The sequence below is a fragment of the Macrosteles quadrilineatus genome, unplaced genomic scaffold (assembly GCF_028750875.1).
Source record: "Macrosteles quadrilineatus isolate MER2022 unplaced genomic scaffold, UCM_ALF_1.0 Scaffold_7__1_contigs__length_78375512, whole genome shotgun sequence".
Taxonomy (NCBI): Eukaryota; Metazoa; Arthropoda; class Insecta; order Hemiptera; family Cicadellidae; genus Macrosteles; species Macrosteles quadrilineatus.
The window spans coordinates 67656378-67800556 of NW_026542600.1; the positions used below are offsets into that span (position 1 = coordinate 67656378).

Below are 144179 nucleotides of genomic sequence, written 5' to 3' on the forward strand. Positions count from 1 at the left end.
AATTGTGACAATATGGTTAACCGATTTTGAGATGTACAGCAAACATTAATATTTTGAGTACCAAAAAATTTTTACGGAAACAAAATTAGAAAACTTACGTCTCTTACATATACTGAATTAAAACTACTTTCATTCACGTTTCCTAAATGCTTATTTACTTCTAAACCACTCCAGGCATGTTTCAATCAGGCAAGTTCGTGAAACCAGTAAGAAGCTACAAAAAGTTTCTCCTAAATTACTAATTCTCCATAGTAGGATTTCGACTTATTCAGTGTAACGCCCTAAAGGGAATTTCATTTGACTAACTACAGTTAGAATAATTTTTTTTAAATAAGAAATAAATACAGAAATCATATTTAACGTGAATATGTTTTAGGAGTCGTTATTAAAGTGGTAGATTCATTTGTTCTATCTATATATTCTGCACAGAGTCTATACTATCTAAGATAGACAGTTACGGCCCCCTTAAATGTAAAACATTCGCATTTTACAAAATATGCATATACTTGCCTAGACAATTAATCGAAATCTTAAAACCACACGTTCGCTGTTCCGACTACATGCAACTTGTATTTTGACTTAGAAATATGCCAATGAAAAGAGCAAACTATATTATATTGCTATACTATTGCCCAGTATTGTTTCATAATATGTGAAAATGGCCATTATTGTCTTACAAGGGTTAAACTGTAAAAAACTTAATTTGGCACCATTTTGTACCAACTTTTTTAACTTTTTTTTTACATACGGCAAGTATTTAAAAAAAGTTGCCAAATTACAATACGAATTTTTATATTTTGATTATACCTCTTCAATTCACAAAAAGGTAAATTATGTACCTTTTAAGAACGATCCACTTGGATAATACAAATCCAAACAATGGGGAAATTTTTATTTTTATTTGTCTGAATTGTATCTTTCATTTAACATTAGTGATATTAATAGACAATCATGTTTCTTTGAAACCTTTTTTCTCAGCTCGTGTGAATCGCAGTGAAAATCTACGCATACTGTTGGAAAGAGATTTTTCTGTAGATGTGCAGAATCCCTTCATAAACTAAAATATGCATAAAATAAGCGCAAAAAAATGAATTTAAAATTTGGAAAAATAAAATGGATCTTACGGGTTTCCATGCTGGTGACGAAATAACAACGCAATATAAATGAAAAATATAAACAAATGGGAGAAATTCCAATCACATGTTTTATTTACAGCGTAGGGTGAAAATGGAGAAGTCTGTAGCCTACATTAAATACTTTTGGTCGAGTTTTCGACCACTGGACGACCTCTGGTTAGTGAGTGTTTTGCTACAGAGGGTGTCCATAATATTACCATTAGTTATGGCCAGGTACAAAGAGGATTCGTAAATAAAATTTAGTTCATAACTAATGATTATAATGAACTATTATTCACATTTTAACACAAAATAAGTTAGTTAAAAAAAGTTTAGTACAGCAACAAACCCCTAACGTATGTGCGTTAATAAAACGTCTTTAGTAATTATTGGGGAATTGATATTATTTATTATAGTTGTATTTGGTATTATTTTGGTTTATCAGTGGCACAATTTTATAAGAAATCGCAATTTGTATCCAATATTTTCTAAATTTTAGTTTTAAATGTTATGAGAGTTACAAAAACTTACAAAAACATTTACAATAAAATGACGAAACTAAAGATGTATGTTACAATCTGATATATTTTTGAAAAAATTCTACAGAGTTAAATTTTTATTTGTTTAAAAACTTATACGTCTGTTTATATTTTATACTAATACTAAATTTTCCAATGGGTTACACTATGTTTAAACCCTAAGTCTTGTCGTATACTATGTCAAAACAATAGAATTGAAATCCTCAATGAATTCAAAATCTGGCAGATTTAGGGATAATATGATACATTAACTCAGGTTTCTTATGAACTTTACTTACTAAGGTTCATAAGAACTGGTTTGTAATTGTTCTCTCAACTATAATAAAAATTGCAAAGGTATGAAAACAGTTGGTGGTCGGAGCTATGCACGTTTTGTTTTTGTGTAATGTACGAGAAACACGGTATAGGCCCTTGGGACCCGAGCTAGCGTCTTTGTGCTCAGGCTAATATACTTCTTAGTTTACGTCTTGACCTTTGTAGAAAACAAAACAAAAAGCATAACATGAGTAGGTATTTATCATATTAGTATTGTTTATGATCTTATCGTATATAACGTTTTAAAGTTTTTTTAGTCCTAACTCCACATTCAAGGACGCTAGACTGTAGAACCATATTGCATTACCGTAGAATAGGCGTAGAGGGTAATTATCATATAAAGCCATTGTTATTTGAAAGGGTTTGAACCCGGGAATCTTATGAACTGAACCATAATGATGGTGGTTAAAAGTTGTAGAAAGAACTACTGTATGATGATACTTTTATAGCCACAAAGCCCATCACAAAGTAACTTCATGTGAATCATGTATTTGTCGGCAAAAAAAGGATTGTTGTCGGTTCCTACAACAATAGGATTGTATACCCTACACTTTGACTAAAAATTGAAAAAAAAAATTCCTATACATTCTATGGAGATTCTATTTTTCTATGAAGATAAAAGAAAACTATTTTATTTACGCTATTAAAATGTTTTGTGTAGGGTTAAGCTAGGTTTTAATAAGTATAAATAAGGATAGATAATTCTGATTATATGTTGTTATGCCTAAAAGAGATTCAAAATGATAAAATAGTTCTTTAAAATAATTACAAATTATATGGTTGGGTTAGGTTAGTGTATATTAGTCTGGTTTATATTAGATTAGTAGGGCTTTTATTTCCTTGATTAGCATTACTAAACAAGGAAATAAAGGCCCTACTAAAGCGTATTTTTTACATTACCTGGTTGGGCAACGGTTATTCTATAGAATGGCTAGGCAATGTATATAATGAACTTTATATCATACTTTGCCTGGTTCATTTTAGGAATGCTTAGTCATTCTATAGAATACCTGGTTATATATATTACCGGTACCATATTCTGTATATTCACAGTAGCTGAGTGGTTAGTGGTCACCTAAGATTGTAAATTCGATCCTAAACAAAATCAGAAGCAATTTAATGATTCGAATCTGGACCCAGATGTTCTTGATCTTTTGGCTTTTAAATAATCAGCTGGTTTTAGTCAATCACAGCTATCAACTCATCCATGCAACATTCCTTCATCCGTCTTTGCCTCAAAATACTCACCCTAGTGTGCAGGTATTAATACTTGTGTAATTAAATCTAATAATCTAATTTAATAATCAATAATGATCAAAGTAATCAAATCCTTTTTAATAAAACTAAATGGTTATATTAAATATTGAATCAGCACATCTGTTGGTACCAAAACAAAGGTTATCTCTGGTTTAAATATAAACAATACAAACAAAGATTCAACTCAGCTGATTTTTGTCTGCTTCGATAGTATGTTCAAATATTTCATATATTGATCATATATTTGAATAATATTCCAAATGTTAGTTTATTAATTTCTTCTACATACAAGAATAAATAGCAAGGTCACTAGGCAATTCCTTCAAGAGTCAATAATTATTGTCATTTCATTATTCAAAACTTAAGAAATTACTCATTTATATTTTCCGTCTTATTTACATATCTTTGTTCCTATGATATGAAATAGTGGGCTAAAATACAACACCTTTGAAAGGAAAGATAATCAGCACTTTTGACAAGATAGTAATATCAAGTATTTATTTATTAACATAGTTCCTATGATATGAAATGGTGGGCTAAAATACAACACCTTTGAAAGGAAAGATAATCAGTACTTTTGGCAAGATAGTAATATCAAGTATTTATTTATTAACATATAACTCTGCAATGGAACACTTATAATATATCAATACATCTGGTACCTTTTAAAATACGCACTTCACAAAAATATACATACTGTTTGTGGTTACAGTCTTCCAAGTGTTTATAGTATTTACTACGACTTTTTTCGCTATATGTAAACAAAACTTAACTTTCTACTTGCTTTTTGAAGCTTTACGTCCCTATGTTTTTGGTCTTTTAAAAGTTAAGAATTTAATTTTGGCACACAAGGACAATAAATATTAAGGTAAATATTAGGAACTGTGTTGGAGTAGTATACAATAAAAATGAAATACCATTTCAAAGTACACGGACGATTAGCCTATGGAGCTTAACACCTTGTGCTATCTATGACTTTTGTTAGTGAGTGTATATTACAACACGTTAATCGTAATAGGTTGTTTTATAGTTGTGTTTGTTTCATCTGCAAGAGTATTTCAACAACCCAGCAACATCTGTTTAACTACACCTTAGCCTTCGTGGATACATTAGTTCAAATAACAGACAAATGTTCTGATTAAATACTCGGCCAGTCTCATAACATGGAACACTTAGAACCACCGAAGGCATCCATGGGGCAGGGATTGGAAGAGGCATTGGTCTCTTCTCTGTCCACAGCCTCCATGAGCTGTCTGAACACATGGGAAACCAGAGAGCTGTACCTCGCGCTGCATTCTGCGTACTCACATCCCCACAGGGTCTTGACTCTGTCCATGACATCACGGCGACGGGCGAGGGAGGCGTCATCACGGGTGTTCAGGAGATCCACCTTGTTGCCGACGACCAGCCCGGGCAGAGAGTCTCTACTCTCGAGGATTTGTTCCCTAACAGTCTCTAGGTATCGGAAAGTATCTAGATCTGACAGATCCAGCACCATCATGTAGGCAGTGGCGTCTCTTAAGGGACAATCTCGCAGCTCGTACACGGAACTCACGGGGAAGTACGGAACCGCTGGCAAGTCTGTGATCTTCAGCTCGTACACTCGTCCGTTGACGATCACCGTCGGGTAGTAGGTGTGACGACTGTCGGTGGGGGCGTAGTCCTGGACGAAGCTGTTCCACACGAATTGCTACAGAGACAACATAATCAAATTTTATTAAGTTTTGGAATAGGAATTTGATCAGATAAATTTGTGAAACCACCTAAACATGCATTTATTTTGTTTTTGCGTTGAATTTAGGATACTGTAGTATGCATCCCGTCCACATTGACCTGCCCTAGCCAATTTGTGATCTTAAAAAAATACGAATCTGCTACAAAGTCTAAAATTATATTTTCTTTCTTATTATTCCTCACTGTAATAGCTGATGTAAGATAAAGTATGATATAGCTTTCAATAAGCTTTCCTCTCAGTTTGGTTTGAAGTTTTTGGATTTGACATAAATCAGTAGTTTTCATCAGCAGACCTTGTCAGTGGCTGGATTTGACTAATTCTCTTTAATTCTTAAACAGGCAACAATTTCACATTGGCGGGAAAAGCTTACTTCTCTATGGGTAATATTATATAGGCCTATATATCATAGAAGTTAAACTTATTAGTCGGATGTAAACCTAAGGTAAATACTAAGTAATAATGTAATAATGAAAATACTAAGTGTCTGAGCAAACAATCAAATATCACTGAAAGGTACATTAATATTGTATTAAATATCACAGTTAGACTGTTACGATCAAATAAATGAAAACTAAATTTAAATAATATTGGAAACTAAACCATTGCAACATATTACTATACAGAAAACATTTGATTTGAAAACAAACGACACTCTGAATATTAATCGACCTTTTTCACTGGAAGTAAAATTAGCAGGTGCTTACACACAACTAATTACTACCATCACTATGTACTACTATCACGCTCGAGGGACAGCATTAGAGCTTGTAGTGACAAGGGACCGATTGTTACGCTTGCTCTGCGCCATTATGGAAATGCAACAAAACAGGTTTGTCGGCACAACGAAAGTCTTTTTGAAATTTAACTTATAAACATTCAGTTTACAATGCAATATTAAACCAAAAATTACGTTCATGGAAAATTAAGCTATTTTGATTGTTGAGGATTACAAGTTCATTTTACAATTAAATTATTTAATTTGTCAGTTTATTTTAACGTTAAAATTACCGATGCTTTTGAATGAAATACCTGTTCTGGAAAAATTATTATTGTCTTTCATAAAGAATAACTAGTCACAGTTAATTAGGCTATCATCGATATCATAATAACGTTTTGAGACGTTTCATAGGGGATCCTAAACCACCTGAATAAACTTTCAGTTGCATAAATTTAAATAATACTAATCTTTCCACATCTAAGGAAAAGAAGGAATCATTCAAAGACACCCTTTGGTTGAGCATGTACCGACAAAACTCAAAATTAATGGAAACTCCAAAATACCAAATCACTCGGTTTTGTGAATTATATAAGTTTAAGCTTACATTTTTTCTTTTTAAAAATCAATTCTTATTTTATGCAAAAATTTAAATTAATTAAAATTAAAAAAAACTGCATACTTTGGCAAAAAAGGAAATATATTTGCCTTACAACTTCATTAGCTAGTTAATCATCTACTTTAAAAAAATTCATAAAATGACGATTTAATTAAATTTAGCATTATTGTGGTCCCTAAAGGCTTACTTGAACGGTCGTAGCTTAAGCTCTGCCATCACATTAGTATTCTAAACAGAGATCTCATTTAAACCGATCATCACCAGAATCAGAAAGCATTGTACACCACATTTAAACAGACACCGAAACAGAGAATCAGAACAAACATTCAAACATTTGACTCGGTGAAATGCCACATTGACTGATGACCAATAAACTATTGAACATACAGTTCAATTGTGATTCACTGATTTCGGGTTGTGTTATGGCGTATTAGGGCATTGCCTTGCAAGAAAGTGGGGTTGTTCAAATTATTACACTTTGGTACTTCATTTTCTGATATTCATATTATTCTGGTGTTTGCATGGTCACACATCTGGATGGATTATGCAAATTTGAGATCAGGTGTATAGGAACGATCGCTCACACAAAACCTGGTGAATTATTGAACTGAAGTTATGGGAAGATCTTTTGGACAAAATCAAACAATTCGTTTAAACTGTCGTATATAACATAGGTTGTGGTTTAATATTGCAAAAGCAGCTTGCGATGGTACTCAAATTTACTTCAACTGTAATAAATTAATATTATTTGGTAATGACGTTGATATATTGGTATTTATTGATATCGATCAATACTGAAATAGGTGTAGTGATTGATGTATGGTGTATGAACTAAAGGTGGTACATTGATATGCTATATTGTTGGTACATTGATGTATTGAAAGTTAGACTTAAAGATTTTTTTTATATGATAATTACATAATAGTCCAGTAAAATAAGACATTTTGGTATGCAAAAGGTCGGGTAGTTCTGATTTTTGGATATGTTGTTAGTATTGGGCCCATAACATAAAATCCAAGTTATCCACCTCGAGATATTGCCGCTCGCCGCGGGGCGCGCCACTTGTTATCGAAATATAAAAAATATGGCAATTCCCATTGTTTTAATCTCGCGAACCGTTGATTTTACCGAATATTTTATATTATTACATTAAAAAAGAATAAATTTTTGACAGTTTAAGCCCAACAGCAAGTATGTAGCGTAAATAATGGTCAAAATACAGACCATCAAAATAAATAAATTTAAAAAAAACGTATAAAAATTGTGGTTTTTTCAATATTTCCACATTATAGTTGTTCGAAGCAAACACCGTATTAATTTAGAGAGTATGCCAGTTTATTTGCTATTAATAGAAAATAAATGAAAGTGTGAATAAAAATACCCCCACCTCAGCAAACCTGCAGACTAAGCGAATTTCCATTTGCTTGATTTGATTTTCACAAACCTATTTAAATAACATTAGGTTTAACTGGTACCTAGGTTTGCTGCTACAGGGAGGGTAATATAGTATATAAAATAATACTAGTATGATAATAAACAAAAAATTTACCTTACCTTATAAAATTTAATAAAATTTACCTTATTTATAAAAATGTGTCTATAAATAAGGAAAAAACAATAATTAAAAATCTTTGCTATTGGAATAACTTGAGGTTTTTTAATTTACATTTTTTTAAATTTTCTCCGTAACCAATAACAAAAAAAAAAAAACACATTTTAATGTACTAAATTATTTGTTTTAAACTCTACAAAATTATTTAATGATACAATTGTAAAATTGTATGTTTTGAGGGTTAAAAATAAAAAAAAATATTCTTACTGGCAAAATACCTATAAGGCAACCGTTCCTATGGCCTTATCATGCCGATCATGCTTCGCGATCTCGTTTTAATAAATTAATGTACGTTTACATGATTCAATGATTCAATGATTTATTTAGGCCATTAAGCAAAAGCAATAGTCTAAGTCACTTACAATACAAAGTAAATGATAAATAGTCCATCTCTTGATTCACAAATAAAAGTAATGTTTGTACCAAATTCCACTAAATCGGATGATTTTTGGGAATCATCGTGCTAACGGACGATAATAACTTTTTTGGATACAGTTTAGTATAATCTTTTTTTTTTTTTTTTTTTTTTTTTTTTATACAGGGTCTCTAAAAAAACTCACCTAGTTTGAAAATTTATTTATTTATTGTACAAGATACAAACTACTCTTCAACGACTGATACCATAGAGAAGGCTATGGTGATACATTAAATGAAAGGTAATAAAATAAACGTTATTTTAACACTATCACATCTCAATATGCGAACCATTTGTAGCCCTGCAGACATGCAAGCTATTTTTACTCATTTTTATCATTAATATTTTATTATTTGTAATATAATTTATTACCAAAACTATGTTCAAGGTCAAATAGGTGTACGCAATTTATAGCCAACGTACGAAACTAAAACTTTGAAGTATACTCTACACAGCACGAAATGATCATTACTCATCCATTTGAACAATAGTATCGTGAGGTATTTTTAAAACTATGGAGTCTTTTTCGGACACCCGGTATAGGCCTATATACATCTATATTTATATATGTTATAACAATTTGAACCAACAGTATTTTTGGCCTCTAGGAATACCAAAATGAAAAAGTAAATCGGTCCCGGGTCTAGGTCTTACCATGAGACCTATTGTAATGGTGTATTCCCTATAAGGGAAATTTGCTAATAATTAGAATATCATTTATATTGAATGGTGTGTGTTGAGGAAACCACTATTTAATCTTTTCATTAATTTCGCTGTCTCGAGCAATGCGAGAATAGCGCACGTCAACAGTTTGCTCACTGTTAATGTTCAACTGACGTCATTTTTTATAATATTTCTCAACTTCCTACAGATTTGATGAAGACGGATCATCCCAAGTGCTCATCAAGTTACAACATTTTGTCTGTTATCCCTCGTCCTCGAGTCAATCCACCAGAGCTTTTCATTGTCTTTATGAGGGCCTGTAGACCAAATTCCACACCAGAACTTGTCTGTACGTCTTGTAGTGAAATTTCCGATCTTTGTGAATTTGTCGCGTTCTTCAATATCAATCCTGTATTTAAATTCAAATTCAGCATGTCCTGTATAGATGGGTGCACTTGGCGTGGAAAAATTATCCGCTGCATGGAAGATCTGTGGAGTGATTGTAATTGGAAGATCTTATTTGCCTGATCTTTCAGCCTCAATAATCTGTTAACTATGATAAACTGTTTTATTTTGTTTTTATGTGAAAGTATTGTACCCAAAGCTTAGCTTAAATGTTTATGTATGAACATTTGACAGATTTGGGAAGAATAGTTTTGCCGTTGAAGGTATATTTTGAAGGTATTTTTTTTTTCATGTAAACCTACATTTATTAAAACGAGTTCGCGAAGCATGATCAGGCCATGGGAATGGTTGTTTTATAGGGTCTTTTGTTAAGGACGGGTTTTTCGTATTTTTGACCCTCAAAACATACAATTTTACAATGTATCTCTAAACCATTTTGTAGAGCTTAAAAACAAATAATTTAGTGCATTAAAATGTTTTTTACAGTTATTGGTTACGGATAAAATTAAAAAATATAAATTAAAAAGCCTCAAGTTATTGCAATAGCGAAGATTTTTAATTATTGTTTTTTCCTTATTTATAGACACATTTTTATAAAATTGGGTAAATTTATTTGTTTTTTATCATACTAGTATTATTTTATATACAATATTACCCTCCCTGTAGCAGCAAACCTAGGTACCAGTTAAACCTAATGTTATTTAAATAGGTTTGTGCAAATCAAATCAAGCAAATGGAAATTCGCTTAGTCTGCAGGTTTGCTGAGGTGGGGGTATTTTTATTCACACTTTCATTTATTTTCTATTAATAGAAAATAAACTGGCATACTCTCTAAATCAATACGGTGTTTGCTTCAAACAACTATAATGTGGAAACTTTGAAAACCCCACAATTTTTATACGTCTTTGGAAAATTTATTTATTTTGATGGTCTGTATTTTGACCATTATTTACGCTACATACTTGCTGTTGGGCTTAAACTGTCACAAATTTATTCTTCTTTAATGTAATAATATAAAATGTTCGGTAAAATCAACGGTTCGCGAGATTGAGTGAAAAACAATAGGAATTGCCATATTTTTTATATTTCGATAACAAGTGGCGCGCCCCGCGGCGAGCGGCAGTATCTCGAGGTGGATAACTTGGATTTTATGTTATGGGCCCAATACTAACAACATATCCAAAATTCAGAACTACCCGACCTTTTGCACAGCAACCCCATATTTTCTGACAGATTTACTGGACTATAATAGACGCTCCGAACACTTTTGAAAACAATGTAAACACATAGCCCCGAGGAAACAAATATCAAAGTGGATAGAGGAAAAATAGTTGTAGAATAATGAACAATAGGAGAAACGACTTCAGAATGCTTTAGGTAATCAGAATGATCCCCCTGGATCCGTTTGTAATAGATGAGTTATAAATTACATGTTAAGCTCATTAAAAATTTATCGATGTCAATGGTTTTGTTGAGAATGAAAGAAGAGTCTCAATTGAAGAAAATAACTTAGTATACAGTAATACTGAAGGAACTTGACTTCTTTCAAGACCATAAAAGAGATTATTGTACCAGGTCAAGTTAGACATTGAGAAGGTCGGATCCATAAAAACAGAAGACTGTCCAAAATGGAAAATGTTTGATGGCGTGGCTAAGGCCCTCTGAGGCAGTGAGCAAGTCCATGATCTTACCTGTACGATGGATGTCTTGCCAACTCCTGGAGCCCCCAGCAGTACTAGCTTTACCAACTCTGGAGTGTCAGGGCTCAGCTGTGGCAGAGATATAGGAGTGCAAGGAGAACATACCCTCCCTCCCTCCAGATAGTCTAGGTTCAGTTCTGGAACAAAATGCCAGGTAAATGACTTTCATCATTGGCTTTTAAGGGTTTTCCATCGCATTTACAACCATATGGACCAGCTGTATGTTTTCATCAAAGAAGGACCTAGTTGACACAGAGTGTCCTATAGCCTAAAACCAAGTTCCATCCCTTATTATTTTTTACCGTGATAGTTTGACATAAATCATGTTATCGTTAACAATAACTTGTCCTTTCAGTTTAACTTGGTCCTAAAGTTAAACAGGATACAATCATTTACATCAACGCACTCTTTCGGTAGCTCAATTTAGCTAAGTCCCTTTCATTCTAAAACTGGTAACAACTTAAACATAGAAAACCGAGAGTAGTTTTATCCGTAGTCAAGGATCTAACTTCCTCATTAGTAACAAATATGTATTTTTGGTGTCTACAGAAGTGTCTTTTTGTATAGGGATATAGTGAACTCAATAAAGGGAAAATGCGGTAAAAGACCCTCCAATATTTTGGATTTGTTGAGGATCGGACTTTTCACTCTTGGGATGAAATTAATGTGGTGTTAAATATTACAATTTTACAAAGTAAACTTATTTGTATATTTTCTACGGTTGTTTTGGGCTGTGACGTTGTTTTTGTCCTTTATACACCCATTCATATTCAGCTGAAATTTTGGAATATTCATTTAAATGTTGTATATAAATTAATATTATATATATTAAGGGATATATATCTCCTTCTCTTGTATAAACGTTTTAATTTGTGAAAGCTGTAAAATCTTTTGATGATCGAAAATCATTTCGATGGTTCTTTATTTCTTTATAAGTTTGGGCAAAAATTTAATTTTTGCTCTTAGAGGCAGCCGTGTGATTCTAGTGATTGTAAATTGCGTGAAGTTTTTAACGATGCACCATTAGAAAGATCCCTTGTTTGAGATTAATAATGGTCTGTGGGAATTTTCTATATTTGACTCTTCAAAGAAATATCGGTTATATTTAAACATACTAAATTTAAAAAAAATCCGTATTATTATTAAAATGAAATATTGTAAATATATATGATATTTTTTGCGTTTTAAATACCTTAAAATACTCGTTTTAAATTTGTTTGTTACACAACCATATTTATAAATCCAGTGAATAACTTTTGTCCTCCTTTGTTTAAACAAAAGTATATAGCCCTAAAACTCAATATAAAACCGTAACAAATATTAAAAAATTCCTCTACAGAGTCGAACCTATTACTGTAGTGTTCATAGTAAGATCTAGATCATGGTATTTCATTTAATTTTATAATTATTTAAGGGCAAAAACTCCGTTCAGTTAAATCATTATATCTGCATGTTCATGCCTGGAGACCCAATAAGGACTGGTAAACATCAAATGTTGACAAGGTAGGAGAGGAACGAATAGCTGGCTGGTATATCGGCTTGTTAGACTTATGTTTATTCTAATCGAGGATTTACATTACTCTAAGATATCCAAATATATTTTCAATATATAATATAGCTTATACCGATCTATTAACTTTTAATCCAACCCAGTGTTATATGTAATCTAAGCATTTTTATAACGTCTAACTGATATCGTGTGATAAACTTTAAGTAGCTAAGTATCTATTATCGTTGTTCAAATTGACAGCTTTGACTTTGACTTGGCTATTATCGTTCACGGATACTGAGACAGTAACGGTATGGGTCATAAACATAAACAAATGACTTCACTGGCCCGAATCCGTATACTAATAGCTTTAACCTTATTGTCGGAGGATTTTTGAGTCGTTAAACAATAATACAAACACGTTTTCCTTCGTGTTAGTGGCGTCATTTGTTTGTGTTTATGATCCATACTGTTGATAATAATTGATCGGTTATTAAAAAAAAAACATACAAACGTTAACATTTTGAACAAATGAAAACTTGATTTTTTCCCCCTAATTTTATCGGACGAGATTTAAAATAAAATAAATATTTTAGACCAATGAGTTAGTTCACTTTGATAAATAGAATTCATAGGGATTAAAATAAGTTGTTAGAATGGGACAAAGAGACGGCACTTAGGGCGTTTTTCTCATAAGAATAACATGTGGAGCTTTTTTAGCCACTTTATTAAAGACCCGGCTCCTGGCCTATACATTCTTATAAAATTGTCTTATACGGTATGGGTCATAAACATAAACAAATGACTTCACTGGCCCGAATCCGACCCACCGACCTGACATGGCCGAGATTTGCACGAGAACTCAAGCACGCTCCCGACCTATAGCTGCTTCTCGTCCCCAGCGGTGACACTTATGAAAAAATACTTACCAACTGAGAAAGAGTCCTGACTTCTGCACTAAAAAAATATTACTCTTGAACATATTTTGTACTCTTGTAAATATTCATAACTTAAAGGGTGAATGTCAAAATTGAGAGAGAAGATCAAGTATTGTTGACATGAAGTCTTAATTTTTTTTTACAGAGTGAGGTTTTGTGTTGGTGTCTTTAATGTATATAGTAATTGGGTTCAGGACTCGAGACAGTGGCAATATGTGAACTCCAGAAAGGTTTGGCGGACCAAATTCACCCAAATGACCCAATGACCCCAATCAACACAAATCAAATATTGGTAGAGAAGGTGATTAGGAGGAATGATGATTGTTGTATGCCAAATGGCTTGGGTTCCCAAGTAGCCAAAACTCGTGGATTTCCGCAAAGGATGTTGGTGTTTCACCACCCCCTATCACTAGTTTGTAGGATGAACGATAATTTGTGCCAATAAAAAAGTTACTCTATGTGAACATGAGGATATTTTTATTTAAACTTTCAGTGGGATTAGATGTTCCAAACATGTCACCGCTGGGGACGAGAAGCACGCTATGGGTCGGGAGCGCGCCCGAGTTCTCGTGCAAATCTCGCGTGATTTGGAAAATATATGTGGAAATGGATAGGGATTGGAAATGTTTATGGAGTTGGACAGTAGTATAAGACATTTGTATGGGATGTTAGGCAAGGGGCCGGGTACATAAAAAAGTGGATAAAAACTCCCTTTGTTATTGTTAGGGGAAAAACGCTTCAAGTGCCGTCTCTTAGTCCTATTCGAACTTCTAAAATATATAATCATACCCATTTAAGAAATTGTAAAAAAGAGAATATCAACTTGAGTTGTGATGAAACAATTAAAGCCTAACCCTTACAAATGCAATGTAAATCGCTTATCTAAAAATATTTGCTAAGAGACATCTCTCGAATTATCTAAGGGATATTCACTACATAAGAGTATATCCGCTTAAAGCAAGTTTGTTTCCAGCATACATATAAACTTAAGAAACTAAACGACACAGACATACATCAAATCATGGGAAGGTTTTAATAATATTTTTAAACAGATCAAAAGCATGCACACCCGCTCAAAAGTAATTGAGGCTTCACGGGAATCCAAGTCGTCAATTTTAAACCAAAGTCAAAGGCGAAAACCAAAAAAGATATGGATAGCAAGACATCCAGTCCTTTGATACACGAACGATTCAATGACTTACAAGAAATGTCACTTGAGTTCTCTTTTTACTTGTGCCTTGACATATTTTACGCAAACTCATCCGAATACACTATTTTATAATATCTTTAAAAAGTTAAATTAATTACATCTTAAAATAAATAGATTTAAGTTACAAAATAAATATATAAATAGATTTATACGAATATTTTAACAAATTTTACGATCTAAATGCTTAATAAGTAAATACAATATTAAATCATTTGTATGGTTCTTATAAATATATAAGTTTTAAACGACACATAACATTTATTTCTTTCAAATTGAGACACATTACTGTACCTAATTTACTGTTTTACGCCAATACAGTAGTGCAATTATATTGATGAGGTTTTTATAAATAGCAATAGCTTAGGAAAGTTTGGATATTATATTATAGATGTATAAAAAATAAAAATTTCTTTATCGATCCGTAACAATAAGTAATGAAATGTTCACATATGAACATACTTAAATAATAATCGTTCTAAAAATATTTTGCCCTTGTTTGTACAAATTTATTTTGAAAACTAGGAAATTAGTTCTACACTAGTTTCAAAACGAATTCGTTAAATCTTTTTCCTTGTAATTTAGAGAAGTGGAAAGACGTAGTAAGTAGGTTTGCTCAAGAGTAATGTCCTGGACGAAGGAAGAAGCATAAGGAGAGGCCCATTTAACAGCTGTAAGTTTCCTTACTTAGCAGGATTATTTTTTTAAGACGATAATCATCTAACTAAATGCTTATGCTATCCTGGTGTGTTAATTCTGTTCTATTTCTGGTTATTATTTAAAAATATGTTTGCCTACGACAAATTAAATTATATTTTTAATCAGCAGATGAAGTATGCAATTCTAGTTACCGTAATATTATGACATTACTCGTATAAATAATAAATAAGACTTTACAGACGTAACCAATTGCACAACTATTTACGCAATTTACAACCAAAAGTGTATGTATACACACATGCAATTATACATCAAAGAATGACGATTAGATTTGAAATGGCAATGGGATTTTAAACTAGTAAGTTTTAATAAACCAATTACATTGTTTTTTCTCTTTGAGAGATATAGAGCTAGATACAGTTGGGGATATCAGATTAATATATTTTTCAATATTGTAAGCTTCTGATTTGAAGTAATCGAATTTATCCGAGTGACTACTCAATGACTATCGATTGCTAATTCTGGATGATCATTGTTGCATTGTTGCTGGCTGAATTGTAATCGATGGTTTTAGTCAGTCTACTGTATACAAACACAATCACAACATGCCGACGAGTTTAATGGATTGGCAATAGCTGTTCGTGTATGATACCGAAATAAGACAGGTGCAGTTTTGAGATATACCTTGCAAGGTTTAACGATAGCCCTCTATAACTTTCTATTTTAGGAGTCTATTTAAGAAATAATTTAAGACAAAACATGGTTTATAACATGAGGCAAAAAGTAATTTCATCATAAAAACCGTTATGCCATCGTGATGGCATATAGTATTGCTATAGGAGTGATGTTTTGTTGGTAAAATATAAATATAGTATACAACACTTGATTTTTGACCAATTCCTAAACTTAAGATGTTTAAATATTCTTGACGATCACATCCAATGGATGTGTTCTCTCACTCTACAACCCTTTATTATTTCAAAACTTGACTAATAATAACAATCTTTTAAATTGCCATGTCAGCTTACGTATTGATAAAAAATAGAGCAACGTTGGTTATTTATTTTAATCCCAAAGAACAAAAAAATCTTATCTTATTAAGCTTAGTTAATAATTATGACAATTATCTTAATTAAGCTTAATATTGTTCGTTTCTAACCACGATTTTGTCTTTCCAAAATATGGAATACACCACAGACGGTTGTTTTACGAAATTACCGACCAACACACAAATCTATAAACAAATATATACTTCTTACAATTAATTGTAATGTAAAGACTCTGCACAGTTTTGTCCGTTAGTAAAAATAATTGAATTTTGGAATCGTTGAGTGAAGACAGTTAATTGTAATATCAACAAAGATTTCAAGTAAGATTTTAATCCGGCAACGAATTTATGTAGTTTTTACTCACGTTTGATCGCTATAGGTTTGAATTGCACAACTATACAAGTACTGTAATGCTATCAATAACAATGATCGTAAGTGAGGTTTAACTTGCCACCGTAGCAACTCGGGGAAAACACTCCCTTCCTGTTTTTCGCGCAATTCCCAGAACGTACAGACTACTGCCACACATAAATATCAACCGTTTCTCTTTCCTCTGATACTGAAATATATACCTTGCCAGGTTTCTTTTCTGACACAACCACAAAATATTTCTCGTACCCTAAATCACAAAATGAAAACGCAATTTACATGACTAGAGCAACATAATCTGGAATTAAATAAACTAAAAACGCCAAAACAGAGTATTTTGTAGGCCTACTCATTTGATCAATTGTAATTGAATATATTTTTCTTTTGGGTTTATTTCCACAAATTCATTAAATAAGTTTGCACCTTCTGCAAACATGTAGATTTATTTTAAATGCCGTTTTTTATACTGATTCAATAAATGGTAACTTCTTACAACTTACTCTATATTTTTTACCGTCCATATTTTGTTATGTTAAATTGTAGACGTTAAATAATGTGTACATTATATTAAAACTATTACTTTTTTTATGACATAAATTGTTATGAAAAGTAAAATAGAATCTAAGTACTTCAGGTATGGGTCCAGATGCAAATACATTGTTTATAGCCCATATTATTTTATTTAAGAGTTTTCTCTTACCTAAGGAATGTCGTTCCAACTGGATGGTCCTATCTTTGTTGTCGTCCATGATCTCCATAGCTGACTTGAGTCGGCAGCTCTGAGCCTTGGGCTGATCCCTGCATAACAAAATAATAAAATCTCCATCAGGGAATCATACTAATGAGTTATTATTGATTGAAAGTCATTTATTCAACCTGTAAAAATAATATTGGTGTTAGGCTTCCAAAGTCTGTATAGACGGTACGGTAGAAGACCGCATTATCGAGTTTGCCAAAATAGTGGCCAACGGTTCTGATCAAGAACTTCTCAGTTGAATCGTACCTAGTTTGTCTCGAAGATAAATTCTGCAACACATCAGAAACGTAAGATAAAGTAGGGTATTCACAACATCAACGATGTGGTAATTCCTCGATGACATAGATTTGGCAGTTTATGGACATAATGTAAGTTTTTTACGATTATTGATTTTTTTCACAAATTTAAGCATGCAAATTACAAAATAACCTTTGGAATAAATGTTGAAATAATGCATACAGACTTCAGTGTTATACAATTATACAGGGTGAACTACGTTTAGATCATAAAAAACAGAGTGTTCAAAATTTAGAGTTTGCCACTATTGCCGTTATTGGAAACTTGTGGCCATTTTTGAAAAGGTGGAATATTTTTAATGTATTATATGATCTTTTGAATTTAAATGCAATTCTAGACGTATTTTACTCTTCGCGTTTTCCCTCCAAACATACTTGTTTAGGGGTTCAGTTACAGCATGCAGAATTTACACAGCTATCCACATTTACCCAGGTTTGACATGCTGTAACTCCTACGAGTATCTTTACATGGTAAATGTCAGAATAAAAAAGATTAAATCACTTAAATTCCAATCATAAAATACAACTTGTAGTTAATCTCATAACAAAATAGTTTAATCTCTTTCTAAATTTAATTGTTTATAGAATACTAATGGTAAAAACAGTTAAGATTTTCATAATATATAAATGCATTTTAGAAACAAAGTGGTATTCAAAAAGCCATTCGGTAACAAATTCATGCCCGTTATAATTATATTTGGAGAGGATCGGTTGGTTTTAAGAGGAGGCATTATGGATTTGTTTATACTTTTTAAATCAATTACATAAAGGGTGGACCAAAAAAACTGGGACAATTTAAAAATGTTATTACTCAGCTATTATAAAGGCTGGAGAGTTCATTGATGCGGCAAAAGAAAGTTTATTTGATGCCATTTAGTGTATTGTTACTATGGATCATCAATGGTTGCCGCAACATCGTGCCTTTGTCATAGAGACTTTTTGAAGAATAATTTGACTTTCATTTCTACTCAACGTCAATTTCGTGTTCACTTCAACTTTGGCCGTAATGGTGCAGCCCCAAACCAAATAAACTACTCAAAGATGGGTAAACAATGTCCTAAACACGGCTTTTGTACTAAAAATTAAACCTATGCAAATTTAAATTTCAATGCAATGTTTTGCAAACGGTTGGCTTTGGACGCTCAACGCAGCTTACTCGCACGAACCATTTCAAAGTTTTCTGGCGTTCGAACAGTCCGAGGTCTCCGACTAGGTTTGATTTTGAGTGCAGAAGCCGTATTCTGCAAATTACTTACCCAACCTTGAATAGTTTTACGGTTTGGGGTTGCACCATTACGGCCAATGTTGAAGTGAAAACGAAATTGACGTTGAGTAGAAATGAAAGTCAAATTATTCTTCAAAAAAGTCTCTATGACAAAGGCACGATGTTGTGGTAACCATTGATGATCCATTGTAACTATACACTAAATGGCATCAAATAAACTCTCTTTTGTCGCATCAATGAACTCTCCAGCCTTTATAACAGCTGAGTAATAACATTTTTAAATTGTCCCTGTTTTTTTGGTCCACCCTTTACATTAATACTAAAACTAAGATGTCATCATCAGTAGGATGTTTAATAGTTTCGTGTACATTTATTTGAACGGACGTTACAAGTGACCGAAGAATAGCAACATAGCTATCTATCTTCATGTTAAACTCCTTAAATCTGATACATATTTTACCTTAGAACTCTAAATAAAAGCACATGATACTGAGTACGCAGTGCCGCTATTAAATCGAAGATAAATAATTATTATTTTGCTCTCACTTTGTGGAGATCCACCTAATCAAACATAAGTTTTACTTGTCAAATGCATTAGTTTTAATGTATAATTTGTAAAAAATTTCATTCAGAAATTGACCTTTGTGAATTTTACTCATATTACAAAACTGTGTAAAAGCACTGTGGAAGTGGAAATAACACAAACATACGTAACCAAATGAAACTTGTAAAAGAATATGCCACAAAAGTCTATGGGCTGCTTAGGAATTTCTCACGAGAATTTGAAGTTATAGGAAGTTCTATTAGGGCTAAGGGAGGCGGGGTGAAGATAAAAAGAATGTTTTCCCCGGAGGCCATAACCTTATATCCTTTCGCATATAAGGTGCTTCGAATACCCCACGTAGCTCCTTAGACAGAAAACTCTTCCAAGGCGTATTTAAAGTTACTTTATGATTATAAATGTATTTCAATAAAAACTGTTATCACAAACCTCTCTTATATCGATTTAAAAATTGTCAAAAAAGCTCAATTTAAATTTATGGTATAAGCGAACCACTTTTTACACCAGTCTTCCAAATATTAGACTTTAACAATATTTCTCCAATGTTCATCTTCTTCTACCACTGTTTTCAGCTATTGTATCATTTTTGCGGTAATGTATTTTAAGGTTTATTTGTTTTATTAACAAATAAACCAAGGTTAAGGTTGGTCCTTAATACGTTTAACTGAATCGATTATGTGAATATAGTTGTGAGTTTTTATTCATATTTCGTTTTATGCTAACTGTACTCATAGATATGCATTGATTTCTTTTCAATCAACCATTGAAATATGGAATATACATATTGAAAATGTTGGGAGATTAAATAAAAAACTATTTTGTAAGGCAATAAACTCCTAATGCCAAACAAGAATGTGTTCTTTGGTATAGGCTAATGGAATAATTTGCTAAAGTTTTGACGAATGATAAGGAAAAACAACTGTTCTAGAGCTATGGCGTCATAAAACACCGGATTCTTACAGCAAACTGCGTAGTGGTTACATTAAACACCCGAGTTTCACACTTGCAACATCTTTATAAAATATATATACGGTAAACCGTCACAAATGTGAAAAATGTTCATACTTGGAACCCTTTATCATACTTAAACGATCTGTTTTCAACAAAAAAATATATTTCACTATACTTTAAAACAGTTGGTTCACGTCTTGTGATTCAAAATAAGAATTAGAATTGAATTGAATAATGAAATACTACTGAATAAATATTACTAGACGTAAGAATTTTACGTTCGTATGGATGTTTTCTACGGAAGTCATTTAGTGTAAGAAATCAAACTTGTAATCAGCCTGATAAGAAATGCATGTTGACGTAGTTTTACACTTTGTAGATCGTCTAATACAAACAGTATCCTAAGTCTAAAAAGGTGTTCTTTCCTGGTAGCTAAACAAGAAATAAATTATTTCAGACCCTTCAGATATTTCAATTTGTATTAAAAGTTTTAATCAAGATGTATCCAATTGGGAGACAGGGAGTTGAAACATTAATTTAATACGATCTATCGATATCACATCTATATTTAACCAAGCAGACCACAGTAGGGATTTTTGGAATCCTGTTTACTACCTGCATTATTATCATTAGCTACGAATACGAAAAAGTAAATAGACTTTCAAAAATTTAGTTAACATTGGTTTATAAATGAATTTGTATTGCAATGTGAATTTCTTGTTATTACAAAAATATTCAATGAAATAATATATAAACAAGTATTTAATATACAGAGTTTATTAACACTTCACAAATACAAATTTAATTTTAAAGTATTCAAAAACAATACAGTAAATTTCTTATCAATAGTAAAATATTTTTGATTTCAATTAAACTCCCAGATAGTTAATGAATATCCTAGAAGGACATATCCTTGAATATCTTCATCATTTAAATGTACATATCGTAATTTGTATGGTAGAGAATAGTGATTATTTACTATCCTTAAACAGCAATTTTTTTGAATTAGATGATGTCAACTCAAATAATGTATTCACCTTAATATATTGCAACATTAGAAGCTTACGACAAAACTTTAATAATTTTTTAATAGAATTTTCTCAATTAGAACAAGATATTACCTTTATTGTATTAAGTGAAGTTTGGATTAACACCGATGAGTTAAATTTATTCAATATTCCAAATTACAACATTTTTGCACGTTGTAATGACTCCTACAGATCAGGTGGTGTCATATGTTACGCTTTAAAGGATATATGTGTCACAGAAGCAAATGTAAACAGTATGAGGACTGCTGACACGCTCCTCTTAAATATAAAAATTAGTAAACATTATTTTAAACTATTTTGTATATATAGACTGCAAGAGTTTACTGAGAAGGATTTTGTAAACGAACTAGAATCTTATATGAATTATTTTACTACAAATACAATTTTGCTGGGAGACGTTAATATCGACCTGTTAGATGGAAAAATAAATTCTAAAAACTATCAGTACCTTTTAGAGAACAATGGGTTTTTATCAATAGTTAAGAATGCTACTAGAATCACAACAAATTCTAAAACACTAATCGACCATATTTTTATTAAACATAGGCAAGTAAATAGCTTTAAGCAAGCAATATTTGATTTGAATATAACAGATCATTGTTTATTGGGTCTTAAATTTAATGACATTTCTTTAGACCAAGACAAAAAAAAAGTATTTTGCGAGAAGCAGACTATAGATTTTGATAAGGTTATTGGTTGTTTAAAGTCTATTAGTTGGGACGAAGTTTTTAATGAAAAAAATATTGATTTATGTTATGAGAAGTTTAATTTAATTTTAACTGACGTTGTAAATAAGTGTTCTAAAACCATTTCAATAGATAAGAGTCTTGCTAAGGCCAAACTACTAAGTCCTTGGATGACGACAAGTCTCTTAAAAAAAATACGTAGAAGAAAAAAACTGTACGTGTTAACCAAAAAAAGGCCATATGATTTAGTTTTAAGGAATCACTATAAAATGTTCTACAATAATTTAAAACTCGAAATGGATAATGTCAAAAAATTGTATTATTCAAATCATATTCGAAATGCTGATGGTGACCCCGCTAGACAGTGGAGGGTCATAAATAGCCTAACTGGTGAAACCCGTAATCAGTGTTTTGATAAGGTTGAGCTTGAGGATGGAACTATTGACAGTGACTCACAAAGTGTAGCAGATAGAGTTAATCATTATCTGATGAACATTGTGCAACCTGATAACGATACACCTTCACTGGCCGACCTGGGTCTACATCAGCGTTGCCAATCTTTTTTCATTGTGCCAACCACTGAAAACGAAATTATAGGTGTCATTAATGGTTTTAAAAATAAAAAATCTTCGGGTTTCGATAATTTTAATGCATTATTAGTAAAAAAAATAGCTCAATACATTGCACCTGTTTTAACCTATATTTTTAATAAAAGTTTTAGTGAAGGTATTTTTCCTACTAAGTTAAAGTTAAGTGTCGTAATACCAATTTTCAAGAAGCCAAACTTAATAAAATTGAACAACATAAGACCAATCAGTCTACTTTCATCTTTTTCTAAGATATTGGAGAAGCTAATGGTTAACAGACTAGTAAAGTATTTCAATCAAATAATTTTTTTTTCTCAATGGCAGTTTGGGTTTCAGCGAGGAAAATCTACAGAAGATGCTCTGTTGAATTTTACAAATTTAATATATTCAAGTTTTAACAATGGCAACAAAACGACAGGTCTCTTTGTTGACTTTATGAAGGCCTTTGACCTGGTTAACCATAATATCTTACTATTTAAGCTTGAGGCAGCTGGTATCAGAGGTGTGGCGCTCAATTGGTTCCGCAGCTTCCTGACTGGCAGAGAACAGCAGGTACGGGTAGGTGACTGCCTCAGCAGACCACTGCCCGTAACTGTAGGTGTGCCGCAGGGCTCGGTTACCTCAGCAATTTTATTCCTTGTTTTTATTAACGATTTGCTTGACAAGAATTTTAAAGGTCAAATCCAAGCTTTTGCCGATGATATTGGTTTTCTTTATTCTAATAAGGATAAGGAAGTTTTAAAAATGAATTTAATGTTTGATTTAGACATACTCCAAGATTGGTGCTTAAAAAACAAAATGAAAGTTAATGTTAGTAAAACAAAGTTTATAAATTTTGGCTACAGAGAATTTTCTTTTTCATCTCCTATTTTGTATCACATACAAGGCTGCCAACGTGTAGATTGCCAATGTGAGGAAATTGAGAAAGTTAAATCATTTAAATACCTTGGGATACACTTTGATGAAAAATTTACGTGGGAAAAACACATTCAAATTCTGCATGCAAATGTCAAAAGATCAATTAGAAAATTTTATTTCTTAAAACATTTTTGTGAAGAACATTTATTGAAAACACTTTATTACGCACTAATACATTCACGTTTGCAATATGGATTAATATGCTGGGGAGGTACTTTCAAAAGTTTCATCAATCGTTTAAGAACAACTCAAAATCATTTTTTAAGAATCATTTTTAATAAACAGTTGAGAGAAAGCTCATTTCCGTTATACTTTCAATCAAAAATAATGCCGATTCAGAATCTTTTTATATTTAAAGTATTAAAATTGTTTTATCTTAAAAGTGGGAACAATGGAACTGATAACCTATATTACAATACCAGAAGTGTAGATAATTTGTTTTACAGGACCCCTAAAGTCAACAAAGAACTGTTCAAGCATTCGTATCTATTTTTGGGGCCTTTTGTTTTTAATATGTTGCCAATTGATATAAAAAGAAGTAACAATGTTAATAGTTTTTGTAAAAGGTTGAAAGAATGGTTATGTAATATAAATGATACTTCGTTGCTTCGTAATGTTTTAGAATAAAATCTATGTTTTTCACATCGTTAAATTGTAGTACGTTTTTTATATATTTTGTGTTCATTATTTACATTTCAGGCAGTCAGATATGTATATTTTAATTTTTAGAAGTAGACTTAATTTCAATATGTAACGCTACAGGTAGCAGCAGGAGTGATAATTTTAGTAATGGATTGATAAGACTGAACTCTTCATTTCATGTATAGATTAGATAAGTTTTGTGTACACTGGCCACAATTACTGGACAAAGTGGCCAGTTAATTTCCGAATTGTTTTATGATTTGATGATTGTTTGTTTTGAGGAAATAAAATTCATTATTCAATTCATTATTCATTATTCATTATCAAATACCTTTAATTTTTTAATTTTGATTTCTTGAAAAGGAGATGTTCAGTTAACACATTCCTATTCTGTAGCTAGAACGTCCACTAAGACCACTTGATATAGATCGAAGCTTTTTGGATTCTAAGGAACCACTCCTCAATCTGGAAATATTGGTGAACTTTCGTATTTCACTGTTAAATAACGCATTACTACAGTTTGAAGCATTTTGAAAATGTGTTTATAAAACTTGGTCACAGAATCCGGTATGTTCCTTTAACTTAAGCTTCAACAATAGTTCTTCAACGTCCTTTTGGCGAAAATACAGGTAGTATAACTAGGTGAAATTAGCGAATGCATTAATAAAACTCTCAAAACTACGATAATAAACTCCGAAATTAGAAATAAACTTAACGATTCTATAGTTGATCAGTAAATAGCTTATTTGATATGATACGAATTTTATAAAAATAAGGTAGAAAATATCACCTTCATCACTCGAAATTAACTCGAGCATCATAAACGGTATTCAATAAATAACAATGCCAGGTGTAAAAGTAAAACGATGACGACTCGATTTTCTGTCATAGTTTTCCCTGATGACCCGTCGAATCAGCAAATCTGTTAATTACGTGTTGAAACAATTCATACATCATACGACTGTAATTAGCAGTTAAACGTGACAGGATTTTTTTTATTTCACGATTCTAAATCAACCACTTGATGGATTTTCACGATTTTTGTGTTGAAAGAAAGGTAACTTTGAGAACTAGGGAATGTTGAAGCCATAATTTAAGTTTTAATTTTAAAAAAGTCTAGCAGCCAACGTAATCATTCTAGACTAGCTTTATTTGCTATAATAGCTTTTGCTTAACGTAACAGCTGTAAACATTCAACGTTTGCGACACAAATTCAGCATTTGCATAAAAATGAAATTACATAATATGTAGGGTTGACTTATTTATACTATGTGTAACGCTATAATCATTGATACGTTCATTTATTCGGTAAGAGGATGACGGATTATTTTAATATAAATAGTAAAATACTAGATGTTCTAATTTATTTATTTGAGCAGTCTTTAAAATCTTTAGTTCGTTTGAGTGTAATATAATTTGTTATAACTAACAGCTGGTTGAATATAAAACTATTCCATATTCTATGAACTATGAGGATGGTTTATTTACCCTGTGATTTCGTCATTGATTATAGAAAATAATTAAGATTCTATAACCATTGCTGTATACGAATCGAAGCTCACGAGCGTATGAACATTTATTTTTGCTACTCAATTTTTTGAGGAAAGGTTGGGAAATAACAATATCACATGTTTTAATTAATCTTGGCAGCTTTTTTTCTTTACAATAAATTTTGAACTGTTTAAACTATGCTTGAATTAGGAATAGAAACATTCATATAACTGTATACAGTTTTAATGGACTACCTACTGCTACTCGATTCCCGTACATCAAACAGCCGGCAACGGCAAACAGCTCGTTTTTACTTTAAAACTGGTATCAAAGAAACATGCTAGTTCTTTTTCTTTTAAATAACGGTCATAAGACCCCTTGTAAAAAATTAATAGCAACGTTTCGCATAAGAAATTTACCATATTATATTGAATCCACCATATAAGAAGATTATTTGAATTTGGATCTTGAAACTAATTTGTTGTCTTGAAAACTTAATGTACTGGTACATGTAGTTATTTTTATCATACTTAACCTGAACTTGTGTGAATATGCTGGATATTTCCTAACTCTAGTGATTGTGAAACAAGGTAATTGCCATATAAATCTACGAGAGTCGTCTAAAACTTAAAATGCGTGAGTTGAGGTTTACCTCATAGCTGTGAACTTTAGGCTATAAGCCGTCCAACGAAATTGCACCAACTAACATTTAGTGCTCTACCCTGAACTTTGAGAGTCCCTAAAGCATTGCAAATTCAAAGCTACATTTTTCATAAGACCTAAGCATGTTATTAAAACAGTATCTGTAATACAGATGTTATAATGCGGCGATCCTATATTTATGATTTTTTAATTTTGTCGTGTTGAATTGAACCAAATTTCAAAAATGATAACTGGAATTACTTGGCATTATTCGGTTGCCCACTGACCTCTGTTTTATGGATTCAATCACAAATTATTTATTAGAAAAAAGAAACTATCATGACAAATCACTCATCATGGGTGTTTTCAATTTTCAGAAATCGTGATATTGAAGTAGGAACCAGTAGCTTACTGACAACTTGCAGCACCAAGAGTCTACGAATTTCCCCATAGGAAGGTTACTACCGTAGTCTTCAAGGTAACCAATAGGTCTTCATAGGGGATTTTGACCTATTAGGTACATGCACATAAATAAAATATTATAAACATTATGCTATTATGGAATTGTGTTGCAGATCGTACTAAGTACTAAGTAAAACATATTTTTTACATTCGATGGTGGTTAAAAAACATAAAAATATTGGGGTTTGTACTATTTTGGTGAAACATTACAATGATTTAAAATTGCAAATCTTCCATGTTGTGTGTGAAGAGATAACACCCAAATTTTACTAATAGTATTTCAACACAAATAATATAACTGAACAACAAAATTGCAGTGAGCAAATATTGTAAGAATTAGTTCAATCGGGCTCAATGATCACAAGAAGTATAGAAAATTACACAGAGAAACTGGTTTAATTTAAAAAGAATAATGTATAATGCAATTAAGGCATTTTTCATTCATGGTTTATTTAGTTTCATCAAATGTAAACTTAATCGCAAGGCAGTCAAAGTGCTTCCTTTGGAATATGTTTGCAGAATGATGTCATGCTACATGACGAAGAGGATTTTGACATTAAGTGAGTCCAACTCCGTTTCTGGTACGAGGTCCCTTGGTAGTGTTCGTGATTTTGGGAGGCACAAATTTTGCTCGGTCAAGAGAATTCCTCGGCTTGGCCTCCACAATGACTTGGAACTATTAAGCCCTGTCTTATTTACATGGAAATAAAAGGAAAGTGTAAAATTGCTTATAAACTTTTATAGTTTTAACCTTATGCGTTGTAATATTACCACCTTTTGGCCTTGACCTTGAGGTGTCTCTTCTAGAGTCGAGAGAGTCCTACTTCTCCAAAAATGCAGTAAGGGTTGTAAGGGAGCTCAAGCAAGTGGACCCCACTGAAAAGGTCCAATTCCTATCCTGCGACTGTTACGACTCCAGTCGCGCGGCTGGAACGAATTTATAGTTTAACATACGGAGTTTGAGGTGTGTACCTTCATAGATGAAGGAACTGGTTCGTCACCACCAATACTTTTTCAACCCCAATAACTCCCAATACTTTAAGAGGACGTCTCTGAATGAGAATACTCTTATATCCCTTTTTTCGCCGTACCATGAACAATGGATTAGGTTGTTTTTTATTGTGTTTTACCATGCACATTAATATTTCCTTTTCCTCCTCTTCTCCAAGTAATATATTTGCTGCCAACTGTGCCTATTCCATGACGGCCAAGAGTGAAATTGCCCTAGTCACTAGTCGTGGGAGTCGCAGGAGTCGCGGCATAGGAATTAAGACAAGCGTCGTAACAGTCACAGGATAGGAATTGGACCTTAAGCCGATTTTTAAAGCTACATTTTTAATGACCGTTTACAATCTAAACCTTCCAATCCCTCGCCAAAACAAAGCAAGAGTGTGCTCTCGAACTCAGGAGTGAAATTAGGTCGAAAAATAAGAAAACGTGATGTAAATATTTGGCTTAAGGAACTATATTTAAGTTGTGATATTATAAGCCTTAAACTGATTAATAAGTATTCTTGTACCTTACTTGTTGCCTGCCATATATATATATATATATATATATATATATATATATATATATATATATATATATATATATATATATAAATAAAAAAACGTATACATAGTATATATTTTTCTATTATATTAGTAGAAGGAATTGTTTGATTTCAAATGTATCATAAAGTAATATGACGATTTTACAAATGACATATGTAAATTGTGTGTAAAAGGAAATAAACAATGTTTTAATTTTCTAAAAGTTGGTGTATCAGAGAACCGCTCAATCAAATTATTGTTTATTTATTATTTGTATACTATAAACTTTTTATCATTTGAAATATGTTAAGATTTTGGACTGATGATTACAAAACTTTACCTATATATATTGACATTAATAGATAACATGTGACAATAGACTAGACGTATTACTCAAGGTATGATTGAAGTTTAATATGTTTACAGCGGGTTCAAAGCAGGACATTCGTTTAGGGATGAGACGCTGTCAACAAAGGGAAATTGGACGGAACGAGGAAAGAAGAGCATTATCTCCACACAATAACCTTTGATTAAGGGTAAGGGACCATGTACAAGATTACCACCCTCAAGATCTTAAGGGGTATTATGAGATTAAGCTCTTGTCGTGCATAATACAACTTTTCTACACTGATTTCCTAGTGTAAATTGTTCGAATAAAGAAAAAGAGGGAACTTTGAGTTCCCTAAGTTCCTCAATTACGACGACGTAATAACGACGACGAACGAGGGACGATACGTATTAAGCTTCGGCAATGCTGTTTTCTCTTTGTGCTAAGTGTAAAATTTGTTTGGCATGCTTAATCTATTTAACATAATAATTCCAATTTATGTTTTCTTTGTTGCCTAAATATGGATTTCAAAATCCATATTAGTAATTATTACAGTTGCTAGACAGGTACAACGAATTTTAAATTCTTTTCTTTTTAATATTTCGTACATTTTATTTTGGCAAGACTCCGATGTTTCTTTTAATAAAATAAATATACAATGTTATGATAAAAGTATTTTGGTGACCAAATATCTTAAGGAGTTAAAAATCATTTGATCTCCATTGAAAATAGTTTGTAACAAATCAAATATCAAATCAAATTAAATATTTTCAGTTGAGTTTTAGCAGTTTTAAACAAAAATAAAAGTAAGTTTTTCAAATTTACACGTAAACTAAAAAAAACTCCAAGGTAAGAGACGTATGCATCCGTCTATACCATTTCACATAACACTGCAATTACATTATTGGCAAAAATAATGTTTATATAGGTTTAATGTTCGGTTGAAACGTAAATATAAACAACAAAATTCTCGCTATTACAGTGAGAGCTGTGTAAAATCGGTAATTTATACTATATCAAACCCATACGTAACACCTAATCTATGATGTGGTATCTTCAGCGAGAAAGATGAAACTCAGTCAGAATACTGAGAATTTAGTTATGATTAAGCATGTTTAGGACTAAGAATGAGAGTACATAGCCATCCTATACATATCCATAGTTTGAATTTGGTTGGTAAACGTTTGGGGTATTATTTGAGCAGAATTAGCTTCAGTTAATAAAACTACTCTTTGAAGTTCCAAATTTAAAATAATGTAAGTTTGTTACATATACTATGTTTATGTTATGCATCTATCGCTATATTCACACTATCTTTCAAACATATTGGTTAAACTGCATTTGTTGGGTTTATATGTAATTCAAAGACGTTCGTTACAATTAGTTATAATTAGGTTTCAGAACTTCTTGGAAAAATATAAAAGCTCTAATAACAAGTTAAACAGTAAAACAAAGCAAAATCTGAGCTAGAAAACTACTAACTATTTTTGATGGATCCAAAAATGTTCAACAAAGATCGACAGCAAGGAACAAAATGCAAACACATCTGGAATCCAACAAATCAATTGTAAAGATTGTTTTAATTTTTACATTGGACAAACAAGAATTTATATTTCATGTAGCTTAAACAAACCTAATTAAGGAGTATAAATCTAGAATCCAAACAACTCTTTAATCAATGTTTTCTGAACACATCCTATCATATGACTACATTTACAGAAATTTTAATAAATTGTGGAGATTTTAGAATGTGAACATAAAGGGGAAACGGACCATAAAATAACTTCTCATACTATAGAGGGTAACAATTAAGTCTTAGGACGAATTAATAACTTTAAAAAGAAAAGAGATATCACAACCAAATTTGGCATATAATTACTAGTAATATTAAGCTACTTTTTTAGTAGACTACATGGTAATCGGAGGTCACCTACGGGGGACGGCCCATAGGGAGTAAGTTTAAAATTTAAAGGTAAGCATAGATTGATGTGTACATCAAATTAAAGATCTTGTTAAACTTTTAAGATTGTTTAACAATTGTTTTAACAATGCCGCAAATCGGACCTCAAATGGACAATCTAGTCAAAAATTATTGCTGCTGAAAGATTCATTGAATTTGCATAATGTATATTTATGTATATGCATAATTTGTATAAAAACGCCACCTCGTCAGTGAGGCGCCCACTAGAAGACGGAAGAAAATCACAAACGTAAGCATAGGTGGATATGTATACTAAATGAAAGGTCTTCATTAGTAGGATGCCAAAAAATTGAGCTAAAACAACTGAGTAAAAAATTTCAGCGGTTTACAAATTCAAGAAATCTTTGGACATCTGCCATTTTTGACTAAATTTTCCATTTGAGATCGGATTTGCGGCATTGTTTTTAGTTTAACAATACCTTCAATTTGATGTACATACCAACCTATGCTTACCTTTAAGATTTTTAACTTACCGGCCGTCCCCCGTAGGTGACATCCGATTCCAATGTACACAAAAAAGTAGGTTACTGTAACCAGTAATGATATGCCGAATTTGGTTGTGATATCTCTTTTCGTTAGAAAGTTATGAAGTCGTCTCAAGACTTAATTATCACCCTGTAATACACACAGACTGAAATAATTCATAGAAACTACACAACAGAAGCTAAACCCTATGTATGAAAAACAAATTTTAAAGTAATTTAAAAACGAAACCAATCATATAAAAGATCTATTTATGCCAAAGGAATTATTAAGTTAACATATGATAAAAATGTTTTTATTTACTCTCTTTACTTTAAATTTTTTTTTAGTCATTTAAATATCAAAAAGGGAACTCTGAGATTTTAATTAATAAATATACAGGGTGGAAAAAGTCCCAGGATGGTCAAATATTTCAAAAGTAATAAATACAAAGCTTCAAAACTTGGTACACAGTTCCTGGGCATTAAAATCTCTTTTACACATTATTCAGTACCTCTTAAGGGGGGCGCCCGCTAGAAGTCGGAATAAAATCATAAACGTATGCATAGATCGAAATGCACATTGAATTAATGGTCTTTATTATTAGAATACAATGTCACAATTTGAGCTCAAAATAACTACTGAGTAAAAAATGACAACAACTCAAAGATTCAAAATGGCACATCAATAAATCTTTAAACGGGTGCCAATTTTTGACTCGGTTGATCGTTTGAGTTGGAATTTGCGTCATTGTATTCTACTCGTTAAGGCCTTTTGATGTGCATATCAACCTATGCTTAAATTTAAGATTTTCTTCTGACTACTAGCGGACCGCCCCCTGAGGAGGTAGCGCATCACTGAATATGTTAAAACATTGTAATGCCCAGGCACTGTGTACCAAGTTTTGAAGCTATATCTTTATCAATTTTTGAAATATTTAACCGTCCCGGGACTTTTTTCCACCCTGTATTTCTAACCTTTTATGAATTAAAAATTCTCGCAACACAAAATAATACTACATTTTCATTGAATTCAGTCTAAAGATTGTTCAAAGCATTTAGCAGAGATTACCTCTTAAAGGATTCTTTTGTACACAAATCATTACTAAGTATAAGTTTGAAGTATTGTAAAATGTATAGTACTTTGTGGTTTGGTATACCCTATGGTTACGATGTAGGTTGTACTTTGGAGGGGGGGGGGTTATTTTTCATATAGTTAAATTAGATAAATTTTTATGATTGTAATTAAATAATGCAAGTTTGCGTATTTTCCATAAATATCCAAATGTTTGATAAAGTTCTAAGAAATATATACTTAATCAAACTCGTGGAAACATTCATTAGAATTCATCAAGAGCTGTCTATTTTTTTCTAAATGTCTATTTTTCTTTTGATATGAGGCTTCTCTATTTTTATTTACACAACAACCTTCACAATTTAAATAGAAAGACATTTTAATACTTGTAACCCTACTACGCATTAAGGGAGTACTAAGATCTTAGTACTATTGAAAGAAAAAATATAAAGACCAGCGTTTAGCTTAAAAGTATCACAGATTAGTTGGAGCAATATTCGAGCAAGTAGATGTTATCAATTCTAATGAGGGAAATTGTGTAAAGTGAGTTTTGCATAGGAAATTCGATATTACCATATATAGGTGTGAACCGGCAAACTGTAGGCCGAGATAAAGATAACTTGGAGTCGTAATACTTGCTGCATTAGTTGGAGAACTCACTTTGCTTCTAATTCCACAATATGTGTTATTAGGTATTGAAACGCGTATTTTAAATTGTTTGCCAGACAGAATTTAAATACATGTTAAGAAATTTTAATTGAATGGCTTGAATTTTAATTGTTTCAAAATTATTAACGTTATTTTAATATCATTAATTACACTGAACTAAGAAAATGTACTATTTTTAAAAGTAAATATTTTATTCTGACTATTCGTACTGAAAAAAGTGTACACACTTTTTGGCAATGCTGTATAAATAATTTTGATACATTTTTATAATCCTAAACTTTTATTACCAAAAAAGATATTTTGAATGAAAGGAAATTTGAAAGTTTGAATGAGTTGTATATGTTTTAAAATGCTGATATACACCTACAGATAATAATTTTACCAGATTTTAAAATAGACAGAAGTGTTAAACACGGAGTTTTTTAAGTAGCTTCCAAACAAAGAAATGCTAAACCCAACCACTTAGCGCCCATTTGTAACAGCAGCTTTAGTTATTGTTGGGAATATCTACTTGCAGGCTTTTTCTATATTATTTATGTAAAGAACTATCAGAAAATTAAGTAATGGTATCAATGACAATACACTGCACTCATTTGGTAATTTAAAAAATGGTAAGTTAAACATAGAAGGACATTTACATAGATAATACAGGGCTGCAACATCTATACTGTACACATAATTTACGGGTATGGTATATATCTATGCTATTTTTTATATATGTAAATATAAAACATTAAATGTTGAATTACCTTTAGCGTGTAACATTGTCAAAACTTGAAAATTCTGCAAAATATTACAATTGTCATCTGACTAAACTCAGATTTCTCATAATTTGATAATTTCGTGCAATAGGTCGTAGAAACTGATATCTCTCCATTAGGATAGGAACTACATTTGAAACATTCAAGTTAAGTATTTTCTTTGATAAACTTAGTTCAACAAAAAAATGCAGTTTTAAATACCACCCAATACAAATTTGTATCCTGCAAAAGTTTATACTATTTATGCTTTGTTTGAAGTTTATGCTTTGTTAAATTGACGACAGTTAATTACTTCTGTTCTACTTCCTAATATCATTAGTAACCTATTGCTACTACTCATGTAAATTATTACATTTATGGCCCAAAATTTTTAATTTCCTCACTTATAGAGCCTTAAAACACTTTAAAACAATATTATAAGAAACATTAAACAGTTAAACACATTGAGGGATGGATTTAAAAATATTTAATGTACATTTAAAATTAAAATATAACATTTTATTACGCACCCTTTATAATCGTAGTTGGCCGAGAGATCGGTGGCATAGGGACGGAACGGTGGCGGGGATCAGACTGGCATGTTGGAGAATTGTTGGCGCCGGGGGTGGCAGGGGGCGAGGGAGGCCCCTCGCCAACTAGTCGCCACACTGCCTAAACAAATATTCTAGGACCCTTAGCGTACCATTTCCCGCACGATTAAAACATACTTCTCTAAACATTTCTTATTAAATCAGTTTAGTTTTAAGGGTTGTACTCATAAATTGAATGTTACAACTTTGTAGCGTGGTTTATACCAAGTGTTATTCCTTCTTGAAATCAAAATTGTTGACTAATAAAAATATCAGATATAAATACTCCTGAAAATATTAGACATTTAATAAAATAAAGCTTTAAATATATCGATTAGTGTTCTAAAAATATGATTAGTGGTAATGAAAAACTAGCTTAATGCAGGCTAAAAGTACTTAACATACTTTTATATAGTCTTTACTGTACATGATGTGTTCAATAATATATTACAAGTGAAATAATTATTGATGAAATCGATTAAAACCCAAGTTGTTTATACATTTACCTACCAAAGATACTTATTTCTTTATTGTAAGCCTATTATTACAGATGAACAGACATGGAAGATGGCAATTGTACAATAAACCAATATGAACCAGTAAGGGAAAAATCATTAGTGTAGAATCCAATGGTCAAATGTAATAGATTTCGAGCTACTCGTATATATGCGAGTAGTATGTTCACTGAAATCGATAATGATGGATGTGGGCACTTTTGTTAACATATCCTGTGATAACCATAATGCTGCCACATCTTTGACGTGCAGTATAATCAAATGATTTACATAGGTTGTATGCGGTTCCCAGTTAAAGTGCTGTTTCATAAAGGCTTGCTCTTCACTCCGCTAAAATGTGAATTATCGATTCCTTGAAATCGACATTAGTTTTAACCAACGAGATTGTTATATCCTCCGCAAAATTATGTGACTATATTCCCATTTTGATCCTTAGCTTGAGATTAGGAAGGAATTAAGGAAAATCCCGTAAGTTTATCGACTTTCATTACTATTTAACCCATTTTGATTGTATTATGCACTTGAATGTCTTCTCATGCGATGAAAGAAATTTGAACTTCCTTAGTTGATTTATCTGAAGAAATTGTCAATAATTACAAAAGGCGATAGCGTTCCTCAAATAAATTAACTTGAAATTATGCACAACAGCCAAATGTCTTAGAAAGAGCTACCCTTATGTAACAAATACTTTAATTAATTCGTATGGTACACCATAATAATTATTCGAAATGCTTAATAACCACGATAAAATAATTTAAACCTAAATATCGAAATGTATCTCTTGTAAAAGCTATAGGGAAACTAACTACTACATAACTAACTACATTAACTTACAAAAACAAATAATATTATATGCATATGAGCATTTATGTTGAAAATTTCCACAACAAATTTCGGCAACAACAAACTCATGATAACATCTGTTCGCCGGCATTGTTGTGACGCGTTAGTCACTGGGATCGCGGAACGTCGCTACAATGGGATCGTGGAACAACGCGCCCGCGCCGGCGACGCGTCTAAAACTACAACCATAGACTATAGTCTGTGCCACAACGCTCAAGACTGTAGTTTAGCAATGTAATTTATAGTTTTTTGCTGTTAAATACTCTAGGTAATAACAGACATATTTATCCCATTTCACAGTAATACACTCTCAATTTTATTCATCCGAATGTATATCATGCATAAACACAATAATTTCTTATAATATAGCATAATTAAAGTTAACATTTCTTAAATCATAGTACGAGCACAGTATTACGATATTCACAATTCAATAATGGTATTCACAAAATTAGGAACTGAGCTAAATATTACATTGAATTTAGTAACTATTAGTGAAAATAATACTACTTACGACTGTTGATTACTTCCGTAATTGCATTGTAACGAAAATATATTTTTTCGTGTCGAGCTATTTACCTATTTTCATGTTATATTATAATACATTGTATCGTAGCGCATTAAAAAGTTGGCTAATAAACTAACCAAAAACCTAATTCACTGTCGGCTGATCAGCTGATGATCAGCAAGTCCGTTACTCGCATGACGTGCTCGTTTCTTATTGGTTCATTGTTGTATTGTAACTGTTGTTGAACTGTACGTTGTATTTTCATGTTACTACGCGTAGTATTCGTAGTGACCTTGTGGTGTGAATGTATATGTATCGCGTAGTGTTTGTGAGTGGTTTTAGTAGACATTTAGTGAAAAGTGTTAGTGTCAAGTGACTCATTCGGTGATATTATTTATGCAGATTTTCCTGTCACGATATGCATCTTTGTTTGGAGATTCTTTGCAGTATTAATTCTGGTATGTATTTTCAATTATTCAGCATTATTAAACAAGCTTAAATTTTCTGCAAAAATTAAACCATAGTTGATTACGCAATGGTCTAGGTACTTGTTATTTTATGATAATATCCTAGTCTAGCATACAAGAGAATGATTCAATAATGGCTCTAGGCCTATCATTTATATGGCTTATTTTGTTTTAGAAAATGACTAATTAGGTTTTCGCTGAATCAGTGCTTTATTTAGGCCTACTAAAACCGAATGAAGTGTTGATAAACGGTACTTCCAATGATAAAATTGATATTCTTGCTACGTTCACAAACTTTTGCAACTACATATTTTCAACCTTTTGGTAAAATATTAACATAGTTATTTTATTTGACCTTCATAGTCATAATTGTAAAAAAGATAGCCCTTATAAAATTTTAGTTTTATTAAATTTAGGGATAATTATCTTAAATTTTGGCCCTATTTATCATCTCTAACTTAATAGGTCTGTATTACCATTGATTGCTGCCGTTAATAAATAAAAAATTAATCTTAGCCTAACAATAATAAAACACATTTTGAAGGGTGGTGTATTTAAATTGTGACCAAGCCTTGAGATAATCAATTTCCAATTACGATGGAGTTTAGAATTGAATATAGCATAGCCCAAACAAGGGCCACATTTATTTATATAAAGATAATTACTAACAAGCTCATTTAAGAGCTTTTTTTAAACTGTGATTTAGCCTGAACGAAAATAGTATATATTTTTATGCTATTAGGCCTATTGATAAAAATACATCAACAACAAAATAACGCCACAAAAATGAAGATACTTCGTTGGTATATTCTTAACAAAATACAAAATATGATGTTTTATCTCCTATGTTTACGTACCGGTAAGCTTGTTTAAAAAAATGTGCATTATTAAGCTTTAAGTAACACTAAATTAGTTCTCGTTTTTTAAAATTGCATTTCAAGCAAAATTTACATTTCTATGAGTTGTCATTGTCAATAAAATATTAAGAAGGAATTTCAAGCAGGCTTTTTTGATTCCCATTTTATTGGAGAGTGTTCCTTTTGTGTTATAATTTCCATAGGTTAATACAACATAAAACATCTATTGAAGATAGCTTCTGTAATAAATGCTATGGTCAAAGTATCTGTTGATGTTCCTTAGATAAGCTTTTAAAGCTTATTTAAACACATAAATAGTAAAAACAACTTTGTTCTCAGGTTAGTGGTTGCAGTCGTACCAAAGGTAAGAATTTATATCTCTGAGTGTTTGGGGTGTTAAATAATTTCTTGTATCCAGGCTTCGGGTAGGTTTACTATACGAATACGTTCTACCGGTTCGAAGTGCCTTATAGAAACATACATCGCATTAAGTTGGTACTATTTCAACCGCGTGAAGGGAAGAAGTGTTAGTCAGTTGGTGTTGTTGGCCAGTTAACTAAAATATCAACAGAAAGGAGACTATCGAGAAACGCAATTTTCTATATTTTCCAACTACACACCGGATGATTTAAATATAGATAGGCTATGTTGTTTGAATCGACGCTGACAGTTTTTAGTCAACGAAATTAGCATTTCTTGTGCCTACGTATATATTCTCCTGTTATGCCTGAACATTTTTTATGTCGTACATGTATCTTGGCAATTGTATATGTTATTTCATTGTTTTCGTCTTGTGTCTTGCTAATAAAAGTCCAATATGATGTGAACACCTTCATCAAGCTGCATAGAGTTTAATTTGCCATAAGCTATCGATTAAAATTAATTAATCCTTATATCGTACAGATTTATTAAAGTGGAAATAAAAATAGTACGCAAGTGACCAGTATGGAATTAATATTTTTAAATCATGACAGTAAAAATGTACAATTCTTGTAAAATAAATCCAAAACAAAATTAATTTTGAAATAGAATGCATACTTAGATTAACTATTAACCTGTAAAGCTCTCTGGCCTCTACTCCTCTGTAAAGGTAAAGGAAAACTTACAAATTGTTGACCAAACAAAAAATAATTACAAAGGGGAAAGATTTAGCTTAGAGTAGAGTACTAGCTAGATGGAGGACCCATAGGATCTTGGACTAAGTGAACACCAGTGTCAGTATGATATTATGATTTAATAAATCAAACTAAATGTGAACACCCTTGATTATCTCAAATAAAAATACATCAAATAACAAAAGAATGGTTACACAGTGATATTATAATAATTGAGAATAGTAAAATGACCAAATAAAACAGAAATAATATACTTGAATATCTACACTCTATTTTGGTTTTTATACTCTGTTTCTTATACAAAGATATTTAAAGAAAATTTCCCTTGACACTTGTATTGTATTTATAATATAACTTGTAAACACTTGAAATGTCCTATCCTAGTTCAAAACCAATATTTAAATACAAGTTAGGTAATCCTTCTGATAATATATACTAACTAAACAAACATTTAAAATACGTGTTTACGTGGTTATCACCCTAATTTTCAATTATTTACACAATATTTGAAATTGTCTCTATAATATACACGTCTATATTTTATAGTCCAACCAACAGGTTTATTTACTTAGATTCGTTTTGAATCCTGTATTATTCAAACTTCAAAATTGCTCTTGTTTAGTTTGACCCATTTTAGTTTAATTGAGGGTTAGTTAAAGTTGTTATATTAATTTTAAAGTAACTCTATTAACTTATCAACTTTATTTACTTTATTTATATATATTCACTTTATCTTTTCTTATAGTGTATTTATTTTTTTTATATATGGATTTTGTTATATTTTACGGGGTTTCTCCCTAGCATTTAAGTTGTGCACGCTATGACCAAATGAGTGAAGATATTTCGACATACCACAAGGCGAGGTAGTTGGGCAACGAATGAATGGTTCCCCGGGGCGTTCCTTTGGTGCGGGCGTAGACTCCGGGGTGGTTTGCTCGAGACATCCAGGCGTAGTCCTTCCTCTCGTCGTCGGTCGCTCGTCCTGGGCCGTCCTCTTCGGGTTGCTTTGGTAGTGGTCCTTGGTAGTGTGGTGGTGGCCTTTGGTCTAGAAGATTTCCGTGGGGTTGTTGTGTCCTCGTGATCTTGAGTCTGGTCGGGATCTTAACAGGTGCTTCAGACTATCCTATCAAGTCACTGTCCCTACTCGATCCGGGACCCCCGACGGTTTCTTCTTTGATGTGGTAATTCTTGAGACCTCTCCAAGACTGATGAAAACTTTTTCCGTCCAAGACCTTCTGTCCCCCCTTCGATTCTCGGTCCTTCCCTCAATGTCTTGGGGAAACGCATACCCTCCAATCATCGATGGATAATTTCCGATCAGCGTCCTCATTGGCTTCTTCCCTCATGACCAGCCTCCAGAGGGCGTGGTGCTGACCTAAGTAAATTTATTTTCTATACATCTTATAATTTCTTGGAGACGCTGGGAACAATATTGTTTCTCATCGATTGTTCCCATCGGTTAGAATTTCTTCGACGATACATTTGAGATAGAAATTCAATACATGCCTGGCTTGTTCTCAGCCAGGTTAGAAATTTGCCCGTGGGAGCGTGACTTGAACTTGATCTTGCGATTATATTTTCTTTTTTATTCCTATGAGGGATCAGCGAACGTTTTCTATTGTTCTTAAGATAGTAAAGAAAATGATTTTACTAATTTTAATTTTCAATTTCCATATGTTTATAACCCTTTTGAAGTTTTGGTTTTAACATACTTGTTTTGTAGTAAAGGGAAATAAAAAACATATTTTTCACATTGGTTTGGCTAAATCATGGGCAATCATGGGTATTAGAGGAGGTATGCTTGGGTCCATTGGTATATTGGTTTTGGAAACAAAAAATAAGTGTATATACAGGTTAATTATAGTGTAGGCCATACTATGATAAATAGCTGGGAGCTTTAAGTAACATAGCTGTAAAGATATAAAGGTTTCTTAAATAAGCATTGGAGAAAACCCAAAGCAAAATCCATATAAATGCCTTTGTTCACATCATATCGGTCAAATTTCAGCTGAAGCCAACCAAAGGTAGGAAGCATTTAATTTTGTTTGTCTTAGATTTACATGTTTTAATTTAGCCTGGATACATGGAAATATATCTGCCAACATTAATTCTATGAATTGGCTTTGCTAAATGAAATTTCTTAGTACTTGGTAATGGTTAAAGAGTGACTTGAAATACAATTTAAATTAATATATATGTTGTAAAGATATAACAATGTTATACTTTTGTTAACTTCGGAACAGTGAATAATGTGAAAAGAGTTTGATAGCTGCAAAGTTTAGTTGATATTAAATTAAGAAACCTACTGTGACTTCTGCATCGTTACTAAGAAAACAGGTTGGTTTAGTTACACTTTTTGTCTGGTTTAGTAGATATAATAATTTTCATATGTTTAGGCTGGTATCTTGGCCTTAGTAATAAGGGTTATTCTATACATTTTAATATTATTAATGTACTATTAAATCTTTGAAAGGCTCCTTAGTACTTTTTAAATTGTTTACTTTTAGTTTTGTCAGGATATTAACTCAGTTTACTAACGTACTAAGGTACATATTGCTATTTTAAAACTGGGCCTTCAATATATATTGTAGTCAACTATATATTATTTACAGGTGTGCCTATAGAGATTAAACTAATTGCGTTCGTTTGAATATTGTATTAAGGAGTAATGCATTTTCCAGGATATACATTATTTTGAGCAGACTCTCTCTTCTTGAAAATACCCCTACAGTTAGTAAATACGACTAATCTCTATGGCTACACCTTCATAGGCAGTATAGGTTAGTCACGTTAGGTTAAGTATTAGAGGTGGCCTGTATCAGGTGGGTAGGGGATAATCTATTACGTTTTCCACTTATGTTAACATTTCTTAACGATGATTGTTCTGGAAGGTCCCTCAATACAAGGTTCTTATTTCACTATAACAGCACAAAATGTTTACTGCCGGAGTCATTTTTTATCTTTGGGAGTAGCACTATAATACCTTTTGGGAATCAGCAGAACTATTATACCCTGCATGTGCTTTTTTATTTGTAAATATAAATTATTCTTATCTATTGGAAAAGTGTTATGTAATATCCTTAAAAAGTTAGGACTTGCTTTGTGACTTTTTTTAAATTTATAAACTGGCATTAGAAGGGTTAAATATTGTAGAAATGATTCCGCCCACCTCTACCATATTTTTCCCGTGCGGAGTTGCTAGTCTCCTATCGGGCGCCTCCCCAGGTGGCGGATAGGGGAAGGCTCGTCAGTCATGGCGGGTACTGGGAATAGACCCCCAGGGTGGACCAAAACTAGCACAGTATAGGTCGTGTAAATTACATTGGCCAGTGGGATGCGTGTGTGCGAAATAACACTTCTTCCATCGTCACTTCTGTTATTTTGCACGGTCATCTCATCAACTAATTACCTATAAATGAATGTACACTAGCGTATAGTGTGATTTTTAATGTCGTTGGGAACCTTTCCATCATTCAACCCACACACGCCATTCTAATTGACACGATCTATACAATTTAGTTTCAATTTTAAACTTATGGTACCAAACATAACAGGAATAATTTTTACTTTCTCTCCCTATACCATGCATAGTATATGAACATTATTTAAATTGCGTTAATGGAAATGTCTAAGCCATGTGTTAATATCCTTAGTATAGTATTCGGACCAGTTACGTAAATTTGTTTATGTTTATGATCCATACTGGTTTCTTTTCTAGTATTCGTGGTTAAATCCCGACAACTTTGATATTCAATCACGTTATGAACTGTAAATGACAGTAAAATGGCATTTGTAATTTGCCAGGTGTTGTAGTTATGGCAAATGTTGTATTGAGGGGTAGGGGGGAAGCTGTCTATGTATGATAAGCCCGCACTGTCACTTGCCCGTTAAACCTGATTTACAACTGACAGCTTAAACCCTACATATGTCAACGTTTAAAGCCACCAAACCGAGCTGGCAAACTTGCAAAATATCCTTTCTTACACTCATATTTTCTTGAGGAATCTTTGAAGACTTAATTTCACATTTTGTATTGAAAACCATATGTGAAATGACATTTAGTTCATAGACCGAATAAAAATCATAGATAAGATATAAATAAATGTAGCAGTTGCAAACTAATCTAGTTCACAGTTTATTAAGATTTATTTAAAGCTATAACAATCTTTTGAGGGATACATGACCAATTTAAATACATTCGGCTCTGTGATTTATATTACTTTTGATTTCCTGATCTGTTATAGACAGTCAACATTATTTTTTCTATTTTAAAATGCAAAACTAAATTATGAATATTACAAAGCGCTGTGAAGAAAGGGATCTATTGCAATTATTTAAAAATTACAGTATTTCCCCTCTAGGAACTCATTAGAAACAGCCGTTGTCCATAAAAATACTTAGCTTCATTGACTCTTCGATAACACTTTTCAGGTTTGTAAATTTAATTTACCGAAAACTACCATTCGATTTAAAGAGAAAAAAACTTCAAATGTTACACATCCCACCACTGTTCAAACTCGGTTGGTTGAAGAATTATGCGTGTTAATTATTTTCATTCAAGCCTAATCCCTATGCTTGTGTTGGTGCAAGGAACGTAAAAGAGTGTAATGAATGTGGGAACGATTTAAATAGTTTATTTTTATATGAAATATTGAGGATTTTATGTCCAGGGATATTTGATGTTAAGGATCATTCACCTTATAGGCAACCATTTTGACAATTAGAATGGTTTTCAACACACTACACAGTAAACATAGCTGGTTTCTGGTCTCTTTTTAGACAAGGAAGTCGTTGTTTACAAGGGATCGGTAAAAGTCAGCTGGATTTCGGGAAATTTACCGAGCTCTTAACTGTACCCTTGAGGTATATGAGTTTTTTCAGTAGGCCCTCAACGAAGCTACCATAAAGCCTAAACAAAAACAATTCACATTGCACTCATACAGTAAAGTAAATATTGAAAACGAATAAAAACTATACTTTTTTTAATATGTTGAAATTTCTTCAAAAATATTATATGTTAAATAGTAGCCTACTTTGTTGGTAGTTTTGACGAAAATTATCGTACGGGACTAACCGGGAAGGTGTCAACGGAAATACTACGCTCAGCAAGTCTTGAGCCGGAACTGCCATGTTCTCACCGTAAACATCAACTTTCCGGCCTTGTAGCGTAATATTCTTTTATTAGAGTTTCGTTAGTTTTAATTATACTTTAACACCACTCATGTCATAGCCAAAGGTTGCATAAATCACTGTTTTCAGTGAAATATTTGGTTGATTCCAATAAAACATGACGATATAGGAACGTAATGTTTCAGTGGTAGAAGGAAAACTATAGGTTTATAAACAAACTCATTTTACCTACAAGAGGTTAAGTTACCTATTTAGTGTAATGTTGTCCTATAAACGATTTGTTGATTACTTGGAAAGGTAACTTACTCCCTCTTAGATAATTTGTGAAGTAATCCAAAAGGCAATATTAAAAAAATAACTCATTTTAATTTCATGTAGCCTTCAAGTATTCAAGTGAAGTCAGCCCGGGATAGAAGGCATACCAGGGACCATCTGGGATAGCTGTTGACCAGCTTGCATGGCACTCCCTATATTGGACATGGTAAGTCCCGGCATTGGCATGAGAATCATCTGGAACCCGCCCATAACAGCCACTGGAGTGTTGGAAGCATCTGGAAGTCCAGGCATAGAAGGAAGTCCTGGAATCAAACCTCCTCCACTTCCACTTTGGCCTTCTGATTCCTGCTTTGGTAAAAATGGTATCGAAGCCCTCGCTTCTTTATTTGCATTTTCATCAACACCTTTCTCACCAATCTGATCAAGTAATGACTCTTTTTCTGTATCTCTTTTCCGTAACCTGATTGGTAAAATCAGGCCGTCAAGTTCATTCATTTCCTCTTCAGGATAACTTCTGGACAAACTTGTAAATGTCCTTTTTTCACTTGCATAATTTATTTCCAGCGGTTTATCGAACACAACACTCCTTATCGTTGTGGTGTTAGAGTATTCTTCTTGATTTTCAATGTTCACTGTGTTTCTGCTTAAAAGAATATCCTGTAAATGTAAAAGTGTGTTGTCAGTTTGTGAAAATTATATTAGCTAAAATACGAGTTTACAATACAATGAACTAATTCTACCCCTACTATGGATAGGCTAACAAGAAGTCTTAAATCACGTAAAACAATATTCGAATAAAAAGATGATGTTTTATATCGTAATCTCAGATCAGTTCAACGATCTATTTGGGTCCCTAATTTGTTATAGAATGTAGATCAATTAGTAGAATTATTTTATGTGTAAATACGAAAAATTTATATTAGGCAGCTAAAAGTTTAAACTGCCATTGATGGATTTATAAATTTGCGAAAAATTCATCTGAAGAGATACAACAACGTCAGACATTATCTTTTAAATAAGTTATATTGAATTGAGTAAATTACTTTAAAACCAACAAATTATATGCCACTTTATTATAAAGCAACACTTAGGGAATAAGATCTAGAGGATATGAAAGTGACTTTAAAGTTATTTTAGTATTCTTTGCTGTAGGTTTTTTTCAAGACATACGTTTCGATATGGACTATGGTATCCATTTTGGTTTTGTAACAATGATTCGTTTAACCCCTCTTTGAAATTATAGGCTACTTTATTATGTTTAGTAATAAGCTCAATTGCTCGACGAACTAAAACTTAATTTTATATTGTTATTTGCCATTAATTGTAGGTTGAAATTTTCCAACAGATACCCAATACGAGAACCTAACAAACATTCTATTATCCTTGAAGAGGCAACTTAAACAGCTTGATATTGACACCTTAAGTTTGTCAAAACACCTTATTTGTAAACATTACAATTTAAAATTTATATGTAATTTTTCAGGAAATGCCAGTACTCGTTACTATGTAGTTAGTTTTAACTTAAACATATGTTTTATAATTTATTTCGGTAAATTAAAACTTTTGATAGTTTTTTAACACCATTAAAACATGAAAATGTAGTAAGCGAGGAACTTTATTTTTTGGTCAGGAAAAAATGCCTGCGGCAAAGTTTTAGATTAAAGTATGAATTTATTTTTATATAAAGCTTTTTAATACGGAGTTTGCTTGTACCATTTTTAAGCGATTGAAAATGAGCATAAAATTGTTTGGCGCGGCATTGGCACAAGGAGCTCATCCGGCTCGGCATCAGTTAGTTTACGGCATTTAGACAGGGTCGCCGCACGAAAAGAATATTGGGGTGGGGGACTGGGGATCCATTTTAAATCTCCCAAATATATTACGCGAATTTCCCAACTATATTACTCGAATTTCCCAACTATATTACTCGATTTTTCAACTATATTACTCAGATTTCCCAAGTAATTAATATGAATTTTTTACAGTAAGAAGGATATTTTACCTTTAAATCCTCTTCATAGATGACATACACAAATAACAAGAAATGAAAGTTTCTCTCAAATTATTTGGTTTGACTGTCAATCTTCATTGTTGATTATGTCTTAAGTGCCTCAACAAATGGTCACACTAAGGTCTACTGATCAATAATACATTAAGTTTTCAGCCTGGATAACACCAATTTATATAAAAACTCAGTGGATACGGCTCTCTATGCGCAGCTCAGAAATAAATTTGGCTTAAAGCCTTGAATTACTGTTGAATACGTAACGTACTAAAGATACGTTACGTAACGTACCATGCTACTCAACATATGAAATTTCCAACACTTTTTTACTTTAATTATTAGTTTATAAGGGTAAATTTCCGCTTGGTTTGAAATTATATTTTATGTTGACAGTTTAACAACAATTTCAAAATTCCCAAAATCCCAACTTATAGCTTCAAATACCCAAAAATTCCCAACTTTTACTCTTTTAAAAGATGATTGGGGGGATGGCTCCCTCTTCCACTCCTTGGGCGATGCCCCTTTATTGTCAAGTGTGAGCAAGTACTTAGATTGATTATATCTGCTTGCAAAACCCCCTTAAGCTCGTTACAATCTATTTTATTCTGAATATTTCCACAAATCTTAACATAGCAAGCGGGCGCGACGCTCGATTCCTTTGTCCCGTAGTCTGTGCTCTCTGCTTTATCCCCACTCCTGGCAAACAGAGCGAGGTAGCAACCAACGATCACATAAGACCAAGTGATCACATATGACATTTGGTCTTATGTGATCGTTGGTAGCAACGGCCCGATAGAGCCGAGAGCGCAATCCAGGGGGTTATTATACATCGATGGTCAAAACCAGTGACCAAGGGTTATTTTGGCAACCTCTCGTATAGAATAACCGTAAAACGTTTGGCCACACTAAGATAATATTAATTTTCGATCCAAAGCAAGATGCCTTATAATCAAGTGAGATATAATTCATGGTTTATAAAATAATCTATTTAATATTGAATAGTTTCTTAGCAATATCATGTTTAGGCTATGGGAAAATAAAGCATTGTGCAACATAAATCAGAATTACGATGAAAAATAGAAATTTAAAGATTAAATAAATTAAGAATTGTCCAGGGAATATGTAGGTTTTTAGCTTAAAAAGTACTCGTTGGTACCAAAGTATGGGGACTTAACGAAGAAATAAAAATGTTAAGAATAACAAATTTCTAATAGAAAATTTTCATGCTGAAAATAGTACAAAAATGTGCAAAACTTTTGTAAATTTCACTGTAAGTAATTTATATTAAAAATTGTAATTCCATTATTAGAAACGCTTCTGTAGTTCTTTATATAAATAGGTGTTTAATAGTTTATAATATTTAAGGCTAAAAATTTTAAATTGTGCCTAAAGAACCTATCTATATCTTAATAGGGTAAGTGTAGTTTTCATTATCCATGGAAAATGTACAAATATCGATATTAATTTATATCTAGATCTATATATTAATTTGTATCTAGATATAAGTATTAACATACATTGAAACGAATCATTGACAATTAGTTTATATTTTATATAGTTTATTTTATAATCATACCTCGTCATTTTCTGCAATATGTATTGGAATCCCATCGGCTGTGTCTGTAATAATTAAAAATGACAATTTTACTTCGAACATAAATAATGTTGTACTAAAAAACTCAATTACTTGTAAATATAAAATAATTTGATTAAATGTTAAATAATATTATAGATAAATATAAAATATCAATAGTTCACTTTCAATTAAATATTTATTAATTTTAAAATAATACGATACTTAAAGCGGATATCAAATCAAAATATCTTTATTCATACAAGACAAGTACATGTTGGTACATCTGAATAGTGTCAACTTAGCTATTTAAATTAACATTTGCTTAATTATTCATATACTCTTCTATTGAATATAATACTTTGCAAACCAAGGAAGTTTTTACTTTAGTTTGAATTTGGAACTGTTTATTTGACACTTTAATTCTTTTGGCAATTTTCTGAAATAACTTGCTCCTTTGTAAGACGGCTTCTTTGTGTAAAATTCAAGTCTATGGTGAGTGAGTTTGATTTAATTCTTTTTTCGTGTGTTGTAATGGTGTGTTTCTTGTTCTCAAATTGTATCCTTCTTATTATTTAAAAATATCATAATAGTGTCCAAAATAAACTGACCATAAACTGTTATTTGTTTAGCATTTTAAAATGTTCCCTGCATGATGTATCTGGATGTAGGTTCATTATTATTCTGATTGCTTTCTTGAAATTTGGATATCAAATTTCAAATAAAAAAATAAAATTTACATCTAGAATTAGATTAGATAGATACCTACGATTTATTGAAATAAAGTGAGAAATATTAATTTTATTCTAAATTTTACCAATCCCCTTTTGCACTGTCTATGGTTTAACATTTGGCAAAGTCCAGATACCTGTAAAAAAAACCCAATAGCATGCATATAGTACTTACGTTGGGATAGAAAACACGTTCTAACATATGTTTCTTCGACAAGCTAAGGAATGAGTGATTATCTTTCAATTTTATGAAATGTGTGACATGCTCATGATCATAATTTGAAAATATAACTAAATACCCGTATGCAAATGGCATCCTTTAACAATGGATATATTCTTAATTTTAAATATGTTTTGTTATTTATAATGCAAATTAAAAAAGGACCCTGCAAAAGCCACTTTATCGACAGTATTATAGGAAAAGTTAAACTGTAATATCGTAGAAGATATTTTAATATTATTAGTATAATAATAAAAATAAAGAAGGTTGTGTGCTACCTATTTAAAAAATATTAATTATACTTTGAAATCCCTTAACATTTTGCATTTGATAAAAATAACTTACAAGTGGTTAATTCTTTTACAAGAGAGTGTGCGAATTCGATTCATTACTTAAAGAATTGAAGTAATCGTGTTTGGTCAAAAGATTATTTCACAAAACACAAGAACACTTGGTGAACCTATTGTCAAAGGATAGTTATTGCATTTGTTGCGTAAATTGTATTGAGTAAAATCCCCTTAAGAAACAAATAAATATTGGTAAAACAGAATATTTTAGTCGTCCCTTTCACTGAAGACGTGGAAACACTAATTCTGTCCCTGTGTGCCAAGTTAAATTTAATGTTTGGTTACTTTACATTAGTGATACGTCAAACCAAAACACAAAACCTCCCACGAATTGGAAAAGCAATCGCGGCAACATTGTTTGTCACAATCTACCGTGATCTCGACAATATAGGTGATCATCCCACCGCAATCACGACAATCATCGTCTGTCATCATCTCCCGTGATTGCGACGATATACAAGTGATCATTCCACCTCACGGGTCCCGTGATCGAGGTGGAATGATCACAGGTATATATGTTGGTGTAAATGTTGTCACGATCACGGGAGATTATGACAGACGATGATTGCCGTGATCACTGCAACGTCTATGTGATGTTCTTACTTGACGTGCCAACATCAAAAAAAGAACAAACAGAAATTCGTTGATTAATAGAATCACGCACTGCCATAGGCTATGGTCTGCAATCATTAGAAAGTTCATGTTCCCCAGACCTAAACACAATTTACTTTCAATTCACGGATTTTATAAAGGTCACTCAAACTGCCGGTTGGACATTCTGCATACTACCTAATACTTTTATTTCATTTACGTCAACGAACTAAACTTATACTTGTTTGAAATAATAGAATCTGTCATTTAAGCCAAGCCTCAAGTTCATCGTTTGACTTGGTTTTTTATTTCCTTAGCCTACAAAACGTAGCCTATATAAGTAGCCACAATATTTCAACTGTAAAACTAGTCCTTGCGTGGAATATTCTGCACCCATAATTTTGGTATACGTCCTAATTCTTAAATTTAAACCACAAATACCCCAATATATCACAAAATTAGATCTTTGTATGCAAAAATACATTTTGACAACATGAAAATTCCTAAACAAACTTATTTTTAATAACATGTTGAATAGTTCTTGCATATCGGTAGTGTTTAACACGTTTTACAAGAAATTGAATTTAATTACTTAACAATAAATATGATATAATGGAACTAACCTTGAAAACAAATGTACAATAGACCACACAATAAAAGCTTGACACTCATAATGAAGTGATGAGTTTGTTTTGTTGTGACTGTTCCCTGACCACACAACAGACAAATATACTTGACAATATCATGGTCTCAGCAGGGATCCTAGCTGCTATCGGTGTGCCAGTTGTAGTGTCATTGTTATTTATTTCTGCTGTTGTAAAACCACTGTTTATCTTAATTCATGCAAAACCAATTTCCTTCTTATGTTCAAGTGACATTAACAGTGTAATAAAATATTAGTTCATTCACCTCATCACTATCATGCTGGTGAACATACAACATACAAATATGGGCAGGTGAAAGTATGTGATCACTATAATGTAATTACAACAAATTTTAGTAAAAACAAAAACAAGCAAACATCTTAAAATGTGCGTACCAGTATGTAACAACCCTGTAAGTTTAAGAAAAGCAATTTACTTGGCTCAACACTGTATATTCCCAGATAATATAAATGAAGCCAACAATATAGGACTTCATGCAAAAAACCCTCCCTCTCTCTCTTACTCACACACATAGTAGGGGTAGCGGTTTTTTTATCCCCCTGGGCATACGTGACGTCACAAACCAGGGGGTAAAATTCCAGCCGCGAACTTTTGAGTTTTGCGACATCAGTTTGATGGATTAAACGCATTTTCACGGTTGTGAATTTCATCAGAACTCATCAAATTATAAAAACCTAGAGTGTACCGGCCGGAATTTCACCCCCTTCATGAGGTCAGATCAAAATGTACGGCCCAGATTTTTACCCCCTGGCCAGATATGTAAATTAGCGAGAATGGTTAATTATCTTCATTCGGTTATGGTTTAATAGTAAACATTTTATTATTAAGTAGCCTATCTCAATTTATTTTTAACTCAACTAATCCGACAGGAATAACAGGGGTTATAATTTTAATTTTGAGATTCAAGTTTTAGGATTCGATCTTTGAAGCCATATCTGTTTAAGATGACGTATAAACAAACATCAGAATGGTAATTGATTCGAAGATTTCTTTAACGGTTTATTATACAACCATGGTAAAACAATGTTTTTCGTTTGTTTGTATTGTAACAATAACAAAATATGCCTTATTGTTTCTTTACAAAGAAATGTTCACCCAATTAACTTAGTTGAGATTACAAAATAAATAAATTAAGATAGGCCACTTAAATAATAAAATGTTTACAATTAATTAAATAAAAACAGAAATAGAAAACTAAATCATTCTTAATAATTTCTATATCCGGTCAAGGGGTAAAAATCTGGCCCGTACATCTTCAGTTGTCTAAACGCTAGTTACATGGACAGGGGGTAAAATTCCGGTTTTTATTGCTAATTTAATTAATCACGCTCTGTCTATTTTCATTAGACTTCCAAATCCGTGGAGGTCAAATTCCGCCCGCAAACACACTTTTGAGCGCTCAGGTTACTACGTCATAGTGACGTCAGCTTTGCCCAGGGGGTAAAATTCCAGGGGGATATAATTCCGGGGACCCACATAGTAGACAACAATTACTTGGCTCAGACTAACAGAGCAAGAACAGAGTAGCAGAAAATGCCACGTTGACTAAAGAGTTGCAGTTTGAACCACAAAGAATGACGTATGCTTCAATAACAATTTATATATTAATAGAGACACACAATCGCTCCTGGGCAGCCCATGTCTGGACAATGTAAGCTGGTGTTTCCAGCAAAATTAAAAAAAAATTCCAAAGAATCCTGCTTACCCCTTCACAATTAGCCTTCCAGAAGAAAATGCAATTCAGATAGTTTGTGGACTTTCTGAAATCCGTAATTACAAACCTATAAAACCATAATTCTAGGACTGCCTCTACAGTTAGTAATGCAGAAATCACAGCCAAGTCCCAAACCCCTTAGAAGATTCTTAGTTTAAACCTCTTCTTATTATATAGCTGTGTAATAGAGAAAATGTATAATGTTTAAGAGCCAATGCTTGGCCAAATGTATGTGCTTAGGCAAGAACACATTCTGATTCCACAGTACATAACATTCATCTAGAGGAAGTAAAAAGTGCATAAACGTTTCAACAGTTGTAAAAATATATATATTTATTTCAATACAAATAACAATCAATAATCAGAATAATATGATTTGATACAATTAACACTAAAACAATATATTTTGGTATTTGAGCACGATTAAATAATTTGTTTAAAATCAACAATGGCAAATAACATGCAAAACGGTTAAAAATTCTTAAAACAGGTAAAAAATATAAGCATTAAAAATTAAAAATGTGATAAGCTTTGCCTAAATTTTATACAAAAAAATTGCATTAAATCAATAAGTAAACCAGTAAATAGTTTATTATCTGATGGGTCAACATAAGGTAACTCAAATAATACAATCCCATTTTATGATACTTCGTTATCAATAGCTAGACAAAATATAACCGCATTACAATGTCTCCGATCGGAGGCATGTGCACCCAGGCGGGGTAGCTGATGTCTCCCATCGGAGACATGCCGCAGCAAACGTGTTAAACAGAAACATATGTTTGTACTTGATGGAAAAACTTAATGTAAACCATTTTGGGAGCTAATTCATAAAGGTAAACAACATACATACAAAAATTCTGTTTTGTGGATTAATTGGGTGAAATAATAATAATGTATAAAAAAATAGTTCATCACATTGACCATAATTACTTATCGACCTTTGCTCATTTTCAGACTTTAGCATTGACCTATACTCCGTTCTATGTTCACCGTAAACTAAAGAGTATTTATCTACCATTTGATTCAAATAGCAGTTTTTTAGTGACACTAGCCATCCAAAGTACATCTACAAAATATTCCCTTACTTTTTTCATACTTTTTTACTCTTGTATTAACTTTTATCATACCAAAGTCTAAAACCAAATTATTAAGTCAAAATAAAAATCTACAAAAATCAAAAGGTACTGAAATTAGTGAAATGTACTTGAATGCCTTCACGAGTATAGTGAATATTGTTAATGTGACTCGCATGACCATTAACATGATGTTTCCACTAATGTTACATGGCTTTCTTCATAAAACTTGCAGAGCACAGAGATTGTACAATGAGTTGAGCTTGTGTCGAAAAGAGTCAATTTATGCCCTAGTGATGAAATATACTATTAAGACTTGAGGATGTTTTGTAGCTGGTCTAGGGCCTTCTCCAGGGCGTAGATGAAGCCTGCTCCATCAGCCTGACCCTCGTAGTTGGTCACTATGCTGCCTAGGCGGTCACTCCACAATGAATAACTACAAACAATGATACACATGACATTCATTCTGACAAAATATACAGTACGGAGTGTGGATATAAAGTAACAGGACTGGTTTTCTCTGAGACAAACTGCGTGTGCCCACAGGGAAGTAAGGTACAGAGGAAACAGGCTTATGGGAAAACTGTGCGCTTTCAGCTCTCGTCTGTTGTGTGGAAAATATACTTTTGACAAGCAAAGAAGAGCCCGTGCGGTGAGCACTGTGTGGAAATTCTTATCGCACAGGGCATAAGGTCTTCCTCCACCGTGAGTGTTGTAGTACATAAGGGCGAGGGAGGTGGTGTTGGATTTTGCTCTAGACACCAGCACTAGTGCTACACAACCCACAGAGTGTACCCTCTGTTTTGTCTTACAAATCTGTGGTGAGCCTCAAGGCCGAACACATTAACAAGTTGTTTGGCCGGGATGTGGAGGTGGGACAAGAGCAGATCCAGAGACCTGTATATGGGGGGGGGGGGGGGGTTGCTGGTTGCCATCATTTACCTCAACCCAAATATCCAAAACCCATACCACTATTTTCATCTTCATACCAAATAAAAAGCCCACCATTTCTAAGTAGGAATCACACTTTCTTCAAACTGATGTGTCTTGATTTCAAATTCTATTGAAATGAAAGAGAAAATGATTTAATGTGTTTCACTTTAATTATTGTGTAAGAGACATATTTTTAAAATATGAAATAGACTCAAGACTCTTTAACTTGCACTTAAGAGGCCACGCACGATCTGAGTGAATAAATGATTTCCGGGTAATCGAAGGTATAATGAAATGAAATCAAATCAAAAATGTCTTTATTTAAGAGGCAAAGTTAGGACTAGCAAGTCCTCTCTACCACTTAACCTCTAAAACATAAATAAAACTATCCACTTTTTATATAGTTATATACAGACTGTCCCAAAAGTCCCGGACCGGTTTAATATTTTCCAAACGACAACAGATAAATCAATAAGATTTGGTATATCAATACCACACCTAAAATCTACTTTTTTAAGGAACTATTAATTTTCTGTAATATCATGGGGACGTCCCGCAAGGAGTCATAAGGAAATCTTTAATAGAAGCATAGGTTGACATGTACATCAAATTAAAGGTCTTTACTAGCAGAATATAATGCCGCAAATTTGAACTCAAACGGACAACCGAGCCAAGAATGACAGTGGTTCAAAGATTCATTTAATTTGCATTGCTAATTACTCCTCAGGGGGCACAGCCCTAGGAATTGGAAGAAAATTGTTAACGTAAGCATAGGTTGATATGCACATCAAATTAAAGGTCTTCACTAGTAGATTACAATGCCGTAAATTCAAGCTCAAAAGAACGCCTGAGTAAAAAATGGCAGTCGTTCAAAGATTCAAAATGGCTGATTCAAGAAATCTTTGAACGCCCTTTCATTTTTTACTCAATTATCCGTTTGAGTTCAAATTTGCAGCATTAAATTTTGCTAGTAAAGACCTTTAATTTGATTTACATGTCAACCTATGCTTCTATTTAAGATTTCCTTCTGACTCCTTGCGGGACGTCCCCATGATATGACAGAAAATTGATAGTTCCTTAAAAAAGTAGATTTTTAGGTGTGGTATTGATATACCAAATCTTATTAATTTGTCTGTTGTCGTTTAGAAAATATTAAACCGGTCCGGGACTTTTGGGACAGTCTGTATAATAAACATAATACAGACTGTCCCAAAAGTCCCGGACCGGTTTAATATTTTCTAAACGACAACAGATAAATCAATAAGATTTGGTACATCAACACCACACCTAAAAATCTACTTTTTTAAGGAAATATCAATTTCATCTTGTGTATTGCCTTCCGGGTTATTTCAGACAGAATCAAGGTAACTTAACCTCTTGTATACAAATATCAATTTTCTGTCACATCATGGGGACGTCCCGTAAGGAGTCAGAAGGAAATCTTAAATAGAAGCATAGGTTGACATGTACATCAAATTAAAGGTCTTTCCTAGCAGAATACAGTATAATGCCGCAAATTTGAACTCAAACGGACAATTAAGTCAAGAATGACAGTGGTTCAAAGATTCATTTAATTTGCATTTGGGGGCACAGCCCTAGGAATCGGAAAAAAATGGTTAACGTAAGCATAGGTCGATATGCACATCAAATTAAAGGTCTTCACTAGTAGATTACAATGCCGTAAATTCAAGCTCAAAAGAACGCCTGAGTAAAATATGGCAGTCGTTCAAAGATTCAAAATGGCAGGTTCAAGAAATCTTTGAACGGCTGCCATTTTTTACTCAGGCGTTCTTTTGAGCTTGAATTTACGGCATTGTAATCTACTAGTGAAGGTCTTTAATTTGATGTGCATGTCAACCTATGCTTCTTTTTAAGATTTCCTTCTGACTCCTTGAGGGACGTCCCCATGATATGACAGAAAATTGATAGTTCCTTAAAAAAGTAGATTTTTAAGTGTGGTGTTGATGTACCAAATCTTATTGATTTATCTGTTGTCGTTTAGAAAATATTAAACCGGTCCGGGACTTTTGGGACAGTCTGTATAGTTTATAGTAGGTTATTTTAAGGTATACTGTTAGACCAAAGCGCACCTACTGTGTCAATAACTTAATTGGCCGGAAGGTCAATGAATTAGCTTATTAATGTTTGTTATTAGTTATTGAGCACGCAAAATTGATATATCAGAGAAACAAAATCAAACACTGATGTAGGTGATTTTTTCTTTATCCAAATTACAATTTTAGTTTTACAAACAAAAAAGATTCAACCGTGATTAAGACATGAAAATAGGTAATAAAAAAACTTGATTGAATAAAGTTCAAAACAATTTTTACTTATTTACAATATACACACAGAATAAATTGAAATGCCTTAAAATTTATTTTGTAAACGATCCATGCACGGGCGCTTAGTCTATGTGGACGGGCAAATGCAAGGTTAAAAGAGGCCGCCAACCTCTTAAAAGAAAAAAAAAAAAAAATGTTTAACTCCTTTCTCGTAAAAACTAAAAACTATTACATAACCTGTGTTTTCTAGATAGACTTTATGTACATTTTGTATTAGCAGATAAAGAGCTTTATTACTTGCTGATAATAGTGTATATTATTAACTATAAACACACTTCGTGAGTATACATAATCAATGGTTGATCCTTTAACTCTCTAGGGTTTTCTTATGCGTACGAGTGTCACTGACTTAAAATGGGGCGAGTTTGTATGCGCTAAGTTTTGCTGGTTATTTTTATATATGCGTGATCAATGCCCCGGCTAACTTATACTAACTGTTCAGCTAATTCAGGGCTTCATGTTGACTATTGGAAACGGCGGTTTAGCGATTTATTTAAATACCTTCAGTCACAGTGCAACGTAAGTCGACTACTGCGACCTAGGTTTAATCAGGCAGGCCAGTTTGAAATCATCAGTCCAATGGACGTCAAACAGTAACAGTAGTAACAGTAGTATGTTTGGTTAAAACTACTAACAGTTCACAAAAGACACAAACACGCACACGAAAATAACAAACGGTAATGGCATTTATAGAAAGACGACGACATTTTTTTATGTTCATCGGCCGCAATGGGTGACAAAACGGGACACGGGAGTCTGTTATTAATTTTCATTCTCATTCAATAAAAAAAAATCAAGACTTATTAATAATACCGGTACATGTAAAAAAGAATATACTGTGGGCATTTTGTATATTTGACTTAACATTTTATTATTTGACTTACTGATATTAATTTTTGTAATATTTGCGGGGTTTTTTTCCAATAATTTGCTCTAAAATGGAGTAAAAAAATATATTTGTGGGTGTTTGGGGGGGGGGGGGGCGACCACCCCTATCGCCCCCCTGGATCAGCCCCTGATGTGGGATATCAGGTGACTCGGTAATATGGCGTTTGACCTCCAGATTTACGCAGTTTGTCTCTTAGAAACCTAGTCCCGTTATTTTATAGCTACAGGTTTTCACAGGTTTCCTGTCACCAAAAAATGTCTATATGTCAAGAGAGTAAAAAATTGTTTATTAATGTGTTTTGTTTTAACATTTCCTTTGTTCCAGCTTTAAAGAAGCATTGACTTAAGCTATATAGCACCCCATAGAATAGATTCATAGATTGTTTGTTCAATTTCATGATTGCTCAGAAGATAAAATATATTTCACGAATGTAATGGAAACTCTAAACATCCTATGTGTAAAGAGACCTTATTTATTTTCTGATTTATATCTTTTACCACAATTCAGCCTTGTTTTCAAAGCCATTCTTTATAGGGATGGACGAGATTGGATTTTTAGTTCGAGACGAGACGAGACGGAGATTTTTTATTTCTCATAAAATTTCGAGACGAGATCGAGACGAGATTTCTCTTCTCATACACAACGGGAAATGCACGTTCGAAATTTTTACCTGATTTTGTAACATTGTTAGATGACTGTTTAAATACTAAAATAATGATAATAGGCAAGAATATTTACAATCTTTCATTAAATAACATCAGCATAACATTTTTTTATTAATCACGCCTAACTTATTAAAAATGCCTACGATTAGGAAACATGGTGATATCAGTTAGGATAGAGTTCAACTTATCCTAAAATAAAATAAATCATAAAATAAAAGCAATATTAATTTTTATAAAATAGTTACTTGTTTTGACTTTTTTTATAGTAATAAAACATTCCTCACACTGCTTACACTTAACAAAACTTCTCAAATGTTATTAAAGTAATATTATTAAAATAATGAAAGTAATATTTACATTAAAAGAATTAAAGTAATATTTACATTAAAAGAATTAAAGTAATATTTACATTAAAAGAATTAATTAAATAAGAACGCCTTCGAAAAGGAAACGCAACTACAACATGCTCCTGTATTGCGGGTATTGCATTGACTTTCTGCAGGCGTTTTTAAATTTTTTTTTTTTTATTCTTGTCTCGATAAAAATCTCGGCCTAAAAGTAATCTCGTCTCGTGTAACGAGATTAAAAATTTCCCGAAAATTTCCCGAAATTTCGAGACTTGACCATCCCTAATTCTTTAGTTACATTTATTTGTAGTATATTAACTACTTCTAAAGGTCAAATAGTGCTTTTTATCTGTTGCAAGTTATAAAACCGACTGAAATCCATAACATAACGGACTGTGACTGACATTGTTTGAGAACAAACAAAATCTATTCTACATGTAATATTTTTACGATGATGAATGTTTAAATTATCTCTTAAAGAAGGGATATCTTACCTGATCCCATAGCCATTGTGTACAACAGGACCAAAGGCTCCCATTTGAAGATTTTCAGAAGCCAGTGTGGAGGTGGACATGATGTTATGGTTCATTGCAGCGTAAGCAGGATCAGAAAACAGTTCAGGCTTCAGACCTAGCGAATCTGCCTTTAGTCTCAGAGCATACAGATGCCTGTCAAACCCTTGTCCTGAAAACAAAAACTGTCTTTACAAATTGGAATATCATCAAGGATTACTAAATACTAGTGTCCCTGTTGCTCGAATTCAACCAATTGCTAAGTATTACAGGCATTATTTTAAAACGAATAACATCCATAATTTCTGATGATTTTAAAAGATTCTAATCGAAGATTATGGAAATACTCAAGGATGTACATCGATATAATCAACATTTCTTGTAAATATCTTATCATTTTTCAAAAGATGATCTTGTTTCTTAGTGTTTTCTACAAATAGCCTTACTCATAGCATTAGGTTGTCCATAATAATGATTATAAATTCTAAAAAAAAACATTATTTCTATTTCTTCTCCTTGGTGGTGTAGCCTTTCCTATGTTTCCATAGTTTGCAAATCGGCTCTTTCAATGATTATTATGAAATGCAGCACAGTAATTCAGTTTTCTTTTTAGTATATCAATTTATCCAGGCTCTCTCGATTTTTTCCATTGTAATATTTACGCCAACCCAAATTCAAATAGTAAATATTTCATTTCAACCAAGTCAGTAATTGTTTGTAGCAAACTGTTAAATTAACAATCTTGTTGTCAGTTTACAATTAACATATGTTCTTCTTCTCACTTTTAATTTCTAACAACAGCTGGAGTTTCATAACAATTTTTGTTTCCCATATTGATCTTATGGAGAAATACGAAAATTTAAAGGGCCCTAGGGCCTCACTCTCTAATTATTTGCCTAAAAAGAAAGTTTCCTGCACAACTACACATTACGCTCTTTCCAATGACACCAAAAACATGTCAATCGGTTCAGTAGTTTCGGAGGAGTAATTGTCACAAAAAACCTGCTTGCGTATTAAATAAGTAAATATAGATTGGAGACTATTTTAGATACAGTAGACTTTTAATTATTCGTCCTAGCCGTTGCAAGGTAAGATATGCAGAAAGGCCAGAAAACATGAAAAGTAATAAACAAATCATGTAAACATAAAAATCCTTAAAATAATAACGTTTCTCTATTATAGCACATTGAGATTTTAACACTAACTTTTTCTGAGACAGAGGGCGGAAATAAGGGGTTTTCTCTATATACTATACTGTGTAGTGATACCACATAAAAATACCGCACAATTTCATGAACTCGATCGCACTCAGTGATGAATAGTCGAGACTCTACTGTACTTAAAAACATATTTAATGATTACAATAATGTAAACTAAAATCTATAATTGTTTCTAAAGACCTAATGTAAGACAAATATTTTGGAACAAGGAAATTCAAAAGTATGTACTTTTTGCATAATAATACGTTAGTTTTTTATTTTTTTTACACAGGAAACATTCAATCGTACACTTAACTGTTGTCTAGGGCAAAGTCCAACACTGCCCCCCTCGCCCTCATGTACTACACTACAATGCTCATTTCTGCACAGTGCTCGCCGCTCAGGCTCTTTCTTGCTCACACAAGTATATTTCCAGCACAACATATTAGAGCTGAAAGGGCACAGACGTCCCGTCCCATAAGCAAGTTATTATGGTAAAACTCAATTACGAATAATTATTGCTAGCATTTAAACAGTTAACATTCTTATTTTTAAGGTAGGCTCTAGACTAATTATCTTGTATTATTTAATAAATGATCTTGTGTATTTGATGGAAATGAGCAATTTAATCTTACCCATAGCAGCTTCTTTAATGTTGTTTGAGTGAACTTTGGAACACTTGTACAGCATTTCCTGGAGCTCTTTCTTACTAGGAGGTGAAGCTTTACTTAGAGCTTTGCAGACTTTCTGTAACAACAAATGTAGGCCTATACTATTTGTCAACAAAATACACTAGTTTCTCACTGTAATGCCAAATTTTAATAAAACATAAGTTAAGGACGGAATTTGAATTCATCCTTCAAGCTGCAATATTTTCAAAATGAAGACTCTAAGACAGCCTTCAGAACTACTTTTTATTCACTAAAGGATGATAATTTTAATCTTAGGGACATCTAATCTTACTGTTTTCCCCATAATTGGAACCTAAATCACTCCTTTAAATTAAGCAATAGGTCTTTAAATTCAGTCCAAGGAACTGGAGAGTGGAGATTTGTGCCATTGTCGTTGTCACACCATTGTGTACTGTCTGTTGCATATCCATACTTTCTGAGATGTTACAATCACCAAAATTACAGGTTGATAAAATGTTGAAACTACTTTGTCTGACCACCTAAGTACAGGTGTACGACTTCAGCCTAGCCTACAAAGTTTAGAAATCAAACCAAGTGAGTAAGAGCTAGAGCCGAGCTTTAATCATCATCGTGATCGCAGATCGTGTCTGACAATAAATACATAAGTTTCTTAATTAAATTCAAAGCATTTACCTGGGTTTCGATGGTGCAAGGTCTAACGGCCTCAGTGCGGCCGTGTTTGAATGCTGCTGTACTGCAAGACTCGTACGTGGTGACGTGAGTACCTGCTATCTGATAATAGGCAATCTGGAACATTGAAAGAAGTATTCTAAATAGGAGGAGGAAATTATTGGCGATGGATCTCATACAGTTTAAAAGAGTACCAGAAGAAAGACCTGGCTCTATTGGATAGGAATTCAGATATCCAATCACTTGGTGAGATGAATAATATGTGTAGGTTAAAGGTTTTGTTATGCTTTACTCTGGGAGTAAAAATAAAACTAACGGTATGTACACATCATGTGTCATGGTGGTAAAATATATTGCCAAATTTCAGAACAAATAAAGTTATGAAATAAATGTTTACTGTTCATACAGGGAACGACATTTCAAAGCAGCAGGAACTATAATGAAGTAAGATTATTTCATATGTATACTTGCAATTACTGTAATTTGATGTTTGATTACCTAAGTCAATGTTTGACTCCCAAACGAAAGTTGTAGGGGTGTGCGATGCATTGAAAATGCATCGAAATTTCGATTCGATTCGATGCATCGAATCGCGATTCGATTCAGTGGTGGTCAAAAAACGATTCGATTCATGAGGGAGTCAGTATCCATATACGAAAAACGCCTGCACCCGCAATACAGGAGCGCGTTGCTGTTGCGTTTCCTTTACGAAGGCGTTCTTATTTAATACAATCTTTGCATTAAATATAGCTTTAATTATTGTTTTATAATTTTTTGTTTTGACTTTGCAAATGATGAGAGGTTTTGTTTTTTGTCTTGATGTAAGCAGTGTGAGACATGTTTTACTACTGTAAACCATACCAAAACAAGATAGGCTACTCCAAAATCATTCTAAAAATAAGCCTGAAAAATCTATATATATTTAAATTCTAAAAATAAGTCTGAAAAATTGTTACTTAATACCATTGACTAAGGAAACAAAAATCTTTGTTTCCCTTGTCTGTGTTATTGATGTTTTAGACTGATAAATTTGGTATTTTTGTTAGGGGTCTGTGGGTCCCCGAATTTTTCAGGTCAGGTCAGAGAAAAACAGAATAATTTATTTCCAAAGAAACACTCTTATATTAGGCCTATTATATATATTATTACAGGGGAATTAAAATGTTCAAATGAGAATTAAAAATTAAATTAGCTCACGACCTTTAAGAATAAAGACACAACAGAGCAATTGCCGCACTGCCACTAGCCAGATCCAGTCTAGTCGTCTACTGACAAGAGTGACAAGACAAAAGCCGTGACGCAACACTAACAGTACCAAGAAAACAAAGTAATAAAAGACTATTTTTACAGACATACTACTTGAATCATTTATTGTTTATTCCATACCTAATTAAAAATATATTTTAGTATTTTACATAATATAAACAAAAGAAATATCTGATATAGTAAAAAGATCTGTATCTTGGTTGGATGGGGTATAAAAAATATATATTTCTAAGATCCAATACAATATTTACAACTCACAAATTACAATGAATTAATTTCTTTGAAAATGATCTGTAACAGTTTTGTGTTTTTGAATAAAGAAATATATTTTGTTGTCTCTACTTCCTTGTTTCATCACTTGCATTTTGTCAGCAATTGAAGCAACCGGGTGGTGTAAGAGGGGAGGGGGAGGGTCTATGACCTTGAATGCACACATCGTTGCCCGGGCCTGGCTAGTGAAAGTGATTCATTGTTTTTGTTGACATACCCTTCCTTCAGAGAAAAAGACCCTGCTGTTCCAAAAACATTGAGGGTAGTTTAAAAACATTGACCTGTGTTGCCAAGGGCACTAGGCTAGAAGATAGCATTTAACTATCTCTTGATTTAATATTATTTTAATCTTCTATATATTATTTAAGAGTTACTTTTCGGGTACCTAATTAATTGTGATATTGTTTGGCTTTATTATATGGATTTTTAATTCTTTTCATTCATTAGCTATCAAAATCAGTTGTTTTAGGATTTTAATCTCTTGCAGTAGGTCTATACTACTGTATGACATGATATGCATATTTTAGTCCTTACTAATTATAGGCTGCCATAAACAATGTTTGTATGTTATTTACTGTTTTTGAGTTTTATGGTAAATTAGTTTACACAATATCTTTTTTTCAATGAGTTCTCCACTTGTCATGTTGCTTCTAGCCTATTGCTATTTTAGGCCCTATAAAAAATAATGCCTATGTAAAGCTGTAGGCCTACTGATGCCAATAATAGATGGTAATTCTTTATTTATGATGATGTAACAAATAATGTAAGTGTGAGGTTATTATACTAAGGAGGTTAGGAGGCAGGGAATGAATGATACATGTTGCATGGTGGAAACATATTATTTTTACTTTCTTCTTGCTTGCAGTCCTGAAGCCGGTCCACAGGCCCTTGTGATATGTTAATTGATTTGTTAATGGTCTTTTTATATTAAGTTCCATTCAAATTTGTTGTAATTTAGCTACCTATTTAGTTATTTAAACAGTTATTAAAATGAGAATGAATGTCTTGATAAAAAAAAGATTTTCTTCTTTCTTGCAGTTGAGCCAATTCCAAGTAAAAATTATGAAATAGGCAAGTAAAGCAGCTCACTGGTATTTCCAGCAATACAGGCTATTCTAATATATGATTGAAAATAAATATTTGTTCACCTAAAATTCATATGTTAAGTATGAATAGGCGTAATACCACATCAACAAAAATTTGTCTTACATAAATGTGGTAAATTTTAATTTATTGTTAATCCACTCAATTGACAATTATGAATAGAAAAATACCGTGTTGCTTCGAATCGAATTGCATCGAATCGAATCGAAAATCTTTTGAATCGAATCGTTGTTTCGAATCGAAAATTTTTTGCTGCTTCGCACACCCCTAGAAAGTTGTTAAGTAAATTATGCAGGAGTTTGGTTCACATAAAAATAAGCACTAATATGTATAATTGACCTTAACTTATAGTCCAGGAAATATAGATTTTGACTAGGGAAAAATTAAAGTCCGGATTTTTTTTTTCATGGATGGCTTTACTTTGGTCTAATGAACAAAAATGAAGAGTTCCCCAAATATTGTGTGTGCGGGAATTTCACAATCTTCGTAAAATGTTCTAACAGCATATAGCAAATTTTTCCTACAGGAAAATAGCTATTACTCTCGTAAAAATGGTCTGATTCTGATGAATTTTGGTACAAACAATTAATGTACCATATCAGACTTAAACTTTGAAAACCAGCCAGATCGCTTAATCCGAAGGGGTGTTTTGGGGGGATTTTGTACCCCAAAAATGGGGGTTTCGAGTAATTTAACATTAAAGTTTGACATTAACTAACATTAATTGACATTAATTAATTAATATTTAAAGTTTGAAAGATTCAAATTTTAGTTGTTACCATTAAATACAACTTAAAAAAACACACAAATTGTTATTTTGATCATTTCTCTACGCCAATTGGTTACCGAGATATTGAAAGTGCTAAAGACAGTATGTTGTCTAATGTCATTCTTATGGAGGAAAGAAAAGTTGTATACCTCGCTTATTTGTGAACGTATAATGATGGGACTTGGTATACAGCTTATTCTCGTTGTGGTCTATTGATATTTTCTCTAAAAACATTTTTTCCCCAAATGCTCCAGTAGCAGCAAACCTGCATACTCAGCCCCTATGCTATTCTCGTGGAAAATAATTAAAGGCTACGTCTCCCTCATGAATATAAATTAATAAAACTTTTTATGATGTTTCACCTAGTTGAGTTCTATTAATATTTGCATAAAAACTCATATTTTGTATTCCTTGTTGCGGCAAACCTTTGTACTCAGTTCCCATGTTTTTCTTATGGAGAATAATTCATATGCTATACAGTACATATAAAATATACTCGTACATTTCTTGTTTATGAATGCATTTTAAAGAAACTTGGTAGGTGGCCTTATGTGCAAATATACAGGTTGTTTCACGGGAACACTGACATACTTCAGGAAATGGTTCCTTGGATCAAAACTAAAAAAAAAACTTCCTATATGTCCTAAAATCACTCGTTTTCTATTTAAACGTAAGAATAGGTTATTTTAGGTTTTCAGTGTATCTGTGTTTACCTCTATATTGAAAAATTGATAAGGTATTTTGATAAAACTTGCATTGATAGAGAGAAAATTAAATTTCAAAGAGATTTCATTACTATTTTGGGTAAACATGTTGGTTGTGGCAATTAAAAATAAAATATTTTCAAACAAATCTTGATTTAAAATTATTTTTTGTTTTTGACAGCTCTTCATGTAGTAACCATTCAAGCTTTTGGCTTGCAACCTTACCAAAAGCTGTAGAATTTAACGGAGAACAAGGAAATGTGAATTTATCTATAGGTGCCATTTATTTGGATAATTTTGGTCAAAATCTAAAATATTGTAAAATATAAAAACTAATTAATCAAGCGAAATAAACAAAATTGCACATTATTTAGATTATTTTTAAACGCATCTTAATAAAGGTTGGTATATGGGTTCTCCTAGTTGAGAAGTAAGTATAGCACAATGGCCCAAAAGTTTCTTCTTTTTCGTTTTATGATTGAAAACAAGCATACACACTTTCCTAAGTTAACATTATGGGTAAAAAATAAAATACGATAGCTCGCATATTTCCTGAACACATCTAATTTAAACTTGGTATGTCCCTTTTTTTGGTCGAGTATTACACGATTGTGGCCTAAAATATCCGCTAGATCAATGCTAGAAAGGTTACAGTATGTATTGCTACAAAAATAAAAACATATTTTTTATCTAGTTTTTTTTATTAAGTACTGTATTGGTTTTCAAAAGATTTTTGTACCACAGTAAATATTTCTGCACAAATTAGTAATGGTATCTAATTAAAATTGAATATTCTATCTAACCACAAACACTTTTTTTGAAATATTATATCTATTTTAGGTTAAAGTTAAAACGTCCATTAGACAAACAAAAAGTTGGAAAAACTAATTTTTTTCTAAAGGATGGGAGTAAGCAGGCTTTGTGCAGCAGAAATATAAAACTAGAGATTTTAGGCCATAATCACGTAGTACTCAACTAAAAGAAGGGATATACTTAGTTTTAATAAGATATGTTTAGAAATATGCGAGCTATTGTATTTTTTTTTTCTCCATAACATGGGAAAGTACTGGTATGCCTTTTTTCTATCACAAAAAATGAAAAAGAAGGAAGTTTTAGGCCATTATGCAATACTTATCAACTAGGAGAACCCATATACCAACTTTTATTAGGATGTGTTAAAAAATAAGCTAAATATGCAATTTTCTTTATTTAGTTTAATTTAATTAAGATTTGATATTTTAGATTTTGTAAAAAAATATCCCAATAAATGGTACATATGGATAAATTCACATTTCCTTGTCCTCTGTTAAATTCTACAACTTTTGGTAAAGTTGCAAGCCAAAAGCTTGAATGGTTACCACATGAAGAGCTATTTTAAAACAAAAAATAATTTTAAATCAAGATTTGTTTGAAAATATTTTATTTTTAATAGCCACAACCAACATGTTTACCCAAAATAGTAATGAAATCTCTTTGAAATTTAATTTTCTCTCTATCAATGCAAGTCTTATAAAAATATCTTGTCAATTTTTTTATCTAGAGGGAAACTGTTCTACAGATCGACTAAAAACCTAAAAAAAACCAATTTTTTCCTTATAACTAAAAACGAGTGAGCTTAGGACATTATAGGATATTATATTGTATTATAGGACATTTTTTTCAGTTTTGACCCCAGGAACTATTTCCTGAAGTTTGTCATGGTTCCGGTGAAACACTCTTTATAATGAAATGAACTATCAGAGGCCTCTTGTGAAAAAAGCAAAAATTAGAGATTAAGTAAAGAACTACCTACATTGCAAACTTATTCTGTGTGTGGTTTACGTACTGTATTAGAAGTTCATGCAATAATTTATGATTAACCTGTTTTATGACTTTTTATTGAATTAGTCTACTAGTAAGAAAGAAAAAAAATTCTTATCTAGATTTTTTTAATCATTTTATAATTATTTTAATTTAACCAGTAGATTGGCAAATCTGCACACACCATCAATGGGGAACTTTCTGTATTTGCTTTTTATACCTAATAGAAGGTAAAAATGGATTAAAAATCTGGCTTTAATTATTTCCTAATTTGATGATATTGTTGGCTTTATTTCCTGGACTATTATGTATTTATGTCTATTGTATATCTTTGATGCTTATTATGAAACATATTTGTGGTGCATTGCACTGCAGGAGACCCCTAGTCCTAGTTATTAACAACTCTCTTTGTAATAGTATATTATGTTACTAGTCCTGAAAATGGGTTTTTACCGGACAAGTGTGGTCGTTTCCGTGCGAGACAAAGTTGAGTACGGGATTACCATACGAGTCCGGTAAACACATTTTGGACGAGTGACGTACAATATTTTACGCCATACTACTAAACCTGTACAAATCCTTATATATTACCACCGACTAAAGGACTAACAATCACCAGTCATAACATCCAAGAGAGGTTATGTTTTTGTTTATAACCACTTATTTCCAAATACAGTATAATCATCTGATTGGTGTCCGGTAAAAACTTGTTACAGTAGAGCAGTACGTAATGAAACCGATAAAGTTGACGGCAAACAGCTGTTTTCTGGACTAAATCCTTACGTGGGAAGTTCGTCAAAACAGTGTAGTGCGGTGTAAACTAGTTTTCTGCATTAATCAATACAATTTTTACTTGTTGTGTACAAGTCCATACAGCTTGTGTAAAAATTAAGAACACTTAACTGTAAAAAATTAGAAGGCTCAAAAAAGTTGCATACTCAAGAACAGAGAAAAAGTTAACTAAAAATACTGAAGAAAAAAAACAGAAATTGGTTGGGACAAGAAATAAAATCACCATTAAAATAGGCCTACCCTTATTAGTAATGGTTATAAACTTTTAGGCAGTGTTGGGAAACCAACCTAATATTTACCTGGAAAGCAAGCTGCATTAGAGCGTCTGGACTCATTTTCACAGAGTTGCACATTTGCCTGCCGTACTTGCGATAATCCATTGCTCGGACCTCCAAGGATTTACAAGTCTTGTCGTATTTTTCCTGAGCGTTCCTTATCATCTCTCTAGCCTTCTCGTCAAGATTGAATTCTATACAGGAATCATCAAATCATATGTTTTAAAATCATGGTTGTAAGATTATAGAGGAACAGTAAGAATTTTACTTATAGAAATCGACTTACAAATCTAAGAAGTAAAAAGAGTAATTGGTAAGTCGATGCCTCAGCCGGTAGCGTCACGTACTTCGGGCCCAAGTCAGCGATGTCGTGGCCCGTGGGTTTAGATCCTGGTCACTGCCACTACTTTTAATCAGCACAGTTCACTCTTGCACTGTGCTTGCTCACCCATTGGTTTGCTGGATACGTTCCACGCACAGGTTCATAGCCTATGTGGACGGGCATATGTAAGGTTAAAAGAGGCTGTCAACCTCTTAAAAAACAGAAAATAGTCTTCAAGAGTTTTAAAAATTGCAAATATAAATACCTACTAGATTCATGTGGCCAACAATATTTTAACTTTCGGAGGTATTCTAAAATTAAACCAGACCATAAAAATATACAATATAAGGATTGGTAAATATTAAGGAGAACTCAAAAACTGCATTCGTTCTGGATGATCTCTTGTGTTTGACGGTCTTATCACTTAGCATCTTCTATGTACGTAGTAGTTGATGGATCAAACTTGTCTTAAATATAATATGTTATAAGTATTTTTATCGATTAAATCATCAATTTGTAACGGGTCGAATATTAACGTAGGGTAATATCTCTCGGTCATCCAAAATACGTTGATTTGTTTCACGCAAAAGCCGCAAAGAACGCTGGACATGGTGATGTCAGATAGAAAGGATTACTGTAGTTCCCAACCCCGACGCCGGGGGCGGTAGGAGAGAACCGCTCAAGAAGCGCCACGGGCAGTACGTATATGAACTCCCCACGAAACAATATCTGGCGTTAGCTAATATTTAAAAAATCACAAATTAAACTGGTACTACCAGTTACGTTTAAAGTTATATTTAGTATTTTCATAGATCACGCATGTTCAAGGCAGGATTCTGTGCACAGGAGTAAGTAAGTGTAGATTCTGTCTTAACTAGGCTTTGGTGGTTACCAAGACCAAATAATATAAACTATTATTATATTATTTCTATAAACTAGCACTATGTTCTATTATTTGAATTCGTGTTATAAACTTCACGTTGTATTATTCCATTTAAGTTAGTTACGAACGAATCTGACGATTGACCGAGTTATTATTAGAGCACGATTCAAGTTTCATTAAACCTCATAAAACTATTACATTGCATTCTTATTCGCGCGATAATTTATTCAAAATTGTAGCTTTCCAATACTTTCTGAGTAGCTATGATGAGCACTGGTTAAAGGTAAGCTAAACATTGTCAGCATTGTTGTAATTATTATTCTGAGACAATGAACTCGAAACGATAATGATTTCATGTAAACTTTAGAATTCTGGACTATCTCATTGTAGGCTAGTCTATCTCGAAAAATTTAAGGTATGACCAATCTTGGTTTGACAAAACTATTACACATTTTTATGAAACCACGATATTATAATCAATTTTGTCCCCACACCGAATATTCCATCACATTTTATGGCGAGCCGAACTGGGCTTTTACGTATCATGAATTAACGTAATAACTAGGGGTCTGCGGGTACCCGACTCGGACTTGAAAATCAGGTAATTTTGCACTACCCAAAGTGTCGGGCAGGTAGAAAAAATACCCAAATTTATTTCAAGCGGGTAATCCGGTAACCTATTATTAAAAATTTTAATGTTTTAATGTTTAATTACCGCATACAATTTCAAGCCTTATATATGAAGATATTTTAATAATAAAATAAATAAAACCTAAATTGTGAGCTCATAATTTTCCTAACCCCATATATCAACACCATCCAATAACTGCCAACTACTGACTAAATAAGTCACATAAATGTTCTTCCGATCCTTAAATTTGGCTACATCAATATCGTCGTTGTCTGCTTGCAGGCACTCCGTCTGCATTACACGTACTATAGCTTAATTAATTATTATAGTATATTATAAAACCATTGACGTTGTATTAATAGTCAAAGATAAAACTTATCTGGACAGTCACTGCCAAGAATGTTGGTATGGGACAATTTAAATATCTTTATATTAGGCCTATTCCTGGTGTTGGAAAATTAAGTTTACATATTTTTTATTCAATTTTCTTGGTTTTTTTATGAGTCAGAATAAATTGTCAAATATGTTATAAAATGAATAAATACATTATACAATGTTTATATTAAGTCACTATTTTATTTTAACTTAGCAAGAAATGCATCATCTGTGCGCAAATAATTACAAAAAATTAATAATACCTCTCTTGTCAGAGCAGACACTACAATAAGTATTATTACAACTGTGAGGCTGCATGGTTGACAAGTAGGACTAACTTTTAAATGAATTATACTTCAGCTGAGCTGAGCGTTGGTGTTCGGGCTCAGGGTCGGGCCCTGTCAGATTTGGGAGTTACAGTGTAGTTTTAACTGTTCGTGACAAATTAATTATGGGTTAGTGTTACCTGTAAGGGAATTAGTACACTATTTGCAAAAAGTCTCTGAAGTGCTTAGACTATATTGGGGAAAGATATAATAGAGGGTGGTTGACAGTCTTAAGATGCAACAATAACAAATTTAAGTAGGGCTAGGCCTAACTTATCCTAAAGACACAGAGGTTTTGTTTTGCCTCTGTGTAAAGTAGTAAAGTCAAGTAAAGTAAGCCTACCAACTTGCAATAGGCTATGTCAAAATATTAAGTTTGTGTTTAATCTTGTGTTGAAATAAAAATGTTTAATCTTTATATTATTGATACTGGTAAATAAAATATTTCTAAGCGCAGGCATGAAACATTAATTTGTTTGCTAAAATATCAATAAAAACCCGAAAAATACTTAGAAATTGAATTTTGGTCATTTTGAGCCTGACCCGAAAGTTACCCGAACTTGAAGTGATCTTTTCAGTACCTGACCCGAACTAAGTGAATTTCAACTTGTCTGTTTACATTTTTTAACTAAAATATTTCCGTAAATAAGACATATTTATCCCCAATGTAAATAACTTTAGATTTAACGAGTGCTTAGGTTTACTCCTACGGGGAAGATAAAAAATGTTTTATTACCATACGTCAATAGTATAAGATTAAATAAATAAATTTGCCAAATTTTATCAACATATATCCATAAACAAGTAAACTACAACAGTTTTAATTTTCTCCATAAGTATAACAAGGGAATTTTAAATTGCACTATTTTTGAATTTTCTATGTGACCCTTAGGCATACAACAGCGCTTCAATATACTAAACTATTTCTTTTTGTAAGCTCTACAAAACGGTTTAAAAATAAATTGCAATTTTTTTTGTTTTTAGGATCAAAAATGGGAAAAACCCATTTTTACCCCACAAAACCCCCCATAAACCCCCGTTCCCATGGTCCGATTATGTCCGTTCGCAAACTCGTTTCAATAAACGTAGGTTTACACGTTTGTACCAAATTTCATAAAAATGGGACCATTTTTGCTTGAGTTATCGCGCTAACGGACATATATATGAATTTGAACGGATGGTGTTTTTGGCCTCTAGGGACCTCAAAACGAAAAATTAAATCGGTCCCGGGTCCAGATCTTACCATGAGTACTACGGTAATAGCTTATTCCCTATATGGGAAATTTGCTAAAAGTTAATCAGACCTAATCAAAAATCATTTAAAAGATAATATTTAATATTGTTGTTTAGAGTAAAATACATTTTTTCAGTAGATAAAGAATGGAACAGAAAAGTAAGTTTATAATAAATTTCATCTCTTTGTTTTCTTCAAAAGCCATTTTTTTGTTAAAATTTTCACGATCATTGATGAAGAATACAAGTGAATTTTAAAACAATAAATTGTTAACTATTCCAACAATAAATACCCTGCCTCAGCAAACCTGCCGACTAAGCGAATTTCCATTTGTCTGAATTGATTTTTAATCAAATCTATTTAAATGACATTAGGTTTAACGAGTACCTAGGTTTGCTGCTACAAGGAATCTAATAAAGTGTGTTGTATGGTAAAATATTAATAGCTTAGGATAAAATAAATAGTTTTGCCAAGTTTGATCAAAATATATCCATAAACAAGCAAACTACAACATGTTTTTTTTTTTATTTTCTCCTTTACCAATAACCGTACAAAAACACTTTGGTATACTAAATTATTTGTTTTTTTAAGAACTGTAAAAATGTCCCAAAAAAATTGGGAAATTTTTTGTTTTAGGGTAAAAAAATAGAAAAACCTTTTTTTACTCTGTCCATAAAACCCCCCGTAAACCCAGTTCCCATGGTTTGATCATGCTGGTTCATGAACTCATTCAATTTTATCCAGCCTTACACCTTTAAACTAAATTTCATTAAAATTTGACAAAAATTACAACTGCGATTGCGGAAATATCCTGGACATTTCTCGCACTTAGTAGACATTATCGTAGTTTCCCGCGGTCATGGCAAAATCCTAGACATCTGCTGCAGATGGTAGACATTATCGTTCTCTCCCGCGGTTTGTATAAATTACCGTCCCTCGGTCACGGAAACGTTATCATCGTCATCTGCGATCACGGCAAAATCCTGAGCATCTCCCGGCCGCAGTTTGTACTTATTATCATCTTCTCCCTTGGTCACGGAGATATCATCTTCATAGTCTTCCACTTAGTCTTTAATCATTGTCTTACGCAATCTTGGAAAAAGTGTTATTTTTTAGATTGCGCAAACTTTGCAGACACGTTTTACGATTCTGATTGTAAAAGGTCAACTCCGGCTCGATTTTCCAACTTTGAGCTTGAACTTCCAACTTTGAGCTCAATCCCTCGAGCTTGTAGGCCAGGTCGGCTTGAAAGTCGCTCGCACATCTCTACTTTTTAGTATTGCCTAGAGTTCATCCTACTTCTTTTGGTCACTGTATTCACATGACCTTATCAAAACGAATGAAAAAGATTTAAAAATAACTAAGACACATGTATTCTGTTTGAGAGTTTGGTTTGGATTGGATTATTAAGGATGGAGGACAGTTAAAAATGTATAAGTGATGTAATTCATGTTCATCATTCATGTTCATTTTTAAACACCATGCATTTATTTCACAGCTGGAATTAAGTGAGCACTAACTTCATACCTAGTTTGCGTACAGGAGGATCTTGTCTTGGTGTCAAGTCTGGATGAACGTAAGAGTGTTTCAGCATATCAGTGTGGATATCATTGAAATACCTCAGCACTGCGACGCCATCACCCCACGAGTGTTCAAAGTTGACACTAGCTGTCCCGTCTTTGGTCACCATTAAGGAGAAAGACTTGTCAAACCATCTGAAACAATCATATAATGCTGTTATTTGGTGTTGAGCAAACTTGTCAAACAAGTAGTTCTCTTGTTATACATGGCCCCAGTTTAAACAATTTTGCCAATGCTTTCTCGCTCAGAGCATGTCAAACATGAGGTCTGATGGACTGCAGCATCCTCAATTTAAGCTCAACATGAGGAAAGTGTCTCCCCCTTACCATAGTTCCGAGAGTGCCTTTCTCTAACCTCATTCAAAACTGTCCAGTAATAAAGTAAATGGTCTGCAGGCTTCTTATACTGTCCACCTGCCAACGTGTTTCCATTGTGATGAGAAGCTTCTTCAGGTAACCATAACTGCAGAGTGTTAAGAGGCAACTGACTGACACAGAGACAACACCAAGGAGTGAGCCTGCTTAACTTTTGATGCTGAAGCCTTATGCATCTCCTCCTGAGCCCACGACATGACTGAATGACATGCATATTTACGAGAAATTTCACAGAAAGGCTGTGGTACTGCAGAGTCTAAGACTGAGGCCTTTGTCAGCTTGTCACTGTCCGCCACTTCATTCACTTCTATCCCTGAGTGCCTAGGGCCCAATCAGTGAGTCCCCATTTGTATTTACCTAGCACAGATACTGTTTTGTCCAACTTGTATTTGCACTCCCGAGAGTGCAGCCTAGTTATTTTTGAAAATAGAGCTGTCAATATCTCTGAAGCCATGTCTCTCTAGATCACACACACCATTGATGCAGAACTTTGATTGGAACACTGATGGATTCATACACATGAGGGCTATAAAGTCCACGCCATTCTATACCCTATATGCTCCAGCTCCAATGCCACTTTTTACCTTGGAGCCGTAGGTGTTTGGCCTACCATTCCAAGTCACCATGGAGCCGTAGGTGTTTGGCCTAGCATTCCAAGTCACCATGGAGCCGTAGGTGTTTGGCCTAGCATTCCAAGTCACCATGGAGCCGTAGGTGTTTGGCCTAGCATTCCAAGTCACCATGGAGCCGTAGGTGTTTGGCCTAGCATTCCAAGTCACCATGGAGCCGTAGGTGTTTGGCCTAGCATTCCAAGTCACCATGGAGCCGTAGGTGTTTGGCCTAGCAGTCCAAGTCACCATGGAGCCGTAGGTGTTTGGCCTAGCATTCCAAGTCACCATGGAGCCGTAGGTGTTTGGCCTAGCATTCCAAGTCACCATGGAGCCGTAGGTGTTTGGCCTAGCATTCCAAGTCACCATGGAGCCGTAGGTGTTTGGCCTACCATTCCAAGTCACCATGGAGCCGTAGGTGTTTGGCCTACCATTCCAAGTCACCATGGAGCCGTAGGTGTTTGGCCTAGCATTCCAAGTCACCATGGAGCCGTAGGTGTTTGGCCTAGCATTCCAAGTCACCATGGAGCCGTAGGTGTTTGGCCTAGCATTCCAAGTCACCATGGAGCCGTAGGTGTTTGGCCTAGCATTCCAAGTCACCATGGAGCCGTAGGTGTTTGGCCTAGCATTCCAAGTCACCATGGAGCCGTAGGTGTTTGGCCTAGCATTCCAAGTCACCATGGAGCCGTAGGTGTTTGGCCTACCATTCCAAGTCACCATGGAGCCGTAGGTGTTTGGCCTACCATTCCAAGTCACCATGGAGCCGTAGGTGTTTGGCCTACCATTCCAAGTCACCATGGAGCCGTAGGTGTTTGGCCTAGCATTCCAAGTCACCATGGAGCCGTAGGTGTTTGGCCTAGCATTCCAAGTCACCATGGAGCCGTAGGTGTTTGGCCTAGCATTCCAAGTCACCATGTGCGAGGAACCACCCCAGAGTTCCCTCGAGTCAGTTCTCTTTACCACTTTACCAGGACCATCAGTAATTGTCCAAGAAATACTCTCTTTTTTCAACAGTAAGATGCACAAATGTTTTTGTGGGATACTCATGATGTACAAATAAGTCAAACATACAAATAGCCATCTAATTCGTGATTTATGGGTGTATTTGTTATTGAAATTTGAGATTTGGAAATCGATCATCTTTACAAGTAGCCTATTTGTGGGAAGTTTTTTACGGGAACCAGTCCTTCATAAAGGAAATTTTTTCTATCTCGTTTTGTTAGCAAATACAAAACCAGTAACACAAAAAATCAACAAGATTAACAAAGAATAAAGATTTAAGAAGAGAATACTAAGATTCCAAACTCTCCTAAAACAAATATTCAAAGACGATCAAAGAATGCAACTATTATATGCTTTCAATATGCAGTTGTTCTGAAATTAATTATATCAAGAAACTTGTCAAAAAAACTAAAAAATAAACTATGAAATCGAAGAATTTATATTGTTAGAGAAAATATCATACAGAGATCCTCACAGAGTTCACAGCTGATTCCTATGATTTGGAACTTGGTCTAAACCATCTTTGACATAAGCCTCACAGGTGGTGACAGCATCGTCAATTTTGCAGCTAGAACTGAGGAGTGAGGATGGAGGAAAATATCCTGAGAGCCAAATCTTGGCTGATGAAAAAATTGAAGTTAATAAAACCAAAGGCACAGAGATTACCAATTGGAGGAAATTCAGGACCCCTAAACGAGTGTTTGGGGGAGTTGCTATTGAATGGAAAACACAACGTACCTACCTGGAAGTGGATATTAACCATTAGGATCTTGCATTTGGTACACACATTAGCCAGGTAGCACTGAGAGCTGCAAAAACAGTTGGCAATCAATCCAGACTTATGCAAAATGTAGGTGGAGCGCAACAAAATAAAATAAAACTACATGCTATTGTGTCCATCAAACTAATGTTGTATGCAGCACTAGCCTGGATGGAGGGATAGAAAAACAAAGGATTTCAGGACACTGCTGTGCGATACTAAGAATCATATCTGACTGCAGAACTGTTGCCGTCAGCTCACCCCTGGTTCCAGCTGGATTACCACCGATAGACTTCCTAATTAAGAGTATACAAAAGTGTGTGATCTGTTCATCATAGTGAGCCAGAAGGTAGGGAAAGAGAGAAGCACACATCAGCCGTTAGGAATGAAGCTCGAGAAATGCTTATTAAAAGATAACAGTAAAGATAGGACAAAGAAGGGAAGGACATGTTGCTTGATCCAAGAGATGAGATAGATAACTAGATCAGAGCAAGACCAATGCAGAAGCCCCAAGCATGAGCATCAGAGAGGTGGTGGCAAACATGTGCTAATCTGATTCACAAAAATCTCCTGTAAACACCTTACCCTGGAAGAATAGTTAGGCATATTAAACTCCATTAACTTCGCAAGAACGGTGGCTGGAAGTAAAGACAATAGGAAAGTTGATAGAAAGTTTTGCCCCCATGTTATAGAAACAAAAGCAGAAGAGCCAAAATTACGCCTGACAGTAAAGAAATGCTGAAAAATGGTTTAATGGCCAGGATTAATAAATGGGTATGAAGAAAGAGGAGATCTTTTAATGGGTCCTCAGAGAAGAGAAGAAGAGAAAAGAAGCCCAAGAAAATCAACAAAAAGTGGCCACTAGAAAACCCAATATGACCTTTAAGTCAGGGCTGTTTAAAGGGATTTTAGTAGATTTTCTCTACTAAAATGTCTCTCATACCTATTTTTTTTAGTAGAATTTAGATTTCCTCTCTTTTTACATCTTTGTCAAGTTTGGATATACCGCAATCACAGAAATGATTGTGATGTCGCCGTAACTGCCACTTAACCCCCTCCATCTACTACATATGAGAAAAGGGCACCGCCTCTTTCGTGATGTCAGTGGCCGCAACCCTGCAACTAGTGTGATGTCATGGTCAGCGCAGTTATACCTTGCCGCCATTAGGCCCCCTAGCTCTATTAGACATTTAAACGTCGGTACTTGATACCAATTTTTTTCTCACAAACCGATGGTGCTGAGAATGCATCAAGTACCAAGACATAACTAGTGCAGGCAGAGCATGCGTATTGTTAATGTGCATTAGCTAATTGAGCTCTAATGGCGAGAGTCACATTAGAATACACATAAAAGAAATATTAATATAAAACAGTAATACAGGAAAAAACAATAGTACACAAACTATTCTACTCAATTCCATGATAAGCTATTGGTTGTTAAATATTATATTTATCAATTCATAAATCCTAACTTTTCCATCCCTTTACGTTTACATCCTAGAATCCTCGACATTCTCAATACCTTTCTTTACTACTTTTTTTACACTCTGGTATATAATCCCTTCCACTATCTCTTAAGTTAGAAAAAGCCTTTAGAAATTAAAATAAAAACGGCTAAAACTTAAATTGCTAAATATAACCTGACACAGCTTCCAAATACAGTAGAACCCCTCATATCTGGCCACCACGGGACCAAGCCTCTGACCGTATAACGATTTGGCCGGATAAACCAACTTACTATGACAATTAATTTATACCTAATAATAATGGGTAATCAAAATATGCAGTCAAAATTATCATTCCAGTCTGTTCTGGGATTATTTTTTAAGAAATAAATATTATTGTAAAAAGAAAAAAATATTTGTAGGTTAAAGTCGTTAAGTAATGAAGCTTGTACAAATATTATGATTCCAGGTAACAAAAAGCATGGTGGTAAAAATGACAATAAATTGGACGTGAAGATCATTAGGACTTAAATGGTACATGCATTTCAACTCAACAATCTTGTCCATTTTGTGAAATACAAAAACTAATGTACTGTACTAACCCTGCTTTGGAAATAATCAACCAACTGATCAGAGGTTAGGCCTATACTAGCTCAACTGATTATATCTTAGTGACACAGCAAATAAATGTATAAACAAACAGATAAATAGTGAGAACAATTTATTTGATGACATGAGCAGTCACAAAGACTAGTGGCTGCAACATTTAACACTTGTTAGAAGCACAAATACAATAACGACACAAGGACAGACACACCTGTTTGTTCCATCCCCATGCAGAAAAGCCCTTGTCATGCTTACAGGGTCTGGGCCAAGAGTAACATCGTCTAGGACAAGGTTGAAGAGAGCCGTGTCAATGAGCTCCAACACCTCAGTGTTGCCAATGCTCTCCAGGTGAGATCTAGCAGTCGCCCAAACATCTCGGTTCTCGGTAGTCAACACTCCTACTGGATAAGATGCAGCTGTCTCGGTAGAGGACAAAATCTTCTGTATGGCACCCAATATCACATCTGGAGCTACAATGTCTCCTGCAACACCGCGTGTCTTAATGGAAATTATTTGAGGGAAGTATTGTGGACATATGCTTCACCATTGCAACAGTCAAACCTCGCTTAACTGACCCTCATGGAACTGGACCAAGGTGATATTAACCGTTAAGATTGGTTAAAATAGCAAACAACTTTGTAAACATATCAAATACTGATGAAATAATTTTTACTTGAGAGGTTTATACTGAAAATGGTTATGTTATCATAAGATTTCAAAAATTTTGAAGTATATTTTGTGTTTGCAAGTAGGGTTTCAAATTATGGGAGAAATGTAGGAGGTATGCTTGAAAAACTTAAATTCACCTTTTGCTAAAAATATCAAACGTGTACAAGATAGTAGCTATTTCTTGTTCGATTTTGCTATAGTATCATTAAATTTTATCCACGATTTTAAAATTGAAACCATCCAGGGTTAAATCACCTCCCAATTGAACTGAGTTTGAAATGTGTGAGAAAGTTGCAGTTGATGGTGAGGGTTCGGAGGGTGTGAAAACACCCCCTATGTTACGTAAATTGAAATGGAAGGCGAAGGATCACATATATTGCCAAGAAAATATTGAAGTCAACATTCAGACTGTTGAGATAGGTGAGTCTAATCACTATTCAGGGTAATTTATATCTAATTTAATTAAAATAATAAAAGATTCAACTGAAAATGTTACAAAGCAAAAAAAAAACATAAACTTACTTTCAGGCAACCATGGTTTGATATTGATTGTTTTTTACAACGAAAGAGTTTTTAAGTCATTAAATGGATTAAGGAAAAACAGTGAATATCAGTTTAGAATAGGATATATTTACAAAAGCAGAAAGTATGTCATTGTGCCAAGAAAAAAAACACATTTAGAATCCCAAATAAGTAGTATTACTCAAGAGGTAAGGGCAAGCAATTCAAATAACTTTTGGAGGGCAGATAATAGTTTTAAAAAGAAAGAAAATAACAGGATTATTGGAAATATCACGCCCTTGGACTGGGTAAGACATTTTAAAACATTGCTCAACCCCACATTACTGACTGGAAAAATACAGTTTGCCGAACCAGTGATTGCAGATGCATTTTTAGATAGCGATTTTAGTATGGGAGGGTTGAAAAACGTCCTAAAAAAGGTTAAATGTAACAAGGCTCGAGGGATTGATAGAGTCCCATACGAATATTTTAAGTATGCTCCAGATTTATTTCTTATCAGATTATTATCTGTTTTTAATAATATTTACAGAACGGGGAATGTTTCAAAATCATTAAAAAGTCGACAGTGTACGTACCCATTATATAAAAAAGGAGATATTAATCTAGCTGAAAACTGCAGATGATTGTCATTTATAGACTGTGTAGGAAAGATTTTTATCATTCTAACAAATAACAGATTAATGAATTGGGGCAACTGTAGGTTTGTTTACGGAGCTCCAGGCAGAATTTTGCCAAGGTTACTCGACTATAGATAACATTTTTAATCTCACTTGTATAGCTCATCTGCAATCAGCGGAATAAAGGTTAGATAAATTATTTACTTTTTTGTGGATTTATCGAGCGCATTTGATACGATAGATAGTGAGGCTTTAATTTATAAAATGTCTTGTATGGGTGTGTCGTCAAAATACAGAAATATGCTAAAAAATTATTTTCAATATAGTTAATTATTATTATAGTCATTTGATGAAGTAGACATGGTGTTAATGTTTGTTGATATGATATTTTAATTGCTACGTTAACCTAGAAATCCACTTTGCCTCCTCAAACATGAGGTGTAGAGCTGCCACCAGAACAGAGCCAAATAATACGTGATTTTACAACTGGGGCTTCACGACTATATCACGAGTTTTTTCACAACCCAAATAGCTTTATCGATTGTACTGTGTTATGGTAGTGAAAATAAATTAAAACATCATTGTAAATTGCACAGTTTAGTTTAATTGCAACACAAATCTTTGTTATAACAGTACAATTAATTGAAAGATGTAAAAAAACAGATTTTGAATTCGTTGAAAGTATACATTGACAGGTAATTTTATTACCATATATAAGGTAACACTTATATTGTATAGTGGTTTATGTTACCTTGTTACTGTCCAAAACGAACCTTTGTAGTTCGTTATGACTACAGCTGTTTCAAGCTTCGGAAGAAGCACATCATCAGGTCTGAAGAATGTCAGGTAGTCATTAAATATTCCTCATGGTGGAGTTTGTCAAAAGTTTAATAGTATATAAATAACACGGACACGACACATAACACAAAACGCAACATTTAAAACTGGTTGACCAGATGGTAACGAAACACGTGGTACAGCACCGGTTGAGGGCCAGTCGTGACTGTCACTGTTTGACTCGAATGATAATTTTTCATTCAATATATGCGGTGGATGTTATTTTGACGCCTTGTAAATTTCAAACTCTAACTGTATCCATGTATCGGCCTTTATTACAGAACTGTACTATTTATAAATTACTGTGAATATCAGTGTAATTGTGGTTGGAGGAAGTTAGGTGGTTTGCGTACGCTGATTTGGAATTTTTCTTTGGCTTATGTTCCTTGAACCTGATAGAAAAAGATTTTGAAGTCTGGCCAATATACAAATTGGGACAGTCGTCACATTTCAATCTTTAAATTCCTGTTTTATCCATTTTATTAGTTTCGGGTTGGCACCTCTCTTTAACGATGGTTGAGAGTTTATTGTTAGTTTTAAATGATATAATAACATCATTTTTAGCTAATTCATTTACTGGGGTGTGGTTCAGTACAACACCGTAGTTAGTGCTGAAGTATCTTTTACTACTATCATGTGGTTTGTTATTGTTTTTATTGAGTTGTCTACTAATCAATTTGTCAATCAGGGAACTATTGTAGCCATTTGCGACTGCTATATGTTTTAAAGTATTTACTTTGTCATTGTAATCGGTTGGACTCAGTGGGATGGAAAGTAAGAGGTGGACGAAACTATTGTATGCGGCAGTTTTATGGTTATGTGGATGGTGTGATAACAAATGGACTGTCTGATCTGTAGTTAGTAGATGGTTTCCTGTAGATTTTAAAATTTAACTGGGTGGCAAAGGCAGATAAGGGTAACTGCACAGTCATCATAGATAAGGATGAATACATTAGCAAGGTCCAGGACTTCATCGAGGCCAATAACATCGTAACTCTAGCTAAAGACCCCACCACCTCCTTCTCTAAGGAAATCAACTGATTAATATCTTTGTGTAATAACCTTTTAACTAATGAAGAAATTAGAAACTTAAAAGTAACCAACCCTAAAGCCCCCAAGTTAAGAGGATTACCATAAATACACAAAACGAACGGGTAGTAAGGTGTATGTTACTACTTGACATTCTTCAGACCTGATGATGTGCTCCATCCGAAGCATGAAACAGCTGTAGTCATAACGAACTACAAAGGATCGTTTTCGACAGTCACAAGGTAACATAAACCACCATATGTTAACTCAGACGATCCAGAGAGAGACCATACCATCATGAAACTTATATTGTTTAGAGTTATATCATAGATAAAAAATTCTCCCTACAATACTAGACACAATATTACTTGACACGAAAAACAAGCTTTAAAATTTACAATGGGATGAGAAGTCTACTTGTGTTAGTTAGTCTATGGTTATATATAAAACTATAATATAATGTTTTAAAAATAAATTATGGTTTATCAAGTCTTATGGAATATTATAAGAATAAGAGTAGTGGAATGAAAACCTAAATAAAAATATAGTGATTCTCGTTAATCGCCAATTCCAGACCGAAACACTTGTCCCTGACTAATGTTCATGATTTAGATAATTAAAAATTCAAAAATTGAAAATGTTTTTTTTTAAATATATACACACAAGAAGGACTCCTCTATAAAAAAATAAAGATATTTCATATATCAGGAACATTTGTTCAGACATATACAATCTTTTACATTAGAGATTTTTTTAGCTTTTTTTTTAGATATTTTTGGTTTTTCAACTTTTTTTTAGAAAGACCAAATTTACCAAAGGTTTAATGAGCTGTTTATTGCAAAATGGCTCTAAAACTAAATGTATCTACAGCAAAGCATATTAATAAAAATAACATTAACTATTTTTAATATTCATTTTGACGTCCGTTATGATCGTGACAGAATTTCATGTTTTTCCATTAAAGATGCTTTATCAATAAAAAACGACCAAATATATTGGGTTACTATGGACATTTTATGATGTCAATAAAAAAAAGTTAAACAAATTAGAAAGTGCTTTTCTTGAAAAAGTATGTTTTTAAATTGTTACTCAGGAGTGAAGTACCGAGTTACACCATCAAAAATACTGGGAAAACAGGTGCCAAGCAAAAAAATAACACTGCACAAGTTTGAGGTTAGGTTTCTTCCACAGTGCTACAACACTACACGGAACGTTCTGTGGGCTACTGACACATTTATGGGAGTGGGTGATCCTGCGCACAGCACCCTCAGACAGGCATGGCGCACAAGATCACCCACAGGTAGCATCCAATGATTAATTAATACAGTAATACGTACTAACCATTCTCACTAAGCACATCAACGGAGTAGAAGTGACCTCCCTTCATCACCAAAAGATGACGTTTTCCATCAACATGTTTGATGCGGTCTTTCTGTTGGAACAAGGGTACTCTGGTGGTATTGAACAGAGTGTTGTATTGTGACATGTCCAGGGGAAAAGCCTTTGAACAAAATTAAACACAAAACTGATAAATTTCACAATTTCAGTAAAGTGGGAGTAGGTACTCAGTGGGTGAGATAATAGAATACAGTAGACTCCCTCTTATCCGGACACCTTTTAACTGGACATCGGTTTAACCGGACTACACTTGGTAGGAGTGACATCTCTTTATCCAGATAACTTTTATTAGCACATCGGTTTAACCGGACTAGATCGGCAGGAAGTGGGCGGTACTAAAACAACTGTTCTCGTGGGAAAGATTTGAGACCAGTGATTACGTATCTAAATACAATGCTCTCCTAATTTTAAGTCAAATACTGTATAGAGTATGCATTTAAACGGTCCGTTTTAACGAGATTTTGGGGACGTCGGTTTGGAAGACTGTTATCCGGACTGGCCTCGGTCCCGAGGGTCCGGATAAGAGGAAGTCTACTGTACAGTTAAAATAATAATATTTTTATAATAAGTATCAATGTCAAACTAGATTCTTTCTGGGTGTTTAATAATGGTAGTAAAACTTAATACTTGTCAGACTTAAAACTTTTTGTTAAGAGTTGGGATTTGACTGGAGTAAGATATAATATGAATCCTTCACTGACTAATGGTCCTTGCAGCCTTGGCAAGCGGAAAAGTGGCTCTACTTTATTAAATCAATTTGAATTTCAAATGTAAATGGTCAAAATATATGTTTGTGAAAATGAAATTTACATGATTATCCAGAAATATGTTGCAACCAAGTATTTAACAGCAGTAATAGTAAATTGACGCATTTACCAAATTAGTTTTTAGCAAATTTCTTATATAGGGAATAAGCTATTACCGTTGGTCTCATGGCAAGACCTAGACCCGGGACCAATTTACTTTTTTGTTTTGAGGTCCCCAGAGGCCAAAAACACCATCCGTTCAAATTCATACATATATATATTATATATTTATATATATGTGTCCGCGAACCAGCATAATCGGACTATGAGAACGGGGTTTTATGGGGTAAAAATAGATTTTTCCCATTTTTGACCCTAAAAACACAAAATATCACAATTTCTCTCCACACCATTCTGTAGAGCTTAATAAAAGAAATAATTTTGTATATTGAACGTTGTTGTATGCCGGTTATGGAGATAATTAAAAAAATTGTAAATTTAAAATTCCTACGTTATTTTTATGGAGAATAAATAAACTGTTGTAGTTTGCTTGTTTATGGATATATTTTAACCAAAGGCTGGGCGGGGGTATTTAACATTATATGAATCAGGCTGCTTGTTTCATGAAAACCGAGACCAGTACACGTAAAAAATCAAGGATTTCTTGTTACCTGAAATGTGTAGCCAAATAGTACGATTTTATGATGAGATAGAAATAAATAGCAATGGCGCCAGAATAATATAAGTCCACCATATTATTATTATTACAAAAAGGTCTCAAGGTTAGTTTTGTTCAAGGAGTGGCTTGAAAACTCTCAAAGACCGTCTGGGGACAAAATATTGTGTGTTCAGTTTATCATCTGTATCTTCTATGGCCTACCTGCACTATCCTTATTATTCTACAATTCAAAAATAAGTCCTCAGTAATAGTGGCAATACTGGTGGAACCTTTGCTTGACAAGAATTACACTTTCTGGGTGGAAATTTGCTACAACAGCCCGAAATGTTCGGCATTAACTAAAGAAAGGAAACAGTTGTGGTACACCTATGCTATACTCGTGTGTAACCTATCAGCAGATTCAGTGCATATACCAATAGGTATCTCTGCAACAATGTAAATAACCACCATGGAGCCAATTTGCTCAAAGATGTATACTCGTAAGTAAGTGTCAAGAGAAGTACAGTAGACCCCCTCTTAACCGACCTCGTATTAACCGATAATCGGATTATCCGCCTTCGAACGTAAAATAATGCAGTTTGTTTTAACCGACCTTGCTTTGAGAGCAGCTCGGTTTAACCGCCGCTTTCTAGGAATCTCGGCATTTCCGCTCCCACGCTGGGTGATGTGAACTGAACCATACGCTTATCTCCACAGGATATGACTAACAATAAGTTTATTTTGTGTTGATCACAAAAAATATAGCATAGCCTATTGTCAGTTTGTCAAAATCGTTCGTAGCTATATCTGTATTCGAGCACATCTGATCTGATTTGTTATCTGCGCGGCAAATTTATAACATCATAAAGTGCCTCACAATTTTGAGAACTGATTATCTTATCGCCGGAGTAAACAAACAACGCAACTTGTAAGGAAGGCAGGGATGGGGGGTTAACAATTCCAAGGTCAAGATAGTTTTTGTGCCTCGAGACACCAGTGAGAGGCTATAAATAAACGTCCTGTCTTGTAACAAAATGGTCGCTTGTATCTAATGTCAACAAAAGGTTCTGTACTGTATTACAATATATTTGGAAAGCATCAATTAATACATTGCAGTACTAAAGTTATTAAAATATGAATTTTATTTACTCTTGCCTAGTATTATAATATATTCCACTGAAAGTAGGCCTATTTGACTTAACCGTGTTTTGTGTTTATTTGTGACTTTTCTATCAATATGAAAAAGGAGATAAGAGTAGTTTATTTTATAAATAATGCTAGTATGACTTCAAAATAATGATTATATAATTCCAAATAAATAGCACTTCATTATGTTATGATTTTAGGGATTGCCCGTTTTATCCGACCTTTTGCGTTATCCGACCTAGGTCCGGTCCCATTAGGGTCGGTTAAGAGGGGGTCTACTGTAAAATAGTTTTGCCCTGAGCAAAACTTACCCCCTGCCTACATTTCAAAAACATACTTGAAAAATTACATACCTTGAAAAGGTAAGCTCCATACCAACTAATGGATCTTGGAAGAGCTGCAGTGAACTTTTTGAAAAATGGAGTATTATTCTTGGGCTTCAAATGGTAGACTTCTGGTTCGAGTATTTCTGCTCGCAAAGAGTTGTAGAACCTGGTAGACAATAATTAGATACAACGGCAAAACAGGAAAAATGGAAATGGAAAAATTTGCCCCCCCCCCCCAAATAATGGATATGAAAAAAATAGGTACCATAATATGAATTATTTATCATGAATCATGCGCAAAGTCTTCGCTATGGCAGACAGTGATAGTTTGTGCGAGTTCGGGTTGATTCAGTCCTACTCGAGCTACCGCCCGCCGCCCGACTATCTTAGCTTGCAGCAGTGACAGCTAGAAACCAGCATATCTACCGGCGACAGGGGAGGGGAGTAATGAAGAGTTCAGTAAGTTCAGTGGTACAAGCGTCTACAGCCTGACTGATCACTTATTGCAACAAAAAAAAAAAACTGGCCACTGAAAAAGAAGAATTAGTTTTCTTGATGACGTATGTGATCTGTCGTCTGTTTTGTTTCGCTCTCTCCCACTTCACTAGCTGTTTGATTAGCTTAGCTTTCTTTAAAACTATTGAATTTTATATTCATAGATAAAAATAAAATTTACATAAACCCTGTTAAATAAGTTTGGTACCTACCCATTTATTTTGTTCAGTGCTAATAGTTTCTTAAATTTTGAAAACAAATTGGATGTGTTTATTTAATTCCTTCCATAAATCAGACACTTTCAGGGCCTATTGGCTTAGGCAACATCAATCTCCGTCAGGAATCACAAATATGATTAAATTAGCTTATAATTTAAGATTTAAGTTGGTTCTGTTCTAGAATGGTGTGGTTTTAGTTAATTTTTTAGAATTGAGGTTATTGGTATTCCGTCTCTTTGTGCTATGATGTAGCAGACGCCAGGCTGCAGTCATCCATCAACAAGGAGGTTTTTCTTTTTCAGTAGCCACTTTTTTTTCGTTTGCAATAAGTGATCAGTCAGCCTGTAGACACTAGTGTTCAGTGGTAGCCATTGTTATTGTTTGTTATTTACATCTGTTCAACATATGTTGTACTGAAATGTTAACGTTTTGCAATTCGCACAAAAGAATACTTACAGTAGTTAAAACCTCTCTGAATATGATTATCACAATCGCGTATTTGACTCCTTAGCTTCGGATAAGTGTTTACAGATGGGATGACACGCTGTTAAATCTTGACCAATGTTTTTTGATTTAGTAATTGAGATATTTTCTTCATTTGGCTGGAATAGATAGTTTTATGATTTAATGGAACGATATGATGATACAGCGTGATCTTGGTAAAGTAAAAGTAACATTTAGCGCAAATTACGGCAGCAAAACTGAGACAAAGTATCATCGCGTGTCTACTTGAAATTACTTGACCTAAACTTAAATTCATCTCGGGCCCCCCCCCCCCAAAAAAAATATTCTATATCCACCACTGGTCTAATCATAGGTAATATCATAGATGAAGTAATATAAAGAGATAGGCAGCCATATGGAGTTTAGCGTGGGAGATTTTTAGCCTAGTAGTGTGCTGCTCCTAGCGGCAATTGCGAGCCCTAACAATCTGCGTTACCAACGGAAGCGCAAACAATGGCATTGTTTCCCATTGTACATGTCGAACGCAGCTTGCCGGTTGCCGGTTCATGGATTTTACTGTGTCTACTGCTCGATTTTTTAGCATCGCAGAGGCGCAGTGTGCGTGTTTGTGTTAAAAATGCACTTACTCCATTTATATTATTAAATACACATACCTTACTAGTGGATATTATGTGAATGAAGTATTATCGTATTCTTTTCATATTATAGGCCTACCTCTTTTAAACTGGTTTAGTATTCAATTATACATTTATTTAGCTGATATAAAAGGTTAACTATAGTATATATAATTTAATTGATTTACTGTACTGTTACACTGCAACATTCAATGATTTACTTAGTTGAAACTCAGTAGAAACGTTGCTCCTTCTTTTGTGATTGGTGTAATTCGAGCAATCGCGAATATTACAGGCTTTATTTTAAAACGAATAACAGTCATAATTTCCGATGACATTAAGAGAGTCGACTCAAAGATTATGGAAATACTCACGATATACATTATTTCTATTTCTTTTACTTGATGATGTTCTATTGCTTTCCTATGATTCCATAGTTTGAAAATCGGCTCTTTCAATGATTAGTCGAGAAATGCAGCACAGTGTTAATTCAGTTTTCTTTTTAGTATATTAAATTGTCGAAGCTTTCTCGGTTTTAGCGAATTTCCCTATAGGGAAGTAGCTATTACCGTAGGTCTCATGGTAAGACTTAGGCCCGGGACCGATTTACTTTTTCATTTTGATGTCCCCAGAGGCCAAAAACACCATTCGTTCAAATTTTTATATATGTATATATATATATATATATATATAGATTTATATATATATGTGTCCGTGAACAAGATAACTTGAGTAATTTTTATCCGATTTTGATGAAATTTGGTTTGAAGGTGTAAGGCGGGATAAACTTGAATGAGTTCGCGATCCAGCATGATCGGACCATGGGAACAGGGTTTTATGGGGGTGGTTTATGGGGTAAAAATTGGTTTTTCTCACTTTTGACCCTCAAAACACAAAATTTCCCAATTTTTCTCTAAACCTTCTTAAAGAGCTTAAAAAAACTAACAATTCAGTATATCAAAGTGTTTTTGTACGGTTATTGGTTACGGAAAAAACTACAAAAATTGTAAATTTAAAATTCCCATGTTATTCTTATGGAGAATATTGTAAAATGTTGTAGTTTGCTTGTTTATGGATATCTTTTGATCAAACTTGGCAAATATATTCATTTTCTACTAAGCAATAATTATTTTACTTAAAACACACACTTTATTAGTTTCCTTGTAGCAGCAAACCTAGGTACTCGTTAAACCTAATGTTATTTAAATAGATCGATTGAAAATTAATTCAGCCAAATGGAAATTCGCTTAGACGGCAGGTTTGCTGCAGGTATTTTCATTGTAATACATACGCCAACCCAAATTCAAATAGTAAAAATGCCATTTCAACCAAGTCAGTAAATGTTTGTAGCACACGTTTCATTAAATTGCAACTGAATTAACAGCAATTAGATTATCCAGCTGATGAAATGAAAATAATTCTTTATTGAGGCAAACTTAGGACCTCATGGTCCTTTCTTACAGTTCATCTCTAATTACAGTAACCAGCTGATCATAATGTAAAGAAATTTTTTTCATAAGGAGAACATGTTAATTTTAAAAGCCTCTGGGACAGAGCCCAAAAGCCTTTAAAAAGAATTTTAGGTCAGTTTTCAAATCTAAACACCAATACGTACATTTTGGTGTATATTGAAGGGTTAAATCTTTTTAAACAAAAAACCTTATTGTTAAAAAAAAATCATGTAGCTTATTAATAATACAGATTGGCAGTGTTCAAAATAAATAGTATGGGTCCTTTTGGAAAATTTGCATATTAAAAAACTTTAATTGAACAATTTAAACTAGAATTTAGAATTGTTTATAGCTATATTTATTTTGATTCTTTTATGATGTTCATTATGCTTTCAATTATCATAATGGCAAGGTGACATAATAATCTTTTAAAGTAATGCAAACAGGGGACCTACAATGATTTATTGTATTATTATTCACAGCTCTACATCGGAACATGATGATGGGGAGAAAGAGTAAAAACTCTTAATAATAAATGTTAATAAATGTTTAGGGTTGAACAGGGTTTAAATTAAATTAGGTTGTTAAATCTTCCTATTTAAATTTATCAAGATCGTGGGGTTGTCAAAACTTATTTACAATTCCGAGTAGGAAGCTGTTCTCAATATGCCATAACAACAACTTCTCACATTGTTTTATATTTTTAAAATTGTTATGTCCTAAATAACAAAATGCCCACTACAAACTAAATCAGCAGGCAGGGCGGTCAGGCACTGGCCCTACCTTTGGAGACAGCGGGGTTGGCGACAGCGGGGTTGGCGGCACCGGGGCTGTTCACAGAAGAGTGTTAATTTATGATGGGTTATAAAGTCTCGACTCTCACATTCGGGCTGAAATTTTGCGTGTTTAGGCTTAGCTTTTAGTATAGTGCGAAACCTCGAACATAGCGCGTCTCTTTCGACTCTATGTTTGAGATCTAAACTTTTCCTTGTTCATATGTACGCAGTTCGCATTCAATGTATGTAGTGGGTGTACGTGCGTGTATAAGAGACATTAGTTAATTAAACATTTTCGTTATTATGACCTAGTTACCAAGTTGTAGTTATTTGGACATCATGCCGGGTACTAAAAAGTGTGCATTTCTTTCGTGTTTATCAATTAAGACCAAAGATTCTTTTTTAAGGTTTTTTAAATTCCCAGTGAATAACCCTGATGTCTGTGACGAGTGGGTTATAAACTGTGCTAACGAACAGTTATTTGATTTACCATCTACTGCCCTCGCTTCTCGCGTTGTTTGTGAACGACATTTTGAATCGTCGTGTTTCAATAACTTGTCAAGGAGCAGTCGACTAAAAAAAAATGCTGTGCCGACATTGTTTTGTTCGGTTGAAACCCAAGAACCTCTCGATGTTTTCGAATCTTCGGGAATTCATCCACCATCACAGCCAGCACCACAAACAGCAGAACATCTAGCATTACAACCAGCACCACAACCAGCATTACAACCAGCACCACAACCAGCATCTGAGTGGCATCGACACCAAATGGAACTCTCAATGCAACCAGGTACCTCAGGATCATCACCTTCCATCCCCCCTGCACCAGCACCAGCATCTTTACAGTCACACACACCCCTCTCTCTACTTCTACCTACACCAACAACAGCGTCTCCAACCGTGAAGAGGGTTAAGATGACTCCTGTCTCAAACGTTAAATCAGGTAAACCTAAATACATGTCTCCCGATACCCCTAGAAAATTGAAACTGAAAAAGAGACTATTCAAGCACCAATTAACTGTCCGTAGAAAATCTGAACAGCTCAGGCGTGCTAAATCAAAGAAGATAACTAAAGAAAGAGCATTTGAATTAGCTTGCGAGTGCATAGACAGTGAGCCATTTAAAACACTCCTTAAAATGCAAATGCTTCATCCAAAAGGTACCCAATGGACAGAAAAAGAAAAACAGTTAGCTATAGAATTACATTATAGATCACCCGGTTTATATAACAATTTGATTTCAGACAAAAAATTCATATTGCCTAGTCGTAGGACTATTTCTAGTTGGCTCAGCGTGATTGACCTGTCACCTGGCATTTCCACTGATCTTATCACGAGATTAAAATTAAAGTCACAATCCATGAATGACCAAGAGCGACAAGTGGTTCTCATGTTTGATGAGATGACAGTTAAAAAACACTTGTCGTTCAACGAAAAACGTGATTTGGTAGAAGGATTCGAGGACTTGGGAAACCACGGTCGTTCACCACGAGTAGCAACACACGTGCTAATGTTTTTGGTTCGTGGAATCTACCACAAATGGAAGATGCCAGTTGCCTACTACTTGAGTGGTAGTGTGACCGAGGGAAGGATCCTATCTGAAATGGTGAAGGAGGTTGTAAAATCACTAACAAGTGTGGGACTTCGGGTGCGAGTGGTGGTGTGTGACCAAGGGAACAACAATGTCAAAGCGATGAACTGTCTCAATGTGAATAAAGACTCGCCTTTTTTCTTCAGTGATGGAAACAAGGTCTTTGTTGTTTATGACACCCCTCACCTAATCAAATGCGTTAGGAACAACCTACTTAGTAATGACATAATTTTTAAAGACGGCAGAGCATCATGGAAACACATCAAATCCCTTTATGAAATTGACGTGTCATCCAATAAAGCCCGAGCTCTTGTAAAATTAACAGCAAAACATATCTCACCTAACGCATTCGACAAAATGAAGGTGAAATTCGCCACACAAGTTTTCAGCCGCAGTGTGAAAGCTGCAATGAACACCGCCATCATGACCAAAGAGCTTCCAGCAGAAGCTTCAGAGACGGCAGATTTCATCTCCAACATTAACAATATATTTGACTGCCTTAATAGTAAGGTTTTGTTTGACAGCAACCCTTTAAAATGTGCAATTTCCAATAGAACAAGCCAAGGTCAGCTGGTGCAGGAAACTCTAAGAAGTGCGTTGACTTGGATAGCTCATTGCCACGTGGAAAAATCCAAGATAATAAAAGGGAAAGTCGTAAAAAAGCTTTCAAAACCACCGAGTTTCCACGGTTTCGAGCTAACTCTTGCAGCTGTTCTCCAGTTGTGGGAGTGTCTGAGCGAGGAGGGCGTCAGCTTCCTCATGACGAACAGACTCACACAAGACGCTCTCGAAAATGAATTTTCAATGTGTCGTCAAAAGGGGGGCTTTGACAGAAATCCATCAGCAATGAAATTTAGACAAAACCTACGCCATCGTGTTCAAATAGCTCTGATGAAACCTCCTTCTACAACCAACTGTGAGCAGGACGACGAGGAGCTAATAAGTTCGACCTCAGACGCTACTTTGACAGAAGAATGCGAGCCAGTGGTAGACACGGAGGACGAAGCTGATGACCCCACTGAAATACCCTCGAGCGATGAAGATCCTCTCCCCATCGACGCTGACGACGCAGAGGACTATGAAGATGAGGCTGAGCTGTTGACCGTCCCATCTTCGACACCTACTCTTCCGAGCACCCTCAGTCTGGAGTCATGTTCTGTCGAGTAAGTGTATAAAATAGGTAATATTCATTTTCAGAATTTATCAATACCCCACCCTTCAAATATGTCCTTCGTATTAAAACGGAATAAACTACCGCCAATAATAATTGACTATCTAATAGTAAATGCTATAACTGATACTATATAAGTTAAGTAGTTTTTAATCAATAACAAGCTTATAATTTTGTAGCAAAACTAAAACATGACTTTTTCAACAAATAAAAATACAGTGCGTATACAGTATGAATGCATATTACATCATCTGCAAAAGCTGTATTTTATATTTATATTTATATTATATTAGCTGAAGAATTTGATAATAAACAATCATCCTCAAAATATTCAGATTACATTGTTGAGTGTTGATACATTGTTAAAGGGTTTTCATCACTACGGTTGAACAGACACTTTTTCCCGTGTGAGGAACTATTTTTCTTCATGTTGATCGACTATTCGAACAAACTATGTTTCAATATATATATATATATTTTTATAGATAACCTTTCAAAACTACTTTTAAGTTATTTTCAATTTAATTTGCTTATGGAAGCAAGCAGGTGTTTATAGACCCACTTTCACTCGTGTTTTGAACGTTACTTTTCGCTACACTACAAAGACTAATTATTTTTTAAATTACAAAAAAAAAAACAGACATTGGATAATTATGTATTACAGTTAGGAACATTACGAAACACGTAGTATGTTTTATGTTATGACTTCAATTTAAAGTTAATATTTATATTGGTTGTACATTTTTGGTCGTTGCCAATTAAAACAGTTCAAAATCTTTGTTTGTTAACATCGAAAAAATAAAAAAAACCTTGTTATCACGACTTTCGCAAAGTAAACATTAATTTTCCGTAATAAACAATGTAATGATGGATTTTCACAGATGATGAACATGCAACAAAACAGGTAATTTCACACGAAAGTAAATTTCAAATAAGAAAAAGTATATTTCACATTGTTTCTCATTAATAAATTGTATTTTATTTATAAACTATAAAGTCACCTTTCATTTTGAGATTTGTAAACTGAGCATTATTTATTTGTTGTACAATACGTTTTTGGTAAGTTTTTGCTTATATTCTTACAGATACGTTGCGGGGTACATCGCAAAAGTCGTTGTAGACAAATACCATTGTAATAGCTGCAAGGAAGAATTAACTGTGGAAAACATTTTATCTGAACCCAATCAGCTTTTAATCCTCTACAAATCCTACGGCACAAAGGAGGGCATCTCACATCTCACTGCACCATCACCAACAATGGTTAAAATTACAGAAGTGATCCTGAACACATTTCAAACACATTTTCCCTCCCTTATGTACAAGAATAGTGTCAAAAGTGCTCTAGTGGACTTAGCTGTTACAGAAATAAGCAGAGTGGACAAACTATGGCTGCAACAAACTGACAATTGCTATGTTCATCGCCTTTTTCTAGTGAACTTTGTAATTCGCCTTAAAATTATGAAAACAATTTTATGGCAATCAAAAGAACTGAGGACTCCCAAATCCAGAACACCTAACTTCTCTCAATACAAGGAAAAACTTAAACTAGTTCAGAACTTGTAAATGCATTGCTACACTTGCACCTCTTCTACAATCATAATCTGTCTCCAGTGGCATTGAATATTAACCTTAACAAATTTTTTATTCTTCATAATACTTACCTGTAAATTTTCCTAGATGTTAATTTGTTCGTTTATGCCTATTACGTATTAATTCGACTTTTACCATTATATATTTTTTAACACCTTTTTACTGAAAATTATTGTATTATTGTAGTTTTTCTTTATTTTGATTGTTCTAGTAATTATTATTGTCTTCATAATTCCACGCATATTTATGTCGTATGCTTATTTTTATAAATGCAGATTTTTAATATGGTTAATTGTACATATTTAAAGTTTCCTATTTATGTCAAATTTTAAGAACTATTTTGGAAATTGTCGTAGCAATTCTTATGATCTTCATAAGAAATATTTATCCAGAAATATTTATTTATTTTATATGCTTATTTTTATTCATGTTAATCTGTTGTTGATAGTTAATTTTGGTAAATTAAAGTTACCTATTTATGTCATATATTAAAAAAAAACAACTTGGTAGATTTTTAACAAATATAAATTGTACTATTAAATGTGATATACTGTAGCTAATGAAAGATTGAACACTTTTAGGGCTACGATTTAAATGTATGCTGTTAACGTAACCTTTTACATGTATATCGATAGTTTTATTTATTTTATTTGTGATGATGTTGCTACGCCATTAACCTTTTTAATTTGATGTTCATTTTATTTTTCATCATTCATAAGTTTGACCATTTCCTTTATTTACAACTCAACATTGTGCCTGCCATTATGCATCTTAGGGTAAGAACAGTACAAGTGGGTCGCGGTGGAGGTGGAGGTCGCGGTCGACATCCATGTAAATCAAACACATTGTAGTTAACCAGGCCTAGCATAACAGTTAAGTCGCGGTGGAGGTGCATCGCGATGCCATCCAGGAGGTCTACAGCGATGCTTTTAAAAATCAAACTCATTTGATTTACATCGATGCTTACCGCGCGGTTCAGCTGGCTGCTTCGCTGTGATTGGTTCGTTCAAGGTCGAGGCTCCCCCGACCCCCGCCACAGACTCGACCTGTCACTTTCAGTCACTGCTCTGTGTTGTGGAAATGAAGGAAGAACTTATTGCCGCCGTTCACAGTGTTCCTGTTCTGTGGGATAAGTTCCACAAACAACACCATAACCGGCATGTCCTGGAGAGGGAGTGGAAGAGGATAGCCTCTGAACTTGGAACAACAGGTAACCACAAACCTGTTATTACTTTGCAATTCTCTGTAAACTTAATTGTTATACTTCATTTAATTTTCAATTCTCCATCGTGTTATAGTAATTAACTGCAACACAAAATACATGTCAATACGAGGTATGAAGTAAGTGTAACTCTTAGATTACGATTTTAAAATAGTTTTAATTTACATTCATCTGCGTTTTGTTCATATGGAACATGTAGTTAACAAAGTTGAACCTCTAACTATTTTATAAGATATTAATCAAATGTATAAAATGTACGTATACAACGTTAGTACATAATTCCCTTTCCTGTAATGGTAATCGCAAGTTATAGAATGACGCTCTAAGGTACATATAAAGTCTACATTTTCAAAGGGTTTGCAACAAAGTAATCAACAAACTTTCTTCTAACTATCTTAGCTTGTTTTGATGCAGTGTTTCGTGATCTACCAACAGCATGTAAGTTGCATCTGGCAGGGATCGGTGGAAGATCTTCTAAATCACCGCAAAACCCTTCTTTATCAATAACCAAGTTGTGCAACAGACAGACACATTTGATAATCGCATCAGCAGTTGTAGGGTACGTTTCAATGCAACCACTCAGAATACGCCATTTAGCAAATAATATTCCAAAAGCACATTCAACAGTTTTTCTGGCCCTCGATAGTCTTTTGTTGAATATCTCTTGAGGGACGCCCAGTTTATCTTTTGGAAAAGGTCTCATAAGGTTCTCCCGCAGGGGGTATGCTTCATCTGCGATTAACACATGTGGAACTTTGGTGTTGGTGGAAGGTAGATTTGTATCTTCTGGTATGGCCAACTGATTGCTTTCCAACAAACGGCCCACATCAGAAGCAGCGAAAGTTCCTCCATCGCTTTGTTTACCATATCCTCCAACATCAATAAACACAAACTTGTAATGGTCATCAGCGACCGCTTGCAAAACAATTGAAAAGAAATGTCTATAATTATAATACATTGATCCAGAATGGGTGGGGCACTTTATTCGGCAGTGTTTGCCATCAATAGCTCCTATGCAGTTCGGGAAATTCCACACTTCATTGTAACGTCCGGCTATACGTTGATAATCGGAAGTGGTTGGTGTGGGCATGTGAAGAGGTTGTAAAACTGTCCACAAACCCTTGGTAACTGTTTTTACGATACTAGCAACAGTTGAAGCTCCCATACGAAAGGAAAATGCTAGCGTCTTGAAACTGCACCCTGTAGCCAGATACCTGTAAAAGGAATATATATTAAGTAAATACATGCTATGAAATACCAGCAAATTATTTATAAACAATCACCCCTAACTAGAAAGTATTTCCTGTTTGGTAGTTCAGTATTTGTAATATTTATATTACTACATGAATGTTACATTGTTTGTTAGATTCTACAAACTTCCATTCATAAATACACAAAAACGCACACGCACACGCACACACACCCACCCACACACACACACACAGACACACAAATACATACATTATTAACATTATTTTAATTTTTTTTTACAGATCAAAATGTTAGACAAATTTGGAAGAATCTCCGTCAAGAATTCGGAAAACAGCTGAAGAAGACGCTGAAGTCAGGCTCAGCAGCTCCTGACGAACCTATTTCAACTTGGCCGTATTTTGAGTCAATGCTTTTTTTGACCGACCAATTTTTACCAAGGAAATCAAGTGGCAACCTTACTTCTACATTAGAACCAAGTTCTTTGGAAGAAAATGAAGAACAAATGGTTTATAATGAGGATAATCGAGACATACCAGATGCTGAACAAACTGTAACGGAGAGTCAGCCGGGAACTTCTGCTGCAAACGATGGTCCACAACACAACAATGAGGAGATTGGAAAAGGTAGTAAACAGACAAATTCTGTTGTTACAAAAACAGGTTACATAAAAAGAATTACTCCACAGGCGGTTATTGGACAACAGCTGCTGGATGTTGAAAGGGAAAAATTAAAAATTAAACAAAATAAAGTATCGGAAAATCCCAATGACGAAGACATTGGATTTTTTAATTCCCTTCTTCCACATGTCAGACAACTAACTCCTAGGGACAAGCTGCGCTTCAGAATGCAGGTACAAAACATACTATTTGATATGGCCTATCCCCAACAGTCTACATCTTCATTTACGACTCCGTCGCCAGTTTACGCTACCAGTTCAAGCGAATCTCGTAACTCACAAGCCTACTACAGTGATTTTTTTGATACTCAACAGGCTGAAAACGAGTGTGTTCAACACAGCTCTGCAAAGAGTTACACTCCTTTGTAACGTGTTTTGAAAAAGACTCTATTCTGAAAAATAATTTGTAAACTACTTAAATTTCTCGAGGAGTCATTGTTCAGTGAATTAAATGTGTTTCAAACAACTTTATGAAATGTAGTCTTTGTTTAAATAAACCCATAATTTACAACTCTGCTTGTATACTTTACCTTTTATCTTCTTATTGTTATAAACAATACACCTATGATAGCCTATGTTAGTATTCATCCCTGGGTCTATTAGTTGTTATTATACTCATTCTAATCTTACCTGATAGTTACAACTAGCTTCTCCTCGGCGAGAATCGGTGTCACGTGAAAGGTGTGGTGAGAAATGCAGTGGTCCAACTGAGGAGTAAGTAATTCCAGTATATAAGAAAAAGTTTCTGGGGTCATCCTCATGTACGAACGAAATCGATCGGGGTCGTTTTTGAGTTCACTGAAAAGGTGGTGGTATTCTCCTAAACTGTTTCTTCTTCTATTTATTGGGTGGACTGAAAACCGCTTGTTAGGTAGATTTCCAATCATCCACCACTTGGTTGCCGCTGACATTTCATCACTATCCGAACTTGAATCAAACAACATTGCACCAAATATAGGATTATTTATCTATACTTATTTAATACGCAAGCAGGTTTTTTGTGACAATTACTCCTCCGAAACTACTAAACCGATTGTCATGTTTTTGGTGTCATTAGAAAGAGCATAACGTGTAGTTGTGCAGGAAACTTTCTTTTTAGGCAAATAATTAGAGAGTGAGGCCCTAGGGCCCTTTTAATTTTCGTATTTCTCCATAAGATTAACATGGGAAACAAAAATGGTTATGAAACTCCAGCTGTTGTCAGAAATTAAAAGTGAGAAGAAGAACATATGTTAATTGTAAACAGTCTACAAGATTGCTAATTTAACAGTTTGCTACAAACATTTACTGACTTGGTTTAAATAAAATAGTCTACTTTTTCATTTGGGTTGGCGTAAATATTACAATGGAAAAAAGCGAGAGAGCCTGGATAAATTGATATACTAAAAAGAAAACTGAATTAACACTGTGCTGCATTTCGTAGTAATCATTGAAAGAGCCGATTTGCAAACTTTGGAAACAGAGAAAAGTCATAGAACACCACCAAGGAAAAGAAATAGAAAATTTTTTTAGAATTTATAATCGTTATTATGGACAACCTAATGCGGCTATGAATAAGGCTATTTGTAGAAAACACTAAAAAACAAGATCAGCTTTGGAAAAATGATAAGATATTTACAAGAAATGTTGATTATATCTATCTGTTAAGTACATCTTGAGTATTTCCATAATCTTTGAGTCGAATCTTTTAAAGTCATCAGAAATTATGGATGTTATTCGTTTTAAAATAACGCCTGTAATACTTAGCTATTGCTCGAATTCGAGCAACAGGGACACTAGTGCATTTTAAATACACAATCGAAATCCATAGCATTGCGATAAAATTGTGTTATTGTCACCGTATAGCAACTATTTATTTTTATTTTTGCTGATTCCTCAAATTATTTCTTCACATAACCTTAAAGTTTTAGTTGTGTTGACTATCAGTGTGCATTATTATAGTGGTGAATAGTGGTAATAGGGTATAGTGTGGTGAAAAATAGCGTTCGTACCACGGACCGAAATGGTTTTGCAGCTCTCGATCGATTTAAGTTCTCGACTTCGTCTCGAACTTAAAAACTATCTCGAGCCGGCAAAGCCTCATTTTTGGCCCTAGGTACGAAATATACTATTACACAACTATGTGGTAGGATTATTGAATCTTAAACTTTATGATAGATTATTTATTCTAAATCTATTTCAATGATAATGAAACTGATTTTTCTTGCCGTTGCGAAGCACGGGTACAGCAGCTAGTTTTGATAAACGCACTAAACACATCACTCTCCAATGGTCTGAGCTGCACTGACAGCGCGGGTGACCTTCGCGCTGTGTGCAGTCGACATCGACCGCGACTTAACTAGTGGCATCCACCGCGACCTACCCCTCCACCGCGACCCACTTGTACTGTTCTTACCCTTACATGCGTTATTATTTTTTACTTGTAATTATTCTTGTTTAGACTTTGTACATTTTAAATATAAATATGTTATGTATTTAGATTTAGTCAAGAATGTGTATAGGTATTATTATATATACGCATATTAAAAATAGGGTTTTTTTTGGTTATTTTTGAGGGAATATAATAACGTAAATATAGCTTTCTGTTTAAATATTCGTTATTGGTTGTTCGTCTCTTAGACCGATAGTGCCTATCTCTAAGAGAACTTCTCCATAAAAGAAGTACCCTGTTTCTGGTGGAAACTTTGACGCAGTAACAGGGCTTTGTGACTAATGTCCACCGGCACTAATCTATTTTTATCGTCAATCTTAAAGCAATCTATTTCAACTTGTCGTACGGTGTTAAAATGTTTTCTATTCATTTGTATGCAAACATTTATACGGATACCTTCAGTATGATACAATTTGTATCAATATTATTATTTGTTCAGTTCAACAATATTTGTAATAATACTAATAAACAAAATTACAGTCTAAGTGACATTGACAGTAGATTTCAAAACAATAGAATCATATTGTTTATCAAGATTGTTTATAGTTTTTTTATTTCTTTTTAGTAGGTATAAATAATATTGTAAGTAAATTGTTTAGGATAGTCAGTTTCCTTATTTAGTTCAGTATTTCAAAAAAATTATAGTCCAACGTTTGTTCTGCCAGGGCCACTTGTCGGCTTTACACGGGTACCGATGTCATAAACATCGTCCTTCTGCGAAAGGACGGACCCTCCCTTGCCAGTTCTTAGAATGTTTGTAATCCCCAATCCAGGGCAAGGGATGTGTCCTTTGTGATTGTATCGACGAGCATCACATTGTACAGTTCGCAAAGCTCTATAGGACGTGAGAGACTAATCCTTCCACGTATATTATAAGTCATTAGTTTTCATTCTCATTTAAAACAACCGCAATAGTTTCTTTATTGCAATCCATTCATCACAATTTCATTTATACAGTCAAATAATAACATTTATAAAATTTAATGCGTAATAAAGTAACAGTTTATTTCAAATGTTAGTTTTATTATACCAAAACATAAGCGCACGATTACGGTCTACGAGCCGAGCGCATTGTTGCTGTAGACGTCAACAACGTACTGTGTATTGCAGAACTGCATTACCGACGCGAAGACTACGCTAGCGCACTCTGAACTCGGGCCGCCCAACTAACTCGGGCAGCCCGAATAAATATACCATGCAGTTTAGGCCGCCCCTGCTCTTCTCTGGTGTTTATTTATTCTATGGTAATATGAACCTATTAATACATTGATACTCTATTTGAGATCCTTGAAGAGTTGCTCGGCACTCGTGGTAAAAATAGTTATTTGTAAGTAAGACAGTAAGAATAGTGAAATAAGCTCCATAAGGTTACTGTACTTCTGTTCCAAATGAAAATAGGTTCAAACAGCACAAATAAAACAGCAGACTAATGCTTAAATATAAAAAAAATTATAGCAGTAGGCAGTAACATATACTTTTATCAGTAACAAAAATGAATTTAAGAATTACATTCTGTGATTTGATGTATTTTGAAACGCACATGCCAGTGAAATAATCTCACGACTTTTTATGAATTTGAACGGATGGTGTTTTTGGCCTCTAAGAGACCTCAAAACAAAAAAGTAAATCCGTCCCGGGTCCAGGTCTTACCATGAGTACTACGGTAATAGCTTATTTCCTATATGGGAAATTCGCTAAAAACAACCAGCATGTAATCTATGAAACTGTAATTTTTTTTTACAATAAGTAAAACTTTTGGAATTCTGAGTAGGCCTATAGCTGACTAAAATGAGTTCTAATCAGTTAAGGATTTTCTAATACCACCGAGTGTTAAAACAGTACAGGAATTACTCATTTCTCATTTATAAACTTAAAAATAAAGTGCTGTGATTCATCTCACCTTAGAGATGATATGATCAGATTTGCTGATTTGATGACTTGCGAGTTGAACTCTGATTTCGGATGGTTAGCAAACACCAAAAAAGGATTGTAGTTGATAGGAAGTGGAGTTCGATCTGTCAAGTACATGTCAAACCAAGGTTTGGTGATATAGCTTGTATGCTTATTAGCCTTGTCCTCTGCAATAAGGGTTTTCTGACATTGAATGCCATCACTTTTTACAAACTTTTCCACGTATGATTTAGTTTTACTGTATTGCTCATCAGAAAGCAGAGGCTGCTGAGATCTGAGGTATCTTTCACCTGTCTTCTCTAGCTCAGGAATAGGAAGACGAGGTAGGGAGTTTTGAAAGTGGAATGTAGGAATCAGGCTCTTTTTGAAATGCTGGTAGTCTTCACCTAAGGATGGGTCTGAAACAGAAACACTGCTCAAATTAGTTAGGTAGTTAATTACGATTACAAAATTTGATGTAATGAAAAAATTAGGTGACACTTACTTCTCATCCATGAAGGTAAGTATAGAAATCAACAAAGGCTACAAGCTTAATTAAATGTCCATAAAGTGCAAACCAGGGAGGAGTTGGTGCTTAATTTTGGTTCTCAATATATCAAAAGTACTTGAATGCTGTATTCTTAAACATTACAGCCTATTTCATAGAGTTTCGTAGTGATCTTCCAACACATCCACAATAGTATTACAGTATGCCTACAATTGATCTTTGTAAACTACATACCAGCAACCATTTGATTGAATTCGTCAAAGTAAAATATTATCCATATTTATTTATTTTTTTTTTTGGGAGAGGTGGGAAAATGCATTTATGCACACAGGTGGCTAGCCTATAGTGTGGGACTCCAACGGGTTTAAACCCAGAGACTACCCACTAAAAAGCTCCTCTACTCTTCGGACACTAGCCTGGGAACACTTGTCGCACTTCATCAGAACTAGGCCGAGTTTGCCAACGCCCGAAGGGCTTACTCAGTGTCTAGCCGTTCATTTCTCTTACACGATCTATACTGTGATCCGATCTAGATCGTTCTTTTTAGATTGAAGGATAATCTGACCAAAGTGAGACCAGCAGTCCCAGTTGTCCTCACCCTCCAACAATATCCGATTTAATTATAAAATAATTACCAATAATCATTGTCCTACCATTCCAACATACTGGCATGCCATACAGTTATAAAACATTATGTGCACCAGCAAAAGTAAAACAACTAACTAATAATTAAATACATATAAACTATAGGAGACTAGTTTAAGGGATCCGTTCCTTGGGAAAAGTTTCTTCTTTGTGAAACTAAATCTTTTCAATGTGGAGCATTGAAAGGCAAGGTAAAGAAGATAGGGGTTGTTTTAAATAGGTTGGGAGAGGTTTCCTAAAACACCCTCAGGGTGTACCTCATAAGGCATCAGTTAGCGGATATTCCCTTTCTAAAATAATTATGTAAGTGGCAAGATCTGAGGTGCTAGAGGCAATACATGATAGATTGTTATTCTACTTAGTTCTGATGGTTGATATGATCAGCTAAATCAACAAATGGCTCAATATTATTGGCTCATTTTAAATACTAGAGCTCATTTGATTGCACAGGCCCTGCCTATGTAGACTTTTTCCTTTGTTATAGAATGTATTTTTTTGCACTTTTTTTGCTTTATTTCTACAGAATATAATTTTTGTTTTGTTATCTAGTTAGTAATGCTTGCTGTATTATATTTAAGTAAAAAAAAAATACAATGTAATTATATGTATATAATTTATGGGAAATAAAATATTATTTCATTTCATTTGATTTCATCATAGTAAAAGGAGCTACCATACTTATATACTAAAAATGAACATGAAAAATTTATTAAAATACTAAGAGGCAGCCATTCATTCAAAATTACTCAGGTTTAAAATAGGCAAACTTAACTATCTTAAACTATGAATGACAGTGTGTCTAATTTAATTTAAATTTAAGTTAAAAACAAGAAAACTTAATAAATATAAACATTGGTTCCACACTCAAATTATATTTAGTACTTACCTCTTACATCTTGAAATAAGTAATCTAACTTCTCCCTTCCTTGCATGTATAGGAGTAAACTGAAATAGAATACCACATATTATTGGTAACATTTTTGAATGAATGATTTTGTAGACTTTTTGTCCTGATGTTTTCAATAACACTTAAGGAAACCAGTCAAAGGTCTTAATAAAAAAAAACAAAAAAACAAAAAAACTACAGTATAATCTAAAAAAATCAAAATAAAAACTAAATAGGCCTACAGTACAAATAAATATCTGAACAGGAATCAAAGTGATTGGAATTCTCTTTCAGCTAAATTGAATTCACATTGGCTTTATTACTGGCAATTTTAATACAATATCATTTTGTGTTCAGTGAAGCTGCAGATTCTACGAGCTTGATGTTAAACAAATTTTCAACTGTACCATATGTGGATTAGGTACGTAGTGACATTAATAGCAGGAACAATATTGAGAAATAATTCCATCAGCATTAAAAGTGTAACTTGGTACAGTAAAACCTTACTAACTCGACAATTTTTGGACCCAAAGTTTGTTGAGATATCCTAACATTGATTTACAGTAGACTCCCTCTTATCCAGACACCTTTTAACCGGACATCGGTTTAATCGGAATACACTCGGCGGAAATGACATCTCTTTAACTGGACAATTTTTATCAGCACATCGGTTTAACTGGACTAGATCGGCAGGAAGTGGGCGGTACTGAATCAACCGTTCTCGTGGGAAAGATTTGAGACCAGTGATCACGTGTCTAAATACAATGTTCTCCTAAATTTAAGTCAAATACGCATTAAAAACCATCAGTTTTTACGAGTTTTTGGGGACATCCGTTTTACCGGATAACCCGTTATCCGAACTGGCCTCGGTCCCGAGAAGTCCGGATAAGAGGGAGTCTACTGTAATGGGTTTTAATAAATGAAATACATAACAGACTAATTTTTCATATAGGGGATTAAGCTATTACCGCAGGTCTCATGGTAAGACATAGACCCGGGACCGGGACCGATTAACTTTTTCGTTTTGAGGTCCCCAGAGACCAAAACCAACATTTTGAACCTAAAAACATGAAATTTCAATATTACCCTCCAATCCATTTTGTAGAGCTTAAAAAAAGAATATAATTTTGTAAATTGAAGCGTTGTTGTATGCCCAACGGTTACGAAGAAATTGTAAATTTAAAAATCCCATGTTATTCTGATGGAGGATAAATAAACTGTTGTAGTTTGCTTGTTTATGTTTATCGACATTGCAATAAAAAAAACACATCTAAATATCTTCCGTGTAGAAGCAAACCTAGGTACTCACTAAAATTAATGTTAATTAAATAGGAAATAAATCTGACAATTTTTAGGGAATATTTTAGTAGAAATCCAGCCTGGTAAATAGAAATTCGCTTAGTTTGCAGGTTTGTTCCGGCGAAACAAAAAGTGAGTTTTTTTTTTTTTTTTTTTTTGTATATATATATACAAATTGTGGATATTTATAGGGATGCACTGTTGATGCGATGCTCCCTGGTGTGGATCAATGTCCGCACTAGTGGGTACTACGACTATCCGCAGTACTATCCTTAATAATTAGACCAATTCTTTAATTACGAGGAAAAAATATGGTTCGGATTCCACAATAAACTGTAGGTCCCTTAGTTGCCATTAGATGTATGGGCTATTAATTAACAGCTGTGTCTAAGGAACATGTCGGCCTTAGTCACTAACAAGACTACAAGATCGCGCCACTCATCCTTCACTCATATTTGGGTTTAAATACGCACATAGTGGCGTCCCCATCTTAAATAATTGATAAAAAACATTTATTACATACGTAAGTATTTCTACATATTGTTTAAAAAAACAATCTTCAAAGAAATGTAAAAATATTCAACAATTAAATAAACTATATGTTGTGAAAAATTTGCTTTTTTTGTGAGCGTCCTGTCATTTTTTAACTGTTGAGTTATCCACCGTCTACTTATTGAGGTTTTACTGCGCCTACAGTACTAAAGTTCCTTGGGTTTTTTTTAAATATGGTTTGTTTATTACTGGAAATCACAACACCAATATAAGCTAAAAGCCAGAGCATTGTTGCTCTGAGGCACTTTTGGTCATATTTACGGTTTGCTTGAGGATTACTTTTACATTTTCTGAAACAAATTCTTCACTGGTAGGGTGAGTCGTTAGAATTGATTTATAGAACCTTTTAAAAACTCACTTTCTCAGTAATCACAGGACAACAAATACACTGACACACATAAAGCATTACACAGTTTTAAAAGATTTCATGATTTTGACCATAAATATTATTAGGCCTAATAATATTTATGATATTATTACTATTATAATACTGTACCTCAAAAAGATAGACACTAATTCAATAAAAAAATTATGCAGACCTTACTTTACCTTCTTTGCACGATTTAAATTACTGATGTGATGAAGTTTTCTATATTCTCCACTTGTGCTTATCGCTACTCCCATTCTCTACAAACAGAAATAATCCTGATTAACTGAAGATGTTTTGTGTTTGGATGGATAGTTTTGATAAATTGATTAGGTACCAATAGTTAAATAACTGGTAATTCTGAGCAATTACTTGGTCAACCCCAATTTTTTTCATACTTTACCACGGTCATCAGGATGTTCTTAGAAAACAAGAAACATATAATTTAAGCCCCGCAAGGTTAAGTTAGGTTAGGTTAGGTTAGGTTAAGTTAGGTTATGAATTAACCTAACCTTACCTAACCTAACCTAACCAAACATAACGGTACTGTCGCAACTGGCTTTAGAGATGTATGTGCAACTAAAAAAAACATAATTCAGCCCGGGAAAGTTAATATAGATTATATACAAATAGAAATTACTTCAGTAATCGCCGGGTTCTTTGTCCTCATCCGACATCCGAGTCTCCTGGCCAACTGGCCTTCCGCGCGTCTCCTGCAAGCCACTGTTATCGCTTGGAATTTGAAAGTTCTTATCACTCTGCAACCTGTACGATGGCCTTGCGGGGCTTAAATTATATGTTTCTTGTTTTATAAGAACATCCTGATGACCGTAGTAAAGTATGAAAAAAATTGGGGTTGACCAAGTAATTGCTCAGAATTACCAAATAGCTTAGTTCCGTTCTTATTTAAAAAAAAAAAAAAAAAAAAAAAAAGGCAGGCCCATTATGTTCGTTTGGCACATTATAAACACTGCTAGAAAACGTGCACTTGGATTAACAATATTTTTGTGAGAGCCACGACCTCGGTCTTGCTGATCACCAGAGACAGGCTATGTGAGTTCTCATCAAATCCTGAACTCCTAGACCAAGCTTGAGTTTTGCCTGCACCATTGTTCTTGTTGCAATTTTGGCCGCTACTTAATCAGCATAATAACTAACAAAGAGAAAGTCCTATGTAGAGTAGCTGAGTGGTTATAGTGCTCACCTAACAATCAAACTAGGTAGCCGGTCCAATCCCGAGAAAAGTCAGTAACTTTTTGATGGTTCGAAACCGGACCAAGCTGTTCCTGATCATTGGGCTTTAAATAAATGATTCCGACTGATGAACCAGCTGATCTTAATCAGTAACAAAGCTACACAGATCATCTCACACCATTCTACACTCATCCTACACTCATATTTGGGTTAAAATACGTAGGCTACCCAGGGACGCCACATCTCAAAAAATTGATAATTTAATTGATACGTTGATCCTCTGCAAGCTGACATAGGAAATATCTAGAGAATTGAAGTGAATTTAATAATCATTAGTGAGAGTTTGAGGGTATTTAGGTTCCAGAATTGAATTTAATCATCATAAAAGAATCAAAGAGGCCACGTTCCAGAATTGACCCGAAGGAGCCTCAGAAGTGATGGGAACATGCTGCTGACCTTCAGTGGTGTCGGACAATAGACAACAGTCTGTTAAATATGCCTCAATCATAATCAGGAGGTAGAAAGGAATGTAGAACATATGATCTAGTGCCCACAGCAAATCCCTCCACCTGGTGGTGTTGAAAGTGTTTTTTGTATCAAGCGTTACAAGGAGGACTACATGGCAGGACTAGTGGTTGTGATCCTCTGTTCTCCGCTAAATTTATTTTTAGTCAGAAAGAAAGGAAAATAAGATGAACGTAAGTTAGGAAGAGCCTGAAAGAAACGAGCATCGCCTTCACTACCTCTTGAATGGTATCTAGGGTCGAATAATCTTAAGCCCAAAAGCAGCGGGGACAGGTCACCTACAGAGACAATCACCTCAGTCAGTCGCCGCTTTAGTAAATGAGCCTGGGGGGCCCGGGCGCAGGGGCAGAAGAAGTTTTAGATTTGCTGGGAGTACAAGGAAGTGAATAATTACCCCACAAAGAAGGAGAGAGGGGGCGCAAATGTCTTTTGGACCCACAGTGCATCACATGCTTCAAACCGCAGGGTTGGCCTCAGTCAGTTTTGTAAGAGGAGTTTCTCCAAAATTCCGACCACTGCATCAAGCATGCACAAGGGATGATAGAAAGAAGGAATCCTAAGTGTACACTTTCCCACGCAATTCACTTTTGGATGATGAATACTTGTAGAGACTTAATATATCGTAGGCAAATGTTAGAAATATGTCTAAGTAAGTTAACATCAAACGCAATTTTAATTCCAAAAAGAGCACATTATAGGAAAATATTACTACTGATACGTAATAGCCCGTGCTTTAATCCATTGGCCTTGTATCACGGAACAGTTCCGTAATGGTTGTATTGGGCTCGAATTTCGTATCCCGGAACAGTTCCGTATTGAGTACCTGTATAATGCCAATGAAATAGATTATCTTGGTTATAGTAGACCCCCTCTTGACAGACCTCGCATTAACTTAAAAGATAATCTGATTATACGCCCTCGCTCGTAAAATATTAGGCTACAGTTTGTTTTAACCGACCTTGATTTAGAGTCCTAGGTATTTCTGTTTAACCATCACATAGGTACGGTAGTAGGAAACTCAGCATATCCGCTCCCACGCTCAGCGATGGGAACAATACGCTTAATTCTGGAGAATTTTACTGTATAAATAAACATGGTTGATTGTATCTTTAATTTCAATAATAAGTTCTGTGCTGTAACTTAGGCTATTACAATAGATATGGAAAGCATAAATTAATATTACTTAAAGGTACTAAATGAAGAATTTGTACTGACTCTGCCTACAATAATAATTTATTCCACTGAAAGTATTTTACTTTAAAACCTTGTTTTAGGTTTGTTTGTGTCTTCTTTCATCGTCAATAACATACTTAAGAATTAAAAGAGATAAGTGTATGCCTATGCCTAGTTTATTTGGTAAATATTGCACACACAACTTCAGAATAGTGATTATATAATTCCAAGTGAATAGCACTTCATTTTTTTGGAGATTGCGCGTTTAAACCGACCTTTTGACTCATCCGACCTAGGTCCAGTCCCGTTAGGGTCGGTTAAGTCGGATGGGGTCATGGGGTCAACAGTAGGCCTACTAACCAAACATAGGTAGGTAGGCCTATAGGGTGATGGGCTGAACTTGTGTTGAAATAATAGTCTAAATAGTTTAAATCAAGTAGGCCTATAACCTAACTCTCGGAGCAAATAGCTGGTAAGTTTACCTATGAAGTACCGGTATAGCAAATAAGTTTGCCTCAAGTTAAAAGTTCAAATAATAATACTTGGAAATCGTGATGGTCAAAATTCATGTTTATTCATGTTTATTTTATTTGACCAGTTATGCTGATAATTTTGAAACAAATTGCCTCCAAGTAAACCTAACTTACAACTTACCTAGTTTTAATTCAACTAGAAACAATGCAATTATATTAAATCCAATAAGTTACAGCAAAAATATTAACTTAAACACGACTCGGACAAAGAATTTAAAGACAAATCTGATGGATTTGACAAGTCATAATGAATGACAGAATAATAGAAGTGACAGCTCAAGAAAGTTAGGCTAACCAATACCATATAAACAAACAGTTTTTAGCCGCAGGTGTATCTTAATATCGTTTGTCTCAGCAAATCTTTTGAACATGCAGCTTCGTAGTCTGATAAATTTATGTCGTTTACAAAGATTTTGTTCCAGCTTTTGTTTTTTCGAACACAAACTTATCTGGAGTAGATATAAAACAACTATAATTCTTTAAGTTAATAATATATTTATGTTTAAATAATGTTTATTTTTTGTGGTGTTGGCATAGTTAAAATATAATCCCAAGAATTTATTATTTATTTAGAATGGTAGAATACTTTTTGTCTTTTATGAGAACTTATAGTTCCAACTAAAGAATTTTTAAATTCCTTAAAACAGTGGAGCTTCATTAACTTATTCCTTATCATGTAAATAATCTCCTCGACCCGTTTCACCTACTTCAAAGGTGCACAAACAAAAGTCCATTACATTCTAGAATACATCTTCTTATTTAGCTCACATAAAGTAAACGCCAGTTGATTAAAAACCGTAAAAGCAAAGTGCCGTATAATACCACCATCAGCTCGTTTGTATGTGCATGTCACTCAATCGTTTCATGGGCTCAGGAGGAACACAGGAAAAGATGGGTTAGGCTGCAATAACATAGGGTAAGCAGGCTCACTCTCTTCTCCCCTTCCTAGACCGAGACAGTCACCTCCAACATAATGCTCTATGATTAGATAGGAGACAAAGCTTCTAAGGAGGCTGCGCAGTTCGAGTTCATCAAGCAACTCATGTTAGACGCACCAAGCGGGGGCACAAAAACATCTTTGACTGACGTCGACATGCATCAAGGTCAAGGCAAGGTCCGTCCCGACTAGATCAATCATAAATCAACCACCATAAAAAGGCAGAGCTGTTAAAAAAATGGAATTTCAAAGTGTGGGACTCCCTTTCTGACATTTATTTTTTCGATACACAGAAAACTATAAAGATGCCACTCGCTCTATGTCAACTATCTGGGAACCTGGTTTTATTCACCCGCAGCCCTCTCCTTTCTGGTGGCCCAGCCTAATTGACCCCAGGTATGAAAACTTCCCAACACAAAACCCAACTCCTTTCACTGTAAATAAAATAGTAAACAAACAAAAAAAGAACAAAACAATAAAATCGCCCATTTACTTTTAGTACTTGGGTGATGTTTGTAATACATAATAATTATTATTAATGTCTTTATGTTTCAAATCTGTGTTGCAACCCTCAATGAACTGTGTCAGACTAAAAGCTGTGAAGAACAAATCCAAACTTACATACAATCAAAAAGGTGTCAATAATTTTACAAATTATATAATCAAAAGTTGAATATGAAACATCATGACCTTTAGCACGGCCACCTACAACTCCTTTAGTCGAACCTATGAAATACACAATGAAAATAATTAACGGTAAATTCCTAGTTTACAGTGAGTAGGTATGTTTTATCTATGTTTACAGACATTATGGGATTATTGTCATGAGGTTGTGCAGAATTACATCTAGATCACCACTGTAATGTTTTTCCATCGCTCTTAAAGGGAAAACATGTTTTTATATCGAATTTCCCATGTAGGTAATAATGATAAGCTATTGTAGTGGTAAGACCTGGACCACGGCCGCCTTTAACTCCAGGCCGCGGTCTGGTAGAATTGGCAACATCGCAAATGGTGTTTTTTAGTGACAGACGTCCCATAAGATAACATGGCAGACAGGTGACATCGCCTCATTAATTCGCACTTAATTGATTTACATTTAAATTTATGAACATAAATTTATTAAAATATTGAAAATAAATCATACAGATTTGAAAACCGAAACAATATGAATTAAAAATCTAAAACTGTAAATTTTAAGCGGAGTCAATATTGTCATAGTACAGTAACCAATCTTTCGTAAATACACAAATACCATTTAGCTGCTTCCAAACAAAACAGGTGTTACAACACCACTTGCGACGTTGCCACTTTGAAAGCCGCGGCCTGGACCCGGGACCGATTTACTTTTTCATTTTGAGGTCCCTAGAGGCCAAAAACATCATCCGTTCAATTTTTTTTATGTATGTCCGTTTGCACGATAACTCGAGAAAAATTATCCGATTTTTATGAAACTTGGTAGGGCCTACAAACCTGTAAACCTAAATTTATTTGAACGAGTTCACGAACCAGCATGATCAGAATATGGGGACGAGGGTTTATGGAGGGTTTTATGGGGTAAAAATTGGTTTTTATATTTTTGACCCTAAAAGCATAAAATTTTGAAATTTATTTCCAAACCATTTTGAAGAACAAAAAAAAAATAGTATATTAAGTGTTGTTATGCGCCTAATAGTTACAGAGAAAAAAAATTTAAAATTCCCATATTATTCTTATATTATGATATATTTTGCAAACTTGTTTATTTCATACTAAGCTATCAACATTTCAATAAAAATACCCCCACCGCAGCAAACCTGCAGACTAAGCGAATTTCGATTTGCTTGATTGGATTTACACTAAAATATCTCCTTAAAAATATCACAAAATTATTCCCTATTTAAATAATAGCATTAGTTTAACAAGTACTTAGGTTTGCTGCAACAGGAAGGGTTTAAAATTGTTTTATTGTGAAATGTTAATACAGTATGTAGTTTAGTATGAAATAAATGCATTTCCCAAATTATGTTTATAAACAAGCCAACTACAATAGTTATTTATTCTCCATAAAAATAACAAGAATAACATAGGGATTTTAGACATTTTATACGTTTATACCAAATTTAATCAAAATCGGATCGTTTTCGCTCGAGTTATCGAGCTAACGGACATATGTAGGTACATATATATGAATTTGAACGGACGGTGTTTTTGGCCTCTAGGGACCTCAAAACGAAAAAGAAATCGGTTCCGGGTCCAGGTCTTACCATGAGTACTACTACGGTAATAGCTTAATCTCTTATATGGGAAACTCGCTAAAAACATACCTTATTCCCTGTAGCAGCAAACCTAACAGTACCTAGCAGTACTCATTCTAATTAATGTTATTATTTATATATTTAACAAATGTGACAATTTGAATTTTAAGGAAATATTTCAGTGGAAATCCAACCAGACAAATGGAAATTCGCTTAGTCTGCAGGTTTGCTGCGGCGGGGGTATTTTTACTTGTTTGTAATAGATTTCATGTTTACATTTGCTATGTTTGATAGATGGAACACTGTTTACTTTGCGATGTTTGACAGTTAGAACTACGTATACGAAGCCTATACAACTTTCAGCAATTCCCTAATACCTAATACCCATTCTTCTAAAACATACCCCAATCAAGACAATTAATATATCTAACTTTCCGAAGTAGTTCTCCAAATGAACTTAAATGGCTCACCACCATCTCGAAAAAAATTGGCACAAAAGAAGTTCAGACTCTCCAGCAAAAAGGCATTTGACTAATAATACTTTGCAAGATAAAGAACACAGCTTAAGGAACTGTCGTCCAGATGTCCTGGCGACTTCACTGAGGCATTAAAAAACTACATTCCTAGCAACATCAAGTCTTTTTTCCTCAAAATAATGCCCTCCTTTATTATATTCAAACACCCACCATTCCTTCTGAAATTATCCTAGACTCCGCCTCTACTAATACCCCTGAAGAAAAGAACAGCTTTGCTCAGTTTTTTGCCTCATTCTTCAAGAATTCTGACATTTTGATACCATCCTTCGACTCCAAGTACAACAGTGTCTCCCTCAGATGTGAAACAGATCTGAAAAAGAAACAACAATTTCTTGATCCGATCAAAAGCCTTGGCCCTGACGGCACATCACACATCGTACTTCGACATTGCAATCCAGATTTCAGTCCCATTGCTTCCTTGAAATCTGGAACCTTCAGGGTAGCTCTACTCTCTCCAATCTGCTTGTTTTCCAAGAATTTGTAATGTCTGCTTTTTCTAAACAATCGCCAAGTGGACTCTCTTTAACTCGATTTTTCAAAAGAATTTTTTAGCATTTCTCCACCACGCTGCTTCGCCGCCACTGTGTATGGTGTGTAGTGGGGTAGTTGTGTAGTTCATCAAAATCTACTCATTGTATTCTATGCTCTCATGGCTGGAAAGCTATTTGAGAAACAAAGACCTGATTGTTAAATGTGACGGGGCTTTGGAACAACCCTCTCCTGTGCTGTCTAGCATTCCCCAGTGGTCAAACCTAGGTCATCTGCCCTTCAACTTTTTTATCAATGGTATTGGTACAGCCATTTCTTCCAACTACACCACGTTCACCAATAATATTAGGCTATTTTCTGTGGTCCAGGAAGAGGATGATTTTGATATTCTTCATCATTCCCTGAGTCAGGCTTTAGAATGCTGAGTCAGGCTGTAGAAAGGTGTCATGGACCTTAGCAGTTCAAAGTGTTACGTAGGTTATGCCTTTTTCGCAAAACAACATTACAATACCATTAAACTCATATAGATGCACCTAAATAGGGCCCCCAAAATAAGAAATGACTACCGCTCTTGGTCCATAAGAACATCTGTCCTACATTGCATCTAAAGCTTGCTGCCTCCCAGTGGCGTAAATAACACCCCCGCAACTCCCGCGGTGCGAGGGGTGCCGAGGTCCTACTGTCTCCATTCACTGTAATTGCGGAAAAAGGTGACCTTGTTTCCGTGAATGTGGGATACGATTATATATTCAACAGCGAAGAAGATATTTCAAGGTTTTGCTGCAATCGCGGAAAAAGATGTTGACCGTTTCCGTGACCACGAAGGATGATGATAATGTCTACAAGACCGAAGAAGATATCCAAGATCTTTTGCACTATTAAGGAAAAAGGTGACGTTTTTCCGTAGCCGCGGGAGACGATGATGATGTCTTCAAGACCGCGGATGATGTAGAATCAGAATCTGAATCGCTTATTGCCGTTAAACATACATGCAATGGGCAAAGTAACATTTAAACTATCTTAGCCTACTTAAAATTAAACAGATAAACAGGCCTAGTATCTGAACACAGAGCGGAAATATTGAATCGTTGAAAGTCTTTTTCAAGAACTCGTTGACACTATACATATGGTTTTCCACTAACCAATCTGACAAACTTTCTCAAATTTACTATTTCTAGTTTCTTTGGCGCTAAGAGGCAGTTTGTTAAACAACTTTAAAAAAATTTACGACTTGAGGGTTTTACTTAACCTACTCCTATGTTGCCTATAAACATGATGACTAGATCTTGTGAAATGGTTGTGGATTTGGTTTGACAAAGTGAGGTTACCTACATGTTTCTCAACATAACAAAAGCACACAAAAATATATACATTTATCACAGTTAAAATCTTGGCTTGTTTTAACAATGGCCTACAGTGCTCATCAGGGTCTACATTAAATCAAATCCTCACAGCCATTTTCTGAATCACAAAAACTTATTTTTAAACTATTTCCCCATAACAAAAAAGCATAGAGCAAAACCCTATGAAGATAACAGAATTTTTTTTAGCTGCATACCATTCATCTGCCTCTTTAAGAACTACTTCATTTATGGTGCAAAAAGGTCTTTACAATTTTTCTTGCTTCTAAAAAAGGTCGCATCATCAGCGAACATGACAGTACTGGCAGAGACCAACCTAGGCCGACCTAGGTTTTGTGCGTCTATTTTTGGTTGGCTTTGATCAGGCAAGTCGTTAACCATAACCAAAAATAGGAATGGGCCCAGTACCGAGCCCTGCGGTATACCGTACTCAACCTGGGTAGTGACTGAAAATGAACCCTTAACACTAACTTTTTGTTGCCAATTTGTTAGATAGGATCCAAAAATATTGATTTGAGAACCGACTATCTCATAATACTCAAGTTTTGTCAATAGTATGTCCCAGTCAACGCAGTTGAAGGCCTTACTCAAGTCACATAACAGCTAAAGTGGCTAAGCCTCGCTCAAAACCCTCAATTACTGGGGAAGCAAGGACCCCGACCACGTCGGCCGTTGACATACCATGCTTAAAACCAAACTGATCAGAAGAAATTAAATTGGATTCAAAGTAGTCACTAACCTGAGTTTTCATTACCACTTCCACAACCTTTGGCAATGAGGGGAACCACAAATATTGGCCTGTAACTGCCTGCCTCTTTTAAATCCCCTGATCCCCAGATTTATAGATAGGTATGAGTTTGGATACCTTCAATTTGTCTGGGAAGATCCCTTCACTCAAATAAGAATTAACAAGCAAAGTTTAGGGCAAAATTACAACATCTGCAACATATTTCAAGAGATTGGACATGTCATATATGGGGGCATATCCTTGGTTTTGGATGACTTCAAGCTGGTTAACACTTTCAAAACTGCACTATGCTCAACATTTTGCCACACAAAGCTCTGCTTTACACTTAGCACTTTATTTCTAAGAAGCTTTTCAGCCATTGTAGTTAGTGGAGAAATGGCATCACGTATCTGGGGGATGACCTCCGTGCGAAAAGAAAATTGACGTAAACATCTGCAGTAGGTTGACCTCTTTTCCTCGGAGCAGCATGAAGTACATCTCTCACCCCTTGTCATGCAGCCTTGGTCTTGTTTGCAGCAGACTCGATGAAGTTCTCGTTAGATATCCTTTTGGCATTTTGAATAGATTGCTTACACGTGGTTCTCGCTGCTACGTAAGCCTTTCGATCAGTAGCACTCTCGGTATTATTTGCTATTATGTCATATATATCCACACATATCACATAACATAATTCTTCTGTGCTTCAAGCTGGGGGGTATACCAGATGCCTGATTTACGCTTAGGAGCAGGTAAGTGATTTGTTTTCCTCCTGTGGAAACACCAGCTCATAATACCAATTAATACATTAAAAATTGTAGTACAAATTGTATTAGTATTTTTACCATAGGGTTGACTCTCCCAGTTAATAAGGGCTAACTGTTCTCGGAATCCAAACGCAGCAGATCCTCACGATGTCGCCAGTCTCGCTGTCGGATGCGGACTGCCATTTCTCCCAGACGGCTCTCTTCTCTAGCAGTGAAGGTGGGCCTCTACATCCCCCTCTAGACGGATTCTTGGTTCCGGGAGGCAGCTCTTTTGGCCACCGGGGACACTGAAATAAACGGATGCCGGGGCTCAACACGCCAACCAGCTACACCGGGCTCAACACGCCTCTAGTGCGGGGTGCACCGGGCTCAACACGCCTCTAGTGCGGGGTGCACCGGGCTCAACACGCCTCTAGTGCGGGGTGTACCGGGCTCAACACGCCTCTAGTGCGGGGTGTACCGGGCTTCAACACGCCCCTAGTACGGGGACGGGATGCATCAAGCTCAACACGCCTCTAGTGTGGGGTGTACCGGGCTCAGCACGCCTCTATTACGGGGACGGGATGCACCAAGCTCAACACGCCTCTAGTGCGGGGACGGGATGCACCGGGCTCAACAAGCCTCTAATGCGGGGACGGGATGCAACGGACTCAACACGCCTCTAGTGCGGGGTGTACCGGGCTCAGCACGCCTCTAATGCGGGGACGGGATGCAACGGACTCAACACGCCTCTAATGCGGGGACGGGATGCAACGGACTCAACACGCCTCTAATGCGGAGACGGGATGCAACGGACTCAACACGCCTCTAATGCGGGGACGGGATGCAACGGACTCAACACGCCTCTAGTGCGGGGTGTACCGGGCTCAGCACGCCTCTAATACGGGGACGGGATGCACCGAGCTCAACACGCCTCTAGTGCGAGGACGGGATGCACCGGGCTCAACACGCCTCTAGTGCGGGGTGCACTGGGCTCAAAACGCCTCTAGTGCGGGGATGTCGGGGCTCAACACGCCTCTTGACTGCCCCGAGGTCAGCACGCCTCTAGTGCGGGGTGCACTGGGCTCAACACGCCTCTAGTGCGGGGGATGCCAGGGCTCATCACGCCTTTCGGCTGCACTGGGCTCAACACGCCTCTAGTGCGGGGTGCACTGGGCTCAACACGCCTCTAGTACTGGGCTCAACACGCCTCTAGTGCATACCCCACCGGTGGCGCCTACCGGCGGGGTCGGGCCCGGAGGCCCAACTGACTAGAGTCTCCGAAGGATGTGCCTTATATAGGGTCAGAAAGTGTTTTGAGGGTGGGGGAAGGGTACCCCGTACCCAGTCCCCAGAAAAAGTACTGCGCACTTTTCCCTCAGCACTCTTCCTGGGTACTTTTCCATGAGGGAATTCACTCGGCACCTTTTCTGGTACTTGGGTGTTTTATCGTAAATTACTCTCCCATACATTTGGCTTCAGAGACACTTCATTAGAGAAGGACCACTTTGATGTGTTTTACTATTTAGACCATTTATTTATTTATTTACAAAATCAGTACATTTTGCCCTCATAACAGAAATATCAGTTTTAAAGTATAATCAGAAGTACTGTACTTCAGCCTCTTGACTCGCTACCGGCGCCGCTCCACTGTGTATCTGCAGCTCCGCTACCATCGGGGGTAAAAAAAAAAAAAAAACTCTCAGCTACGCTCTTCACTACAACCACGAAAACATACTATAGTATGTTTTTCTGTGCTACAACCTAGCCTAGCCCTGCCGCTCCACTACATCTAGACCCGAGCCTGATTTATTTGTTCGTTTTCAGGTACCCAGAGGCCAAAAACATCCTCCTTTAAATTCATATACAGGGTGTTTTTTTAAAAACTTGCATCTTTATTTATGTAAAAACCGCAATAGATAGAAATATGCAGTTTGCGGGAATCATCTATTGACGTAGGGGGCCAAATTTTTTTGAATTCAACGTTACATTCACATCCCCCCCCTTTCCCCCCTGCCCCCAACTTATTTTTTTTAAATAGCAAGTTACCGCTTGTGACATATCAAATGAAAGAGCATGAAAAAAGAAAATGTTTGATGAAAAAAAATTAAAAATCGGTTCATAAATTTGCGAGATATTTCCCCCCCCCATTCCCGGAATTTGATTTTTTTTTATAGCAAAGTACCCCTTGTGACATATCAAATGAAAGAGCATGAAAAAAGAAAATTTTTGGCGAAATTTATTTTTCATTTGATATGTTACAAGGGCGGGTACCTTGCTATTAAAAAACAACTGATGGGTAGGGGGAAAGGGGGGGGGGGATTACCTCACAAATTCATGAGCCGATTTTAATTTTTTTTTCACCAAAAAATTTCTTTTTTCATGCTCTTTCATTTGATATGTCACAAGGGGTACTTTACTATAAAAAAAATCAAATTCCGGGAATGGGGGGGGGAAATATCTCGCAAATTTATGAACCGATTTTTAATTTTTTTTCATCAAACATTTTCTTTTTTCATGCTCTTTCATTTGATATGTCACAAGCGGTAACTTGCTATTTAAAAAAAATAATTTGTGGGCAGGGGGGGGAAGGGGGGGAATGTGAATGTAACGTTGAATTCAAAACAATTGGGCCCCCTACGTCAATAGATGATTCCCGCAAACTGCATATTTCTATCTATTGCGGTTTTTACATAAATAAAGATGCAAGTTTTAAAAAAAACACCCTGTATTTGTACATTATGTATCTATCTATACTGTATAGGACGCGTTGCAGAAAGTCAACAGTCCCGGAAGGTCAAATAATTTATACCTGTGCCGCTAGGTCAAAAACTACAATTTTTGCAGTGTCTGTAGATCAAAAATCCCAGTAAGTCAAATAGTACAGTCCGAGCTAAAAACGTGGTCTATGTTAAAGCAATTGACTTATTGGGAATTTGACCTAATGCAACAGCAGTTTTAATATAACGAAATAAGATAAAATATAAGTTCAGTTTCGCTGAGTCAACAGTGCCGGAAGGTCAAAAGTATAATCTGTTAAAAACAACGATAGTCCTCTCGACGCATGACTTCAATAATTTCGCGTTTTGGTGTACTTAAAGTTGTGCTAAAATTTTTAAAATTGGCACAGAGCTTCTTGGTTAGTCCTACTCGATGACTATTTTGTTGGAACTTTAAACTATTTACCGATCTAATTAATAAAAATTGATATGTATGGTGAAATAGTTTTAAATGGTGATTTCTAACATGAAAAAGTTAGCATGCGAGATTTTTTTTGTTTTTGGGTTAGAGAGGTTTTGTCTGTGGCAACGTTGTAGCCAAAAGTGTGATGCGTAAAATATATTTTTTTTGAATTTTTTTCAATCAGTGGTTCAATAGATAACTTGGGTTGAAGAGGGCGGCAAATTTAGCATTTCGCAACGCATGGAAAGAACTACATCGTACGATGCGACTGCTGAGTGGTCTTATAATTTACAGTTCTAAGAACAAGAAAAATATGAATATACAGATCACCATTACATTCATATTATTTATAAAACATCTTTCTGTATTACCAGCTTTAATTTTTCACTTATAAGAATACATCATAAACAGGGTGTTAAAAATAAGCGTGGAGATACTTTACCTAGTAATTCCTTGGGTCAAAATAAACAGAAAATCAAGGATAACATTTTTTCCGAAATCGTTTCGTTAACCAGATATCCACCATTTTGTATTTTTTACATACAAATATTTATCTTTGCACTTTTCCAACCGATGTTTATGAAACTTGGTATGTATGTTAAGGTAGGAGAGACCCATGTTATAAAAATAGATTCATCTCGATTCACCCTAAAATTTCAAAATTTAACACTTAACTACAATATAATATACTTTACTACACCACAATATTTACGTATCACCATAAATCTTTAACAAAATAAAACGTTAACATTTTTAAAATCCAAAGTAAATCAATATAATCTTTCTTTTTTGAAAAATATATTTTAAAAAAGGCGATGGTAAAATAACGACAGGCGAGTTTCGATCTGGGTGTTTCAGGTTTGAATCTAGGAGGATTTAACATTAATTAGGTAACATTAATGTTAAATGTTTGAACTGATTGAGAGGAATACATGAAACCGAAGGGGGGAGGTAGCAACAAGTGCACTAGTATTTACTAGTGTCCAATTACAATTTCATGGATTTAACCAAAACCTTTTCTATTTCACTTATTTTCAGCTGTTAAATTTCAAACGATACGTTTTAGCGACATCATTAACGTTATTATCATCATCATCGTTTGAGTTTGGGTTTGCGGCAATGTATTTTTATGAATAAAACCTTTAATTTGATACCAAACGTGACCTCTGCTGCTATTAATTGACTGTATGCACTATTAATTAACAGCTGTGTCTAAAGCCGGGTTTACACGCTACGATAAAACGTAACGATTTGTCTGCAACGACAAAACGTTCATGCAAGACGGAACGTGTAAACTGGTAGTCGTTACGTTTTGTCTGAGTTGGAGTGAGGTTGGAAGGTTGGTGGAAATTTCCAACCAATTTCTTTAGATCGTAGCGATTTTCTGTAGATCGTAGCGACAAGTCGTTGCGTGTAAACGGTGACTCGGTCATCGTTGCAACCTGTAGACCCTCCGATGTCACGTTGGTCCAGTTAACTGTTGTGTAATTGTACTGTGTAGTACTGTTGTTTTAACCGCTGTTCGAAACTTCTACCAGTTGCAAGGAATCGTAATGTTGCACTGAGTCTTTCATGGGGAGATACTGCCTTTCTAATTATGGTGTTTTTTTTTTTATATATGTGGAGAGTCATTCTTAAGTAGTTCCTCCAGTCAGAGGGTTCGTTCCTCAACTCCTTTAGCAACTCCACATGAGATAACTGTTTTTTCAGTAGCCAATGCCGACACCACATACTTCTAGGTTTTCTTTTCCTCTTAAAACTTGTTGCAACAGATATAATGTAAACAGACCATAACAATAACTCATCCATCATCAAATATACAGGAAGCCTATTAACTACTTCACAACAAGATACATCTGGGTGTGGTTTGAGAGCCAAAGTTAGAGAAAAAGACGGAACGTGTAAATGGTCCGCTCAACCATTGACTAAGGAAACAAAAGGAAAACAAACTAAAACTTTGTTTCCCTTGTCTGTGGCTCAACCTACGACAAAACGTAACGATTAGTCGTTGCAGACAAGTCGTTATGTTTTATTGGAGCGTGTAAACCCGGCTTAAGGATTATGTCGCCCTTAGTCACAAACAGGACAACAAGATCGCTCCACTCATCCCACACTCATCTCCATTCATACTTGGCTTAAAATGCATACATTTGTATGGTCGCCATTTCAAAGCAACATGGCTACAATGACAAACGGGGAAAACCTTATACGAGTGTGAGTAAATCCGAAAACAGAGTAAGTCCGAAAACAACTCTAAAAAACAATAAGCAATAAATTGCAAGAACCGTTGCTTATACCATTGGGTAAACTTATATACGTATGTACTGACGTGTATACTCAATGCTTATATCGGACGAATGTACATCGTGAGAATTTCCATTAGTTGTTCCATTCAGTTGTGTGTCCATTAGTATAATAGTTTAGTTGACTCTTTTAAAGTCAGCGGAAATTGTGACTGTTATTACCCTCTGAGATGATGTTTGTGTAGAACTTTGCAATCCTACCAATGCTTTTAGAATCATATGATTACAATTTTCTGGTTAGAATATGTCACATAGAGTGGTGACTACTGTATCTTTTTGGTTTGCTTGTAAAACAGGATCAACAGAGATTTTCCATCGACTTAAACATACGATACTCTCAAATTGTTCATTGCTATAACAAACTATCACACAGTTTGATGAATATTTGTGTGTAAACCACATACAGTACACCTGTATTCTATCTATTTTTCCTTTTATTTTTCCAAGACTTTATAGAAAATCACGCATTACGTGATCAGTGAAGAAAGGCTGTATCCCATGTGTTTTATAGGTAAAGAAGTAAAGAAGAACACTGCTTCAGGTCAGAGCATTCAGTTATCATCAGCAATTGTAATTCCCGAATCAGTAACTGAATCAATAGTCAATTATGTTAGGGTTTGTTGATTATTTATAATGCACTTTACATGCTCCATTTGATAGTTTATAATAATTTACTCGGAATATATAAGACACCTTTGGCTGGTATTAAATACAATTATTATCAACTAGCTTGTAACCGCGCTTCGCAACGGAGAGGACACTAAAGCGAAAAATTTGATCTTGAACTCTGTTGTATGAAATAGTTACACATTCCCCGTTGTTTTCTGGAACATAACTCAATTGAAACTCTTAGTTTGAAAAAAATATCTTTCTTTAAGGCTAGGCTAGTTAGAAAGATGTTTTTTCTATACGTTTATAAGGCTAGGAATGATATGAGGCGCTGATGGAAATAATATACCCTTATGATTCAATTTTCAAATGATAAGCTTACTTATTTATTTCGTTGAAAAACGTACATTTAAAGTAACTAAGGGAAAAAAATCGTATAACTTAAAGCACTGTAGTAAAGAAAAAAACCGTTTTTAATGATTTCATATATAATTGATATGTTTTACCGTAGCAACTGAGCTTTTTTCAAAGTTAAATCTTTACCTGCAGATCAGTGTGTATATATCACAATAACAAGAAAAGACAAACTAATGGAAAACTTGTATTAACTTTTGTTAGAAAGCCAACCACTATTACTCTTAATCAGGCACAAATTTCATCAATTTAAGTATAAATCAACAACATAATACAAAATAGTTATTATTTTAACTCGTTCCATAGTTCGAAACGTGTATGTATTTGTAATTACATTATTGTTTAAAACATTGACAATGGAAAATAGTTATGTTATAGATATTGAATTGATTTTAGAAACAAAAGTGAATTGCGTGCAGCTTAGTTTTGTGATATGTATTCTCCATAGTCAAATTAAAGCAGGGTTGTAAGAACACAACTACTAAGGAGGTTTCAGTAAATGTAAAAAAGTGAATGTGAATTAGATGATAGAAGAAAGTATAAGTAATAGCTACCTCTGGACTGAATGAAAGTAGGTGTAGTTGAATTTTAGTTTGTAAATTTAATTAATACAAAAATTGTAAACGTTGAGTCAGTTAAATTGTATAAACTGTACAGTACATATACGGCATTTCTTGGTTTTTAAAACCTATTAAAATCCTGATCCAAACATTTGTTTATCAGTTCAAATTCGTAAACAAAAAAGTACCATATAAAAATTATTCCAAAAAATGTATACATTGTAATGTATAAAATCCTTCTGTTTCCATGAAAATAAGTATATTTTCATAAATATTTTAATCAGACTATTCTCATAATCATAAAGCTTTAGAATCTTGGCAGCAGAACCTGTACCTCTTAACCTCTGCTATTTGAACTGTCAAATTATAATATTTACAGCTGACTTCAATTCATATTTTTGACTATTTACATTCTTCCAAAATGTAAACATTGAAACTTTGGAAGCCCATGGGGCGTAGCCTAAGGGGAATATGATAAAAGGAATAGGCCTATATTTTAACCTGGTAGCCTATATAAGCTACCTTAATATACAATTTTATTTCAATCGGTTCAGTGGTTTTTGCGTTGTAAAGTAGCAGACAGACAGACAAACACACACCATCTCATTTTTATATATTAGTATAGATATAGATGTAGATATACGACGAAATTCTAATGTAGCAACATTTATAATTGGCTAAATTTGATTTATTGGTCTGAAGTAAGCATTTAAAACAATGGAGTTAGTTCTATCGATATCGATTTGGGGTTCTTTAATAATTGTAAATGTATACATTGTGTGTGAAAATAATTATACGTTTGCAGTCATACTAATAGTTAAAAAAAACATCCAATTACAGTTGACTAGTGTTGGTAATTAAAGCTGACTGTCTACATTTAATTTTATATATTTTTACTAGTGTACCCCTGTAAGTGTCCCTGTGAAGCCGCAACATGGTAATCCGATTACGGTTATTCGGGAGTTGAGGGTAGATTTTTTAAGCTCTATAAGTGCTCCTTAGTCGTTATATTTTATTGTTAGTTAAGTAATAGTGTTAATCAGTTATTAATGTTTAAATAATCAATCAATAATTAATCAGTAATTAATGCTGAAAAAAATAACAAGATAAGTGAGTGTAAAGTGACTATTTATATCCGGTCGTCATACGCCACGAGACATTCCGTCAGTGAATGGGAGGCCCACACAAGGGTGAAGATCGATAACGCGCTGCATTTGGAATGGAATAAATTGCACAGGTCCTCGAAAAGTACTAAATTCTCGAGTCCCGAAAAAGTCAAGTGCCTAGAATGTCTTATACACATACGGAAATTTAAGTCCTCAAAATATTGCAATAGTGTATTTTCGTATAAATTCTTGAGACCCGAAAAAGTCAAGTCCCCAAAATGTCTTATACACTTACATATATATGAATTTGAACGGATGGTGTTTTTGGCCTCTAGGGACTCAAAACGAAAAATTACATCGGTCCCGGGTCCAGGTGTTGCCATGAGTTCTACGGTAAAAGCTTCCCTATATGCGAAATTCGCTAAAAACCTAATAATTCTATAGAATAACTAGCTGTACCCGCTGGCTTTGCCCCCTTTAACTAATTAATTTTCAAGATGAGATCGTTCGCATGGCTCAATCACGTCCTGGTTGAAGTTCGTTCGCCACGCTCACTCACCTTTAGGTTGGAGCTCGTTCGCTGAGCTCACTTGCCTTGGGGTTAACTCGCCTCCAGGTTGAAGTTCGTTCGAAACGCTCACTCAGCTTTTGGTTGCAAATTAGCTGTTGTCATAAATTGTTTAATTGACACAGCTGTTAAGATTCATTAATTCCTTTTAAATATGAAAAATCATAAGGTTAACATGGGAAACTCCAGTGCCACTGGGGCGAAGCTCGAATGCCCTATCATAATAAAAATTACTTAGTTTTCCTATTTAATGCCCAAAGAATCGGTGTATCGAATTTCAGCCTCCTAGGTAAATGGGAAGTGGGAGAATTAGTGATGATGAGTGAGTGAGAGTGAGTGTGTCAGTGAGGGCTTTGCCTTTTATAAGTATACATAGCACATTCAACCAGCTGTTAGTTAAAACAAATTATATTGGACTAAAACAAATCGATAATTACAAAGAATACTTTAAAAAATAATTTGAACATCCTACTACTGCATTTTACTATGCATATTTAATTAATCTGCCATCCTCGTACCGAATAATTAAATGTATCAATGGTCAGCATTACACATAGTATAAAGAAGCCAACCATAAGTATGTATTTGAATTTTCTTCCAAATGCTGAATTTGTGTCACAAATGCTGAATGTTACAGCTGTTATGTTAAGCAAATTATATTGTACTAAAAGCTAGCTAGAAGCATTGACTTATTGGAGAAGGTTAGCATCGGCTGCTAGACTTTTTAAAAACTAAAACTAAATTTATAAAAAACTAGGACACTAATTTTAAATTATGGCTTTGAAATTCCCTAGTTCTCAAAATTGTCTTTCTTTCAACACAAAACTAATGAAAATCCATCGTCTGGTTGATTCAGAATTGTGAAAAAACCCCATTTACGTTTTAATAGCATATATGATAGTTTGGACAGGTTTCAACCCTTCCGAGGCGTAATACATTTACACAGTTTATATGTAGACTACATTATAACTCATAAAATAGTTCTACAATTAAATGGATCTCCTTTTACAAACGTATATAATAACCAGAAATTTTTAGATCGTCCTTGCGGGTATTTTATGCCACAAATTTTGACGAAAGGCTATACCTATTTACAGTGTTGACCAAACAGTTGGCAAGAAGCATTAATAGATAAGCTATGTACCAAATATGATAATTTTAGCTCTATTCTAATTATGACAAAACACGAAGTAACTAAAAGCGAGTATTGTTGGTGTAGTAAGCGTTGCAGGAGGTCTACTTTACACTGAATCGACGTTCACTTTTATTGCTTTTGATCTTCCGGCACTGTTGACTCAGCGAAACTGAACTTGTATTTTACCGTATTTCGTTATATTAAAACTGCTGTTGCATTAGGTCAAATTCCCAATAAGTCAATTGCTTTAACATAGACCACGTTTTTAGCTCGGACTGTACTATTTGACTTACTGGGACTTTTGATCTACAGACACTGCAAACATTGTAGTTTTTGACCTAGCGGCACAGGTAAAAATTATTTGATCTTCCGGGACTGTTGACTTTCAGCAACATTCCCACTGTATATACAGTGTGTAAATTAAGTATGGAAACAAATCTGTATTTTTAAAACCGAAATAGATAGAAATATTCTATTTGTGGCAATAATAGTTAACAAAGATTCCGCAATTTTTCACATGAAAAATATTTTTTTACCCCCCTAACAGGGTAGGTGGTAGGGGGTGACTTATTTTTTTCAAATAGCAACCCCTATTGAGTGACCCCTCATTTTGAAGGGTTTGTCAAAAGAAACACAATGACGCAAATCCGAGGTGAATATCTCACTCCTAGCCCAAATGGCGGATATTCCAAAATTTGATTTATTGTACGTGAAAAACACCAATTTCACAAATAATGGAAAGAAATCTGTATTTTTAAAACCGAAATAGATAGAAATATTCTGTTTGTGGAATTGATTGTTGACATAGGTTCCGCAATTTTTTTAATTAACAATATTTTTTCAACCCCTTTAACACGGTAGGGGGTGGGAGTGACTTATTTTTTTCAACAACAACCCCTATTGAGTGACCCCTCATTTTGAAGGGTTTTTTTAAAGAAAAAGAATGACGCAAACCCGAGGTAGATATTTCACCCCTAGCCTAAATGGTGGGTAATGAAAAATTTAATTTTTGTAAAAAAAGCCCATTTTGGAATATCCGCCATGTTAGCTGGAGTGAGATATTCACCTCGGATTTGCGTCATTGTGTTTCTTTTGACAAACCCTTCAAAATGAGGGGTCACTCAATAGGGGTTGCTATTTGAAAAAAATAAGTCACCCCCTACCACCTACCCTGTTAGGGGGGTAAAAAAATATTTTTCATGTGAAAAATTGCGGAATCTTTGTTAACTATTATTGCCACAAATAGAATATTTCTATCTATTTCGGTTTTAAAAATACAGATTTGTTTCCATACTTAATTTACACACTGTAATTATATGTTTATAGATGTGCACGTAAGCGCGATAACTTGAACAAAAATGATAAGATTTTAATTAAGTATGAATGTTTAATCCAACGTTAATTCTAACGAGTTCCCAAATCGGCATGATCGGACTATGGGAACGGGGGTTTAAGGGGCTTTAATGGGGTAAAATTGGGTTTTCCGATTTTGATCCTAAATACATAAAATTTCATAATCTCTTTCCATATATTTTAGTGAGTTAAAAAATAGTGTTGTATTGTTTGCCTATAACGGTTACGGAGATAATCTAAAAAATGTGAATTTAAAATTTCCATGATATTTTTTTAGAGAATTAGCTGTTGTAGTTTGCTTGGTTATAGATACATTTTAATAAAATCTGCCAATATTGTTAATTTTATACTAAGCGATCAAAATTTAGATTAACAAGCAAACCTCATTACCTTATCTTTAGCAGCAAACCTATGCACTCATTTAAATTCATCTTATTTAAATAGGCAATTAATCAGACTGTGATTTGACGATTTAGTCGTCCACATTGGCTTTTTAAAAGATAATTTAACCGTACCACATTAATTTAGGTAAAACCGTATATGCAATGCAGGTGAGTGGTTAAAAACTATTACGTCATAGTACGAATTATACAGAGGCGTCGATGCACGTATGAAAATACTGTAACTACATGATTTAATTTGTAAAATATTCGCTTGAATATTGTATAATAGCCTACTGTAAATAATAGTAAAAACATCCATGTATTCTAAGACCTAATCCAAAAACATGCAAAAAACGGTCATAGATACTTTACATGTTTCTATTATCAATGACATGATTTTTTCAAATAGTATGCAACATTTTAAAACTCCATTTACTGCTATGGTAAAAAAGCCAACTGAAAGGTTGAAATTGTTGCCTAGTGTGGCCACCCCCAGCGACTTTGTTGTCGCGAAAAAGTCGCACGATAAAAGCCAAGTGTGCCCGTCTCCGTTTAACTATATGTTAAGCATATCGCCATGTGTGGCCGTAACTTAAAGACAGTAATATTATAATCAAATTCTAACTAAAAACATTTAATAAAATTGGGTTTTTTAGCGGCATGCATAAATCTCATCAAATTACTAAAAATTGCATTTATTCTAAGAAAAAAATCAATACAGAAATCCATCTTATTTAAAGGATGACCACATAAGATAAGGTAGTATATCCATTATAAACGAGTCACATAATTAAACACCATCACCAGCAACTAATGGCGATTCATCATAATACATAGGGTCGGTAAACGTTTAAACATCAAAGGATTCGGAAAGGAAATATTTCGGTGGTAGCTTCCTGATTGACGGGAGACGCCATGCGACACCTATTGACCAATAGGGTGCTGGGGGCGGTAACCATGGTAACGGGGACAACGCGTCATAATCAGCCTATTGTCGCACCCGCCACCACCAGTGCCACCCCCGCGGCAGCATCGCCACGATGCATCGCAATCACGCTTACATGAAGATTCACTGCCACGGAGTTCCTCCGACACGCCAAGACGCTGCTTTACTATCACGGAGTAACTCTGACACGCCAAGACGCTGCTTTACTATCACGGAGTAACTCTGACACGCCAAGACGCTGCTTCACTGCCACGGAGTAACTCTGACACGCCAAGACGCTGCTTTACTATCACGGAGTAACTCTGACACGCCAAGACGCTGCTTCACTGCCACGGAGTAACTCTGACACGCCAAGACGCTGCTTCACTGCCACGGAGTAACTCTGACACGCAAAGACGCTGCTACACTGCCACGGAGTAACTCTGACACGCCAAGACGCTGCTTCACTGCCACGGAGTACCCCTGACACGCCAAGACGCTGCTTCACTGTCACGGAGTAACTCTGACACGCCAAGACGCTGCTTCACTGCCACGGAGTAACTCTGACACGCCAAGACGCTGCTACACTGCCACGGAGTAACTCTGACACGCCAAGACGCTGCTTCACTGCCACGGAGTACCTCTGACACGCCAAGACGCTGCTTCACTGCCACGGAGTACCCCTGACACGCCAAGACGCTGCTTCACTGTCACGGAGTAACTCTGACACGCAAAGACGCTGCTTCACTGCCACGGAGTACCTCCGACACGCAAAGACGCTGCTTCACTGCCACGGAGTCCCCTGACACGCCAAGACGCTGCTTCACTGCCACGGAGTACCTCTGAGACGCCAAGACGCTGCTTCACTGCCACGGAGTAACCCTGACACGCCAAGACGCTGCTTCACTGCCACGGAGTACCCCTGACACGCCAAGACGCTGCTTCACTGCCACGGAGTAACTCTGACACGCCAAGACGCTGCTTCACTGCCACGGAGTAACTCTGACACGCCAAGACGCTGCTTCACTGCCACGGAGTTCCTCCGACATGCCAAGACGCTGCTTCACTGCCACGGAGTAACTCTGACACGCCAAGACGCTGCTTCACTGCCACGAAGTTCCTCCGACACGCCAAGACGCTGCTTCACTGCCACGGAGTAACTCTGACACGCCAAGACGCTGCTTCACTGCCACGGAGTACCTCCGACACGCAAAGACGCTGCTTCACTGCCACGGAGTACCCCTGACACGCCAAGACGCTGCTTCACTGCCACGGAGTACCCCTGACACGCCAAGACGCTGCTTCACTGCCACGGAGTAACTCTGACACGCCAAGACGCTGCTTCACTGCCACGGAGTACCTCCGACACGCCAAGACGCTGCTTCACTGCCACGGAGTACCCCTGACACGCCAAGACGCTGCTTCACTGCCACGGAGTACCCCTGACACGCCAATACGCTGCTTCACTGCCACGGAGTTCCTCCGACACGCCAAGACGCTGCTTCACTGCCACGGAGTTCCTCCGACAGGCCAAGACGCTGCTTCACTGCCACGGAGTAACTCTGACACGCCAAGACGCTGCTTCACTGCCACGGAGTAACTCTGACACGCCAAGACGCTGCTTCACTGCCACGGAGTACCCCTGACACGCCAAGACGCTGCTTCACTGCCACGGAGTACCCCTGACACGCCAAGACGCTGCTTCACTGCCACGGAGTACCTCTGAGACGCCAAGACGCTGCTTCAATGCCACGGAGTACCCCTGACACGCCAAGACGCTGATTCACTGCCACTTTGTAACTCTGCCTCGCCATCACGCTGCTTCACTGCCACTTTGTAACTCTGCCTCGCCATCACGCTGCTTCACTGCCACGGAGTAACTCTGTCGTGCCACCTCGCTGCTTCACTGCCACTTTGTAACTCTGTCGTGCCATCACGCTGCTTCACTGCCACTTTGTAACTCTGCCTCGCCATCACGCTGCCTCACTGCCACTTTGTAACTCTGCCTCGCCATCACGCTGCTTCACTGCCACGGAGTAACTCTGTCGTGCCACCTCGCTGCTTCACTGCCACTTTGTAACTCTGCCTCGCCATCACGCTGCTTCACTGCCACTTTGTAACTCTGCCTCGCCATCACGCTGCTTCACTGCCACGGAGTAACTCTGTCGTGCCACCTCGCTGCTTCACTGCCACTTTGTAACTCTGTCGTGCCATCACGCTGCTTCACTGCCACGGAGTAACTCTGTCGTGCCACCTCGTTGCTTCAATGCCACTTTGTAACTCTGTCGTGCCATCACGCTGCTTCACTGCCACTTTGTAACTCTGTCGTGCCACCTCGCTGATTCACTGCCACGGAGCAACGCTGTCACGAATCTGCTGCTTCACTGCCACTTTGTAACGCTATCAGGCTAAGATACGGCTCCACTGCCATGGAGTAACTCTGACAAGGCAAGACGCTGCTTCACTGCCACTTTGTAACTCTGTCACGCCACCACGTTGCTTCACTGCCATGGAGTAACGCTATTACGAAAGCAGCTTCTTCACTGCATCGATGTAATGTGGTCACACCACCACGCTGCTTTACCGCCATTGTGTAACGCTGTCACACCTCCTAGCTGCTTCTCTGCGACTATGTAACGCTCACGCCATCACGATTTTTTGCTACCATGGTGTGATGTTCACGCCACCAGATTACCACACCATTGTGTCATTGGTGTATATCATTGGATTATTGGTGTATATCAGGGAGGATTTGAAGTTCAAAACTATCTTTTCTTCACCATAGGAGTACTTGGCTAGGCCAGAATTCCTATTAATTGAGATTAGTTTATCTGGAGCAGATGCGCTGTTACTAGGAGTGTGCTACCGCCCACCAAGATCAGGGCTTCTGCTCGATTTAAAAAATGCCTTGCTTAATGAAATGTTCAAATACAGTCATGTTTTGATCATGGGTGATTTCAACACTGACTTACTATCGTCGACTCATAACTTTGAACACAGACGGCTGACTACTTTGTTTGAATCGTGTAACCTAACTGTACTTCCACTCGATCCCACACATCATGTTGTCAATTCTGGTACCCTCTTAGATCTAATCGTAGTGTCCAATCATCAAGATATTATTCACCATGGGCAGCTTCCAGTACCTTCAATATCCAAACATGACCTCATTTTCTGTGTGTACTCAACCAAATCTCCTAAACCTAAAACAAAGCTTATTAAATGTCGTGATCTTAAAAATATGAATGTGGCACAATTCATGTTAGACGTTCAACAAACTCCGTGGAACTTCATTCAAACTTTAAATTCCGTCGATGAAATGGTTCAGGAGCTGAATTCTTTCATATTAGATCTCTTTGAAAAACATGCTCCCATTCTAAGAAAGCGCGTGACAAAACGAAGACCTGTTCCATGGATGACCCCTGAAATCAACAGTTTGATGGCTAAACGTGATAGCTTAGGTAGAAGAGCTAGGCTCTCCAACAATATCGAGCTAAAACAACAATATTGTAATCTTCGTAATCGAGTTTAACAGCTATTGCGAAATTCCAAACTCAGATACATTTATTCACTTTTTGAAAATCAAAAACAGCCATCGAGAGTTTTATGGCGTAAAGTTAAAAGTATTGGGCTTGGGAAACAATTTGATTCTCAACCAGTACACATCCCTCTAAATGAGTTAAACGTTTACTTTTCTTCTAGCAGCCAAAATACCAATCAGCATAAAGTCAATAGTTACTTGAATGAATTAGTCAACTCTCCAACCCCACACCTGGGATATCCCGAGTTTAATATCAAACCAGTTATTCAGTCTGATGTTTTGATGGATATTCGCAGAATCCGAAGCAACGCTGTCGGTTCTGATGGGATACCTATCCGCTTTATCAAAGACATCCTCTACGCAATCCTTCCTACTATCACCTTCATTTTTAATGCATCTTTGAGGCACTGTTCTTTCCCTTCATTTTGGAAGTCTGCCATTGTCCGTCCCCTAAAAAAGATCTCAGCACCAACCCTGGTTGGGGATTTCAGGCCGATAAGTATTTTGCCCGGTCTTTCTAAATGCCTAGAAAGGATCGTTCACTGTCAAATCACTGAATTCATCACTGAAAATAACATTCTATCTGACTACCAATCTGGTTTCAGATCAACGCACAGTACAGAAACAGCACTCCTTCGAGTGACTGAAGACATCAGACTCGCTATGGAGCGTCGACAAGGAACGATTCTAACTCTGTTTGATTTTCCCAAAGCATTTGACTGTGTTAATCATGACTTGCTGGTGCAGAAATTAAGGGCAATAGGGTTTTCCCAGAATTCTCTTAAATGGCTGAGATTTTATCTGTCAGATAGGCAGCAATGTGTGGAGGTTGGTGACACAAGATCAGACTGGATGACTGTTACATGCGGTGTGCCCCAAGGATCAATCCCTGGACCACTGCTCTTTGTACTGTACGTCAACGACATAAACTTGACCTTGACCAACGCCATACTACCTTGAGGCAAACATCTTGAAATTAAATTATCAAAGATCCATCAAACTTTTGTCATTGGTCTTTTTAATTTTGAAATCAGGCTCCTCGAAATAATTTACATCAGATTTTAAATTTGTGTCTCAAGGTAGTTCACAAATTTCTCGTTCTTCTTCGATCACATTGCGTATATTCTCATCATGTGACCACCGCTTATGACAGGGCTTTTGTTGTTAACGCTTGCCGTTTTTGGAACAGCCTACCCCTTCACATTAAATCCCTTGATAAACGCTCCCAGTTTGTGGCGGCACTAAAAAATCTCTACTTTGAGCAAATGGTCTCGGCTGGCGTGTCCTAGGGCTTCTGCTTCTTTGCGCGATTGCTGGTGCGTGTGCGTGTGAGAGTGTGAACGTGTTTTCTTTTGTATATATTCTATTTATAATAATTACTATTTTTTAAATTGAATTTTTGTTTAACGTGTTCTTGATGTGTTAAATATAAATATTTATATTAGGTTAAGAAATTTCATTGTATTTTTATTTATTTATATTTAAGATTGTCAGGTTAAGTTTAAGAGAGGGCCATGTGGCCCTAACTTTGCCTGGTAAAATAAAGAATTTTTCATTTAATTTTTTTTTTCATTTCTTCATTACGTCTCTGTTGCGCAGTACCACCTTCTGTCGTCTATTGAACTGATGCCAAGTCTATGACAAAATTTCTCAGTTGGCTGCTTTTGTCAAATCAAGTCTTCGTTCAATTGTGTTTTTATTTTGATTAGGTTTTGCTTTTTTACCCTTGAAAGCATACAAATTACAATGTAAGTGAACATTTAAAGTGTTTCACCTTAAATGTTAAATGTTTCACCTTCTTCGGCTGAAAAACATGCACACTTAGTATTCTTGAAATACCATTATTGGCTTGAACTTTTTTCAAACTGTTGTTCTTTTTCAACGATTTTTATCTCATAGCGTACCTCCTTTCGTAATGTTTTAAGAAATATCAATTGTCCAACTGCTTAGAAGTTGTAAAACGAACTCCACGACATATCTGACGGTTTTGCCCGTAAGCCCCTCTAAGCGTTTGTAATTTGTGTAATTTAAATTTATTGTCTATTTATTGGCTATCTACATCTCCTGATCCTGTCTAGACCCATATCATACCACTGATGTCCGTCTCTTCCCTCCCCTCGTCCTCTAGCAATCCAACCTAATTCCTATTTGTGGTCGTGTTTTACCAAAATTCAACAGAGTCGTTATTCCGCTTTCTCGAGTCCTATAAAGTTCTTATTTCAAGTTACAAACATAACAACTCGCTTTCATAGAGCAATATCTTTGATACCATCTTTGATTTCTCTTTGATATCATTTGCAGGATTTACACCTGCTGAGACAAAGTTCTTGTTCATACATATTTTCTTATAATGGGTTTAGAAAAAGAAGAAGCTCATGACCTCGACTACTTTCATTTGCCTAACTGCATTGTAGTCCCATGATGCAAGCCTATGGCAGCCCTTGAAAAGACAATTTGGTTACGGTTGGACATTCAGGCCCGGTAACCACATCTTTCCGGTTAATGACAGCTAACCTTATTTTCAGTCTTTATAATGGCCAGTGCTTTCCCTGTAATAATTCCTGGTGTAGATTAAATTTACTTTTTTTCTATTAGACCCAACTGTAAAAATGCAACTGCCAAACTATATCAACACAATCATAAAGAATGTGCAAATGACAGTTTATAGCTGAATGGAATTGAATTGAATTGAACAATTCTTTTCAAAATACAATACAATATCTCTTATAAACTAAGGTTGTACATAAGTATTACATAAGTTATTGTATTTATTCTAATACAAACAACAACAAAAAACACACACTCTTTACAACATAAATCTAAGTAATTATAATGTTATCGAACAATAAAGCCATGAGGTTACAGAACCTGTGCGGGAAATAAACATTTTTAGTAATTGAAACAACTCGTGGTTGGGAAGTCCTGCCCGTCTCCATTACCACTGTAGTTTTATTACAAAATTAAAAACAATATACTAAACTAGGCTTTAAACAATAGCTTTAATACAGCAACCTATCACAACAAAACCTAATCTACCTATCCATTTGAAAACTAACCCTATACAGTCATTTGTCGTGATTTCAGTACTATTGTGGAGTGTCCTGAACTTACAGCTTATTTTAACTAGACGAGCATCCCTGACTTAATAAGTGCAGGATTATTAAAAATAACTATACTATATTGTTAGACCAATGAGGTAAAAATGTGTTTAACTTGCATTATGTTTCCGCGTGTTTGTGTTTTTTCTAGCCTCTTTTCAAATCTTCTCTTCAACTAAAGATTCTTCAAAATTGTGTCATGCGACTGCATAGTTTGATAAACATTAAATTTTTATCAAATTATAATTTTGATTACTTTTGAGATTACTTCATTACTTCCAATATAGTGGCCATTCAAAATTTATGATACCGAAATTACCGTTATTATTTTTTTTTTTTTTTAGTTTTAACAGCAGAATGGAATATTAAGTTTTTAAAAGTTTTGTGGGCTGCATTTAAATTAAATTATTGTCTGGTGATATCCAGGACTCGTCATATACGGTAAGACACGCACACACAATCGTCCTGGAGATCTGGAGCGGAACCCAAAAAACTGACTTGATTTCCTGGACTATTGCATCTGATGTGTGTATGTATATGTTACACAATGTTTACAAATTAATAATACCTCACCTAAAAGCACGTAATTTAAGAATATACCATTTTTAATGAAGAACAAAACGCCACCTCTGTGTTAAGATCAGGTAAGGAGTAACTGAGTTCTCAAATTTTACCAAAGTGAATACTCAGAAGAAAAAAAATATTCAAGAAGCAATATATCCCAAAATGACATTTAAAAGAGATTGACTAGTTTTACTATATCTAAACTATGATTATAGTCCAGATATCATTACAATATTAAAATACCAAACTTCAGCAAGCAAAATAAAAAAAATCACAAGCAGCTTCTGTTATGAAATATATTAGCTAACTTGAGTACACATTTCATTAGCTTGATTAATTATAAATATGTTAGAACCAACAAACAAATGAATGATATAATTGTTCTTAAAAGCTTACCGTTCGTAAAAGTCTCGTCCGGACTGAGTTCAGTCTCTCAATGAGGAACTGCTGATGGGGAAACCATACTACCGACGAAAGTTCGAGATGTTGCCGAACTAAGTGGTGTATAGAATTTTCAGCACAGCAAGCTGGCAAAGGAAGCGTGATAAACTAAAGATGTGGCCCAGATGTTTACTACCCTAGGTACATGCACGGATATGTGCAGCTCAGAGCTGAGAAAAGATGATAGGACGACTCCAAGTCCCTTAACTCCTCTCTTAACTTCATTCTTAATTCACCCTTTGAGTTCAACCCCATAGAGTTGGTATGAAAATATGACTGGTGACTTGATTTTATGAAAAGTTATGAAAGTGCACTTATCAGAGTTAAGTATCGTACCATTCCCCACATACCAGTCTTCCACCAACAGTAACTCATTCAGAAGGGAAATGCCGTCTTCAACAAAGGATATGGTGAGTGTTCGTGGTCTGGGTGGATACATTAAATATAATAGACCAATATGGGAGCAATAAGGAACTCCAGGTGTGGCAATGAAGACCCTTGAAATATAAGAATCGTATTGGACGATCGCCTCATGGTCCGGAAGATAAATTTTGAAACAGGCAACAGCTTCCTTTAGATACCTTATGACTCCAACTTTGGACCAATAACGAATGACAGATACGATAAAAAAGCCTTCAAAAAATCCCAATATACATTAGCCTGCCCCCTCTCTGCCCACGACGAGACAATCGAAGATAAACAAATTCTACTAAGATGATCTTCCAGGCAAGAAACTGTGTTGGGTTGGAGGTATCGAGTTTTTGAGTAAGAGGGAGAGAGAGAGCTGACTATATAAGCTTCTCAAACACCTTAGAGTGTGTTTGTGTTTTATCATTTTATGTTTGTGCGGTTTTTGGACAAAGGTTTACCATCGAATAACTAAAATACTTAGAAATGTTAGAGCTTGGACTATATTATCAAGCCTAGTTATTTCCTAAAGAATTTGTCTCTTTCCAAACTGCTACCACAATCTCCTGTATCAATTGAGATGACCACAATTTATCCCCCACGATGTCCATGTCCAGGCGTGTATTTGACTATACGTTATTTTTGGCCAGTGACACGATTGAGTCGGGGAGTTCAAAGAGGCTACAGCACCCTCCACGATCCTTTGATCTCCCCTTCTAACACATATCGTTGAAATTAATCTACAAAAGGGCCGGCGTATACACCTCCCCGCGCTCTAGTATTTGACAAGAAGCCGTTTGATATTAAAAGCGTCGTGCTTTTTTAATTCTTGTAGGAGCTCGGTCGGCGACAACCTTTTCATCCTTACAAAAGACCACGTTCCTTTCGGCTTGTGTGCAGTCGACGCGGCTCACACTTGGCCCGTCTTATCTTCAACATCTAACCCTTAAATGACCATTGTTGCTGAAAGACGCTCAATCGTGCAATCGAGTCTTTAAATTCGAGATTGAATTTTTTGTTTTAGTAAGTTGTCTATATTTTTTACAATAAAGCCGTGATTTGGGTGGAAATGTCCACAGTAACTATGCAGCATTAACCCCGGATGAAGTAAGCGTAATTATATATTACAAAGCTTGTAAATGAACTAAGTATTTAAATTCGTAGCAAACGCGTTAGAAATCAATACATTAGTAACTTCAGTAAACCATACTGGAAATTTACTTATTAAGCATTCGTCTGTGTAATGTACAATTTGTCGTGTATATGCATCATAAAACCAGATTATTAAGTGTGTGATGCTTAGTTGAGGTGTAATAGTCTTTTTAAAGAACATTTGAAATGTTTTAGCATGAAACGAAAATTTTAATGGAAACATTGCTAGAATAAAGTTGCCAAATATTATATTATATTAGGGGAGCGAGCTGGCGTAGTGGCTAGAGCGCGGGACTTCGGTCCGTGAGGTCCCGGGTTCGATCCCCGCCAAGTCACCAATGGATTTTATCTAAGTGATAATGCCGCAACCCCTAGGTCTGGCCTGAAGTAATGTGAAAAACAATCCCAGGCCCGTGCCTAGCGTCCTAGGACAAAAAAAAAAAAAAAAATATTATATGTGTTTATAACATAAATAAATATTTTTTCTCTCGCGTCAATTGTGCGGCTCGTCAGAACCACAATTATTGGTTAATTATTGGTTTATAACATAAATATGAAATTAAATAATACATATACAGGGTGGCTGGTAATCAGTGTTACAAAGTTTCTTTGGTGTAAACACAAATTAAATGAAGTGTGATGCTGCATAAGAGGTTCCAAGTCTAAAATCTATCTTCCCAAAGAATTATTTTAATGTTTTCTAAAGTAACCGTGTTTTTAAAAACAATACAGCAATTTATCAATTACCTACTTACGGATTTGAGTAGATTTAGTAGGTTTAGGTATGTTTTTGTTTGTTTTACTGGTTTGAATAATAGAAAACACAGGAAACATTTTTACTGCTTTTACGTGCTTACTGTTCAAACTGAAACAAAAATACAAGTTTTCCAGAATACATGCCTACTATATACTTTTAAAATGCTAAAAACTCCGTGTGTTGGAGTCTTCAAACTACTAAAACGAACATTATCATATTTTAACCTCAATAGTGTAGCATATGTTTGGAAAACTTATAAATTGACGCAGTTTTCAACATATTTTGCTATCTCCTTGTATACAGGGTGTAGAATAATGCAATAGACCAATGTTTTTATTTTAATCTTTAAAACTATTTACAATGGATTTTTTACTAGTGATCCTCCAGAATTTTCAATTATTCTTATTCAAAACATAATGTAGAACACGAAAATGACATCATCTACTCAAATCTGTCTGCAGGTATATGAGAAATTACTGTATTGTGTTCAAAAACAGGGTTATAAAAAAAACCAATGGGGAGCTAATTTTTAGGCTCGGAACCTCTTACATGCATCATCACACTGAATTTACTTTGTACTTACACCAAAACACTTTGTAACACTGATGACCAGCCACCCTGTAGATATATACTCTTATTATTGTAATCATCAATGGCTTTTGTACATAAAATAAATAACTTTCATATAATTGGCGCCAAAAAATTATATACACACGAATAATCTTTCTTTAAATCTTTGTGTCATACATTTTGTAAAAAGCTATGACTGTTTAAACAGCTAATAATGTATGCTAACTGATGATTAATTTACAATGTACTGTATTAATAATTATAATTCGCCTTTGAATTATATTTAAAAAACAAATATAATCTCAGGAGAAATACATATCTTAAAAGAAAGTAGACAAATCAAGGCAGAGTTTTTTTTTTATTTACTATTAAAGGATCGACTACTTACATAGAATCTCTTTTCAAAGGAGAGAGGCAAAAATACACAAAACCTGATATAATTAGGAAATACATTCCACATACTTAAAAATATATATCATCATACCAATATATCAACACAATTCTCAGCGCATATAAATCATCATATACATGAATAAGACCATTAGAAAAATAAATAAATAAATAACAGCAACAACGAGTTAACTATTTATAACAATAATTTATAGTAATAACTTCTAATAACCAACAACAAAATAAGCGGATTAGTATTGGTATATATAAGCTATTTAGTATTGGTATGACAAACCCTATATACTATGAGTTATATAATAAGGAAAATTCAATGCAAAAAGTACCCACGTGGAAAATAAAAATAAAAAGGGTGTTTAAATTTACTTACATTCAATGTTTCTATTAAATTTAGAGACAGAATTCCCAAAGACCGGTATAATAAGGTGGTCTTTTACTTCCAATATGGAGCTGTATATAACTCACCCTGTTGTAGGAGTAGGATGCTAGTAAGTACTTCCTTCCAAAGGTTATTTGGATCGATTTTTTTTTATGTCTTGAATTTATCATTTCCTAATGAACAGGGTAGTCAAAAATTCAATTATTACGTTTGAAAAAGGAAAGAAGATTTGGTTGTAGGCTTTGATTGTATTGAGCTGTAGACGTTGCAGATAGAACTCTTTTTTTCCGACCCAGGTTTTTGGAAGTTAACATAGCTAAGGTTGACTGTAATCAGCCTAATTAATTGAAACGGTTTTGAATTCAATGCGTTAATGATGGCCACTCTGGTATGTATCATTAAAAATGGGGAACACGTTTTATTTACCGCCACAGCCTGTTTAAGTTTTATTGTTTATATGTATGTAAATAGTAGTGTTTATTCTTAAATGTATATAATAACGCAGTCTATCCGACATTGTCGGTCAACGACGCAGCATACAAGTATCAAGTATCAAGTAAGTAAGTATGAACAGGTGGTGACATACCCATACTCAGGGATAAGTATAACATGATACATGTGTACAAGTAAGAGGATAAGGAGTGCTGTGTCCTGTGTGTAGTTGATATTTAAAAGAACCAAAGAAGAGGTATATGTATTATTTGTGGATGGATTTCTACGATCACATATTGTAGGTTCGTGGCTTTCGTAAGACGAACGTGTCAAAATCTACTTAACACTTGTTGCACCAATGTTATAGAAATCAAGTCACCCTGAAGATTGTGCTCTACATCGAGTCCGAAGAGTTTCCATTTTGACATGGTCATCACCCTTTGAATATTTCCCAATGAACAATGTAGTAAAAGGGGCTTAGTTTTAGTGTCATAATAATTTAATAGTTCTTTACATTTCCTGACTTTTTCAAATGGATTCATTTCAGTTGTAGCTGAAGTTAACAACAGAATAACGTATGTTGACTAGAGTCGTATTCTGACATTGGCATTGTTATTCTTTTAAACGGAAAGTAAATAAAAGATACGTCTTATAACACTTAAAACATATATTTACGCTTATACTGTTACTCACAAGACAGTAAATATACAAAAAAGATGGTAAGTGGTGATCGATTTCGATTGGACACTACTCCAATCATCATCAGACCCAATAGGCGAATTGATGCACATATAAGTTGGTTAATGAACAAGTAAATTTCGATTCCAGTTGTACTTATAAAAATGTATTGACCGGTGCTTCCGGTAGCCAATAGGTTATAAGTAGGGACGCCATTCAAGATTCTTGTCATTCGCCTATTGGGTCTGATGATGATTGGAGTGTCCAATCGAAATCGATCACCACTTACCATCTTTTTTGTATATTTACTGTCTTGTGACTAACAGTATAAGCGTTAATATATGTTTTAAGTGTAATAAGACGTATCTTTTATTTACTTTCAGTAAATTTAATAACACGTACAATGCTGATCAAGAAGCTTTTCTCTTAAACACGTAGTATGATTTAGACAAAAAATAAGTTTGCTCTCTCATAGGGTAATTATTACAAGCTTCATATCCATATTAGCCTCGACCAACCAATTTTACAATAAGAACCAATACATTTAGAATTAAAATAAATAAAACCCTATATAACGCATGTAAGTAACATACAATGCGCAGAAAGCGTTGAGGCATTATAACAACTAGCAGAGTACCCTTTCTTCGTACGGGTTTGGCGTATAAGTATAAAATGATTATTGCAGTTATACTCTAGCTTTCCGTTTGCAATGGGGGAGGGGCTTGAGAGAATTTGGTTCTTTATATTTTTACGGTATGCTATAGTATTACAGATATAGTATGGTATATACAGTATAGTATTACACATCTACCATAGCCATTCTGTTCTACCACTGCACCTAAACAATAAAAAAAAATATTATCGAACATTCACACAATATCACAACAACAACAAAACATAAACATTACTGTAAACAATCCTACTTTGACAGTTCTCATTGAGTATCACAGCTTTTTGATGCTGCTTACTTCAAATTAGCTGTTATCATAATTGCAAAAAATATAATAGTGCTGCACCCTGTTGGTAAGCCTAAACCTTATATCTTTTTAACGCTATTGAATACCAGAACCAACTTGTTTGGTCGAATCAGCAGACATAATTATTTAATTCCTTTTAAATTTTAATACCCATAAGGTTAACGTGGGAAACCTCAGAGCCACTGGGGTGGACCCTGAAAGGAGTTTTGAAATAACAATACTGTATGTTGATCGGGAATGTGAGCAGATATGATTTTTTAGTAATCTTTTATTTAATGTAATTTGACAATGCCTATTCCTATGTACAACTTGGTCAATGGCAATAAACTTTCTTATTCTTATTCTTATTCATATTCTATTTAGGTTATAATTTCAGCCCAATCCGACCAGTATTTTTCGCGTTTAATTGTCACAAACATCCATACATAGGCTACATCCAAACTTTCTCATTTATAATATTAGTAGGATTTCAATAAAAAGGATAGTTTTTTCCTAAATCTTTATATAATTCTTATACACAATACTCAGCAGAGTTATCATAAACGAAACATGCATTTCACATTTTTTATTGATTTTCTTTTAAATTTTAATATGCAGCGTAATACGATATGTGTGAAATATTTTGACTTAATTAATTAACAGTACTGTTATTGGTTGTCATTGCATCAATTATCAAACAATGAATAATTTTATTAAACGGTGGATTTGAAGTAAGGAAAACAAAAAAAACATTGAACCAACACGAATGGAGTGAGACAATATATGATTTAAACACACGCTCATTTTCTCACTTCAGACGTTGGGTCCAGCCACAAATAATCCAGGAATTAATGGTTAACGGTTAAGCCGCTATGTGTTTGTGATGCTAGTAATTTATTGGAGGAATTATGTGTTACCTTCCCTTTGCATGACCGACATATTTAACTGTAATAACAAAAATAATAGAAATTGAACATCTCGATGCCATAAACAAAGCTTATTAAAATTATCATGTAACATTTACTTAGTTTTTAGTTACGTTATGTCGTGATTCCAACCACTACTTGATATTTTTAAGAGAAGTAAAAGTGTGCCATAAATTTGCAGTACATTATAGTTGTTAATCTATATTTCCAAATTATTTAATCATACAAGCGTTTTATGTATAGTAAAATGTAGTATAAAACCATGCATTGCAAAGTGGTTTAACTGAATGTTTTGCCATAGGTGTTAGTCCCTAGATATTCCCCCTTCAAAATGTTTAATGCGTATGTATTTTTAAATTTTGGATTGATAGAATCAGCCGCAGTTAGTTGAAGTTGTGTATTGCGCTGTTTTTTCCAACTACAATGAGACACAAAACTTTATGTCACC

At 34.7% G+C, this 144179-nt stretch overlaps 3 protein-coding genes across 3 annotated transcripts; all 3 read right to left on the minus strand.

Annotated features, from left to right (window-relative positions):
• Nucleotides 1-3927: 3927 nt before the first annotated feature.
• On the minus strand, nucleotides 3928-34440 carry LOC128998458 (ras-like protein family member 10B). Its single transcript, XM_054424589.1, has 4 exons — nucleotides 34390-34440; nucleotides 17503-17600; nucleotides 11082-11227; nucleotides 3928-4916 (listed from the first exon to the last, which is right to left on the minus strand). Exons 2-4 carry the CDS (start codon nucleotides 17558-17560, stop codon nucleotides 4383-4385), a joined length of 738 nt encoding a protein of 245 aa, XP_054280564.1. The 5' UTR covers nucleotides 17561-17600; nucleotides 34390-34440; the 3' UTR covers nucleotides 3928-4382.
• A 9843-nt stretch (nucleotides 34441-44283) lies between these two features.
• LOC128999063 (uncharacterized) lies at nucleotides 44284-52755 on the minus strand. Its single transcript, XM_054425419.1, has 4 exons — nucleotides 52693-52755; nucleotides 50251-50335; nucleotides 47742-47785; nucleotides 44284-44817 (listed from the first exon to the last, which is right to left on the minus strand). Exons 1-4 carry the CDS (start codon nucleotides 52753-52755, stop codon nucleotides 44284-44286), a joined length of 726 nt encoding a protein of 241 aa, XP_054281394.1.
• Nucleotides 52400-110135, minus strand: LOC128998173 (carnitine O-palmitoyltransferase 2, mitochondrial). Its single transcript, XM_054424186.1, has 13 exons — nucleotides 109974-110135; nucleotides 106610-106687; nucleotides 104210-104268; nucleotides 102181-102603; nucleotides 86397-86535; nucleotides 83437-83596; nucleotides 78633-78903; nucleotides 73573-73760; nucleotides 68299-68468; nucleotides 61298-61411; nucleotides 60608-60719; nucleotides 58756-58945; nucleotides 52400-53518 (listed from the first exon to the last, which is right to left on the minus strand). The coding sequence occupies exons 2-13, from the start codon at nucleotides 106682-106684 to the stop codon at nucleotides 53392-53394; spliced, it is 2028 nt and encodes a 675-aa protein (XP_054280161.1). The 5' UTR covers nucleotides 106685-106687; nucleotides 109974-110135; the 3' UTR covers nucleotides 52400-53391.
• Between the last annotated feature and the right edge of the window lie 34044 nt (nucleotides 110136-144179).

What these genes read in the sequence shown, in the direction of transcription:
- LOC128998458 (XM_054424589.1), bottom strand. Translation starts at nt 17,560, where the DNA reads ATGGAGATCATGGACGACAACAAAGATAGGACCATCCAGTTGGAACGA. An exon ending in GTTGGAACGACATTCCTTAG is followed by an intron (nt 11,228 to 17,502) that starts GTAAGAGAAAAC and finishes ATTTTGTTCCAG; the next exon opens with AACTGAACCTAGACTATCTG. An exon ending in GCAAGACATCCATCGTACAG is followed by an intron (nt 4,917 to 11,081) that starts GTAAGATCATGG and finishes TTGTCTCTGTAG; the next exon opens with CAATTCGTGTGGAACAGCTT.
- LOC128999063 (XM_054425419.1), bottom strand. Translation starts at nt 52,755, where the DNA reads ATGTCTCCGATGGGAGACATCAGCTACCCCGCCTGGGTGCACATGCCT. An exon ending in TGCCTCCGATCGGAGACATT is followed by an intron (nt 50,336 to 52,692) that starts GTAATGCGGTTA and finishes TTGTGTGGTCAG; the next exon opens with GGAACAGTCACAACAAAACA. An exon ending in ATATTGCAGAAAATGACGAG is followed by an intron (nt 44,818 to 47,741) that starts GTATGATTATAA and finishes TTACATTTACAG; the next exon opens with GATATTCTTTTAAGCAGAAA.
- LOC128998173 (XM_054424186.1), bottom strand. Translation starts at nt 106,684, where the DNA reads ATGGGAGTAGCGATAAGCACAAGTGGAGAATATAGAAAACTTCATCAC. An exon ending in ATGGAGCTTACCTTTTCAAG is followed by an intron (nt 83,597 to 86,396) that starts GTATGTAATTTT and finishes TTTTGTTCAAAG; the next exon opens with GCTTTTCCCCTGGACATGTC. An exon ending in TAATGCAGCTTGCTTTCCAG is followed by an intron (nt 61,412 to 68,298) that starts GTAAATATTAGG and finishes TCAATGTTCCAG; the next exon opens with ATTGCCTATTATCAGATAGC.